Source organism: Pseudophryne corroboree, chromosome 2 (assembly GCF_028390025.1).
Source record: "Pseudophryne corroboree isolate aPseCor3 chromosome 2, aPseCor3.hap2, whole genome shotgun sequence".
Lineage (NCBI taxonomy): Eukaryota > Metazoa > Chordata > Amphibia > Anura > Myobatrachidae > Pseudophryne > Pseudophryne corroboree.
The window spans coordinates 412,268,350-412,404,260 of NC_086445.1; the positions used below are offsets into that span (position 1 = coordinate 412,268,350).

The following is a 135,911-nucleotide window of genomic DNA, read 5'->3' on the forward strand; positions in this document are numbered from 1 at the left end:
AGCATTGTAAATGGCCCTTAGCTTCAGGATATTTATGTGAAGTGATGTATCCAGGCTTGACCCTAAGCCCTGGATATTCCTTCCCTGTGTGACTGCTCCCCAGCCTCGCAGGCTGGCATCCGTGGTCACCAGGACCCCGTCCTGAATGCCGAATCTGCGGCCCTCTAGAAGATGAGCACTCTGCAACCACCACAGGATGGATACCCTTGTCCTTGGTGACAGGGTTATCCGCTGATGCATCTGAAAATGCGACCCGGACCATTTGTCCAGTAGGTTCCACTGGAAAGTTCTTGCGTGGAATCTAGCGAATGGGATTGCTTCGTAGGAAGCCACCATTTTTACCCAGAACCCTTGTGCATTGATGCACTGAGCCTTGGTTCGGTTTTAGGAGGTTCCTGACTAGCTCGGATAACTCCCTGGCTTTCTCTTCCGGGAGAAACACCTTTTTTCTGGACTGTGTCCAGGAACATCCCTAGGAAACAGAAAACAAGTCGTCGGAACCAGCTGCGATTTTGGAATATTGAGAATCCAATCGTGCTGCCGCAACACTACCTGAGATAGTGCTACACCGACTTCCAACTGTTCCCTGGATCTTACCCTTATCAGGGAATCGTCCAAGTAAGGGATAACTAAAATTTTCTTCCTTCGAAGGGATATCATTTCGGCCATTACCTTGGTAAAGACCCGGGGTGCCGTGGACCATCCCTACGGCAGCGTCTGAACTGATAGTGACAGTTCTGTACCATAACCTGAGGTACCCTTGGTGAGAAGGGTACATTTTGACATGAAGGTAAGCATCCTTGATGTCCCGAGACATCATGTAGTCCCCTTCTTCCAGGTTCGCAATCACTGCTCTGAGTGACTCAATCTTGAATTTGAACCTCTGTATGTAAGTGTTCAAAGATTTTAGATTTTAGATTTAGAATCGGTCTCACCGAGCCGTCTGGCTTCGGTACCACAATAGTGTGGAATAATACCCCGTTCCCTGTTGCAGGAGGGGTACCTTGATTATCACCTGCTGGGAATACAGCTTGTGAATGGCTTCCAAAACTGCCTCCCTGTCAGAGGGAGACGTCGGTAAAGCCGACTTTTGGAAACGGCGAGGGGGAGACGTCTCGAATTCCAATATGTACCCTTGAGATATTACCTGAAGGATCCAGGGGTCTACTTGCGAGTGAGCCCACTGCGCACTGAAATTCATTGAGAACGGGCCCCCACCGTGCCTGAGCTTGTAAGGCCCTAGCGTCATACTGAGGGCTTGGCAGAGGAGGGAAAAGGTTTCTGTTCCTGGGAACTGGCTAATCTCTTTAGCCTTTTTCCTCTCCCTCTGTCACGAGCAGAAAAGAGGAACCTTTTGTCCGCTTGCCAACAAGGGACTGCGCCTGATAATACGGCGTCTTATTTTGAGAGGCGACCTGGGGTACAAACGTGGATTTCCCAGTTGTTGCCGTGGCCACCAGGTCTAAAAGACCGACCCCAAATGTCCCTTTTCAAAGGCAATACTTCCAAATGCCGTTTGGAATCCGCATCACCTGACCATTTTACTGGTAGAATTGGACAACGCACTTATACTTGATGCCAGTCGGCAATTATTCCGCTGTGCATCATGCATATATAGAAATGCATCTTTTAAATGCTCTATAGGCAATAATATACTATCCTTATCTAGGATATCAATATTTCCAGTCAGGGAATCCGACCATGCCAACCCAGCACTGCACCTCCAGGCTGAGGCGATTGCTGGTCGCAGTATAACACCAGTATGTGTGTAAATACCTTTTTGGATACCCTCCTGCTTTCTATCAGCAGGATCCTTAAGGGCGGCCATCTCATGAGAGGGTAGAGCCCTTGTTCTTACAAGCGTGTGAGCGCCTTATCCCCCCTAGGGGGTGTTTCCCAACGCACCCTAACCTCTGGCGGGAAAGGGTATGCAGCCAATACTTTTTATCAATTGTTATCGGGTGGAAACCCACGCATCATCACACACCTCATTTTATTTCTCAGATTCAGGAAAACTACAGGTAGTTTTTCCCTCACCGAACATAATACCCCTTTTTGGTGGTACTCGTATTATCAGAAATGTATAAAAACATTTGCCATTGTCTCAATCATGTAACGTGTGGCCCTACTGGAAATCACGGTTGTCTCTTCACCGTCGACACAGGAGTCAGTATCCGTGTCGGCGTCTGTATCTGCCATCTGAGGTAACGGCCGCTTTAGAGCCCCTGACGGCCTATGAGACGTCTGGACAGGCACAAGCTGAGTAGCCGGCTGTCTCATGTCAACCACTGTTTTTTTATATAGAGCTGACACTGTCACGTAATTTTCAACAGTACATCCACTCAGGTGTCGACCCCCTAGGGGGTGACATCACTGTTACAGACACTCTGCTCCGTCTCCACATCATTTTTCTCCTCATACATGTCGACACAAACGTACCGACACACAGCACACACACAGGGAATGCTCTGATAGAGGACAGGACCCCACTAGCCCTTTGGGGAGACAGAGGGAGAGTATGCCAGCACACACCAGAGCGCTATATATATACAGGGATAACCTTATATAAGTGTTTTTCCCCTTATAGCTGCTGTATGTTTTAATACTGCGCCTAAATAGTGCCCCCCTCTCTTTTTTTAACCCTTTCTGTAGTGCAGGGAAGAGTCAGGGAGCTTCCCTCCAACTGAGCTGTGAGGGAAAATGGCGCCAGTGTGCTGAGGAGATAGGCTCCGCCCCCTTTTCGGCGGCCTTATCTCCCGGTTTTTTGTATATTCTGGCAGGGGTTAAATGCATCCATATAGCCCAGGAGCTATATGTGATGCATTTTTTTTGCCATGTAAGGTATTTCTGTCATGTTTTATTGCGTCTCAGGGCGCCCCCCCCAGCGCCCTGCACCCTCAGTGACCGGAGTGTGAAGTGTGCTGAGAGCAATGGCGCACAGCTGCAGTGCTGTGCGCTACCTTATTTGAAGACAGGAACGTCTTCTGCCGCCGCTTTCTCCGGACCTCTTCGCTCTTCTGGCTCTGTAAGGGGGCCGGCGGCGCGGCTCCGGGACCCATCCAGGCTGAACCTGTGATCGTCCCTCTGGAGCTAATGTCCAGTAGCCAAGAAGCCCAATCCACTCTGCACGCAGGTGAGTTCGCTTCTTCTCCCCTTAGTCCCTCGATGCAGTGAGCCTGTTGCCAGCAGGTCTCACTGAAAATAACAAACCTAAACTAAAACTTTCACTAAGAAGCTCAGGAGAGCCCCTAGTGTGCACCCTTCTCGTCGGGCACAGAAATCTAACTGAGGCTTGGAGGAGGGTCATAGGGGGAGGAGCCAGTGCACACCAGTTAGTCCTAAAGCTTTCTTTAGATGTGGAGCCGCTATTCCCCATGGTCCTTACGGAGTCCCCAGCATCCACTTAGGACGTTAGAGAATATATATATATATATATATATATATATATATATATATATATATATATATATATATATATATATATAGACATACAACTCAGCCGGCACTCAGATCCACAAAGCAACGCGCCCCGGTGCCATAATCCTGGAAGAATACACCGCTACAATGGTGGACAATAAGGCACTCCAGAGGCTTGGTATAAGCAATAAGAATGTATTGACAAAAGCAACGTTTCGGAGCAGAGCTCCTTCCTCAAGGCATACCAATACAAAAGTGAATTACAAACACTTACCCACTAAAATACCCCACCGGGCCCGATGCGCCGTCCTCCACGTCTCCCGCCGCGTCTCCGTCCGCCGCCGCATACTACTTCCGGGTCCTGGTTACCATAGCAACCGCGGCTGTGTGCGTTCCACCATGAAGGAAGCGTGCGGTTCACAGCACGTAGCGCCGGCCAGGGGGGCGGAGGAGTCGTGCGCCTCTAGATGGCCCTGCAACAAGACACACAAATCTCTATGAAAAATACACATAGATAAAGTTAAAAACATAGCGACCAGGTCAAAGAGCATGTAGAGAGCATACTGAACATCACAATTGATTACACAGCATCACATAGATCAATTTACATTAATAGAAATAATGATAACAAAAATAAACCTTTAGATGCAGATGTACCAAAAGCTATATTAAATCACATAATACTATTCCAGTTGATCTTATCGTTCAAGCCCAAAGGAGACATAGTATTAAGGCGGAAGATCCACCGGTATTCAGCCAAAAGAAGTGCTTTATGGCGATCACCACCCCTTAAAGATATTGGGATGTGGTCAATCATAAAGTACCTAAGCATAGATAAAGTGTGACCCTTTTCTCTGAAATGACGAGCCACCGGTTGTTCTAAATTCCTGCCCGATAGATGGATGGCCGACCGGTGGAGGGCCATCCGATCCCTAAAAGGTCTAGAGGTTTGGCCTACGTAGTACAACCCGCAAGGACAGCATATGATATATACCACGAAATCTGACCTACATGTTAAAATATGTCTGATCTCGTACATTTTATCAGAATGTGGGTGTTTAAATTTACGGCAAGGTTGCATATATTTGCACGTAGTGCAATTGTGGCAGCTATAGCACCCCGGAGGTTTATAGTACACATTTGGAATCACACCTTTTCCCATGCCAGAGATATCCGTTCTCACCAGCCTATCGCGAAGATTGCGGCCTCGCTTAAAGGCTGCTAAAGGTCTAGTATCTTTAAACGCTGGCAATTCACGATCTGATTTAATAATTGGCCACAAAGCTAATGATGCTTGATGGATAATTGGGCTAGCTGTCGTGAACGGACTGACCCACGGAATACACTTATCCTGGGTTCTGGCTTTAGGTTTTAAGAGGCAGGATCGTGAAGTTTGTAGTACTTGCTCTTTCTGTAAGTATAAATTCTTAGGGTCATAACCCCGGGCTATAAACTTCAAGATCAATTCATCCAGCCTATCAGGTAGTATAGTGGGATCACTCACTATCCTAGCGATTCTCATCATTTGTGATAGCGGTAATCCTTTCTTAAGAGCTAAAGGGTGATGGCTCTCTGCTCGGAGAAAAGTGTTGCGGTAAACATCCTTATGATAAATATCAGTACTAATGGTACCATCCCTGATCATGACTTTCACATCCAGAAAGTGCATCATCGTGGCACTACAAGAATAAGTATATTTGATTGAAGAGTCAAATTGATTAGCTTTTAACATCAATGCATCCAAACTATCCTGACCCCCGGTAGGATAAAAATATCATCTATGTACCGGGTGTCAAAGTCAGAAAAATATCTCTATGCACACTGCCATATTTGCACCTCACACTGGTCCGCGCTGCGCATGCGTGCGCTCTCCCGTGAAGGCGCATACCCGCTGTTGCGTGCACCCGCTGGTGCACGGTATGCGTATTTACGGTAAAGTTTGTGTAGTCGTAGCGTGCGACTCAATCGTTACATATTTTCAGTAATAATGTATTTTGTAGATCATGGTCCCTTTGATAGATTCTGAAAGTTTGGTTAATATAGCATGTTCCTGAACAGAGAGATTCCTCTTTGTATTGTGCGAAGGGTCTAACAGGGGTCATACAGTGGTGTTTGGTACCCATCGGAAGAGTATTTAAATAGCAATATTCCGGTGTTGGTTTGGAGCGGATTAATCGCTCGTGCGAATAGTTATGGACATAAGAAGTTATGTCCATTTACTATTATTTGTTCTTACTTAGTAACAGTTGGAAACAGGTATCAGTGGGTCTCAAATGGCTCTTTGACCTTAGAGATCCCCCAAACAATAGTTTGCATGTTGGGAGGGCCTCACATCTTCACATGCATAAGGTAAGCACAGGAATAGTAATTGAAGATTAATTGTACTCCAAATCAGTATCTTTCCCGCAGACGGAGTACAATAGCCTTTAATTACGCTGAGCTTTGAGACTCAATGAGGAGGGCCAACACCTGTGTTTACGAATGGGTTAGGGTTTGTATCCAGGAGAATGATGGCTGAGATGTCATTGTCTCAACTGAAAGTGGACATCATGAATATTGAACAAAACCCAGAGACAGGGTTTTGTTTTGTATTCGCCAAACAATAGCTCTCCAGAAGACAGGAATGTGTTAGTCATCACCCTTTGTTTTGCATAACCAAGGCCACTGATACAAGACAGTCCACCTGTATGAATCAACCTATGACCTTTTGTTATAATGCAGAGCCGAATTCCTGTGTCCAATGAACAATGAGATTGTAGGGACCATTGAATTGTATTGTGTGTGGGGCATAAATAGCAGGCCGACCATATCCAACTTCACTCTCTCATCAACGGTTCTCATTGCTGATAACCGGGAGCTGGATATCGAGGCGCTTGCGATCGTTTCCCCTTGTGCGTAAGTTTTCTCCGTAATCATATTGTCTTACCTGTGAGCCATCTCTCTCTCTCTCTCTCCCTTCTCTTTTCTCCCGTATTTTCCATTGATTAGATTGTATTGAATAGTATTGTATGTTATTTCCTGTGTAGTTATCTGGTTAGTTGGTTTATGTTATATTGTAGTGTATCATTTGTACTGTGATTCCTTTTTGCAAGTATAATAGTCATAATACATATAATAGGTTTCGGACCCTAAGCCCAGGTATCTGTGTATTTCTTATAGTGTTAAGTATTCTCTGAGCGTCGGTGACGCTCAAGCAGCTTTGTAGTTAATCAGGTTACACAAGGTTGCACTTACACTTTGTCTCTACACTAAGGTTTACTGTGTATTTCATTGTTAGAGGTATAGATATAAAGGTTTAACGTTGTGAGCGTCTGCATCGCTGGTGATCTCCTCGTGGTCCCGAGCGCCGCTACGCTATAGCGAATCATTACGATAGTCAACAGCCAATAACGTGTCTGCCTGTGATCTCTTGGCCGTGAGTGAACGTGACGCTTGAGCGTCTAGATCACGGCTAAGCGATCGATACGCAACTAGCGTACCCTTACGGTACTACATACGTAAATAGCGTACATTGTTCTTAGACCTCATAAAGGGTTATATATATACGATAAATATTTAGCTTTGTCACGGGAGTAGAGTAGAAGATGCTGACTCACTTCTGGACAATTAAGGAACAAAAGTTCTTCCTGCGCAAACATAAACACATTTGCATATGAGGGGGCCACAGCCGACCCCATGGCACATCCCCTCAATTGCAAAAAGAACTGACAGTCATGCAGAAAATAATTCCTGCGGAGAGTCAGCTCCAAAAGACAAATAAATAAATCATGATCAAATATATCGGGATCTAGATGGTCACGTAGGAACCTACGCATAGCCGCCACACCATCCACGTTTAATGGAGGTGTATAGGCTACACACATCCAAGCAACACATAATAGTGCCCTCCGGTACCACCTGTAAATCAAATAAAAGGTTAATAAAACTAGTGGTATCCTTCAAAAAAGATTTTTTTAGTGGAAGTAAAGGCTGCAAAAGAAAATCAAGCATTTGAGCTATAGGTTGTAATAACGAGTTCCGGGCAGATATAATAGGCCGGCCTGGCAGATTGACACTGTCCTTGTGAAGTTTCGGTAGTGTATATAATACCGGAGTTACCGGATGCTCATTAGTGAGAATCTTTTGTAAGGCAGGAGTAAGCAAGCCATCCTGTACAGCTGTATCCAGTATGGCACGGACCTCACACTGATACTCTTTGGTAGGATCACACTGTAACTTTTCGTAGACACCAGGTTCCTGGAGTTGTCGTTCAATCTCACTTCTGTAGTCAGTGATATTCTGTACCACAATGGCCCCGCCCTTGTCGGCCGGCCTGATGATAATATCATCGTAACCGGCTAGATCCTTTAATGCGATGGTCTCGATATGTGATAGATTTTTACGTATACGACCTGGTGCTGCGACAAATCTGGAGACGGAGTCATCGAGCAATCTGTTAAAGGTTTTTAATGACGAATTCGTTGATGTCGGGTCAAAGCTGGATTTAGAGTGGGTTCGCAGAAAGCCATCAAGTTGAGATTGTCCAACCTGGGTGGGACGTGTATGGAAGAATTCTTTAAGACGTAATTTACGTGCTAGCTTATGGTGGTCTCGTTGCCACTCAAAGCCATCATACATATTGGTGGGTACAAATGATAGCCCTTTCTGTAGAACCCTTAATTCAGCATCCGATAGACTTCTGTTCGATAAGTTGAATACTAACGTATCTTCTTTTTGTCTGCACTTTTGACGCCTCTGGTTTTGGCCCCCCTCGGCGGGTGGAAGATCGCTTGTACGTTGGGGGCCCGTCCCTAAAGGGGCGCTCGTGCTGGGAACACAGTCATCGGAGTCCGAAATCAAAAAGTCACTATCACTTTGGCTATTGGTAGTAACTTGTTTAGATTGTTTCTTTTGCCAAGGTCTCCTTGTTTGAAAACGAGGTTTCCTCCGGGACTCATTGTCATTTCCTGACAGCCACCGGTAGACCTTATTTTCCTCGTAGTCATTATCCACCGTGGAACGCTTGTTTCTTTTAAACTTTAGGAGATCCCTCCTATATTGGTCACAATTCTGCTCCAGCTTGCCCACCCAGCTGTTGTTCACGGGATCACTCAATAATTTCTTAGATTTTTTTTCCAGTATTTTGATTTTACTTCTGGTATTATCCAGCTCCCGACGTGACTCTTCGATCACCAGGACCATAAGGTCCAGGGCACATCGATTGAGTATGCCCACCCATTTTCTGATAAATTCAGGGTTATTTCACCCTATGGTGGGGGAGTTTCTACATCGAAAACCCCTGGGAATCTTCCTCTCTTTATAATACTCTGTAAGCGAGGAGGCATGCAGCAGAAAGTCAATTTCCCTGCGCTTCAGTTTGAAAAGCTGAAAATAAACATCCTCCATGGTATGCTTTGTATCATGGCCAGGTACTTTCTCTTTCAGTAAAATCCCTTCAATTTGTTCAGGCGTAAAGGAGAAAGTTTCACCAGGGGGTGTAATGAAATTGTGGCATCCTGCGATGCTGATGTACTTGATGCTCCTTCCATGGTCACTGGTTAAACATATACACCTCTCCCAGTGTTTTAAAAACAATAGCAAGCACTGCCAATATTATCCAGGGTATGAATAATGGTAGTCCCAATGATATATAATGAAAAAATCAATTAGGTGCCATGCTACATGGAATCCATCAAGATGAGATTCCCGTACGTAGACATACAACTCAGCCGGCACTCAGATCCACAAAGCAACGCGCCCCGGTGCCATAATCCTGAAAGAATACACCGCTACAATGGTGGACAATAAGGCACTCCAGAGGCTTGGTATAAGCAATAAGAATGTATTGACAAAAGCGACGTTTCGGAGCAGAGCTCCTTCCTCAAGGCATACCAATGCAAAAGTGAATTACAAACACCCACTAAAATACCCCACCGGGCCCGATGCGCCGTCCTCCACGTCTCCGCCGCGTCTCCGTCTCTGTTCGCCGCCGCATACTACTTCCGGGTCCCAGCCTGACCTGGTTACCATAGCAACCGCGGCTGTGTGCGTTCCACCATGAAGGAAGCGTGCGGTTCACAGCACGTAGCGCCGGCCAGGGGGGCGGAGGAGTCATCCGCCTCTAGATGGCCCTGCAGCAAGACACACAAATCTCTATGAAAAATACACATAGATAAAGTTAAAAACATAGCGACCAGGTCAAAGAGCATGTAGAGAGCATACTGAACATCACAAGGGGTGGTGATCGCCATAAAGCACTTCTTTTGGCTGAATCCCGGTGGATCTTCCGCCTTAATACTATGTCTCCTTTGGGCTTGAACGATAAGATCAACTGGAATAGTATTATGTGATTTAATATAGCTTTTGGTACATCTGCATCTAAAGGTTTATTTTTGTTATCATTATTTCTATTAATGTAAATTGATCTATGTGATGCTGTGTAATCAATTGTGATGTTCAGTATGCTCTCTACATGCTCTTTGACCTGGTCGCTATGTTTTTAACTTTATCTATGTGCATTTTTCATAGAGATTTGTGTGTCTTGTTGCAGGGCCATCTAGAGGCGCACGACTCCTCCGCCCCCCTGGCCGGCGATACGTGCTGTGAACCGCACGCTTCCTTCATGGTGGAACGCACACAGCCGCGGTTGCTATGGTAACCAGGTCAGGCTGGGACCCGGAAGTAGTATGCGGCGGCGAACAGAGACGGAGACGCGGCGGGAGACGTGGAGGACGGCGCATCGGGCCCGGTGGGGTATTTTAGTGGGTGTTTGTAATTCACTTTTTTATTGGTATGCCTTGAGGAAGGAGCTCTGCTCCGAAACGTCGCTTTTGTCAATACATTCTTATTGCTTATACCAAGCCTCTGGAGTGCCTTATTGTCCACCATTGTAGCGGTATATATATATATATATATATATATATATATATCTGCGCCTAAATTTATGTTCCCCCCCTCTCTTTTTTACCCTCTATTGCACCTGTATACTGCAGAGGAGAGCTTGGGGAGCGTCCTTCCAGCGGAGCTGTGAAGAGAAAATGGCGCTGGTGTGCTGAGGAAGAAGGCCCTGCCCCATCAGCGGCGGGCTTCTGTCCCGCTTCTCATGTGTAAAAATGGCGGGGGCTCGCACATATATACAGTGCCTGACTGTATATATGTATACCTTTGCCATCAGGTATCTTAATTGCTGCCCAGGGCAGGGAATCTTACAGTTACCTCCAGGAAAACATGCAATTTTATGTGAACAGGTTTTTAAGACAAATGTAATGCTGAAGATGAAGTTTACAGATTTAAAAGCAAGATAAAGATTATGATGCTGCTTCTGCACCAGTTGCTAAGCACAATACTTTCAGGACCTTGATCATCATAGCTGCCTTAAGCAACATGCAAGTGAGACATTATGACATCAAAACTTAATAGTGCTATAGAAGAATTGTACATGACACAGCCTGAATGTTATGTCAAAATAGCCAAGAACATCTTGTTTGCAAATTACAAATTGGTACATGAGTTCACAAGAAGTAAAGCTGATCCATGCCTATACTTGAAGTTTGAAATGGGGAAATGGATGTATCTGCTCTTAAATGTGGATGAATTGACTAATGCTCCTGGAGAAGAGATCACCTTTGTGATCTAGTGTAGCAAGATGTGATTCTGCGTACATATTGTAAGACTGCAAATACTGTATGCCAGATGTTTTAAAAAAGCCAATCTCAAGGCAAAAGTTTGAGAACTTTAAATCCAAGATGGGACTGGTCTGAGAAGCAGTTGTTGAGTGGGAATGTTAGACGTGTAATTTTTGGTATCTGGTCTCTAGGTCAACCACACTTAGGTCGACATGCATTAGGTTGACATGTTCTACAGTAGGTCCACATGACAAAAGGTCGGCATGAGTTTTTCACAATTTTTTTTTATTTTTTTAACTTTTTCATACTTTACGATCCACGTGGACTACAATTGGGAACAGTAGCCTGTGCTCAAGGAGGTTGGTATCCTCATGTAAAGGTTTCTCTTTCAAAAGATGGTGATATTTTAAAGAAATCCCATTGCGAATGAGAAAAAGAAACCTTTATGTGGATACCAACCCCCTTGAGTGTCAGTTTTGGGTACGCCCCATTGTGATGTTTTAAAGAAACCTTTATAGGTATTTCCCACCCCCACTTGAAGTGAGTTTAAGGTACGCAGATTGGTGAAGGAGTCTCCCACTTTGCATTTGTGGTATCTATCCCACTAGGGCGTATGAGTGTTTCTTGACATCACTACATATTGTAGGATTGTCCTTTCTTTTATGTACCATACTTGGAGGAAACTTACATGAAAGAAGGAGTGATCAAGAAGTCCAAAGATACCTTTATGAGAATATTACAACCCTTGATCCAGTGAGTTTCTTGGTACGCATACCATTGTGATAAAGTGCATGTGATTCATTGGTTCTTGTCAGCCTTGAAAGAAACCTTTATATATTTGGTGACCACACTCAACAAGTGAGTTCTGGTACGCCAGATGCCATTTTGACTACTCTTGATACCTATCCTTTTTTGCTATATGAATTGTGCAAAACTTTAGATTTAAGAAAATACTACACATTTCTGTTTTTTCTATTTTTTTCTGCATGTACAGTCCGTGGAAGAGAACCTGTATGAAGAAAAACCACATTGGAAAACTACATGGTCACCTCCTCTATTTTGGGTTGCCTTTGAGCCAATTGTCTTTGTTTGTATTTTGTGTATTTATCGCCCGTGTAGGGCAGGTTTAGGCAGTGGGATTGGGCAGTACCCTTAATTGCGCTGGGATTCTTTCATTGTATATTTAGAATACATTTTTTTCAATTGCATGTTATCGAATAACTGCAATAAAGATTGCATAAATGTACAGTTAATATCATTTTATTATTTAAATTGAGCAACTTCATACTTTCAAAATGTTTTTGTTTTATTCATTTCTATTTATGCATTTTCAAATAAATAATAATGGAATCATTTAGCATTAGAAATAAATATAGATAAGAGGTTTCAATGTTTTGCTATCAGGAGTGACGGGGAAATAACAAAATCTGGTGACAGATTTAAAGATTGTGGCAGTGGGAGCATCCTAGCTCAATTCTAAATTACAGTTTAAAAATAAGTCTACCCAGTGTGTGTATAAATTTGCACTCTTTAGCTAGATTTGCTCCTCACTAAATAAGGCCCTAAAGCGGATTACACACTTGTCCAATCCTCGGCAGATCAGACTGTTTATACAATCCTTCTGCAGAACTGCTCACAGATTCTACATCCAATCCTTGTCCAATTTTTCAGCAGACCAATCTGTGGCTGCTGAAAAAAATATAAATTTGGCTGGAGGAAGGGGAACTTATTAATGGAGAATTTCATTAATTATAATGATGGGGAGAGCATTTTAATATTCCTTCCAAAAATAAGTAAATGTGCGGGTCCTCCTCCAACCACCCTCCCAAAGGCATTACCAACCTCAGGCTCTTTTAGCCGGCCCTGGCCCAAATAAAATCTGGGGAACAAAACATGTAGGGGTCCCCCATATTTAGTGAACTGGACCTGGGTCTAAACATATGGGGAACAAAACAAGTAGAGGTCCCCCATATTTTCAAAACCGGCTCCAGGGTCCACTAGCAGGAGGGTAATGCCACATGCAGGGGACACACTTGATGGGGGTTCCATGGCCGAAGCATTCATTCCCTCATAACCAGTCAGCCCAGGCCGGGGATTCCAAGGGATGTGGGGACCCACTCAATAAAGGGGTCCCCCATTTCCAGGGCACCCAAAGCAAGGGCTGAAACACAGGGCTTCCCCTAGCACCCCATGGGCTGTGGATGCCGAGTTGATAATCCATTTGTGATAGAATAATATTGTCTTTTACGGGAGGACTACAAGTCCCAGCAAGCCTCCCCTGCATGCTGGTACTTTAGAGAACCACAAGTAACAGCAAGCGAGGCATTAAGGACACACTGATACTGATAGGCCCCTGTAAAAGAAATATTAGGACGAAGATACAACATAGAATGTTTTAATATTTTATTAACCAGCACCTTCACCTGGAGGGCGGCGGCTTTTAAGCTTTTTTGCATGGCCGATGCTCATCCAGGACCTCCCCCGGCATCTTCACCTGGAGGCGACGGCCTCTAACCTCTTTTGCAAGGCCACCACCCATCCATTACTTCCCCTGGCATCTTTAATCTTCAGAAGCTCTTCTTCCACCGTCGGGCTGACACGTGCTGCCTAATATTAGCTGACACAAAAGGGCGGGGTGATTAAGCGGTGAGCTGCGACTGGTTGAAGTAAAAATAAAATAAAAAAAATGGCGCCACAACTGCAGCCGAACTCTGCTACAGAAAATTGCCCGGTCCCGCCGTCTTGCTCCCTGCCACCATGCCCTACGCATTGACGGATGGTGCCGGGATCCCTCCAGATTCCATACTGCCGCCATGCTGATAGTGTGCTGGGCTGCATGAACCGTTTTTAGCAGGTTTAACAACAAGGAGACCCGAAAGGAAACCAGGATCGGGTGTGCGGGATGGTCAGCGCAGAGTACACACTTGTCCAATGTTGGGCAAACAGGTTGGTTGAGAGTCGGAGTGGGAGTGTAACCAGCGTAAGTGTTTACATTGTGCACAAAGCTTGTTATTTACATGTACAGTAATATTGTGAGCAAACATCCCTGTTCCCTACTCTGCTATGGTAAAATTATCCATCACCCAGACTACAGTATCTGTAACCATTGCCGGACCAGGACTGAAAATAGGCCTTTTAATTGAAAGCACACAGGCCCGATTCGGAGTCACCATCTGGCTCCTGCCATAGACTCATCTCCTTACTATATCTGACTCCTCCTACTTCTTTGTATATGCTGTAACAAATATTAATAATAGAACAATATAAAAGTGTACATCATTCTGTATTAAAATGCACACAACAGAGCTCATAATGCAAGGGATACACACATGTGCCAGGGTTGGTTCTCTAAGGTACAGCTGGCACTTCACTGGTGTAGGTCACACACAAAGGAAAGGGAAGGCATTTTCCCAACTGACCAAGCCCTACTATAGCAGTCGTAGAGGATTAGATAGTGTGAACTGTAGGAATCATTTAGGGCAGGGTGCTTAACAGAGAACACATCTGTGCACACCAAAGCAGAGCTGTAACTACACATTTTGGTACATTGTGTACATAAAGAGCACTGGCCCCCTAAAAAGCTTCTGTGGGATGAGCGTGTGTCGAAACAAAGGGTGTGGTCTCGCTGGGTAGGGGAGTGACCACACAATAGTACCCCAAATTCAAATTATGCCACACAGTAGTGCTCCTTAGTCAAATTACACTGCACAATATTGTCCCTTACACCTTATTATGCCCCACACCGTATTGAGGGGGGCATTAGGCATTTTCAACAGTATTCCATGCAGACAGCCAGACCGGCACATCTGGCCATCTGCCCTTCTAGCATTTGCCAGAAGTGCCAGATGGTCAGTCAGACACTTTCTGTAACCAATCAGCACCACCATGCACTGAAATTATCAAGAAAAATGTTGCTTGTAATTCTAAAAGAAAATACATAGAACAATTCACATGTGGGATCAAGAGCTTTTCACTGGTCGCTGATCCTGCTGCACTGCCAGAGTAATATAATATTATGGAATGGGCAACTTTACTGCAGTCTATTCTTACAGGTAAATTCTTACGATTCGTCAGTTTGGAGAGAAATAAATGGAGCCTTTAGAAACACAAATGTACGCTATCTACACCACACAATGAGTAATAGTTTGAAAATTGCTGCACAGGAAATAAGGGAGACACAACTACATTGTAATGGTTTGATTTCTAGTACAGATTTAAAAACTGATGAAAATGTATGATTGGTTATCATGGGATAGAGCTCTTTTCTGCAAACCCCTAAGATTTCCAATATATCCTTAACTGTTTGCAGGATATTACTCATTTGTGCACAGGAATCATTTACTATGGGGGCGATTCAAATGTTTCATCTCTCCACCACAGCATAATGCTCGTCACTTTAGTCTGGAAAATATGCAACTGTTTGTTCCGGTGTCACGCGCCCATTGTTTTATGCGCAGTGCAAAGCAGCTAAACCTGACTAAAAAGTATTGTGCACAACAAGAAAAAAATAAGAATTTACTTACCGATAATTCTATTTCTCGTAGTCCGTAGTGGATGCTGGGAACTCCGTAAGGACCATGGGGAATAGCGGCTCCGCAGGAGACTGGGCACAAAAGTAAAGCTTTAGGACTACCTGGTGTGCACTGGCTCCTCCCCCTATGACCCTCCTCCAAGCCTCAGTTAGGATACTGTGCCCGGACGAGCGTACACAATAAGGAAGGATTTATGAATCCCGGGTAAGACTCATACCAGCCACACCAATCACACCGTACAACCTGTGATCTGAACCCAGTTAACAGCATGATAACAGAGGAGCCTCTGGATAGATGGCTCACAACAACAATAACCCGATTTAGTTAACAATAACTATGTACAAGTATTGCAGACAATCCGCACTTGGGATGGGCGCCCAGCATCCACTACGGACTACGAGAAATAGAATTATCGGTAAGTAAATTCTTATTTTCTCTGACGTCCTAGTGGATGCTGGGAACTCCGTAAGGACCATGGGGATTATACCAAAGCTCCCAAACGGGCGGGAGAGTGCGGATGACTCTGCAGCACCGAATGAGAGAACTCCAGGTCCTCCTCAGCCAGGGTATCAAATTTGTAGAATTTAGCAAACGTATTTGCCCCTGACCAAATAGCTGCTCGGCAAAGTTGTAAAGCCGAGACCCCTCGGGCAGCCGCCCAAGATGAGCCCACCTTCCTTGTGGAATGGGCTTTTACAGATTTTGGCTGTGGCAGGCCTGCCACAGAATGTGCAAGCTGAATTGTATTACAAATCCAACGAGCAATAGTCTGCTTAGAAGCAGGAGCACCCAGCTTGTTGGGTGCATACAGGATAAACAGCGAGTCAGATTTTCTGACTCCAGCCGTCCTGGAAACATATTTTCAGGGCCCTGACTATGTCCAACAACTTGGAGTCCTCCAAGTCACTAGTAGCCGCAGGTACCACAATAGGTTGGTCCAGATGAAACGCTGAAACCACCTTAGGGAGAAAATGAGGACGAGTCCTCAATTCCGCCCTGTCTGAATGGAAGATCAGATAAGGGCTTTTACAGGATAAAGCCGCCAATTCTGACACGCGCCTGGCCTAGGCCAGGGCCAACAGCATGACCACTTTCCATGTGAGATATTTTAACTCCACAGATTCAAGTGGTTCAAACCATTGTGACTTAAAGGAACCCCAAAACTACATTGAGATCCCAAGGTGCCACTGGAGGCACAAAAAGGAGGCTGTATATGCAGTACCCCTTTTACAAACGTCTGAACTTCAGGAACTGAAGCTAGTTCTTTCTGGAAGAAAATTGACAGGGCCGAAATTTGAACCTTAATGGACCCCAATTTTAGGCCCATAGACACTCCTGTTTGCAGGAAATGCAGGAATCGACCTAGTTGAAATTCCTCCATCGGGGCCTTACTGGCCTCGCACCACGCAACATATTTTCGCCTAATGCAGTGATAATGCTTTGCGGTTACATCCTTCCTGGCTTTGATCAGGGTAGGGATGACTTCATCCGGAATGCCTTTTTCCTTCAGGATCCGGCGTTCAACCGCCCTGCCGTCAAACGCAGCCGCGGTAAGTCTTGGAATAGATAGGGTCCTTGATGGAGCAGGTCCCTTCTTAGAGGTAGAGGCCACGGGTCCTCCGTGAGCATCTCTTGAAGTTCCGGGTACCAAGTCCTTATTGGCCAATCCGGAGCCACGAGTATAGTTCTTACTCCCCTCCGTCTTATAATTCTCAATACTTTTGGTAAGAGAGGAAGAGGAGGGAACCCATACACTGACTGGTACACCCACGGTGTTACCAGAGCGTCCACAGCTATTGCCTGAGGGTCCCTTGACCTGGCGCAATACCTGTCCAATTTTTTGTTTAGGCGGGACGCCATCATGTCCACCTTTGGTTTTTCCCAACGGTTTACAATCATGTGGAAGACTTCTGCTGAGGAAGTCTGTTTCCCAGTTGTCCACTCCCGGAATGAACACTGCTGACAATGCTATCACATGATTTTCCGCCCAGCGAAAAATCCTTGCAGCTTCTCTACGTGGGCGACTGCCGTGATGTTGTCCGACTGGATCAGCACCGGCTGACCTTGAAGTAGAGGTCTTGCTTGGCTTAGGGCATTGTAAATGGCCCTTAGCTCCAAGATATTTATGTGAAGTGATGTCTCCAGGCTTGACCACAAGCCCTGGAAATTTCTTCCCTGTGTGATTGCTCCCCAGCCTCGCAGGCTGGCATCCGTGGTCACCAGGACCCAGTCCTGAATGCCGAATCTGCGCCCTCTAGAAGATGAGCACTCTGCAACCACCACAGGAGAGACACCCTTGTCTTTGGTGACAGGGTTATCCGCTGATGCATCTGAAGATGCGATCCGGACCACTTTTCCAGCAGGTCCCCCCGAAAGTTCTTGCGTGGAATCTGCCGAATGGAATTGCTTCGTAGGAAGCCACCATTTTCCCAGGACCCTTGTGCACTGCTGCACTGACACTTGGCCTGGTTTTAGAAAGTTTCTGACTAGTTCGGATAACTCCCTGGCTTTCTCCTCCTGGAGAAACACCTTTTTCTGGACTGTGTCCAGGATCATCCTTAGGAATAGAAGACGTGTCGTCGGGATCAGCCGCGATTTTGGAATATTAAGAATCCAACCGTGCTGCCGCAACACTACTTGAGATAGTGCTACCCCGACTACCAACCTTTCCCTGGATCTTGCCCTTATCCGGAGATCGTCCAAGTAAGGGATAATAAGAATTTACTTACCGATAATTCTATTTCTCATAGTCCGTAGTGGATGCTGGGGACTCCGTCAGGACCATGGGGAATAGCGGCTCCGCAGGAGACAGGGCACAAAAAGTAAGCTTTTAGGATCACATGGTGTGTACTGGCTCCTCCCCCTATGACCCTCCTCCAAGCCTCAGCTAGGTACTGTGCCCGGACGAGCGTACACAATAAGGAAGGATCTTGAATCCCGGGTAAGACTCATACCAGCCACACCAATCACACCGTACAACTTGTGATTTGAACCCAGTTAACAGTATGATAACAACGAAGAAGCCTCTGAAAAGATGGCTCACAACAATAATAACCCGATTTTTGTAACAATAACTATGTACAAGTATTGCAGACAATCCGCACTTGGGATGGGCGCCCAGCATCCACTACGGACTATGAGAAATAGAATTATCGGTAAGTAAATTCTTATTTTCTCTAACGTCCTAGTGGATGCTGGGGACTCCGTCAGGACCATGGGGATTATACCAAAGCTCCCAAACGGGCGGGAGAGTGCGGATGACTCTGCAGCACCGAATGAGAGAACTCCAGGTCCTCCTTAGCCAGAGTATCAAATTTGTAAAATTTTACAAACGTGTTCTCCCCTGACCACGTAGCTGCTCGGCAAAGTTGTAATGCCGAGACCCCTCGGGCAGCCGCCCAAGATGAGCCCACCTTCCTTGTGGAGTGGGCATTTACAGATTTAGGTTGTGGCAGGCCTGCCACAGAATGTGCAAGTTGGATTGTGCTACAGATCCAACGAGCAATCGTCTGCTTAGACGCAGGAGCACCCATCTTGTTGGGTGCATACAGGATAAACAGCGAGTCAGATTTTCTGACTCCAGCCGTCCTTGAAATATATATTTTCAATGCTCTGACAACGTCCAGCAACTTGGAGTCCTCCAAGTCGCTAGTAGCCGCAGGCACCACAATAGGCTGGTTCAAGTGAAAAGCCGAAACCACCTTAGGCAGAAACTGAGGACGCGTCCTCAGTTCTGCCCTGTCCGAATGGAAAATCAGATATGGGCTTTTGTACGATAAAGCCGCCAACTCTGATACTCTCCTGGCTGAAGCCAGGGCCAGTAGCATGGTTACTTTCCATGTAAGATACTTCAAATCTACCGATTTGAGCGGCTCAAACCAATGGGATTTGAGAAAATCCAAAACTACGTTGAGATCCCACGGTGCCACTGGAGGCACAATCGGGGGCTGTATATGTAGTACACCTTTGACAAAGGTTTGTACTTCAGGCACTGAAGCCAATTCTTTCTGGAAGAAAATCGATAAAGCCGAAATTTGAACCTTAATAGACCCCAATTTGAGGCCCATAGACAATCCTGCCTGCAGGAAATGTAGGAATCGACCCAATTGAAATTCCTCCGTTGGGGCCTTCTTGGCCTCACACCACGCAACATATTTTCTCCAAATGCGGTGATAATGTTGTGCGGTCACTTCCTTCCTGGCTTTAATCAAGGTAGGAATAACTTCCTCTGGAATGCCCTTTTCTTTTAGAATCCGGCGTTCAACCGCCATGCCGTCAAACGCAGTCGCGGTAAGTCTTGGAACATACAAGGTCCCTGCTGAAGCAGATCCCTTCTTAACGGTAGAGGCCACGGCTCTTCCGTGAGCATCTCTTGAAGTTCCGGGTACCAAGTCCTTCTCGGCCAATCCGGAGCCACGAGTATTGTTCTTACTCCCCGTAGCCGTATAATTCTCAGTACCTTTGGTATGAGAGGCAGAGGAGGAAACACATACACGGACTGGTACACCCACGGTGTTACCAGAGCGTCCACAGCTATTGCCTGAGGGTCTCTTGACCTGGCGCAATATCTGTCCAGTTTCTTGTTGAGGCGGGACGCCATCATGTCCACCTTTGGTTTTTCCCAACGGTTCACAATCATGTGGAAGACTTCTGGATGAAGTCCCCACTCTCCCGCGTGGAGGTCGTGTCTGCTGAGGAAGTCTGCTTCCCAGTTGTCCACTCCCGGAATGAACACTGCTGACAGTGCTATGACATGATTTTCCGCCCAGCGAAGAATCCTTGCAGCTTCTGTCATTGCTCTTCTGCTTCTCGTGCCGCCCTGTCCGTTTACGTGGGCGACTGCCGTGATGTTGTCCGACTGGATCAACACCGGCTGACCCTGAAGCAGCGGTTTTGCCAGGCTTAGAGCATTGTAAATCGCTCTTAGCTCCAGTATATTTATGTGAAGAGACGTCTCCAGGTTCGACCACACGCCCTGGAAGTTTCTTCCCTGTGTGACTGCTCCCCAGCCTCGTAGGCTGGCATCCGTAGTCACCAGGACCCAGTCCTGTATGCCGAATCTGCGGCCCTCTAACAGATGGGCACTCTGCAACCACCACAGAAGAGACACCCTTGTTCTTGGTGACAGTGTTATCCGCTGATGCATGTGCAGATGCGATCCGGACCATTTGTCCAGCAGATCCCACTGAAATATTCGTGCGTGGAATCTGCCGAATGGAATTGCTTCGTAAGAAGCCACCATCTTTCCCAGGACTCTTGTGCATTGATGTACTGACACATTTCCTGGTTTTAGGAGGTTCCTGACAAGTTCGGATAACTCCCTTGCTTTCTCCTCCGGGAGAAACACCTTTTTCTGAACAGTGTCCAGAATCATTCCCAGGAACAGCAGACGTGTCGTCGGGGTCAATTGAGATTTTGGAAGATTCAGAATCCACCCGTGTTGTTGAAGCACTACTTGGGTTAGTGCTACTCCGACTTCCAGCTGTTCTCTGGACCTTGCCCTTATCAGGAGATCGTCCAAGTAAGGGATAATTAATACGCCTTTTCTTCGTAGAAGAACCATCATTTCGGCCATTACCTTGGTAAAGACCCGAGGTGCCGTGGACAAACCAAACGGCAGCGTTTGAAACTGATAATGACAGTTTTGTATCACGAACCTGAGATACCCTTGGTGTGAAGGGTAAATTGGGACATGCAGATAAGCATCTTTTATGTCCAGGGACACCATGAAGTCCCCTTCTTCCAGATTCGCTATCACTGCTCTGAGTGACTCCATCTTGAACTTGAATTTCTGTATGTACAGGTTCAAGGATTTCAGATTTAGAATAGGTCTTACCGAACCGTCCGGCTTCGGTACCACAAATAGTGTGGAATAATACCCCTTTCCCTGTTGTAGGAGGGGTACCTTGACTATCACCTGCTGAGAATACAGCTTGTGAATGGCTTCCAATACCGTCGCCCTTTCTGAGGGAGACGTTGGTAAAGCAGACTTTAGGAACCGGCGAGGGGGAGACTTTTCGAATTCCAACTTGTAACCCTGAGATACTACCTGCAGGATCCAAGGGTCCACCTGTGAGCGCGCCCACTGTGTGCTGAAAATCTTTAGTCGACCCCCCACCGCCCCTGAGTCCGCTTGCACAGCCCCAGCGTCATGCTGAGGGCTTTGTAGAAGCCGGGGAGGGCTTCTGTTCGTGGGAAGTAGTTGCTTGCTGCACCCTCTTACCCCTTCCTTTGCCTCTGGGCAAATATGACTGTCCTTTTGCCCGCTTGTTCTTATAGGAACGAAAGGACTGCGGCTGAAAAGACGGTGTCTTTTTCTGTTGGGAGGTGACCTGAGGTAAAAAAGTGGATTTTCCGGCTGTTGCCGTGGCCACCAGATCCGATAGACCGACCCCAAATAATTCCTCTCCTTTATACGGCAATACTTCCATATGCCGTTTGGAATCCGCATCACCTGACCACTGTCGCGTCCATAAACTTCTTCTGGCAGATATGGACATCGCACTTACTCTCGATGCCAGAGTGCAAATATCCCTCTGAGCATCTCGCATATAAAGAAAAGCATCCTTTAATTGCTCTATAGTCAATAAAATACTGTCCCTATCCAGGGTATCAATATTTTCAGTCAGGGAATCCGACCACACCACCCCAGCACTGCACATCCAGGCTGAGGCTATTGCTGGTCGCAGTATAACACCAGTATGTGTGTATATATACTCTTCAGGGTAGTTTCCAGCCTCCTATCAGCTGGATCCTTGAGGGCGGCCGTATCAGGAGACGGTAACGCCACTTGTTTTGATAAGCGTGTGAGCGCCTTATCCACCCTAGGGGGTGTTTCCCAGCGCGCCCTAACCTCTGGTGGGTAAGGGTATAATGCCAATAACTTCTTTGAAATTAGCAGTTTTCTATCGGGGTTAACCCACGCTTCATCACACACGTCATTCAATTCCTCTGATTCTGGAAAAGCTACAGGTAGTTTTTTCACACCCCACATAATACCCCCCTTTGAGGTACCTGCAGTATCAGAGATATGCAAAGCCTCCTTCATTGCCGTGATCATATAACGTGTGGCCCTATTGGAAAATACGTTTCTTTCTTCACCGTCGACACTAGATTCATCTGTGTCGGTACCTGTGTCGACTGACTGAGGTAAGGGACGTTTTACAGCCCCTGACGGTGCCTGAGACGCCTGGACAGGTACTAACTGGTTTTCCGGCCGTCTCATGTCGTCAACTGACTTTTGCAGCGTGCTAACATTATCACGTAATTCCATAATTAAAGCCATCCATTCCGGTGTCGACTCCCTAGGGGGTGACATCACCATTACCGGCAATTGCTCCGCCTCCACACCAACATCGTCCTCATACATGTCGACACACACGTACCGACACACAGCAGACACACAGGGAATGCTCTTATCGAAGACAGGACCCCACTAGCCCTTTGGGGAGACAGAGGGAGAGTTTGCCAGCACACACCAAAGCGCTATAAAAATGTATATAAACAACCCTAAAAGGTGTTGTTTCTGTTATATGCGCTTAATATATAAAAATATCGCCAAAATATGCCCCCCTTCTCTGTTTTACCCTGTTTCTGTAGTGCAGTGCAGGGGAGAGTCCTGGGAGCCTTCCTCACAGCGGAGCTGAGCAGGAAAATGGCGCTGTGTGCTGAGGAGAATAGGCCCCGCCCCCTAAAACGGCGGGCTCTTCTCCCGGAGTTTGCGATATATGGCAGGGGTTAAATACATCCATATAGCCTCAAGGGCTATATGTGATGTATTTTAGCCATAGAAAAAGGTATTATACATTGCTGCCCAGGGCGCCCCCCCCAGCGCCCTGCACCCTCAGTGACCGCTGGTGTGAAGTGTGCCGACAACAATGGCGCACAGCTGCAGTGCTGTGCGCTACCTTATGAAGACAAAGTCTTCTGCCGCCTGTTTCCGGACCTCTGGACCTCTTCAACTTCGGCATCTGCAAGGGGGGTCAGCGGCACGGCTCCGGGACCGGACTCCATGGCTGGGCCTGTGTTCGATCCCTCTGGAGCTAATGGTGTCCAGTAGCCTAAGAAGCAAATCCATCCTGCACGCAGGTGAGTTCACTTCTCTCCCCTAAGTCCCTCGTAGCAGTGAGCCTGTTGCCAGCAGGGCTCACTGAAAATAAGAAACCTAAAAAACTTTTTCTAAGCAGCTCTTTATGAGAGCCACCTAGATTGCACCCTGCTCGGACGGGCACAAAAACCTAACTGAGGCTTGGAGGAGGGTCATAGGGGGAGGAGCCAGTACACACCATGTGATCCTAAAAGCTTACTTTTTGTGCCCTGTCTCCTGCGGAGCCGCTATTCCCCATGGTCCTGACGGAGTCCCCAGCATCCACTAGGACGTTAGAGAAAATTAAAACTCCCTTCCTTCGAAGGAGTATCATCATTTCGGCCATTACTTTGGTAAAGACCCGGGGTGCCGTGGACAAACCAAACAGCAGCGTCTGAAACTGATAGTGACAGTTCTGTACCACAAACCTGAGGTACCCTTGGTGAGAAGGGTAAATTGGGACATGGAGATAAGCATCCTTGATGTCCAGAGACACCATATAATCCCCTTCTTCCAGGTTTGCCATCACCGCTCTGAGTGACTCCATCTTGAATTTGAACCTTTGTATGTAAGTGTACAAGGATTTCAGATTTAAATTGGGTCTCACCGAGCTGTCCGGCTTCGGTACCACAAACAGCGTGGAATAATACCCCTTTCCCTGCTGTAGGAGGGGTACCTTGAGTATCACCTGCTGGGAATACAGCTTGTGAATGGCTTCCCATACCGCCTCCCTGTCGGAGGGAGACGTCGGTAAAGCAGATTTTAGGAAAACGGCGAAGGGGAGACGTCTCGAATTCCAATTTGTACCCCTGAGATACCACCTGAAGGATCCAGGGGTCCCCTGTGAGTGAGCCCACTGCACGCTGAAATTTTTGAGACGGGCCCCCACCGTGCCGGAGTCCGCTTGTAAAGTCCCAGCGTCATGCTGAGGACTTGGCAGAAAACGGGAGAGGGCTTCTGTTGCTGGGAACTGGCTGTTTGCTGCAGCCTTTTTCCTCTCACTCTGCTACGGGGCAGAAATGAGGAGCCTTTTGCCCGCTTGCCCTTATGGGGCCCAAAGGACTGCGCCTGATAATACGGCGTCTTCTTATGTTGAGAGGCTACCTGGGGTAAAAATGTGGATTTTCCAGCCGTTGCCACCAGGTCTGTTAGACCTACCCCAAATAACTCCTCCCTTTTATAAGGCGATACTTCCATATGCCTTTTGGAATCAGCATCACCTGACCACTGTCTTGTCCATAACCCCCTTCTGGCAGAAATGGACAGCGCACTTACTCTTGATGCCAGTCTGCAAATATCCCTCTGTGCATCACGCATATATAGAAATGCATCTTTTAAATGCTCTATAGTCAGTAATATACTGTCCCTATCTAGGGTATCAATATTGTCAGTCAGGGAATCCGACCAAGCCACCCCAGCACTGCACATCCAGGCTGAGGCGATTGCTGGTCGCAGTATCACACCCGTGTGAGTGTATATACATTTTAGGATATTTTACTGCTTTCTGTCAGCAGGTTCCTTAAGGGCGGCCGTATCCGGGGACGGTAGTGCCACCTGTTTAGACAAGCGTGTGAGCGCTTTATTCACCCTAGGGGGTGTTTCCCAACGTGCCCTATCCTCTGGCGGGAAGGGGTATGATGCTAATAACTTTTTAGGAATTAACAGTTTTTATCGGGGGAAACCCACGCATCATCACACACTTCATTTAATTCCTCAGATGCAGGAAAAACTACAGGCAGTTTTTTCTCACCCAACATAATACCCTTTTTAGTGGTACTGGTATTATCAGAAATGTGTAAAAACATTTTCCATAGCCTCAATCATGTAACGTGTGGCCCTACTGGAAGTCACATTCGTCTCTTAATCGTCGACACTGGAGTCAGTATCCGTGTCGGCGTCTGTATCTGCCATCTGCGGTAACGGGCGTTTTAGAGCCCCTGATGGCTTTTGAGACACCTGGACAGGCACAGGCTGAGTCGCCGGCTGTCTCATGTCATCAATCTTTTGTAAAGAGCTAACTCACATAATTCCTTCCATAAGCTCATCCACTCAGATGTCGACTCCCTAGGGGGTGACATCTCTGTTACAGGCAATTGCTCCGCCTCCACCTCATTTTCCTCCTCATACATGTCGACACAACGTACCGACACACAGCACACACACAGGGAATGCTCTGATAGAGGACAGGACCCCACTAGCCCTTTGGGGAGACAGAGGGAGAGTATGCCAGCACACACCAGAGCGCTATATATATATATATATATATATATATATATATATATATACAGGGATAACCTTATATAAGTGTTTTTCCCCTTATAGCTGCTGTATTGTTATACTGCGCCTAATTAGTGCCCCCCTCTCTTTTTTAACCCCTTTCTGTAGTGTAGTAACTGCAGGGGAGAGCCAGGGAGCTTCCCTCCAACGGAGCTGTGAGAGAAAATGGCGCCAGTGTGCTGAGGAGATAGGCTCCGCCCCCTTCTCGGCGGCCTTTTCTCCCGTTTTTCTGTGGAATCTGGCAGGGGTTAAAATTCATCCATATAGTCCTGGGGGCTATATGTGATGTATTTTCGCCAGCCAAGGTGTTTTTATTGCTGCTCAGGGCGCCCCCCCCTAGCGCCCTGCACCCTCAGTGACCGAAGTGTGAAGTGTGCTGAGGAGCAATGGCGCACAGCTGCAGTGCTGTGCGCTACCTTGGTGAAGACAGGATGTCTTCTGCCGCCGATTTTCCGGACCTCTTCTTGTTTCTGGCTCTGTAAGGGGGCCGGCGGCGCGGCTCTGGGACCGAGCTCCGAGGCTGGGCCTGTGTTCGGTCCCTCTGGAGCTAATGGTGTCCAGTAGCCTAAGAAGCCCAATCCACTCTGCACGCAGGTGAGTTCGCTTCTTCTCCCCTTAGTCCCTCGATGCAGTGAGCCTGTTACCAGCAGGTCTCACTGAAAATAAAAAACCTAAAACTAAACTTTCACTAAGAAGCTCAGGAGAGCCCCTAGTGTGCACCCTTCTCGGCCAGGCACAAAAATCTAACTGAGGCTTGGAGGAGGGTCATAGGGGGAGGAGCCAGTGCACACCAGGTAGTCCTAAAGCTTTACTTTTGTGCCCAGTCTCCTGCAGAGCCGCTATTTCCCATGGTCCTTACGGAGTTCCCAGCATCCACTAGGACGTCAGAGAAATGTGAGAAAAGCTGAGCTTTTCACACATTTCTGCTCGTTCCCTCAGGAGGGGGAGAGCATAAATAATGGCCACCCACGGTATGCATGCCCAATCAGAGCAACATTTTAGTTACAACGTCAGGTGCTGGGCGTACAAAAAAAACAACTGAATTTCCCCCTATATGCCATTTCCACATAAAAAAAAGGAAATACAATAAATATCAATGGGGTGCTGCATGTAGCTTTCCGGATGAAAACAATCTCCCGTTTTAGAAGAAATTGTGAGGTGGTTGAGCACAATGTATTCCCACAGTTTATATGGCAGATTTGTCAACTGCTGGAGTAAGCACTTTACTCTAGTGCCGTTTTCTTAGTGTTCTGATGCTCATCTGCAATGTAATGTGACTAAGGGGCCAGGAAAAAGGTAATAATGTATGTTGCCCATTGCTGAATCATATTTAAACAGTTCTTATATGGAATTAAGTTTAGATGATGTTAGAACACAGTGGATGAATGTAGTTTCTCTCAAAAGTATATATTATTCTTTATACAGCCCCCCCACCCCTTCCAAAACAACTCCAAAAAAAAACCCAGATACAATCCTTAAAACTCAGATGTGGTGATTTCACAAAACAATTGGGTGCTTTATTTTTTTCAGCCACTTGCAGGATGCAAACCAATCACCTTTACAATACAGGAATTTAGATGCATTAAAGTACCAGAATGATTTTTTTTCAACCATATAGTCTTCTCACATTTTTCATGTATTTTGTTCTAACAAAAAAACAGAAAAAACACATTAAAAATATGACCTTAAAAAATATGCAGTACACAGCATTTTAAATCGGCCTTCACTTTTAGCAGGCTCATTGATAATGTGCAAATAACACAGCTATTTTGACTCTGGCATTTTATTTTAATTAAAATCAAGTGGGTTCACTGAGGGCACAAAAGTACCTTCTGTGCTGTAAACATCAAGCATTTTTCTAAACTTGGGAAGCTGGACAGCAGGGTAGGGCAGAGAGAGGACAGACGGTAAGGAGTGGGTACAAGAAACAAAGGAGAATAACACAATGTGTGCGCACATGCACACACACAAATTCACACACAGGGCAGGACAAGTCCACTTATTTGTGAATTATCACAATTAAGCGAACAGATAAATAATGCTGTCCTATACACAGAGGAATATAGTTTTGTCTCCTGACTGGTGATAAATATATATATTAGTGTATACATCTCTAAAGAGCGCACCAAAGTAAATCAGTATTTGGCATAGGAGCCGTGAAACCTTACTGAGTAGTCATACGAGATGGTCACAATGAATGTGACGATCAGCTTTTGGGAATCACTTCAATAGGAATACAGACTGAATACATGCACTAATATATCCATCTTCAGCTTGTTATATATTAAAAGTGTGACCATAAACAGTAGTTTAATGATAGAGATTGCTGGACACAACACAAACAAAAAAAGGACTGCATTATCATATCAGATAATGTTATCTAAAAAGGTAAGGCTACAACCTCAATATTTCACCAGCAACATATTAGAACAGCATTTTCATTTCATATGGACTTAATTACCCTGAAGAAAGCAGCAATTACTTCTCTCTGAATATGCTTCATAAGATAGTTTTATACTACAACACCTGCTCCCCACCAAAAAGTCTTCATTCAGTAGGACACGTCTGGGAAGCAGAAAGAATTCTTTTGTTCATTTCAACTGTCTTCCACTTCATAAATCCAAAATAATTGGTCTGCAGAACTGTGACCCTTGTTGCCCCTCCACAGCATTCTGTCTTCTGGAGAAGAAACCAAATGACCAGCATTTTGAAACCTCCATCATTCAGGCACAAATTTGTAGAGGGATTTTTTCAAGACCACCAACAGGGCTGTCCTGTCATTGATTAGTCTCACGTGTGAGCAACACCTTTCCAATTGCAGCACTGATGTTAGGCTCAGCTTGCTGCTACATCTGAGTTGAGTAAGGTCCCTTACTTTCTCTTGCATGCTAGATAGTATCTGTATAAAAACTTCAAGCAAAGTGAAGCAGCTGGCAGTGAACTCAAGTGAACCGAGGCATCTCGCACTGCTCACAACGGTTTAGTGCCGGGTGATTGAGAAAAGTACAGCTATTGCAGTTCCACGGAGACCCTTCAAAGTCTTCATCTCTTGCTGGTCTCTGTCCGGATCTGTGCCTGTGAGCTGGGGGAAAAATAAACACACTTTGAATAAAAAGTAGTCTACCTACTTTATCACATTTCCCAATGGCTAAGCATGCCGTCATAAAAACGCCTCAGAAATTGATTTTAGCTTGTTGTGGGTTTTTTCAGCTTCTCCTGTCCCAACACTCATCCAGATTAAACATGGCATAATCTTGTGTATTCCATTCGCCACTTGAAAACCACAACATAATACTATGTTTGCTCAACACGTGGTTTTACTATGTAGGGATCTTCTGCCATTACCACACACTGGATGTGAATTCAGAAAATCAACAAGTTGAAACATGCTGATAAAATAAATACACTGTGCATGAAAACTAGATTTTATGTATGTTTCTACTCGTATTGCTTTATTACATGATAAAGTGTGAAATTAAGAGTGGAAAAATGTTCTTTTATTTATCCTGTTTGAATATACTTTAGTGAACAAGCGTTAATGCTAACTACAACACAATAGTGCGAATAACACCTAAAAGCTTAAATTGCATTGTAGTTGGTAACAGACAACACACACTTCCTTACAACTATTACTCCACATGACTTACATTAGATGTAGATGTAACCAATAAAAATATGTGTAACACTAATCTCAAATGATAATGTAAGGACAATGTATATATTAAAAAATCTCAACACAAAATGAGGCAGGAATGTTTTGGAAGCTGGAAAAGTGCTAGCTTGACACCACCCTAAGATGCAACTTTAATTACAAGCGATGTTTGAACCATGCAGTTGGAATGCTCATAACAGCGCCACATCGCAACTGAAGTGAGTAGGAAAATGAGCAGCCAAACATCACTCGCAATTGAATCAGTCCAAAAAAGTCAGAATTATCTGTCAGAAGCCAGCTAAATTAATGCAGACATGTAAAAGGGTGAATTTATTAGAAACTATAACTCCAGTATTTGCATACACGTACAATTTGTCTTTCCAAATCTTTGTAGGCTGCTTGTTTAAACATATGCAGTTGTGTACAAATTACATGATTTATTTATATTATTGTTAGTACTTTACACTAATCTATATAATAGTGGACGGTGGTCTGTCATCTCCATTACGTTCAGTGTGAGCATGGTGCACCCGCTCTCAGCAGCTTGCATCGCGGCAAAAGGACTATTGTTCCAGCAATGGGAGTAAGTACAGTGTGACGGGGCGGACTGAGGTGACCTGGCATATACTAGTATACGAGTATATTATAACTGTTCATACATGATATCATTTTTTATTAGGTAATATGCAAACAGTAACAATTTGCAGTATTAAAATACCGTAAGAATACCTTTTCAGTAATGTGCTTCATCTCAAAAGACAAGTCACCATTACCCTTGTTAACTGAACTTTCTACTTTACCACCTTGTGTTATCGGACTCAAGTGTTTAGATTACAGTTATCCGGATTTTCTACAAATGCACAATTTCCCACGGTTTAAAAATATCTAAAAACAATAATATTTGCAAATACTGTACTAATGGAAAAAAATTAAAATGAAAAAATTCTGGAATTGACTTAGAGTCTTCTTCTATAACTTGGCCCTGCAAAAACCCTTATTACCACCTTTTAAGTAAAATTTTTGTTTTTTAAAGTTACCAAAATGCCAATGTTCTAGAGACCAGCAACCTAAAACAGCATTATGCCAACTGCAGGGATAACAATTCTGCTGAGACCTAATTCAAACTGGTTCTTCACTGTGGGACCCGTTTCTTTCAGTGATTTCAACATGCAGCTAATGAAAGGAAGAAGGGTCACTTTTTAAAATACTCCATCTAAAATATAGAATTTTTATGGAAGATCCTCTGCAGAACAAGAAGAGGAGGTTCTTTGTACATGGACAAAGTACAATTACTACACCATCTAATAGGTTATAGCCACAAATAGGTGTTTACTGTTAAATCAGCAGAAAGTTTATTCAATATTTTTGTAGGAATAAAAACATTAATACCTACCAATATCTCCGGCACCAGGGTTCGGAATTTCAGGAGGCTCAGCTTTTACTTTTGAGGTCACACTTATTCTTCTGGCTTTTCTTTCTCCCGATGAAGGATCACAGGACTCTGAGCATAACATAACAAAGCAGAATTAAGAGTTATATAATAGAACATTTTTCTTTTACATAAATACCTGCACGTCTGATAAATGAATAAAACAAAGCAAAATTGCATAGAAACAAGTGCCATGTTGTTGGTAAAGAACCCCCAAAAAAGGATAATAGTTGAATAAGAGAAAATGTGTCTATTTTGATCCCCCTCTATGTTTCAGATGTTATTCAGGTCTGGGAACAACCACATGCTGTGGGAGTGCTATGTAGCTCAGGAGTCCTGGAGACATTAAATAATCTCTCAGATCCTTCATAAAGCTTTGAAGATATTTCACCAAGGAACAGACCAAGTTTGATCAATGGCCTATAGGCCACTTGTGTTTAACTTGTTTTAGAAATATCCTCCCTTGAGAACAGGGCGCATAAAATACTATTCTCTTTACCAAACTACTTTTCAATTTGGGACCACCATAATCATGTCCAATGACAATACTTGTTTGTATGGTGTGATACTTTTCGACCGTACAGGTTTTAGATTTATGTACTCGGTGTACTCTGAAATTAGAGAATACAACAAACAATTGCCGATAAAAAATAAATCAGAGAATCATCCTGTTTGGCATTCTTTCTACAATGGAAATCACATATTAATCGGAAAGTTCTTCCTAACACGCAGAATTTTGCACAAATGTGCTGCACTTGGGTGCTTTGTTTTCCAGTTCATCTCAAGCCACCTTGATGTCTTGTGTGTGCTGGCCTTTCCATTATTTGAAGCCTAAAGTATTTTTCTTTTACTTGAAGGTAGTGCAGACATAGCCCGGAGATATGTTTTGGGTCATTATCTCGCTGTGGAATGAACAGCTAACCAGCCAGTCACAGACCAGTCAGTATTTCATGCCATTGCAAAATGCTGTGGTAGCCCTTTTGGATAAGGGTACCGGTCAATCTGTGCAAGCTGCCAACTAGGGCTCCATCAAAAGATCCCCAAACCATCATTCTTCCTCCTCTATAATTCACAGTTGATATCACAGGGGTTTATTAACTGCGCGGTGACTGCTTCCTGGCATGTTTAAGCCTAAAATTGTAAATGGGATGTATTTCCCTTTTAAAGTTTGGACTTAAATGGAGTATGGAAGTAAATAAGCCTTACACACTGTAGAATCATCTTTTCACTTACTCGATGGAGAACAAAATCTCTGCATGATGAGCCAAACATTTCAAATTCTGATTTGTCAGCCCATAACACTTTCTTTCAGTCTGCAACAGTCTACTGATGGCACTTCATGGCCCAGACAAGCCTCTCTTTCATTGCTGAGAAGCAGCTGTTAATTCTTAACTCATTAATTGTTACCTAAAAAATGTCTTTACATTATTTTCAGTTTTTGTTAAGCAAAACTTTTATTTTCTTCTTTACTTCTAGTAATTTACAGCTTACATTTGTACAATTTCAGGATTATTCACTGGACTTGAATTGCTTCAATTTAAAAACAAACAAACTGGAAAAACAGGGCTGCTTTAAATTTTTTGATGTTGTATACCGTAAGAGCAACAATGTCTGCATGGAGGCATAACGATGCTGTGTGCTCGGTATTATAAGCCAGCTATGATATCGAATCAGCAGTTTTGAACGAAGCAAAAAAACTGGCTGTGGCAGGAAAACAAATACTTGCTCAATAAACCAATTGCTAACAGATAAATAGCTGGCATTGTGTTCTATTATAAAGTTCAAGTATTTTATGAATACACTAAAATACATATATTGTAAGTAAACATATTTTGTCTTGGAAATCTTCACTATTGGAGAGGCCATGTTGGCATTTCAAACCCCCACAATAGGCCAAAAAATAAATATGTGTGCTTGTCATTTCACTGTAATGAAGAGGCTGATTTAGGTATAGGAGCAAATCCAGCTACTAGGTACACATTTTTCACCTTGCGCTGCAGGAGGGGAAATGTAGAATGTAGATTAGGTTTCTGAGGGCTGCAAGACCTAGGCCAACTCTAAAATCAAATGTAAAAAGAGATCGCCAATATGTGTGTGCGGCATGAAGAATATGTAGCACTGTGTGCAATGAAAAAAAATTGCACAATTTTTAGTGCACTTTAAATCAGCCCCTCGACATTTTATTTTCATCACAGTACAGCTACGTCAACTGTACCCAGTCAGGCAATGGAAGAGTTACCTTTTTTACATGTGTTGGGAGGAACAGCAGGACCAGGAGCTATGTTATCATAGAAGTTGCTCATTGCTTTCACGTCAAGCTTCCCCATACCTAGAAAAACAAACCTTGTGATTTCAGATTTTCAGCATCAATACTTGAAGCAAAAATAGGAAATGTACATTCAGAAGTTGTTAGTGCACGGGGCTTTATTAAAAACAAAAATGTAAATAACAAGTTGGTGAAAGGTCTAGCAAGTACAGTGATTTGTGATCTTAAACCTCATTTAGTCATTTGAACTGATAAGCATGCCATGCCAGGATGGGTGGGTTATGCAAATAAAAAATAATAAAAAAAAAGAAAAGAAAAAGAAGACCTGGCAAATGGCAAAAAAGACAACTATATACTATAAATGACTCATCCCTTTAACTTGTTGTGCAGGTCTTAGGGTTGAGCAGTTATGCTGAGAAAATGCTGTTTCCCCTTACTAAATGGTAGCTATCAATAGTTAGTGTCTAGAGTGCTGGAGGGAGTGGACTAACACTACAGGACTCCAATAATAGTGGGGAAGGGCGATATTTAAATTAAGGTCTGTATTTTAATTCTTTAAAAAAAATGTTAGCTAGACTTTTAAATGCATCTTTAAATCTATTCTCCGTGTTGCATGCAATTAAATATACAGGTTGAGTATCCCACATCCAAATATTCTGAAATACGGAATACAGGTTGAGTATCCCTTATCCAAAATTCTTGGGACCAGAGGTATTTTGGATATGGGATTTTTCCGTATTTTGGAATAATTAGATACCATAATGAGATATCATGGTGATGGGACCTAAATCTAAGCACAGAATGCATTTATGTTACATATACACCTTATACACCCAGCCTGAAGGTCATTTTAGCCAATATTTTTTTATAACTTTGTGTATTAAACAAAGTTTGTGTACATTGAGCCATCAAAAAACAAAGGTTTCACTATCTCACTCTCACTCAAAAAAGTCCGTATTTCGGAATATTTGGATATGGGATACTCAACCTGTATTACAAAATACGGAATTTTTTGAGTGAAACGGAGATAGTGAAACCTTTGTGTTCGGATGGCTCTTTGTACAAAAACTTTGTTTAATACACAAAGTTATAAAAAATATTGTCTAAAATGACCTTCAGGACTGTGTGTATAAGGTCTATATAGAACATAAATACATTCTTGGGTCCTATCGCCATGATAGCTCATTATGGTATGCAATTATTCCAAAATACAGAAAAATCCAATATCCAAAATACTTCTAGTCCGAAGCATTTTGGATATGGGATACTCAACCTGTAATCTAAGAAACACAAATTAAGAATACAAAAATAATGCGAACTGAAATGGCCTAGTAAGAGTATATAAATGGACTAGTTACCAGACCGTTAAAATGACAGAACTACATACAGATGTGGCCATGTTCATCTTTGCTGCAACATGGCTTGCTGCATGGTATGCCAGACTGCAACTATTCGTAGCCAGCAATCGCTCCATTAATTCCTAATGGAATCTCATGGGAGATGTTGTGCAACAATGACAACCTTCAGCAATAGATTCAATGGTATGCATGTTTAAGACAGAGCATCAAGTAAAAGTGTTAATCACCCCGGCACTGAAATACTGGCAAGTGAGCCAATTACTACATTACATATTATAACAAGAAATGCAGATTTTTTTATTGAAGGGATTTACTGTACAAATAGAGACTAAGGGGTCTATGTTCTAAGCCTTGGAGAGAAATAAAGTGGACGAAAATAAAGTACCAGCTCCTAACTGCCATATCACTGACAGGGTTACAAAAATTGCAGTTAGGAGCTGATTGGCTGGTACTTTATATATCTGTTCACTTTACCTCCATCCAAGGCTTAGTAAATAGACCCTCAAGTTAAAAAACACACATTTCTTGTAATTTTCACGTTCAGTTTGGACAATGAGAGATTTAAAACAAGATTAAATGCAAACAAAAAAACCCCAAAACATAAAATTGTCTATATTAAAACTATTTAAAAGTATGGAGTAGTAATACAAATAGTATCCACATAGAAAAGTATTTAAGATATTGGGGCGGCATGCATCGACCATCGCATTTTGCATGTGATGCATTCCGCCACTGATTACAAGCATAGCGTGTTTAGTAATGCCATATGCTTGAACAATTGCAAGTAAAATCACCAAGGACAGCCCATCCCGATAACAGGATGTGCTATAAGGATTTCCAGGTTTATTACCAGAGAGTCTTTCTGCGCATGCGCGACAGTTAGCCAGTGTATAAATGAGCCGCAGGGGACACTGGGAGGGATCTTATTGAATCCCTCTCATGGAAAATTGCAGAGAGAAGCGCATAGGCTCCTATTAAGCTAAGTATTTATAGATGGAATCGCCTATCGGGTCCAAGCTCCATTTCACTTTCTGGAGTTTGATGTATATGGGGAATGCGGACAAACCTCCAAAATCAGCATTTTCGGAAATATGACTGCATTGTTTACAATAATGCATCCTGCCCTATATCTCAAAAAGAGTAGCATAAACTTGGATATGCAATACACAAATAAATGTCAATATAAAAAGAGTGGGCAACAAATTGGTAACAGAAATATAAAAAGTCAGTTATTAGGGTGTGTATGCTCAGTGGCACGAAATCGTCCATTGTCCGGAACTGTGTAGGATGGGTGCAGCAGTATTCTTCCACAAGGAAGTCTGACGTGATTGATGTTTATGGCTTTGTTCCAGAATATCTTAGAAATGGTTTACAGGGTTCAGAACTGGTGAGAGGCCTATAACATATGAATAACATCATTAAGAAACAAATGCTGCAACATGGGGTGAAGATGATCACCTATTCCCATTAAGTAGCAGTGACATAAGGACTGCCCCCAAATCAGGCAAGGAAAATACATCCCAAAATTACAGCCCCACCAGTACATTTCACTGCTGGGACAATCACTCAAGGCTGTAGCCTTCCTTAGGTCCTATGCATGTACTGGTTGTTGAGACCATGGTGAAAATATCACCTTCCGCCACAGCTCAGTAGCTCTGTCTCCATATACCACATAAAACTCACAAATATGTGCTGCGAGTTGGGAAAAGCAGCTCATATGCACTGTAACCAGACTATGATATTCCCCCAGGTTGTTCTTGATCAAACTGGCTGCTCACACCAGGTTACATTTGCATGTATAACAATCATTCTTGAGTACAGTATATGTGTTGTCTTCCAGCTTTGCTGATGATGTTTTTCCCCTCCAAGTTCCATACTAACATCATTTTAGATACCAATAAGAGAACAGCTTTAAGTGCTCCATTTAATGCAGTCTAACGGACACAAACAATGCCACTGTACCATACCATATTTTCTTCATCCTCCTATATACGGTTACTCATGAACATTAGCAGGTTGAAACATCTTAGCTACTAAACCTGCCAAATATGTGCAGTCACCTCTCCTTCAGAGTCAATGAAGTGTCCTACTGCAGCTATGCTGGCCATATTTACCGACAACCAGGTTCTCCAATATTTGTATATATGACCCTAACCATAATGGGATGCTGTTTGCTTAATTACTATATAGACATCCCCAGGGTGGAAACACTATTGTATAGATTTAATCAATGTAAAAATGTAAAATTAACCCACAGTAACATGTACTATGTGATAATTACAGATGGTGTAATGGTTAGCATTACTGCCTCATAGCACTGATGTTGTGGGCTTGATTCCCACCACGGCCCTAACTGTGTGGAGTTTGTATATTCTCCCTGTACTTCTGTGGGCTCCCTCTGGCTACTCCAGGTTCCTCCCACAATCCAAAAATATACTGGTAGGTTAATTGGCTCATGAAAAAAACAAACCCTAGTGTGTACTGGTGTGTGTGTACATGTGGTAGGGAATACAGATTGTAAGCTCCACTGGGGCAGGGACTGACGTGTTACATCAAGTGTTACATTTCTTCCTATTCTTTTGGATTTGAGTACATCACAGTTAAAATGCATGTTCTAAAAGGTGGCTATTAGTCAGGTCAGCATAGACACACTGAGGAAGAAGGGCTAACATTAGAAAAGATCTCATACAAATGCAATTATTCACTTAGTGTTCATTATAGCGCCCTGCACCTTTCAAAACCCGTGCAATTCCTCTTTCCTACCTTGGGTGTAGCTCTCTGCCCGTGGTTCTTCTAGAACAGTTTGGTCTGTATTTTAGTGCAGAGATACAGATCAGACTGTGTTAGAAACACCAAAGCGGAGAGCGGCACCCAAGGCTAGGGATGGCCATCGATCACCGATGAGTCCTTATCGATGGTTTATGGCAGTCGTCAAATGCTTTTGCCATCGATGGGAGAGGACCAGATGGTTTCCCTCCATCGATGGCACAGCATAAACAAATATATATATAAATTTTTTTGCAAGGTACATAGCTCCGCCCCCAACAACCGCGAAACCCAGTCTCCGGGCTGTGATTGGCCCACGGATCAGTCTCTGAAATAACAGGGATGACCATCAATTAGTGAAACCATCAATGGTCTCCCATAGCATAGTTGGTGACCACTGATAGCCACTCACAGTTTCGTCATCAATGGCAACCATCGATGGTGAACACACCAATGGATATCCCTACCCCAGACAGGAAAGAGGAACTGCATGGGTTTTGAAAGGTGCAGGATACAAGAATGAACACTATTCACCTATACGCAGAAAGTAATCTATTGATACAGATGGGCCTCTATTAAAGGATAGCTTGATAAAGATCTTTGTTGAAAGAAATGTCGTCATTTACTCTCCTACACAACTCACACCAGGACACTTTGACAACGCTCTCAATCTTCACACTCAGCCACAATTACCACTCTTATTTCAAAAGGGTTCTTTTTTCACTAGATTAGTGGATTTCAACTCCAATCCCAAGTACCCCCAACAGGTCATGTCATATTTTGAATAACAATACATTTGTTGTCAGCAAGGACTACAGCTAAATTGGCCAAACAAGATGCAATCCAGCGCAAAAGACAGTTTCACTGTCCTATCTGGAGTCCAATTGGGTGACCATAATGGCTAAGATTTATTGTCCAAAGCTATGGTTATGCAGCCATATCATTTTTAATAAGATTTTACTCACCGGTAAATCTATTTCTCGTAGCCCGTAGTGGATGCTGGGAACTCCGTAAGGACCATGGGGAATAGCGGCTCCGCAGGAGACTGGGCACAACTAAAGAAAGCTTTAGGACTACCTGGTGTGCACTGGCTCCTCCCTCTATGACCCTCCTCCAAGCCTCAGTTAGGATACTGTGCCCGGAAGAGCTGACACAATAAGGAAAGGATTTGGAATCCCGGGTAAGACTCATACCAGCCACACCAATCACACCGTATAACTCGTGATAGTATACCCAGTTAACAGTATGAAATATAACTGAGCCTCTCAACAGATAGCTCAACAATAACCCTTTAGTTAAACAATAACTATATACAAGTATTGCAGACAATCCGCACTTGGGACGGGTGCCCAGCATCCACTACGGACTACGAGAAATAGATTTACCGGTGAGTAAAATCTTATTTTCTCTAACGTCCTAAATGGATGCTGGGAACTCCGTAAGGACCATGGGGATTATACCAAAGCTCCCAAACGGGCGGGAGAGTGCGGATGACTCTGCAGCACCGAATGAGCGAACTCTAGGTCCTCCTCAGCCAGGGTATCAAACTTGTAGACTTTAGCAAATGTGTTTGACCCCGACCAAGTAGCTGCTCGGCAAAGTTGTAAAGCCGAGACCCCTCTGGCAGCCGCCCAAGAAGAGCCCACCTTCCTCGTGGAATGTGCTTTTACAGATTTAGGATGCGGCAGTCCAGCCGCAGAATGTGCAAGTTGAATCGTGCTACAGATCCAGCGAGCAATAGTCTGCTTTGAAGCAGGCGCACCCAACTTGTTGGGTGCATGCAGGATAAATAGCGAGTCAGTCTTTCTGACTCCAGCTGTCCTGGAAACATAGATTTTTAGGGCCCGGACTACGTCCAGCAACTTGGAATCCTCCAAGTCACGAGTAGCCGCAGGCACCACAATAGGCTGGTTCAAATGAAAAGCTGAAACCACCTTTGGGATAAATTGGGAACGAGTCCTCAATTCCGCCCTATCCTTATGAAAAATCAGATAAGGGCATTTGCATGACAAAGCCGCCAATTCTGATACACGCCTGGCCGACGCCAAGGCCAACAGCATGACCACTGTCCACGTGAGGTATTTTAGCTCCATGGATTTAAGTGGTTCAAACCAATGCGACTTCAGGAAATCCAACACCACGTTGCGATCCCACGGTGCCACTGGAGGCACAAACGGGGGCTGAATATGCAGCCCTCCCTTAACAAAAGTCTGAACTTCAGGCAATGAAGCCAGTTCTTTTTGGAAGAAAATGGACAGAGCCGAAAACTGGACCTTACTGGAACCCATTTTAAGCCCATAGTCACTCCTGACTGTAGGAAGTGCAGAAATCGACCCAGTTGAAATTCCTCCGTTGGGGCCTTCCTGGCCTCACACTAAGCAACATATTTTGCGGTCACATCTTTCCTAGCCTTAATCAGCGTAGGAATGACTTTATCCGGAATGCCCTTTTCCTTTAGGATCCGGTGTTCAACCGCCATGCCGTCAAACGCAGCGGCGGTAAGTCTTGGAACAGACAGGGCCCCTGCTGCAGTAGGTCCTGTCTGAGCGGCAGAGGCCATGGGTCCTCTGAGATCATTTCTTGATGTTCTGGGTACCAAGATCTTCTTGGCCAATCCGGAACCACGAGTATAGTTCTTACTCCTCTCCTTCTTATTATTCTCAGTACCTTGGGTATGAGAGGCAGAGGAAGGAACACATAAACCGACTGGTACACCCACGGTGTTACTAGAGCGTCCACAGCTATCGCCTGAGGGTCCCTTGACCTGGTGCAATAACATTTTAGCTTTTTGTTGAGGCGGGACACCATCATGTCCACCTGTGGCCCTTCCCAATGGTGTACAATCATTTGGAAGACTTCTGGATGAAGTCCCCACTCTCCCGGGTGGAGGTCGTGTCTGCTGAGAAAGTCTGCTTCCCAGTTGTCCACTCCGGTAATGAACACTGCTGACAGTGCTAACACATGATTTTCCGCCCATCGGAGAATCCTTGTGGCTTCTGCCATTGCCATCCTGCTTCTTGTGCCGCCCTGTCGGTTTACATGGGCGACCGCCGTGATGTTGTCTGACTAGATCAGCACCGGCTGGTTTTGAAGCAGGGGTCTTGCCTGACTTAGGGCATTGCAAATGGCCCTTAGTTCCAGAATATTTATGTGTAGGGAAGTCTCCTGACTTGACCATTGTCCTTGAAAGTTTCTTCCCTGTGTGACTGCCCCCCAACCTCGAAGGCTGGCATCCGTGGTCACCAGGACCCAGTCCTGTATGCCGAATCTGCGGCCCTCTGGAAGATGAGCACTCTGCAGCCATCACAACAGCGACACCCTGGCCCTTGGAGACAGGGTTATTAGCCGATGCATCTGAAGATGCGATCCGGACCACTTGTCCAACAGATCCCACTGAAAGATCCTTGCATGGAACCCTCCGAATGGAATTGCTTCGTAAGAAGCCACCATCTTTCCCAGGACTCACGTGCAATGGTGCACCGACACCTGTTTTGGTTTTAGGAGGTCTCTGACTAGAGATGAGAACTCCTTGGCCTTCTCCTCCGGGAGAAACACTTTTTTCTGTTCTGTGTCGAGAACCATCCCCAGGAACAGTAGACACGTTGTAGGAACCAGCTGCGACTTCGGAATGTTCAGGATCCAGCCGTGCTGTTGTAGCACTGCCCCAGCTAGTGCTACTCCGATCAACAACTGTTCCCTGGACCTCGCCTTTATAAGGAGATCGTCCAAGTACGGGATAATTATAACTCCCTTCCTTCGAAGGAGTATCATCATCTCTGCCATTACCTTGGTAAATACCCTCGGTGCCGTGGACAGACCAAACGGCAACGTCTGGAATTGGTAATGACAGTCCTGTACCACAAATCTGAGGTACTCCTGGTGAGGGGGGTAAATGGGGACATGCAGGTAAGCATCCTTGATGTCCAGTGATACCATGTAATCCCCTTAGTCCAGGCTTGCAATAACCGCCCTGAGCGATTCCATTTTGAACTTGAACCTTCGTATATAAGTGTTCAAGGATTTCAAATTTAAAATGGGTCTCACCGAACCGTCCGGTTTCGGTACCACAAACATTGTGGAATAGTAACCCCGTCCCTGTTGAAGAAGGGGTACCTTGACTATCACCTGCTGCGAATACAGCTTGTGAATTGCCTCCAGCACTGCCTCCCTGTCTGAGGGAGCTGTCGGCAAGGCAGATTTGAGGAAACGGCGTGGGGGAGACGTCTCGAATTCCAGCTTGTACCCCTGAGATACTACCTGTAGAATCCAGGGATCCACCCGTGAGCGAGCCCACTGGTCGCTGAAATTCTTGAGACGGGCCCCCACCGTACCTGGCTCCGCCTGTGGAGCCCCAGCGTCCTGCGGTGTACTTAGTGGAAGCGGGGGAGGACTTTTGTTCCTGGGAACTGGCTGTATGCTGCAGCTTTTCCCCCTACCTCTGCCTCTGGGCAGAAAGGACGCGCCTTTAACCCGCTTGCCTTTCTGGGGCCGAAAGGACTGTACCTGATAATACGGTGCTTTCTTTGGCTGTGAGGGAACATGGGGCAAAATGTTGATTTCCCAGCTGTAGCTGTGGAAACGAGGTCCGTGAGACCATCCCCAAACAACTCCTCACCCTTGTAAGGCAAAACTTCCATGTGCCTTTTAGAATCAGCATCACCTGTCCACTGCCGAGTTCCTGGCAGAAATGGACATTGCGTTTATTTTAGATGCCAGTCGGCAAGTATCCCTCTGTGCATCTCTCATGAATAAGACTGCGTCTTTAATATGCTCTATGGTTAGCAATATAGTGTCCCTGTCTAAGGTACAGAGAATCTGACCACGCAGCTGCAGCACTGCACATTCATGCTGAAGCAATAGCTGGTCTCAGTATAATGCCTGAGTGTGTATATACAGACTTCAGGATAGCCTCCTGCATTCTATCTGCAGGCTCCTTTAGGGCGGCCGTGTCCTGAGACGGTAGTGCCACCTTCTTTGACAGACGTGTGAGCGCTTTATCCACCCTAGGGGAGGTCTCCCAACGTGACCTATCCTCTGGCGGGAAAGGGTACGCCATTAGTAACCTTTTAGAAATTACCAGTTTCTTATCGGGGGAAACTCACGCTTCTTCACACATTTAGTTCATCAGATGGGGGAAAAACCACTGGAAGCTTTTTTCTCCCCAAACATAATACCCTTTTTTGTGGTACCTGGGGTAATATCAGAAATGTGCAACACATTTTTCATTGCCGTAATCATGTAACGGGTGGCTCTATTGGAATGTACAGTAGTCTCATCGTCGTCGACACTGGAGTCAGTATCCGTGTCGACCTCTGTGTCTGCCATCTGAGGTAGTGGGCGTTTTAGGGCCCCTGATGGCTTTTGAGACGCCTGGGCAGGCACGGGCTGAGAAGCCGGCTGTCCCACATCTGCTATGTCGTCAAACCTTTTATGTAAGGAGTTGACACTGTCACGTAATTCCTTCCACATGTCCATCCACTCAGGTGTCGACCCCGCAGGGGGTGACATCACATTTATCGGCATCTGCTCCGCCTCCACATAAGCCTCCTCATCAAACATGTCGACACAGCCGTACCGACACACCGCACACACACAGGGAATGCTCTGAGGACAGGACCCCACAAAGTCCTTTGGGGAGACAGAGAGAGAGTATGCCAGCACACACCAGAGCGCTATATAATGCAGGGATTCAAATTACCCACAGTGATTTTTCCCTTATAGCTGCTATAATACACAGATTTGCGCCTAAATTTAGTGCCCCCCCTCTCTTTTTAACCCTTTGAGCCTGAAAACTACAGGGGAGAGCCAGGGGAGCTGTCTTCCAGCTGCACTGTGAAGAGAAAATGGCGCCAGTGTGCTGAGGGAGATAGCCCCGCCCCTTTTTCGGCTGACTTCTCCCGCTCTTATAATCATAATGTGGCAGGGGTATTTTACACATATATAGCTTATTAGGCTATATTATGTGTGATTTGCCACTCTTAAGGTACTCTAATTGCTGCCCAGGGCGCCCCCCCCCCCCCAGCGCCCTGCACCCATCAGTGACCGGAGTATGTGGTGTGCACAGGGAGCAATGGCGCACAGCTGCAGTGCTGTGCGCTACCTTAATGAAGACCGGAGTCTTCTGCCGCCGATTTCCTGGACGTTCTTCTTGCTTCTGGCTCTGCAAGGGGGACGGCGGCGCGGCTCCGGGACCGGACGACCGAGGCTGGGCCTGTGTTCGATCCCTCTGGAGCTAATGGTGTCCAGTAGCCTAAGAAGCCCAAGCTAGCTGCAAGCAGGTAGGTCTGCTTCTCTCCCCTAAGTCCCTCGTAGCAGTGAGTCTGTTGCCAGCAGATCTCACTGAAAATAAAAAACCTAAAATATACTTTCTTTTCTAGGAGCTCAGGAGAGCCCCTAGTGTGCATCCAGGTCGGCCGGGCACAAAATTCTAACTGAGGTCTGGAGGAGGGTCATAGAGGGAGGAGCCAGTGCACACCAGGTAGTCCTAAAGCTTTCTTTAGTTGTGCCCAGTCTCCTGCGGAGCCACTATTCCCCATGGTCCTTACGGAGTTCCCAGCATCCACTTAGGACGTTAGAGAAAAAGGACTAATGTAAATTAAGTATAAGACTTACATTGATTAATATTTATATCTGAAATGAGCGTATCCGTGATGCCCATCACTGTCTGGATGTGACTGAAGTCCCAAATAGTTTATAGAGTAGAAGTACTAGAACAGAATGCTTCTCACCTACAATTTATAAGTGCTGGACTTCAATATTATGAAGGATCATTTCAGTATAACTCTGTACTGTTAATCTGGCTCTAAAAAAAACGTAGAAAAGCTGGACTGCATTTACCAACATGCCCAATAATGATCCTATCGATTTAAGAATGATCATTATCAGGTCTTTTGTTCATTTTAGGAGAATACTTATATTGCGGCTATCAAAAGACCCAGGGTATAGTGTTTGGCTTCACTGAAACAGGTCAATTCAATTATGCTTGCCCTGCAAGTACTGTGGGTGTAACTACGCACATATGCTGCACTTATAGTAGCTCCGGACTTGTTGATTTTTGTTCACAGCCCCATAAAGCGGTGTACAAAAATATGCCAATCTGTGGAGAGATCAAGGTGAGCTGAGGTGACGTTGCAACAACATTTTGCCCACATCGCACCTAATTAAATTGACCCCAAACAGACCAAAATGGACTGTTTCTGACCTCAATAAAGGCTAAGACAAACTATATGGGGTAAATTTATTAAAGCTTCCGAAAGTGAAAAAAAGTTATGTTGGCCGTAGCAACTAATCAGATTCTCTCTATCATTTTCTAGGATGCAATAAAGAAATTATTATTGGTTGCTATGGACAATTTCACTTCTTTTCACTTTTAGAAGCTTTAGTAAATGTATACCTATGTTTTGGTGCATAAATAAAGCAATTTGTCTGATATGTTCCTATTTAACACAGTTTTAGCATTCACTTGTCACGTACACACAGTGGAGGCAACCAAGGCACTTTCAAGCAGACATTCCCAAACTGCTGCTCCCCAACCACATTCTCCATAATGAAGCATTGAAGAAACAGCGGAAATTACAATGAGAAGTAAAAACACAAATCAAAGAGCTGCTCTTACATGGACAGCTGTCAAATCAGCTCATGGAGCAAACGCTCAAATTTTTGTCTTGGATTAGGATTACGTGGTCATACTTCCCAAATGTATCAAACAAAATTGTCCCATAGAAGACAAATGACATTGTATATAATTATATCTTAAAAAAAATAATAATGTATATATATATATATATATATATATATATATATATATATATATATATGTATATATATGTGTATATATATATATATATACATACATACATACATACATATATTATAAAATCAGCTTGATGGAAAAGACAAGTCATGCTCATATAACAAAATAAAGATCCAGAACGTACACCCTTGTTCTTGCACAGCTTGATCAATTACTCTGAACTGTATTTGTCAATGTTATTAATTGCTGTTATATGTTCAGTGCCAAGTAAGAACTTCAATCTCTACCTCTTGACTGAAGCAGGTCAACTTCTTTCAGTGTACAATCTATATTTATTTGGAGCTGCCTATTTAGGCTCCTCAATCTGGTCATCTCTTCTGGCTGAGAAGACAGATAAAAATGAAAAATGCAGCAAAAAAGTTAATTACAGGACCTCTGCAAATAAATCATGTGTAGTTACTTAATATAAAAGGATTCTGATCAATTTCAAAACATCTAGTATGAAATAGCCTAGTTTTAGAAACCTTAGATATATAAGGAACAATGCGGCATAAGCAGCTAGCTATTGCATAGAACATGCTGTTACTGTGCTGCACACATGATGTCCAATTCTGTTGTATTCCTAAATATATGTTTCCGTCCATCTCTCATAAGTAAGAGAGCAGCCAAGAGAGATGACAACAAAACTATCTGAAAGGGTGGAAAAAATGCACAATATTATGCTGCAAGAAATATATATGATTGGCGATCCTCCTGCTAGATAGTGTGAAGGAAAATAGATTCTGAAAAACAGGGGGGTTGTAAACCTATAAATATCTACACAAAAACTATAGTGGTAAAAATCCTACAATTTCTACCACAAGTATGTATATTTGTTGTGCAAACTTGCTGGCTATTTAAGTAGAATGTATTGGACACAACACACAAGTACAGTATTTGCAGATGCAACAAGTTAAGTGCTTTGGAAATGTAGTTGCGTGTAGACTGGCAAAACAATTATACTCCTTTAGGGATCCAAATACTGCTTGACCTATTAATCCCAAATTTGTGCAGATCATTATAACTTTCTACTTTTAGCTCCTTCTCAGGATTATATCGGCTATGAAATGCACAATTGACAGTAGAAGCCAGGGTGACACAACAGTACGGAAGCCCACAGTTGTCATAATGTGGTATAACGCGTTTCATCTGGGGCTGGACTTTGTCAAGCAAAGTTACCAGTATGCATAAGGATTTCATTGAACACATTATGCCAAATAAATCACTACTAAATAACTTTATTAAAAAAAAGGATTTATTTTACAATAAGTACAGTTCTGCATTAGTAAAAGTTTTAGGTTGATGATCGCAGGTGATTAGGTTTTCATACTGTAAATTTGGCTTCAGCTCTAGAGATGGGTTCTATTTAATTCCCACCTCCCAAATTATTCCTTTGTAGCTGAATCACTATGAATATGAACAGTTTTAAAATTCCTAATTGTTCTTCCTATATAATGGAAGCCACAAGAGCATCACAGCATAATTATATTCAGTTCCCTCTCTATTGCAGCTTAGAGAGCCTTTAATGCTGAAGTCTCTTCCGGTTACTTGGAAAAGACATTCCGGACTGAAGCTGTGCTGGCAATATTGCTATTTTTACATCCTGCGCACGTAAAACAGAAGGATTACCTTTCTATTTTTATTTCTTTAAAGTTTCTTCCCTTTTTATAGAGGATGGTAGGTTTCTCCATGAGAATCTGTTTGAGCTCCTCATTCAGGTTTAGTATGTAGCATTGTCTGCAAACCCTTTTTCTTGCTTCAATAAACAACTACATTAACAAATGAGATATAATGGGGGAATTCACTTCATCGTGTTAATGATTGGCTGCACACGTGTCGGCCAATTGCAGTAGCCCCAGCATTGCAATCTCTTCTGCACACCTCTATTTGGTGTGAGTCAAAAAGTGTACATATATGGGTGTCCAACAAATGAAACTTTCATAGCCATAAAATTAGACATGCTATGGTAGAAATTGAATTAGCACTTTGAATTTATTTTGTGTTTATTACAATGCTAGACTTGTCTTTAGCTATATGCAAGGCAAAGCAAAATAAACTAGGCAACAGTTTGGAAATTCTATGCTTACTTCTGTGTAATTAGGCATAGGGTGTAATTCAATTAGCGACGATGCCTGTGAAGTGCCAGAGAAATGGTCTGAGGCAGAATATCAGGCTTACCAACATCACATTTTCCTTTGTAACCCCATAGAGGTATGCATGAAAATGTGCAATGTCTGATGTGCGCAGCCGCATGTCGCCGAGAATTGTATTGCCCCCATAGGTGGAAACAGTGCAAGGGACCTGGGAGACGACTTACAGTTGGAATTGATGTTGTACAGTTCACTCTTCTGAGGCGTCTTTGCATTAGATCATGCTCCATTCCATTCACTTCTGCTTTCAGCTTCTCCAATCCCTCCTTTTCAAATTTAAGCTCTTTTGCAAGCCTCTCCATTCTTGCACGCTGGTGCAATAATAAGGCTAGAAATAATGTATTTATTCAAAGTTGGCACTGTAGTCTACAAGCCATTGCAAATCAGAAAGAAATTGTGTTCTTCATTCACAAAGCCTTATTCAAACTACTACTTTTAACTTCTGATAAACAGTGAAGAGGAAAGAGTGTGGTCAAGGTGTAGGATGATAAATACCACATAAAATAAGTGAGAAATCTGCTGTACTTGAGCACATACTGTAAAGGGTTTTTAGGTTTCATCTGTGATATTAGAAAAATAAAGGGGCTGATTTATCAACAAGTATCATATGCAACGAGTTTTAAAACTCGTTGCGTATGATAAATGGTGCTCCAGCCAATCAGCTCCTAACTGTCATGTGTTTGAAAAAATGACAGTTGGGAGCTGAATGGCTGGAGGACCATTTATCATATGCAACAAGTTTTAAAACTCACTGGGTGGTATTCAAATGATATATCACGGCCAATCTCCTTTCTAAAGTGATCCCTGTTATTGCAGATATCGCGCCCATAGTAATCAGGTTTAGCCGCATAAAGGGTTGGGCACCTCACTAAACCTGGGGGTAGCGAGCTCAAATGATGATAGCACGCCTGTAAGCAGAAACAGAACGGCTGTGGAAGGGGGTAAAAGAATTGAATACCGCCCATTGCGTATGATAAAACTAGTTGATAAATCAACCAGTAAGCTGCATTTCCAGACTCCATACAGTCTTTTATAAAACTTTACATTTAAGAATACTATCTACAGAATATTACATTTTGGGCATTATAACCCAATTATTTTAAGATGTGTTATCTACCAACAATTCATTCTACTCTAGTATCTTAGGTTTGTTTTTTTCTTCCCCTCAATAAAACATTTTGTTGGCACCTCCCCTTACTCACAAAACATCCCCATTCTAGTCAAACTTCCATTTTGTATACTAAAAATGTTTTTCCCCAATCTTTCAGTATCACAATTTATTAATATTTAGTATTCTAATAGACTAAGGAAAACAAGGCAATATATTAAAACAAAAATAATTTTGTCTACAGTGAAAGGTTCGCTTTAAAAGGAGAATATCAAAATATTTAAACTGTGCATTAAATTAAATGTAATCTTTATATATTTCAACATTAGAAAATCTTTAATTTGAAGTAGTCAGCATTGCACAACAGTCTTAGGTGGCAATTTTGATTTCGCTGTTCATGAAGGATCTTTTAGCTATGGACTGACTTCCAACAAAGAAATAGAGCAGTCTACCTACAGAAACAATTTATACTCAAAATGAGTAGTATAAAATGGGTTTTAAAATCACTACTCAAACGGACAGTAGTTAGAAATTTTGATAGCAGTTTAAGACTAAATTAACTAAACATATACTTTAGGAATCTCCTGTTATAAACCAATGCTTAGTTTTTCACCTGCTGTGGCAAGTGTATGAGTAATGCTTGATGAATGTCTGCCTCCCTCGGACAATCTGATTAAACCTATTTTTGCATCTCTGAAGCTGTAGTATGAAATGCACTCTCACTTCTACACTATGCACTTCTATGTCCACACAAACATAAACCCAAAACATTTTCTTTCCTATAACCTTCATTACTCCATGCAAATAAATAAATTAATGTGAAAGAGACTGGGCAATTATACATACCTTTTCAATCCAATGAAGCTACCCCTTTCTTACATATGTAAACCATTTATTTGCAGTATGTGCATACTTGCATTACAAGCATAATCCCACACGGATTATGGATTAAGCAGAGTACATACTTCTGACTCATAGGAAACATTTCACAGCACAGACTCACTACACAAGCACCATAGAAACATGTAGTCCACTGATGCTTGTTTTGTCAATAGGAATCTGAACTGTTACTATTCCCATTTTATTTTTGTAGTATTTTTGCATACTTCGACAATTCTTGAGGAGATATTGGTGTCTCATATCAACATAATTTACATTCTTAATTGTCTTCCATTTCATAATTTGAACTCCTTTTATTTACAATAATTTCCAATACAAGCACAATTTTAATGGTGATAGCACAAGGTTTCAAAAATCTTCAGCTACAGATGTGTTCTCATACACCGCACCGAAAATCTCTCTCATGAATGTGTGTCTCAATAGCAATGCAATAAAACCGCACTGATTAATTTGATATGAGACACTTGCACATCTGTGCGTGACTAATCTGTATAAGAAGCACAGTGAACCTTGGTGTGAAAAAAAGCTGCAGCAATGTACCACTTTGTATACAGGTTCAGACTCAGTCTCACACAGATATACAGGTGTCGCATATCAAAAGAGTCAGTGCAGTCTTGTGAACCGGTTTTGCTGCATCACACTGTGATTCAGATGCAAATTTGGGTCGAAAAAAGATGCTCGTGCAAGCAGTCACACACACTACCTTCTGCGCCTAGAAGGGATGTTTGACGCAACTGCAGCAATAGTGTGAGAGGAAACATCTATATACACACAGATGAATTATTGTAATAATAAAAAAAAAATTCATTTCTGCACAGCTGGCTGGATATTTTAAAAGCTATTGAAAACAAAACAAAATGATGATAATTCCCCCCCACCTCCTACATTCAAAATCGACAAAAGAACAATTTACATTCTTTAATGATTTACAGCAATACAGATTTTAAGAAATTCATTTCACAACTTCCACTCCTTAAAAAGAATAAAATAAATAGTACCTTGGGTATAAGCATAATCATCCGAGCCAGAACTGGAACTTCTATGGAATTTGTGAATTCCCTTTTCCACACCTGATATTGGCATCAATGAAATAGGTTGTATTGGTTCTGGAGCTCCAGGATGTTGCTCCTGGTCCACAATATTTAAAAGGTTTTCAGTCGGGGCCCGGGCAACAGTAATTTTAAAAACAGTTGGGTTAGGTGGGGACATCAATAAATGGGGAGAAGGGGATGGAGAGCCAGTGGAGGCTGGTGGTTGTGTGTAAGTTATATATAATGGGTTAACACCATATGGAGTCTTTGGCTGGCCAGGTATCACTCTCGATGGAGAACCTGACCGTGCATTTGAGGAATACGAAGAATGTGGACTCCGTTGGGAAGATGGATTATTTATTGGTGAAGGACTTCTGTTCAGAGCAGTTCCTGGTCTTTGTGGCGATTCCACTGTAATTTCAATCTTGTTCATAGAAGCCTTGCTCATGCTAGAACCATAGGGAAGATATGATACAGAATGGCCGCTTGGCTTTGGATAAGGAGGTGGAGCTTGCGAATATGTATGAGGTGAAGCAGTTGAGGGACTAGGTTGCATAAAAACATGTGAAGTCTGGTGGCTTAGTTGATTAGGCTGTACTTGATGCTGTGGTGAACTATATGGAGACGTACACTGAGATGTAGGAGGGGAATGAAAAGCAGACTGTGGAAGCGGAGACTGTTTTGGAGAATATGGTGGAGGTTGGTAATTTTGAGGATATACAGGCAGAGGGCAAGGACTATAGTTATTGAGAGGAACTGGAGAAGACTGCGACCAAGGTGTGTTCTGAGGAGTCTGCCTGCCTGGAGAATTTTGTGAGGACTGTCTTATGTAAATAGAATTTGGAGTCCCATAGGGATTGCCTTGAACTTGAGGAAGAATCTGTAAAGCTCTTGGCACATTGTGAGCAGAAGGTATATTTTGTGACACAGTTACAGTTATAGGATTAGTAGTATAGCGAGGTAAGTGCATATATGTTGGCAGAGAAGCTTGCATAGCTGATGTATTAACACCTTGCTGTGGAAGGGGCTGTGGAGGTGGAGTTGGCGAGTTTCGACTCTGGTCATTCAAGAAAAATGGGTTGTAATTTTGTGGCACAACTGCTGGAGCAGAATGGGGCTCCTGAACCAAACATATAAGCTTGCCAGAAGTGCGCTGTGGATCAATGTGCCCATCACTTGAGCTATGAACTAGAGGACGTCCATTCACCTGTGCGCCATCTCCTCCGTGGAAAGTGGCGCCTGGATGGATACCAAGGTTAATGTGCAAAAGATTGCTGTTTGATCTATTGTCCTCTGGGTTATGACCCTCCATATAAAGGTACTTGCAGCTTTCTTGTGTCAGAGCTCTGCAGCAAGCCTCAATGTTGCCGTTGTTCTTCAATTAAAAAAGAAAGAGCAAAATTAGAAATACCTAATATAGCCTGGATTAGGATTTTCTACTCTGTTGGTCAGAAGAAGGCAATTCTGGCAGACATGCACGGCAAGCACAATCGCAATTGGGTTAGCATTAAGCAAACATAATGGATTTATTTGAATGCAGATAATGATAAATAATTGATCACTGTGAATTCAATCAGGTTATTTTTCTTAAAAGGTAGTACGGCAGCTGTAGGTCAGGATTTGCTGCAAGGTGTAAGTGCACAATGTAAGTTAACGCTCAGCAAATAAAGAAACGCTTGGTACCGTACCAAGGTACCACAGGATTTATTAAGTGTTCATTCTAGCACCCTGCACCTGTCGCAACACGTTCAGTTACTCTTTCCTGCCTGGGGTGGTGTTCTGTTTACAGCACTGCGATACAGACCAGTGTGCTAGAAGCACCAGAGCAGAGCGCGACACCCCAAGCAGGAAAGAGGTACGGCATTATAACAGGTATAGGGTGCTAGATTGAACACTATTTATCCCACCCTCCCACCTCTAACGTATTCCCATCGTGGAGAAGAAATGAGATTTGAAACGTTAAATTAATATATATTTTTTTAACAAGTTGATTGTACAAGGTGATACAGATATGTCCTCATACATGTAGCCTCAATACGCCATGCAGCATGAGATGCCTGGTGCACAGGTCCCATTCAACTTTACTAGTGTCAGGCATCTTTTTTGTGATTAGAAAACATGATTAGTTGCAATGCTTCTAGGACGCACCAGGAGATTGTGCCGATTAATCTAATATATGACACTTTTATCTTGTGTGTGACCGAGTCTGTATACAAAGCAGATCAGAACTTGTATTGGAAAAAAGCTGCAGCAGCTACATTGTAGCACTTCATCTACAGATTCCGAGACTCAGTCGAACACAAATATACAAGTGTTGCATATCAAATTAATCAGCACAGCCTACTGGTGCATCCTAGCTGCACTTCCATTAAGAAGCATTTTTGTCAAAATAAACGCCCGACACTGCAGAGTTTCACAGGACCTGGCACATCGAGAGGGGCTGTCTGGCGCGACTGCAGCAATGATGTTTGAGGACACGTATATAGGCAAGTATTTGGACTTCACATTTCAGTACTTTCACATTTCTTGTACTATTGCATTTCAGACAATGGAATCCCATAAGTGTGGAACACGCTTCTTAACTTTGGCAAAAAAACACATTTTGTAAACGTGTGAAGTCTTAACCCACGTTAATTAGTCCTGATCTAGGCCCAATAGTAAGTTACCTTCTTTATCAATAAGCATGTGAGGTCACTAAAGCAAGAGAGTGCTACAGCATTTTGTATACAAGCCATACTTGCTTGACAGTCCTGCCAGCCTACTTCTTTATGGCTTCTACTTATATTCCAAATACTGTAGTAACTTCCCTTTATGTATGGATTAGATAGCACAGAGATTAGTAAAATAATGCACAGACTAGCTGCAAACAATGGTTCCTTTAAAATGCCAAACAACACTTCTATTTATGAATAGTAATTAGTGAAACAAAATTAATTTTATGCTGGATTAGAATAGACACATGACATAAAGGCTGCACTATGCAGCATCACCCTGAATTAGACCATCAAGTGCAGCGACACTAGTATTATGGACAGTGTGATATTACACCAACTGATGTGTTCTCCATATTGCAATAAATGTATTACTGCACAATGCACCATAAAGAACCATAGAAAATTATTTAATATAGACTTTAAAAAGAGAAAGAAAAAAATAATAACTATAAGCAGCTCGTTGATTTAGTGGAAAGAACAAAATATTAAACTTCTATTTCCCAAATATGTTTCTCTACTTGCTATACACTCCAAGGCCATTTCTTTTTAACTAGGAAAAAAAAAAAAAAACTTGACTTCCAGCCTTTAAGTGGAACTAACATATTACATACAGCACATGTTTAAACAGCAAGCATCTATATATAGTACATAAGTGAAGAGAATTTATTATTTTATTTTTTTATCTACATTACACCTACACAGTTAGCTTTACCGTACAGAAAACGGTGATGAGATTGAAAAGCTCCCTGTGTTAAAGAGGAGACAGAATGAGTTGAGAATTGGGGGATATCATCGTGAGCATAGATAATATGGATATAAACAACAACATTGGCTGGAGGCCTTGGTAGCCTATAGACAAACTGCGCACAGTGACTAATAGTAAGGCCAGTCCTGGTAGCAGCACACACTAATGGGGCAGCCTAGTCATTGATTCAAATCAACAACAAACAACATGGGGTAGATTTTCACAAAAATATACTAGTACCCAATAGCATGTTTGTAAGCAACATCTGCATTGTAGGGTAGTGAAAGCAAACTAATGGTGTCCAGTAGCCTAAGAAGCCCAAGCTAGCTGCAAGCAGGTAGGTTCGCTTCTTCTCCCCTTAGTCCCTCGTTGCAGTGAGCCTGTTGCCAGCAGGTCTCACTGTAAAATAAAAAACCTAACATATACTTTCTTTCTAGGGGCTCAGGAGAGGCCCTAGTGTGCATCTAGCTCGGCCGGGCACAGAAATCTAACTGAGGTCTGGAGGAGGGGCATAGAGGGAGGAGCCAGTGCACACCAGATATAGTACCAAATCTTTCTTATAGAGTGCCCAGTCTCCTGCGGAGCCCGTCTATTCCCCATGGTCCTTACGGAGTTCCCAGCATCCACTAGGACGTCAGAGAAACAATATTTTACGTGGCTGCAGCATTATTGTGGCTAACTGGATACCCCTCAATGTATGAAAAAAACTTTTTTTTTAAAATTTTAGTTCCAGAATAAAAGCTGCTGAACTTCAGGGTCAAAATAATCTACAATTTGTTTATTTTTTTAACTTTAACCTTAATCAATCTGCAGTTTGGGCCTTATTCAGGTTTCTTTGCAAACCAAAAAAGCAAACTAATGGGCAAAACTATGCTGCACTACAGACGGGGTAGATGTAATGGGCCCTACACACTGGCCTATTTGCCGTCGAGGTGCCCGACGGCCGACACTGCCGACCCGGCGGCGGGGGGGCTGGGTGACGGGGGGGAGTGAAGTTTCTTTACTCCCTGAAGTCACCCGGCCCTATAGCCCTGCATGCTAATATGGACAATCTTGTCCATATTGGCATGCAGGTATAAACGAGCCAGCACCAACGATGAGCGACCGCGGGGCCGCGCACTGTTCATCGTTGGTGTCTACAAACTTAAAGATATGAACAATTTCTCATTCATTCACATGGACTAGTGTGCAAGGCCCTTAACATGTGCAGAGAGAGTTAGATTTGGGTGGGGTGTATTCAAACTGAAATCTAAACTGCAGTGTAAAAATAAAGCAGCCAGAAACAATATAACCCACCCAAACCTAACTCTCTCTGCACGTTACAGTACATCTGCCCCACCTGCAGTGCAACATGGTTTTGCCCATTAGTGTGCCTTTTTGGTTTGCTAAAAAAGCTAAATAAGGCCCTTTATACGTACATTGCTAATTATTCAGTACTGAGTAAAATTAACACATAAAAGAGGATGGTACAAGCTAGGTCTTATGGCAGTTCGTACAAAAATAAAAATTTGTTTGTTCAATAAATACCATCACCCTCTTATATGATGCTATAAAGTATGCAAATCAGGCAAAGGAGTAGGTTTATGGGGCCCTTATGCACCTAGCTCCATCCATGTATCCTATATTATATGAGTGAGCAGGACTTGTACTGTATATTGAGCACATGGCATCACAAGTCTATTAAACATTTATTAATAACTATTAAGAAATATCTAAAATAAAATAAGAATTTACTTACCGATAATTCTATTTCTCGTAGTCCGTAGTGGATGCTGGGGACTCCGTCAGGACCATGGGGATTAGCGGGCTCCGCAGGAGACAGGGCACATCTAAAAAAGCTTTTAGGTCACATGGTGTGTACTGGCTCCTCCCCCTATGACCCTCCTCCAAGCCTCAGTTAGGTACTGTGCCCGGACGAGCGTACACAATAAGGAAGGATCTTGAATCCCGGGTAAGACTCATACCAGCCACACCAATCACACCGTACAACTTGTGATCTGAACCCAGTTAACAGTATGATAACAAAACGAAGTAGCCTCTGAAAAGATGGCTCACAACAATAGTAATAACCCGATTTTTGTAACAATAACTATGTACAAGCATTGCAGACAATCCGCACTTGGGATGGGCGCCCAGCATCCACTACGGACTACGAGAAATAGAATTATCGGTAAGTAAATTCTTATTTTCTCTAACGTCCTAGTGGATGCTGGGGACTCCGTCAGGACCATGGGGATTATACCAAAGCTCCCAAACGGGCGGGAGAGTGCGGATGACTCTGCAGCACCGAATGAGAGAACTCCAGGTCCTCCTTAGCCAGAGTATCAAATTTGTAAAATTTTACAAACGTGTTCTCCCCTGACCACGTAGCTGCTCGGCAAAGTTGTAATGCCGAGACTCCTCGGGCAGCCGCCCAGGATGAGCCCACCTTCCTTGTGGAATGGGCATCTACATATTTCGGCTGTGGCAGGCCTGCCACAGAATGTGCAAGCTGAATTGTACTACAAATCCAGCGTGCAATAGACTGCTTAGAAGCAGGAGCACCCAGCTTGTTGGGTGCATACAATATAAACAGCAAGTCAGACTTTCTGACTCCAGCCGTCCTAACTATATATATATATATATATATATATTTTTAGGGCCCTGACAACGTCTAGTAACTTGGAGTCCTCCAAGTCCCTAGTAGCCGCAGGCACCACAACAGGTTGTTTCAGGTGAAAACGCTGACACCCCTTTAGGAAGAAACTGGAGACGAGTCCCAGTTCTGCCCTGTTCAAATGGAAAATTTTAATATGGGCTTTTGTAAGACAAAGCCGCCCATTCTGACAATCGCCTGGCCGAGGCCAGGGCTAACACATGGTCACTTCCCATGTGAGATATTGGTCAACAGCATGGTCACTTTCCATGTGAGATATTTCAAATCCACAGATTTGAGCTGTTCAAACCAATATGATTTTAAGAAATCCCAACACTATGTTGAAACCTCACGGTGCCCCTAGAGGCACAAAAAAGCTGTATATGCAATACACCCTTTACAATCTGGACTTCAGGAACTGAAGTCAATTCTTTCTGGAAGAAAATCTACAGGGCCGAAATTTAAATGTTAATGAACCCCAATTTGAGGCCCAAAACACTCCTGTTTCCAGGAAGTGTAGAAATCGACCTAGTTGAATTTCCGTCGTGGAGCCTTCCTGGCCTCACCCACGCAACATATTTTCACCACATGTGGTGATGACGTTGTGCGGTCACCTCCTTCCTGGCTTTGACCAGGGTAGGTATGACCTCTTATGGAATGCCTTTTCCCTTCAGGATCCGGCATTCAACCGCCATGCCGTCAAACGCAGCCGCGGTAAGTCTTGGAATAGACATGGTACTTGCTGAAGCAAGTCCCTTCTTAGCTCCCCCCAGGCCCTTAGTCCTCTGTGAGCATTTCTTGAAGTTCCGGGTACCAAGTCCCTCTTGGCCAATCCGGAGCCACTAGTATAGTTCATACTCCTCTATGTCTTATAATTCTCAATACCTTGGTTATGAGAAACAGAGGAGGGAACACATACACTGACTGGTACACCCACGGTGTTACCAGAACATCCACAGCTATCGCCTGAAGGTCTCATGACCTGGCGGAATACCTGTCCCGTTTTTTGTTCGGGCGGGACGCCATGTCCACCTTTGGTCTTTGCCAACGGTCCACAATCATGTTGAAAAACTTCCCTATGAAGTTTCCACTCTCCCGGGTGGAGGTCATGCCTGCTGAGGAAGTCTGCTTCCCAGTCGTCCACTCCCGGAAAGAACACTGCTGACAGTGCTATCACATGATTTTCCGCCTAGCGAAAAATCCTTGCAGTTTTGTCACTGCCCTCCTGCTTCTTGTGCCGCCCTTTCTGTTTACGTGGGCGACTGCCGTGATGTTATCCCACTGGATCAATACCGGCTGACCTTGAAGCAGAGGTCTAGCTAAGTTTAGAACATTATAAATTTGCTCTAAGCTTATTTATGCGGAGAGAATTCTCCAGACTTAATCACACTTCCCTGGAAATTTTTTCCCTGTGTGACTGTTCCCCAGCCTCTCAGGCTGGCCTCCGTGGTCACCGGCATCCAATCCTGAATGCCGAATTTGCGGCCCTCTAGAAGATGAGCACTCTGTAATCACCACAGGAGAGACACCCTTGTCCTTGGATATAGGGTTATCCGCTGATGCATCTGAGGATGCGATCCGGACCATTTGTCCAGCAGATCCCACTGAAGAGTTCTTGCGGGAAATCTGCCGAATGGAATTGCTTCGTAATAAGCCACCATTTTTACCAGGACTCTTGTGCAATGATGCACTGACACTTTTCCTGGTTTTAGGAGGATCCCGATTAGCTCGGATAACTCCCTGGCTTTCTCCACTGGGAGAAACACGTTTTTCTGGACTGTGTCCAGAATCATCCCTAGGAACAGTAGACGTGTCGTCGGAAAAAGCTGCGATTTTGGAATATTTAGAATCCCCTCGTGCTGTCGTAGAACTACTTAAGATAGTGCTACTCCGACCTCCAACTGTTCTCTGGACCTTGCCCTTATCAGGAAAGCGTCCATGTTTCTTTTAAGAAAAATCATCATTCCGGTCATTACCTTGGTAAAGACCCGGGGCGCCGTGGACAATCCAAACGGCCGCGTCTGAACTGATAGTGACAGTTCTGTACCAGGAACCTGAAGTACCCTTGGTGAGAAGGGCAAATTTGGACCTGTAGGTAAGCGTCCCTGATATCCAGTGACACCATATCGTCCCCTACTTCCTGGTTCGCTATCACTGCTCCGAGTGACTCCATCTTGATTTGAACGCTTGTATGTAAGTGTTCAAATATTTCAGATCTCACCGAGCCGGTTGGCTTCAGTACCACAATATAGTGTGGAATACTACCCCCTTCCTTGTTGTAAGAAGGGTACTTTGATTATCACCTGCTGGGAATACAGCCTGTGAATTGTGTGAGGGGGAGACGTCTCGAATTTCCAATGTACACCTGGGATATTACATGTAGGATCCCGGAGTTCCCTTGCGAGTGTTGCTGAAACTCTTGAGATGACCCCCTACCGCACCTGAGTCCGCTTGTACGGCCCCAGCGTTATGCTGCGGACTTGGCAGAAGCCGTGAGGAGCTTCTGTTCCTGGGAATGAGCTGCTTGCTGCAGTCTTCTTCCCTTTCCTCTACCCCTGGGCAGATATGACTGGCCTTTGCCCGCCTGCCCGTATGAGGACGAAAGGACTGAGACTGAAAGACTGTGTCCTTTTCTGCCAATATGTGACTCGGGGTAACGAAAGGTGGATTTTTCAGCTGTTGCCATGGCCACCAGGTCCAATGGACCGCCCCTTTATACGGCAATACTTCCATATGCCGTCTGGAATCTGCCTCACCTGACCACTGTCGTGTCTTCGTCTGGCAGATATGTACATCACATTTACTCTTGATGCCAGAATGCAAATATGCCTCTGCGCATCACGCATATATAGAAATGCATCCTTAAAATGCTCTATAGACAATAAAATCCTGTCCCTGTCAAGGGTATCAAAATTTTCAGTCAGGAAATCCGACCAAGCCCCCTCAGCGCTGCACATCCAGGCTGAGGCGATTGCTGGTCGTAGTATAACACCAGTATGTGTGTATATACTGTTATGATATTTTCCAGCTTCCTATCAGCTGGCTCCTTGAGGGCGGCCGTATCTGGAAACGGTAACGCCATGTTTTTTATAAGCGTGTGAGCGCCTTATCCACCCTAAGGTGTGTTTTCCAACTCGCCCTTACTTCTGGCGGGAAAAGGGTATACCGCCCATAACTTTCTATCGGAGGAACCCCACGTATCATCACACACTTCATTTAATTTATCTGATTCAGGCAAAACTACAAGTAGTTTATTCCCACCCTACAAAATACCCTTATTTGTGGTACTTGTGGTATCAGAAATATGTAACACCTCCTTCATTGCCCTTAACATGTAACTTGTGGCCCTAAAGGAAAAATACGTTTGTTTCTTCACCGTCGACACTGGGGTCAGTGTCCGTGTCAGTGTCTGTCGACCGACTGAGGTAAATGGGCGTTTTTACAAGCCCCTGACGGTGTCTGAGACGCCTGGACCGATACTAATTTGTCCGCCGGCTGTCTCATGTCGTCAACCGGCTTGCAGCGTGTTGACATTATCACGTAATTCCCTAAATAAGCCATCCATTCCGGTGTCGACTCCCTAGAGAGTGACATCACCATTACAGGCAATTTTCTCCGTCTCCTCACCAACATTTTCCTCATACATGTCGACACACACGTACCGACCTAATGCACACACACAGGGAATGCTCTGATAGAGGACAGGACCCACTAGCCCTTTGGGGAGACAGAGGGAGAGTTTGCCAGCACACACCAAAAGCGCCATAATGTATATAACAACCCTAGAAGGTGTTGTTTCTATATATATGCGCTCTTAATATATAATTATATCGCCAATTTATGCCCCCCTTCTCTTTAACCCTGTTTCTGTAGTGCAGGGGAGAGTGGGAGCCTTCCTCACCAGCGGAGCTGGTCAGGAAAATGGCGCTGAGTGCTGAGGAGAATAAGCTCCGCCCCTTTCTCGGCGGGTTTTTCTCCCGGTTATTAGGAAAACTGGCCTGGGTTAAATACATACATATAGCCTTAATGGCTATATGTGATGTATTTATTTGCCTCTAAGGTAATCTATATTGCTGCCCAGGGCGCCCCCAGCAGCGCCCTGCACCCTCCGTGACCGAGATCAGTGAGCCGTGTAGCAACAATGGCGCACAGCTGCAGTGCTGTGCGCTACCTTCATGAAGACTGAGGAGTCTTCTGCCGCCTGTTTCCGGACCTCCGTTCTGCCGTTCTTCAGCGTCTGTAAGGGGGATCGGCGGCGCGGCTCCGGGACGAACCCCAGGCTGACCTGTGTTCCGACTCCCTCTGGAGCTCAGTGTCCAGTAGCCTAAGACTTCAATCCTCCTGCACGCAGGTGAGTTGCAAGTCTCTCCCCTAAGTCCCTCGTTGCAGTGATCCTGTCGCCAGCAGGAATCACTGATTAGAAACCTAAAAAACAACTTTTCTAAACAGCTCTTTAAGAGAGCCACCTAGATTGCACCCTCTCGGACGGGCACAAAAACCTAACTGAGGCTTGGAGGAGGGTCATAGGGGGAGGAGCCAGTACACACCATGTGACCTAAAAGCTTTTTTAGATGTGCCCTGTCTCCTGCGGAGCCCGCTAATCCCCATGGTCCTGACGGAGTCCCCAGCATCCACTAGGACGTTAGAGAAATAAAAGTATGTTAAATTGCCAATGAACCTAAAATTGAATTGTTCGGATATGAACCACGAAGATAAATACATCTAACCTGAAATTCCAGTGCAGCTCTGTTAAGATATTACCACCCCGACTGCACTACTTGAGTTGCTGTGGCCCTGTGTATGAATCCACACAATGCATTCCTGCAAGGAAAGTCTAACAAACAGTCTCTCTCTACTGTACCTACAGTATTTAGGTGCAGAAGTACCACACTCCCAACATGCTGCCGAGAATTGTTGACATCATGTTAGTATCACTGCAATAAGGCTATATTTCCACAAATAGACTAATCAGTAGTACAAACATGTGATAAAGACTAGAGTACAAACTCAAATCAGCCTAACAGTTTATACAGGGAGAAGGGGGGGGGGGATTGTAGCTATAACATACCTCCCAACATGACCCTCTCCAGGAGGGACAGAATGCTCTGCTCCTGGACTTCTCTTGATTTGTGATTGCCATCACCTGTGCTGAAACCCCTTTCCTATCAATTAACCTATTCAAAACCGGTACCAGCAATGATAAATTAAGAGAAGTCCAGAAGCATAGCATTTTGTCCCTCCTGAAGAAGGTCATGTTGGGAGGTATGCTATATACATAGCAATGAATAGTATTATTCTGCCACACAGTCTCACCACCAGCGCTGGCAACTCTCTCCAGCCCAGCTATCAGCACTGCCAGTTTGTGGCAGCAATAAGGGAAGCACCAATAAGGAGACGCACTGTAGGGCAGACATTCCCAACCTCGGTCCTCAAGGCACACTAACAGTCCAGGTTTTAGTGACATCCATTCTTGAGCACAGGTGACTTAATTAGTACCTCCGTTATTTTGATTTTTCCATCTGTGCTTAAGCCTAGATATCACTGAAACCTGCCAGTTATACCCCTTTCACACAGCCCAAAATTTCCCGGGTTAAAACACATGAACGCACATCAACCCGGGAAATTTCTCAGTGTGAAAGGGTACAGGGACAAAAACCCGGGATTTCTGTCCCCGCATTTCAACCCTGAAATCGACCAGGGTTGGTCCCGGGATGATCCCTGGACCCTGGACAGTGTGAATGGTGCAGGGACATGTCCCACCTTCCCGGGTTGCCTATACTGATGCTGATTGGCTCTTCAGGGCACTTCCTGGTCTTGTGTTTTTTCTGAGACGCCCATTCTCAGAAAATGCAGGGCCATACCGGGTTCAGTATGAAAGGTTCCGACCCGGGATGTCCCAGCAAAAAATGCTGGTGTGAAAGGTGCCAACCTGGGAATGTCCCTGCATGAGCCCGTGGCAGAATTCCCGGGTTTTGCCCCGCATTTCTGGTGTGAAAGGGGTATTAGTGTGGCTTGAGGACCGAGGTTGGGAATGCCTGGTGTAGGGTATCCCTTAATAGTAGAGGTAATGCAAAGGTAGACAACCCATACAGTACACCAAAGCTCTGTGTCAAGTCCATTACACTAACACATACCTGCATCATGCACTGAGAGACCACTTCCAGTGGAATCTCAGGGTAGCGCTGCTGAAGATCATTTAATACCTGGATATCAAGCTGCTGACAATGCGCCATCTTCTGTGCCATGACTGGACTGATGCTGGACTAAGATGGAATATGATGGGACTCAAAGTGCCCACCAGTGGTTGTGGTCTTTGGACCCTTCTGGCATTTTCTGTGTAAAGCAAACAAATACTCATCATTAGGCACAATTAAACCATTTTCAGCAGACAATCATATGTTCATGAATACATTTTCCATATAGTTAATGTTATACATAGTTTGGCTCTATAAGCCAACTCCTAGTAACAAAGCCCAAAGAAGCCATCAATCAAAGAGGGATTGGGAACAAATGAACAGCTGTTGAACTATACATACCAGCAAGCCCTGCTACAGTTTTTCTATTTGGCCATGCTAAAACTGTTCCAGCGCATGCTGTTATGTGTAATTCAACAACAGCTGGAGGCCAAATGTTCCCCATCCCTGATATAAACCAATGAGAATAGTAGTAGTTGTACAGTAGACTTCCTGCAATATCTCAGTCTTCACATCTACAAAGACAAAATAACACTTTAAACTTTCTTATGAAATAACTTGCTTTATCACTTTCTGACTTAAACCCAGCTCTGAAAACCAAACATGGTCTTACCCTTCCAGCCTCTAAATCAGGGGTGGGGAACCTCCGGCCCGGCAAAGCATTTTGACCGGCCCGCAAGGCTGCCACCAAGGTGTAAAGCTGTCTGCTGCGCATGGCATCCTGGGAGATGTAGTTTTCTCACACTGCACTGTATTCAGTGTAATGTGTGAGAAAACTACATCTCCCTTGATGCAGTGCATGGCTTTGTGGGGCACCTGCCAGCGACTCTGCTCTTGCACTGCCTGCCTGAGCAGAGATCGGCTGGGGGGAGGAGGGAGGAGGTAGCCGGCAGCTCAACAGAGATCGGCGGAGGGGGAGAAGCAGTGCAGCTCAGATTTCGGTGGAGGGGGAAGGTAGCCGGCAGCACTGCTCACACAACTGAGCTAAGTTTGCCTTCACTTCATACCAGGTCAGTTTTTTTTTTTCTTTAGGGTGGGCAATGAATTGGTTTTATTATTCTCCAGTTGGGGCAAGGTGTTTTATTATGTCCCTGTGGGGGCAATGTGTGTGTTTTCTGTCCTGTGTGGGACAGTGTGGGGTTGATTATGAGTGATATACTGTACAACCGCTCGATTACTGTGGCCATTATGTGTAAGGAGTACTAATGTGGATATTATGTGTATTACTTTCCGGGGGGTAGGGATGGGCTGGCGTTTAAAAAATGGCCCCCGAATGATGTTTAAAAAATCCAAATGGCCCTTGGCTGAAAAAAAGGTTCCCCAGCCCTGCCCTAAATAGTTCTGTTTCCAGGGTACCAGCAGGTGGCTTCCACGGTTTCTACTAACAGTTTCTGCTAACTGTGGAACAGGGATGATAACCACCGACTGTATGAGAGATAGTACGACTCCAAACAGTGCTTGTGCTTTGTCTGGGTCCGGTGATGGAGTAGTAGGAAAATCCTGTCTGGGGGACACGCTTCAGGAACGAAAGAGCGTACCCGTGAGAGTCCACTTCTAGGACCCAGGCGCCTGTGGTGACCTGACGCCATGTGTGGGCGAATTGAAGAAGGGGGCCTCCCCCACCCTAGGGTCCTCCAGGAGGAGGCCTGCCCTGTCAGGCAGAGGATTCGTCCTCTGGCTTGGAAGTTGGACACCTGGCAGCCCAAGCCTCTTTGGTCTTTGGTTTGGAAGCCCTGACTGTGTGAGACCCTCTCCTAAATGTCTGACCCTTGGTTTTGCCTTGCTGACGAAAGGACAAAGTCCTAGGTCGTGCTGCCGATGCTTAAGCCATATAGGCTGTATTAGAGGTAGTCAATTTCTCAACAATTTTGTATAGCTCTTCTCCAAACAGGTCGCCTGTGTATGACAAGGCTTCCAGGGCCTTCTTTGCGTCTTTCCAAGATCGGAGCCACACAATGTGGCGAGCTGCAATGGAAACAACGGGAGCCTTAGCGGACAATAGTACTGTATCCAGAGTTGCCTCTCCAATGTAATAGGCTACGTCTCCAATATTATTGAGTAGACAACTAGTCCTCGGTGGGATCAGAGGTGAAACTTTGTTCAAGGTTGTCTACCCAAGTCTCTATGGCCTTAGCCACCCAGGCTGTAGCAGTAGCCATTGCTCCTGTAAGGGAGTACACAGACTTGAGACACATGTCCAACTGCCTGTCTGGCAAATCCCTAAGGGAAGATACCGTAGGGATAGGGAGTATTGAACTTTTAATTAAATGTGTCACATGAGCATCCACCATAGGTGGAGTCTCCCACTTTGTACAATCAGCTGGTGGTAGCGGATAAATGGGGGCCAAGCTTTTTAGGGTCCATAAATCTCTTAGTAGGAGTTTTCCATGCCTCACTCATAGCGTCTGTGAAGTGGTCCGAGTGAGGAAACTCAACTAAAATTACTTTCTGCCATTTATGCAGAGGGTCTTTAGAAGTAGTGGCTGGTTCAGTATCTTCCATCTGAAGTGACAACTTCACTGCCCTAATTACAGCAGCCACATGAAATTTAGGTGTAGGCTCTTCATCCCCAGAGAGGTATCAGCATCTGAAACCTCAGCCTGCTAGGTAGTAACTAATTATTTTGATTGGGGGTAGATTGTGAGGCGGTCACAGGCCGCTTAGAAGTAGAGGGTGCAGGTAATGTACCCGGACCCTGCATCATGTTTTCAAAAGCAGCCAAGGAAGCAGCCAAGCTCTGTATAGAATTAGAGAATGAATCCAACCAAGTGGTAGGGATGGGTGGGGCTGCAAATGACTGATAAAACAGGTTGTAATGAATGTGGAAATACAATAGGCGGAGCCATTGAGGGCTGCAGTGATTGTGCTATAGCCATAGGTTGAGCCACAGGCTGCAGTGATTGTGCTATAGCCATAGGTTGAGCCACAGGCTGCAGTGGTTGTGGTATACCCACAGGGAAAGCCACAGGTGGGGTAGCTATCTGGTCAGCAATTGTAGTCAGCAACGTAGTAAGATGCCCACGGGGGTTCTTGCACAAGTGCTGAAGGAGCTGGTGTTAGGTGGTACCATACAGGTTGTGCACTGACCATCCTGTGCCAAATCCTGAGGTAAAACCTCTGTGTTACAGGTTTTATATGCTTCCATTATAGAATCCCCTGACTGCTTGGTCTTTGTTAGACACAGCAGTATTACTGTGTACAAATACACATATGGCAATGTCCAGCGGGTAACAGAAGTAGTATGTGCTTTGTTAGACATAGTATTACTGTGTACAAACACAAATATGGCAATGTGTAGTGTGGTAAATGTAACTCTAAACACACCAGTTTTTCAAGGGTTATTCAGAGAGAAAAGGGAAAGCAATATCAGACAGATCAAGAGAGCTTGAAAGCATGCAGCAGCACTAGCATACGGCACATACAATGCAGAATAAACAATTTAACTGCAATGGGCACTGATATCAACTTCCCTGCTCTGTATAAGAGGCTTGGTAGGATGCAGTGCTGTGTATAACCTGCTATGTGGTAGAGGTATACAGGGAGATTCTGCCCACCGCTCCTAGAGACCTGCAGACCTCAGAGAATGGCTGCTAAGCATCTCTCTGTTGAGGAGGGAGGAGCAGCCCAGAAGGGAAGAGCGCTGTGGAATGGCGCCCTGGGCTGGGGGAGAGGCAGCTGGGAAGCGCTGACCGTAATCACGGGTTCTCCTGGCCTACCTGTGCCCCCAGCGCCAGTGTACTTTACAGCCCTGGTGGTCTAGTGCGGCCGCAGGGAACACGTAATGGTCCGGGAGCACAACTGCACCGCTGGCCCTCTCCCCAGGCCATCGGTAATTATTTTATTTTATATATATATCTCTATATATCTATCTATCTATATATAAATATATATATATATATATAGGAAAAGAAAAGCGGCACTCGGCGTCTTTGAAGCAATTAAATTGTATTAAAACAACACAGAGTGGTCCGACGTTTCGGGGCTCGCACGCCCCTTTGTCAAGGTGTACAACAATAGAAAACATGACAGAACATAGGAGAAGCCCTCTGTGCTCGTGCATCACACGCCAAACGGAACCGCTAACCGGCGCTAAAGGGTGACGTCATCAGCGTGCGGCCGCTCGGAGTCATGGCAACATGTGCTCCGTGGATGCCGCACTGCCTAATGGGAATTGTAGTGCGCTGTAAAGAAAGAAAGAAACACAGTGTAGAATCCTACACCAAAGAAAGTCACAATACAGGCGCTACAATAACTTAACCAATAGTAGGCTGGAAAAATGCTAGTACTCAGTGGGGGTTACAAAAGTAAATGAAATGAATAAAGACCTTACTGGAGAATATACTTGAATGTAAATTGAAAACAGTAACTATCTATAGGGACAATAGTAGTATGTTACCCTCTGGGTTCAAAAACGCCTGTAATGCGACTAAAAGAATAGAGTGTGTAAAAGTAAGTGTGCAGACTACCTAGAATCCAGTCCTGGGAATAAAAAGAATAGAGAAGGGAAAAAGGAGAAAAGAAGAAACCGCACCTATTGAGTTTGGAGAACCTACTTGGCACTAAGATGGAAACGTGTAGGGGAATGTGGCAGACCTAGCTGCTTAGTGGCTAACAAAGCTGCAATCTGTTATGTTCGATGGTCCGCCTGGGCTGGCTGTAAAATAAGCTGACCCCGGGGGGGACCCCGATAATAACAAAAGGTGCTGAAATAGTTAGGGTGCTAACAAATGATTCACATTAAGATTATTGGTGGGTGAATAAGTTCCAGGGCATTATTTCATTCAAGCCCCTTGGGCTAATAGAGTCCAGTTTATGGATCCACTTTGCTTCTAAACGAAGCAATTTGTTCTCACGATCACCTCCTCTCATTGATTTCTCAACGTGATCAATGGCCATGTGTCTAAGGTCGCTCAAGGAATGTCCAAATTCAACGAAATGCCTGGCAACTGGTTGGTCAGCTACTTTGCCTAACGTGGCTTTCTTGATGGCAGATCGATGTAGAGCCATGCGTTCCCTCATTGTTCTGATGGATTTGCCCACGTATATCAAATTACATGGGCATACTATTACGTAGATGATGTACGAGGACGTGCAAGTGAGGACATGATTGATGAACATCTTGCGATCCTCATGTGGATGCTTGAACCAGGATCCCGTCATCATAAAGGAACAAGTAGTGCACTTTGGGCACTTATAACACCCCGGTTCTTTGACCTGGAGGTTCAATGGGCGTTCACTTTCTTCTTTAAAGCCCGTCACGTCCGTGTGTACCACAATGTCCTTAATGTTACGTCCTCTAGTGTAACATGTCATTGGTCGTTTGTTCTTGAATGGTAATTAAGTATCTGAAGCAACCAAAGGCCAGAGTGCTCTGGTGGCACGTGGAATAACAGGGCTCGTGGTGTTATATTGTGTGACAAACGGAATCATCTCCCTACTAGTCCTCTTTGTGCTAGGTGACATAAGGTTGCTTCTCGGGATGGACAGGACCTCCGCTTTATGAGCCAATAATTTCTTGCGGTCATATCCTCTTTGTAGGAATTTATTGATGAGTTTATCCAATTCTCCTTCCAGTTTACTATGGTCGCTGGTAATACGTGCAATCCTGATCATCTGTGACCTTGGGAGTCCGTTAATCAGACCTTTAGGGTGGTGACTGTTGGCTCGCAGAAGAGTGTTCTGATCAGTCGGTTTGGTGTATAAACTCGTCTGTATCTGTCGATCCTTAACGAACACCTGTACATCAAGGTAGTTGATAGAAGACTTGCTGGTTGAGTAGGTGAATTTGATAGATGATTCACGTGCATTTGCTGCTGTCATCAGTGATTCAAACAAGGTTTGAGGTCCGGGCCACATGATGAATAGATCGTCTATGAAACGGGTATATAGGAGGATGTGCTTGGCCACTGTAGGATCCTTGAAGAAAACCTCCATTTCTTCCTTAAACATAAAGATGTTAACGAACGATGGGGAGACGTTGCTCCCCATCGCACACCCCGTTTTTTGGCGGAAAAAATGCTCGTCAAAAAGAAAAAAAGTTGTGGGTGAGGGTTAGCTCTAATAGATCAAGAAACAATTTATGGTCCAAGTCCGTCATGTGTTCCGTAGTGATGAAATCTTCCACGGCCTTCATGCCCTGCTGGTGAGGGATGCTGGTATAAAGGCTACAAACATCTACTACGCATAGTAACGTCCCTGGCGGGACACGTGGTACAGAGGCGAGTCGCTGAAGTAAGCAAGTGGTGTCTTTAATGAATCTTTGATGATTAAGAATGAACGGTTGTAGGATATTATCCAGGAAAATTGAAATGGGTTGAAATAGTGAATTCCTGGCTGCGATGATGGGGCGGCCAGGAGGGTTTTGTGGGTTTTTGTGAATTTTGGGTACCGTAAAAAAAATAGGTACCTCTGGATGGTCCTGTGAGAGGGCCTTTAGGAGTTTAGAAGAGATAAGATCATGTGAATGAGCGGCATTTAATAAGGCATCTACCCTTGATTTGTATTCAAAGGTGGGATCATGGTCTAGCCTTTCATATGTAGATTCATCATTAAGTTGTTGATATGCTTCATCCAGGTAGTCAATAAGGTTCAAAACCACAATACCCCCCCCCCTTTGTCAGCGGGGCGTATGATGATGTCTCTATAGGCTCCCAATTGCTTAAGGGCCATTTGTTCCTGGCGTGACAGATTGCAATGATTATCAAGTTGGCCTTGTTGGTACCTGGATACCGAGTTGTCCATCAATCTGATATACGTTTTAATTGACGAATTGGTAGACGGAGGGTCAAAAGAAGAAAGATGTCTGGAGTTGATGAATTAGTATGTGCCTCTGGTCGACTTGCCACTGTGTCATCGGTTTGCTGTGTTTGAAAAAATTCTTGTAACCTGAGTTTACGAGCAAAGCGGTGGATATCTATTTGCCAGGTAAAGTCATTAAATTTAGTTGTCGGGACAAAAGATAATCCCTTTTCTAGAACTGAAAGTTCCAGAGGGGTGAAATTCCTATGAGATAAGTTGAAAATTAACGATTCCTTCTTGTCGTGGTTGTTTTTGCCCCTCGTCCCCTGCCTACCCCTGCGGGTGGCCTTCCTCTTTGGCCTTTCTCTATAGGAGTGGCTGTTGCAGATGCTCCCCCTAAAGGGATGTGCGAAGAGTTGGGGGACTCCTCAACCTCCTGTGAGGTGATTTCAGTGTCGCTGTTGGATGTGGCTGACACTCGAGATTGGGCCTCTCGTCTCCTTCGCCAACTGTGTTTGGCTCGTGCATTGTAGGATGTTGGGTTGGCCTGGTCACCCCCCATCAGCCATCTGTAGACACGGTTGCTATCATAATCTTCCTTCACAATAGTGTATTTGTTCCTTTTGAACTTTACAAGTTCCCTTTTGTATTTGTCGCTCTGGGATTGCAGTTTAGCCAGCCAGTCCTGTTGAGTATCTTGGCGCAAAGTTTGAAGGTGTTCCTTTTCTAATTGGCCAATTTTTTCACGTGTAACCGTGAGTTCTCGCCCTGCTTCCTCCACTACCAGCAGTAGTAGATCGAGGCTGCACTTATTTAAAATGCCTATCCATTTTTTGCAAAAGTCAGGGTTAAAACGGCCGATCGTAGGAACATTGCGCACTCTGAAACCTCTTGGAATTAATTTATCTCTATGGTAGTCAGAGAGTGAAATGCCATGCAGGAGGAAGTCAATTTCACGGCGCTTAAGTTTCAACAGTTGGTGGTAAATGTCCTCTGCTGAGTCTGTTTTATCCACAAGGCTCAGACTGTCTTTGAATCGTAAACGATCCGCGTCGTCGTCTGTGAAACTATACAGTTCCCCTATTGTGGACGACATACCGCGGCAGCCTGGCTCACTTTCCTGTGTCATAGCGACAAAAGGTGCTCCAAAAAATTTACTGTGAAAAAAAGTATACAACTGTGGGGTGCACCAAAAGCAATGTGGAGGTACTACACTTGATAGGTAAGTACAAAATGCGGATCGCTTGTGATCCTATAAACTGTAGGGGTGCCTTGTTCCAGGATGGACCACTGGGGTGGTGTAGCCTCAGAGTCCAAAGTAAAATAGAAGACAAACGAACCGGCACTCCCAAAAGGCAAAGTAGCTGACCAACCAGTTGCCAGGCATTTCGTTGAATTTGGACATTCCTTGAGCGACCTTACACATGGCCATTGATCACGTTGAGAAATCAATGAGAGGAGGTGATCGTGAGAACAAATTGCTTCGTTTAGAAGCAAAGTGGATCCATAAACTGGACTCTATTAGCCCAAGGGGCTTGAATGAAATGATGCCCTGGAACTTATTCACCCACCAATAATCTTAATGTGAATCATTTGTTAGCACCCTAACTATTTCAGCACCTTTGTTATTATCGGGGTCCCCCCCGGGGTCAGCTTATTTTACAGCCAGCCCAGGCGGACCATCGAACATAACAGATTGCAGCTTTGTTAGCCACTAAGCAGCTAGGTCTGCCACATTCCCCTACACGTTTCCATCTTAGTGCCAAGTAGGTTCTCCAAACTCAATAGGTGCGGTTTCTTCTTTTCTCCTTTTTCCCTTCTCTATTCTTTTTATTCCCAGGACTGGATTCTAGGTAGTCTGCACACTTACTTTTACACACTCTATTCTTTTAGTCGCATTACAGGCGTTTTTGAACCCAGAGGGTAACATACTACTATTGTCCCTATAGATAGTTACTGTTTTCAATTTACATTCAAGTATATTCTCCAGTAAGGTCTTTATTCATTTCATTTACTTTTGTAACCCCCACTGAGTACTAGCATTTTTCCAGCCTACTATTGGTTGATATTGTAGCGCCTGTATTGTGACTTTCTTTGGTGTAGGATTCTACACTGTGTTTCTTTCTTTCTTTACAGCGCACTACAATTCCCATTAGGCAGTGCGGCATCCACAGAGCACATGTTGCCATGACTCCGGGCGGCCGCACGCTGATGACGTCACCCGTTAGCGCCGGTTAGCGGTTCCGTTTGGCGTGTGATGCACAAGCACAGAGGGCTTCTCCTACTATAAAGGTATGTTCTGTCATGTTTTCTATTGTTGTACACCTTGACAAAGGGGCGTGCGAGCCCCGAAACGTCGGACCACTCTAAGTGTTGTTTTAATACAATTTAATTGCTTCAAAGACGCCGAGTGCCGCTTTTCTTTTCCTCTATGCAAATCATGTTTGGGATGGCACCGGTGCAGCGAGACTGATTTTTTGGGAGTGCCGGTTTGTTTGTCTTCTATATATATATATATATATATATATATATATATATATATATATATATATATATATATATATAGATATATAGATATATATATATAGATATATAGATATATATATATAGATCGAGAGAGAGAGAGAGAGAGAGAGATAATAATTACAGTTATGGAGTGATACAGCTGTGGCTCTGTGATGGAGTTTTGGGGACAGATGGAAGTAGTTCAAGAAAGCCATCTTTGGGGGGGGGGGGGGGGGAATGCACGGTCATGTGATCTGGTGTGTCCAATCAGGTTAGTGGGATTTCAGTCATTACAACACACCCTTATACATAGTCCCCGCCCACAGCCCCCTGACAACCAATCGTAATGATACTTAGCCTAAACCTGCCTGGGAAATTTACCTACACAATCATTTACCGACAAACCACATCATAATCGGTTCAGTGGTTTAGGAGTTTATCTCCATCAGACAAACAAACAGGTAGACTTTCATTTATAAGATGTATACATAAGGGTTTTAAACACAAGTATGTTAAGAAAACATTCGCTAGTTAGTTAAAAACAAATACAAAAACTTATTAACTTCTCATACTTTTAAGACCTTCAGCAGCACATTTATCACAGCTTCCCTGTAGCTTAGTTTAAAATTAACTAATGATCCTTTACAATTTTATTGTATTTTAGTGTTAAGGCAATGTCAACAATGATGAAAATCGAAAGCCAGAAACTGTGTATACAGGACCATTATCCTACATTATATCTGGGACTTACATCATCAAAGTGTAAGTAATAAGTTTCAAGGAAATGAACAACTGCGTGTAATTCTAGTAATTTGAAATATGTTTGGTATGAATATTACTGACTTAACTCTTTATCACTAACTTTTCTTCTCTATATATTTCCCTGGCTGAAACGGTGCCATAATCTATTTGTAGATGAAGGAATGTGTTACTTGTTTGAGGTTTCCTAGTAAGAGAGGAGACACATTCCATTATACTGTAAAAAGCCTTCTGAAATATAAGATGCAGGCCAGAGGAAAGAGAAGGTTTAAAGGGACAAAGTGATCTCAAGGCATGACAGATCAAATTGTATTCTTAGAATATATTCTAATAAAGATGGTCAGGGACATATTTTAAATGCAGCTTTTATAATGTTTTATGCAGAAATGCTCATCATATAACAAATGAAGATTACAGATCAGCACCTATGGATCAAAAATGAAATAGATTAATCGATTAATGAAATAGGTATTAATAAAAAAAAAATATATGATCAAATGAAACCCTCACTATGGTGGAGATGAAGCTGGTGCTTATTGGCGATCTTAACTAATTTCAGCTATGTAGCTAGAATACAGGGTAAATAACAGAATAGCTTTAAAAGTTTTGAAGGCTGAAGTGGGGAGGCCCAGGTTGTCTTGCCAGCATTTCTACTAGTTTAACATCAGGGTTGCTTGTTACCTGAACACTTATACTTTGCATTTATCCTGCAGGGTCCACAGGGTATCCACAGGACACATTGGAATATGGTGGAGCAACAGCAGATCTGCACCAAATGGTCAAAGCTTTCTGGCCTCCCAGCATGCAGCGGGTCCGTCCATATATCCCCGCCTCCTGGCTCAGGCAAATCAGTTTTTTGTTTGGTGCGGCAGGAGCCGTCTAAGGGCTGCTGGTTTTTAGCAGCCATAAGCTTTTATTTTATTTTTATAATCTTACTATTTTTTCTGAGTGATCTTTCTAAACAGCGTCTTATACGTACCTTAGAAAGAATCGCTCAAACAACTCCCCGCCGCGTCGCGACAACGCTTACCCACGAGTACAGGGCTGTTTCGGCAGGCGTCTGTGTCTGATAAAACTAGCAGGTCCAGCAGACAGTACCAGGCTGTGGCCGTAGCACGGGGAGAAGGAAAGGCATCGGTTCCGCTTAGAGGGGGAATGTGGACACAGCCGCAGTGTGTTGGGAGGAGACTACCAAACAGTCGCTTAAGTGGCTGCCACTGAGAGTGCAACAGCGCTAGGCCTTAGGGACCATAGGCTCCAGGGGAATGAAGCCACGATCCCTAGGGTTGATGTCAGCAGTGGGGAGTCAGACGCTCCCCTGGTTGCCCCTCCCCCCGGTTCATGACCAGTTTCCTCCGAGGGGACCCAGTCGCAGCATACGCAGTTCAGGATGGGTTGTGTGCAAATTGTTTTAGCTTTCACCAAGGTCTCTTGAAAAATTCAAGGCAGACGCAGGTGCAAGTTGATCCCCCATGGGCTATGTTTGCATAGACATTATCCAGTATAGCTGAGCGGATAATTCCAACTTCTGTACCAGGTATAGGTTACACTATTAACCCTTATGTGCAGCATTCCACCTGCGGTTTATCATTTCCAGCAGGGAAAGCAGTAGCCTTTCTACAGAAGCAGGCTGAAAAGCCAGTGGTAAGTAAATCACTGACACGGAACAACATCTTCACAGTCTACACATGTTTCAGATGAGGATTCATCAGAGGAGGAAGACTCATTACACTCTGGTTCTGCGTACGAAGATGAGAAGGAGGAAGGTCTCAACTCAGTGGAAATATCAGAGTTGATTAATGCAATGAAAGCAATTCTATCCTTAGAAGAGTCAGCAGAGCCTGTGTTAAAATGCAAGGCACCTGTATTTAAACGTCCCAAAACAGTTAAGACTGAGTTTCCTGGTTCAGAACAGCTGACGGAAATTATGGAAGAGGCTCAGGCTACGCCCAGTAAGAAATTTAGAATTCCTAGAAAATGGAATTTCAGTTATCTTCCGGCTGGGGACTGTTTAAAGAGGAAGGTAGCCCCTAAAGTATACGCATGTTATTCAATTAGTGCGAAAATCTACATTACCTATGCCTTCAACATCATTAAATTATGTCACGGATAGGAGAGTAGATGGTTTGCTAAAAACCATTTTTTCCCTGTCTGGGGCAATCATTAGACCAGCCATGGCTTCAGCCTGGACAGCTAAAGCAGTGGCTGCCCGGGAAGATGCATTGGAAGGGGAAACTTCAATGACATCTAGAGCACAAAAATCATATATTGCACATATCAAACAGGCTGCAATATTCTCGGAAGAAGCAGTTATGGATATGGGTACTATTGCCTCTCAAGCATCAGCTTCAGCAGTAGCAGCTCTCAGAGCAGTTAGGCTACGCACTTGGAAAGCGGATTCAGAATCCAAGGTGGTTTTGGAGTCTTTACCTTTTACTGGAGAAATTCTCTTTGGTAAAGAGGTAACCAGTATTTGAGTCAGAAGCAGACTCCAAGAAAGTAAAGTTTCCTTTCACTTACAAATGTAAGGCCAAAATCCCAGCTTTTCGGTCTCAAGGAAAAGCAAAAGGAAAGAGAGAGGGCAAACAGTCCCAATACAACAGGTCTGGGGAGACTAAAAAGATTTGGGCGACCAGAGGACCGGCTTCTAAAACAGAAGACAAGCCATCAGCCTGATGGTGCGGGCCTCCACCTGGGGGACCCCAGGGCGGTAGACAGACTTCTTCATTTTGCACAAATCTGGCAGCAGACTACCAAGGATGCCTGGGTGCAAGAAGCGGTATCTCACGGTTATGCGTTTGCTTTCAAGAAACACCCTTCTCAAAGGTTTTTTTTTACCAGCCCGTCTTTAGTAGAGACGAAGGCCAGGGCTTTTCAAGAGGCAGTTCAGAAATTGCTTCAGTCAGGAGTAATCATTAAAGTTCCTCCTGCACAACGAGGACAGGGTTTCTACTCCAACCCGTTTCTAGTCCAGAAGCCAAATGGGTCATTCCGGCCGATACTCAATCTAAAAATGCTCAACAAGTACATTTGGCTACCTCATTTCCATATGGAGACTTTACGTTCCATCATTTTGGCCATGGAGCCAAGGGATTTTATGGTGTCCCTGGATATCCAGGATGCTTACCTACATGTTCCTATAGCCCTGTCCCATCAGTGCTATCTCAGGTTAGCTATCCTCCAACAGAATTTTTAGTTTCACGCTCTACCATTCGGATTGGCCACAGCTCCCAGAGCATTCACCAACATTATGGTGATAATGGCAGCTTATCTCTACAAGCAGGGGTTAAGAATTTTTCCATAGCTTAACGATCTTTTAATCCTGGCGCAGTCTCAAGAATTGCTTCTGTGTCATCTGCAGCAGACAATAGTGTCTGCAGAAGCACAGATGGCTCATAAATTGGGCAAAACCATCTCTGGTTCCGTCACAGCGGACGACTCACTTGGGGGCTGTATTAGATTCGAGCCTTCAGAGAGCAATTTTACCTCTGAACAAAATAGCCAGACTTCAGTTAAGGATTCAGGAGATTCTATACAGTCGGAGAGTATCCATTCACGCAGCAATGCGTGTGATGGGGCGGATGGTGTCAACAATCGACATGGTAGAATATGCTCAGTTCCATTCAAGGCCTCTGCAGCATCTGATCCTTACCAAATGGAATGGTTTTCATCAGATGATAAAAACAGACTATGGTCCTTAATCAGAAAGTAAGGAGGTGATTAGCCTGGTGGCTACAGACAGCCCATATGGACAAAGGGAGACCCTTTTGGATATCAGATTGGGAAATTCTGACAACGGATGCCAGCCTTGAGGGCTGGGGAGCAGTGTCAGGAAGAAATTGCTTCCATGGACAGTGGAACAAGGAAGAAGGTTGCTTGCCAATAAATATATTGGAACTCCGAGCCATATAGATGGCGTCGATTCAGGCAAAAGACATTCTTCACGGGAAACCAGTCCAGATCCGCTCGGATAATACGATGGCAGTAGCATACCTCAACCATCAGGGAGGAACTCTCAGCCGGAAAGCAATGAAAGTAGTAAGTCACACGTTATAGTGGGCAGAACTTCATATTCCAGCCTTGTCCGCAGTGTTCATTCCAGGACTCCTAAACTGGGAAGCGGATTTTCTCAGTCGACACACCATTCATGCAAACGAATGGGCTCTACACCCAGAAGTCTTCCAGACCCTGGTCGACAGATGGGGGTTGCCAGAGCCAGAGATAGATAGATATAGCATCTCGTCAGAACCACAAGGTGCCCGCATACGGATCAAGAACAAAGGATCCCAAAGCGATCTTTGTGGATGCCCTGTTAGTGAGATGGGACTTTCATCTGGCCAATGTGTTTCCTCCCATCGCCCTGCTACCTAGGGTGGTGAGAAAGGTAAAATAAGGAAAAAGTGCCATGATACTAATAGCTCCGGCTTGGTCCAGAAGACATTGGTACACAGATCTGCAGAGGATATCGGTGGATGCTCCATTCCTACTACCTCAACGTCCAGATGTACTGATTCAAGGGCCTTGTCATCACAGACATCTAGATAGACTGTCTTTGACAGTCTGGTTCTTGAGACCTCCATCCTGAAGTCAAGAGGATTCTCACAACAGGTAATTCAAACAATGCTTAGAGCAAGGAAACCCTCCTCAGCTCGCATTTATCACAGAATGTGGCAAGCCTATATTCATTGGTGCAGTGAACGGAAATTTGACCCTAGGTCTTTCAGAGTTTCAAGAATCCTAGCATTCCTACAGGCAGGAATGGATAAAGGTTTAAGGATGGCTTGCTTGAGAGTGCAAGTGTCAGCACTAACTGTATGGTTCCAAAAGAAAATTGCCAACCTACAGGATGTGCACACTTTTTTCCAGGGAATGCTGTGCATTCAACCTCCTTTTGTTCCTCCTACAGTGCCTAGGGACCTAACTTTAGTTCTAAAGGCCCATCAAGTTGCCCAATTTGAACCACTTAAAAGAGTGGACTTTAAATGGTTGACAGCTAAAGTTCTCTTTCTACTGGCCATGGATTCAGCTAGAAGAGTTTCAGATTAAGGGGCATTGTTATGCCGTCCTCCATTTCTGATTTTCTATCCAGATAGAGCAGTTCTCAGAACTAAATCTGGGTATCTTCCTAAGGTAATATCTAAATTCCACCTTAACGAAGAAATTGTAGTGCCGGCTTTCCAAGGGCCATTAGACATTATGCTGTGGATACTTTTGCCTTTCAGGACGCTGAATTCGGGCAAAGGATTCTCTTGTCCAATCAGGAGCGTCCCCACCACTAAATTACTTTTGGACATCCCAGTGTATCCTGTGGATACCCTGTGGACCCTGCAGGAGAAATATACGTTATGGTAAGAACTTACCGTTGATAACAGTATTTCTCCTAAGTCCACAGGGATCCCACCCTGACCCACCTGATTTGAGGATCTTTTTACTCACTAACCTCTTCCCTCTTGCACGGAAGGGTGTGCATATGTGTTCTTCTCGCCTGATTAGGGCTCTACATGATGCTCCTGCATTGAGCTTTGGAAAACTGAATTGCCCGAGCCAGGAAGCGGGGATATATGGACGGGCCCGCTGCATGCTGGGAGGCCAGAAAGATTGACCGTTTGGTGCAGATCCGCTGTTGTTCCACCATATCCCAAAGTATCCTGTGGAACCTGTGGACTTAGGAGAAATAGTTATCAACGGTAAGTTCTTACCAGAACGTATATATTAAGGTCCTTGAACATATTGGCCTCCTGCTACTCTGCTTTTTGGTCCAATTTACTGGCCCCTGTTCTACACCACCAAGTTGTGGCCTATCAGTCTAATACCAATATAGTCTCCAATCACAATGTTCAAACAGAATTTCTCTGGGTGACCCTGCTGAACCTGTACTGCGGCTACCACATGCTCTATACTTACCGAATACAGTGCAGCATCAGAAGACACTCTCGATGCCCAGCACATCTCAGTACTTCTGATCCCCGGGCCCCCAGTGCACCTTGACACTGTTCACTTGTCAATAGTGGCGTGCAACCTCCTCTAACAGAGCAACCCACCTAGTGTTTGTAATGAGTTCTTGTCAGACAATCTTTGTATCTACTTCCACACTCACCAAGTGCTTCATGACCAAGCAAGGTCTTATTCAATGTACAGTACTTTACAAAAGTTTTAGGCAGGTATGGAAACAATCATAAGGGCATGTTCTTGCAAGAAAGCAAGAAGACAGGGAGTTAGTCTCTTTTTAAAGGGCACTCTTGAACATTGATGTGTGTGGTTAAAATTTTACCTTTATTAGATATAGATTAAAAAATGGTTTCTTCCTCTGTTGTCTGTTTTAAATGGCACTGTATTTACTTCAAGGGAGCTCAACAGTGAGAGCCATACCTTCGACTTGGAAAAAGGCCAAGCAACTTAACTATGCATCGAAACATAGGAACTGGGGTGCAGAAAAATGGCAGCAGGTGCTCACACCGCTAAGTCAAATGTTTAAATATTTGGCTCTAACAGAAGGCAGTTTGTTTGCCGTAGGGCTGGAGAGCGGTACATTAATGAGTGTCTGCAGACAACAGTAAAGCATGGTGACATTTATTGCAAGTTTGGAGCTGCATTTCAGCAAATGGAGTGGATGATTTGGTCAGAATTAATAGTGTCCTCAATGCTAAAAAATACAGGCAGGTACTTATCCATCATGCAGTACCCATCAAGAAAGGGGCTGATTGGCTTAAAATGTATTCTGCAGGAGGATATCGATCACAAACATACAGCCAATTTCATTAAGTACCATCTTCAGCGTAAAGAAGAACAAGTAGTCCTGGCAGTGATGATACAGCTAGTTGTACTTATGTTTTTGCACATTAGCGGCTCTAAAATTCATAATCTTTTGTTTCAGATTGCAATTAGTTGTTCCTACTTGATACAGGAAACTGTTCAGGATTATGATGCAGATAATTATTAGGGCACCTTTTCAAAGTAATTTCTTGCTATTCGCTCCTAGTTTACGGAATATCATCCCAAAATTGGGACTAGGAACTTCCAGGTCACTCAACCTTCCAGGACTTTGCAGATATATTATATAGTAGATGCTTACAACCACTGGACTGCCTATGTGCTAGGGGCCTAATGCATCATGGAATGCTGCTGTGGCAGCGTTCGCTTAATGAGCCACCATAACTTAAGTTGAGCTAACAATCACATTATCTTTCCCTTGTTTGGAACCTGTTGTAACGGTCTGTAATTTTCCTTAAAGTGTCAGCAGACAGTGCCTTCCAGTACTTCCTTGGATAGTAGGCACTTCCGTCACACAGAGGACGTGCATAAAAGGAACCAAACACTAAAAAGACCAGCACAACACATTTGTTGATTGGTTTCGTTTCATGACGTTTACCAGCACGTTTTTCCTCCTCATTACACTGAATATTATACCAGATGTTATCGTGTTTCATAATGAAAGCATGCACAGTTATGGCTACATGGCCACGGGTATCACTTATTACACACAGACTCACAGTTTAAAGTGTCACAATCATCTTGAATAAAATATAGATGTAGCCACGATCGTTGCCGTGCGGCAAGTGTGCCTGCAACTATGTGCATGCGTACGCATGCCAATAGAAGCCTATGGAACGAATGCCAGCTGTGATCAGTCGCAGCATGGCACGTTCGCACTATACTGCGATGCTATTGCCCATGCGTACGCATCGCGGCACAGATGAGTGTGGCTACATCTGGATACAGCAAATTGAAGTTTTGCTTGTGAAGTGTCCCAGTGGAATCCTTGAACTGCATCCTGAAACATGAATGAATAATTTTCTGCAAAATATAGTAACACAATAGCTTCTGTTTCTGGATGAATGGTTTCCTTGAGCTGGCGTAGGTACTCAGTTGCATAATCAACAGCGCTACAAATAACTTCAGGGAATTGTTCCACAGTACTAGTGATTGCAACCAATTTACTTTGGTCAGTGTGGACCCACTGTTTATAAACAATTGTGTCATCATCCATGTCCCTATCAGGAAAAAGTTTTTCAACTATTTTCTGAAGTGCTTCTAAACCTGGGCATTTATCACACCGATGAAGCATACAAGTTTTTGAGACTGAAGAACAAACAATGATTTCAGTTAGGTCTTTGTAGTCCATCTTTAGTGGTAGGCAGCAACCAAGAATTTTAAGTTTTGGCGAGTTTTGCAAACACACACAGAATGTATACCTCTTGCAGCATCACTAACACACCACGTAGGTCGTAAGGAACAAAACTTACAATCCAACTTGAATGTCTGGAAAACGTACTTTGAAAGGAAGATAAAGCTCTTTCAAGTTTACTAGGAGTAGCCTTTACTGTTTGTGAATTCTTTTTCCTCCTGGAACTTTTACAGAAACAGACTTTCTTTTAAGGACACATCTGAGAATGTTCATCATAAACTGTCGTACCTGATGAATGATTTGTACAAGAAGGGCTTTCCCTCTATATTTTTCAGGTTCTGCCAGTATGCTATGGTTTTCTTTAAGTCTTCTTGATTCTTTTACCATGTACTCTGTGACATTAAATAAGTTATGGACTCAAGTTATGTTTAAGTTTTTAAATTTCATGGTTTCTTGTGTTAATTATGTATGCGGTACAACAGTGATTGAACGTCAACGTCATGATTTTTTTTTTCTACACTATGAAACAGAGCACCATGCTGATTTTTTTGTGGCAGTCATTTATACCTTTGTTAAGCACCTAAAAAAAGAATTAAGTCATTTTAAGCCATTTTTGGCTGCAGTCACTGGTAGTGTATTCCTCAGTTTTCACATGGTGGAGCATGTGAAAACTGAGTAAATACACTACCAGTGACTGCAGCCAAAAACGGTGAGATATCCCGGGTTTCCATCTATTTTCTCACGTTGGTCAGCTGAATCACTGTGTCATGTGTTTTTTACAACATGTGTTATCAGTTGTTATGGTTTTAAAACGGCTTATATTTTAAAGTTTGGTTTTTATTAAACGTATTTGCACCCTCATATTTTCCTTCGTTTTTTGTGCTTACACCGGGCATAAAACGATTTGAAGCAATAAAGGAGGACGGCACCTGAGGATATTGAAAGAAACCTTTATATGGAAGTACCTCGCCATTTGAAGTAAGCGCTCATGTGAGCATTTTGTGCCATGAAATTAGGAATATGAATGCATGAATGCACATGGTCCAGAGTTTGGCCATATCATTTGTAGAAGGCAAAAGATACCTTTATATGTTTTGTTTCCATCTGTTCTATGTAAGCACACATGTAAGCGGCACTCCAAATGAACCCCTGAGGTGAACCTTACGGATAGAATCACACACCCTGAATATTGCTTAGCCGAAGGAGTCTGGGTTGATCCCTACCTTTTGTGTCTACATAAGGAGTATTTTGAACATCTGTATTCGATTTGTGTTTTTTTTGCATAAAACCTCCCTGGAAGTGTACTTACATAAGGACTTTCCTGTTTGAAGAGTTTTGGACTTTGACCCACACGGGTAATACATCTGTCTACCATTTATTTCTGCGCCATCTGAGGTTTTTTCCAAATCTTCTTTGTGTACTGATAAATGTATCTGCACCTCTCTGCGGATCTGCATTACTTTGAAATAACCCTAAACAATCCATTACTGTTATTTCTATCTCTCCTGACTCTATATAAGTGTAAGGTGGCACAAGCACCAAACCTGCATATAGAATTCATACTTATATTCAATGAACTCGCACAGTACAAATTGAAGTATTTCACGTCAAACTTAGCATGATAGTAGCCTTGCGGATTATGTTTTTATGTAATGTGTAGGCAGGGGTGTATCTTCCTATTGGCCAGGATGGCACTTGCCAGGGGCGCAGGCCAAGGGGGGGGGGGGGCACTTACCGGCAATGCCACACACACCAGGGGGTAGAATGACATAGTAGTTCTCACCGAGTACATCCCTTAGCAGTGCTCATCCACTGCTGGACTTTCAAAAGCGTATTACACTCTGACACTCTCCGTGACTAGTCACAATGATTAGAGCCGGCCTTAGCTATAGGCAGGCTAGGCATTTGCCAAGGGCATTCAAGCATGTCTAGGGGCATCCAAGCATGTCCCTGCAGCATCTCATGCTGAGAGGGACAGTCCGCAAACTAACTGTTACTTTCCAAATGTATTCAATCAGTACTTGTATACACTGCTGTTTACATTTGTCAAAAAAAATGCACACTGTGCCTTAAACTTCCTCTGACATGCTTGAATGCCCCTGACTTGTGAGACCTCAGACAGACAGCAGAAGCCCAGTAAATGCAATTCCTGGACCTGTGACATTTTCACTGACTATATAAGGTTATTACTGGATGGCTTCTTATGATAACACATGTGTATTTTGGAAGACTGCTTCACAGAAACCTGACATCACCTATACTGCTTGTGCACATGGGGGAGGGGGACCCTGCTATCCTGTGTCCCTTAGCCCTGTGCAAACCACAGGTGTCTGCAGGGACATAACATGGGCAGTGTTCTCCCCACACTTTATTTCCTAGTCAGTCCATACCGTAAAATTCCCCTGCCATCTAGCACTGTAACGTGGTCAGTAAGTTGCGTTGTGCTATTTCTAAACATCAGTGCAGCGTGACTTTCGGACACATCAGACTGTAGGGCAGAGCATTTAGCTCCCACAGTATAAAGTAAAGTGCATGCAGTTAACGGGAGTAACAGACACCAGCAAACACACTGAATAGTGAAGAGAATGGACAGTTTCTACATGTTTGATACTGATCTTTTTGTATAACCAGAAAGTGTGGCAGTATCTCTGGCAGTATATGTGTATTATGGGCATTACAAATGTGGGGCATATGTGTAAGGTGCATTACGGTGTGGCATTATGTGTATTATGGGCATTACTAATGTGGGGCATATGTGTAAGGTTCCTTTACTGTGTGGAATTATATGTATTATGGTCATTACTGTGTGGCATTGTGCAGAGTTGAACTGGCCCACAGGGTAACCCCCCCGGTGGGCCCCACTACCTGAGCGTTGCAGGTACAGATGCAGAACTAGCGGCGGAGCTAGGGGGCACCAGACAAAATTTTGCCTAGGGCATCAAATTGGCTAGGGCCGGCTCTGACAATGATGGTGAATATAGCCGGTGAGCGGGGCACTTCCAGGTATTGGGAGGGGCGAGGCACAACTTCTTCCTCATCCGCTCCCCTTCTCATTGGTCCCACGTGGTCTGTCACCAAACACCAGGCACTACAATCAGCAGTGCAGCATGAGCATACCTGTACATTTTCTGCGGTACCGTAACTGCACTGCATGGTCTATCCTGGCAGTCTGGATCGCAGCGTACAAAGAGCTCTGTACGGAGAGAGGTATCTAGACCAGTGACTGCCTGTCCAGCTGTGTTGAGACTACAAGTCCCAGCACACCTTGTCAACTGGATTTGCTGTGCCATGTAGTGCCACCACACCTAGAGAGTAGTTTTTAACTGTATGTATGTGTGCATATATCCCCTCGATGTCCCTGTCCGCACCCTCCTTGTAATTCCCCCCTCAGTGTCCCTGCCCATACACTCCTGTTATTCACTCTGTTTCCCTGCCCATACCCTTCCCATAATTCCCCCTCAGTATCCCTGCCCGCACCTTACCCGTAATTCCCTCTCAGTGTCCCTGCCCGTACCCTCACTGTAATTCCCTCTGTGTCCCTGCCCGCACCCTAACCGTAATTCCCCCTCAGTATCCTTGCCCGTACCCTCCCTGTAATTCCCTCTGTGTTCCTGCCCGCACCCTAGCCGTAATTTCCCCTCAGTATCCTTGCCCGTACCCTCCCTGTAATTCCCTCTCAGTGTCCCTACCCACACCCTAACCATAATTCCCTCTCAGTGTCCCTGCCTGCACACTCCTTGTAATTCCCTCTCAGTGTCCCTGCCCGCACCCTGTCATTTCCCCCCAGTGTCCCTGCCAGCACCATCCTCGTAATTCCCCCTCAGTATCACTGCCTGCACCCTCCCGACAATTCCATCTCAGTGTCCCTGTACGCACCCTCTTTGTAATTCCCCCAGTCTCCATGCCTGCACCTTCCCCATAATTCCGTCTCAGTGTCCCTGCCCGCACCCTCCTCGTAAATCCTCCTCAGTGTCCCTGCCTGCATCCTCCCTGTAATTCTCCCTCAGTGTTCCTAACCTCAGCCTCCCTGTGACTCCCCCCTCAGTGTCCCTGCCCGCACACTCCTGTAATTCCCTCTCAGTGTCTCTTCCCGCACCCTCCCTGTAATTGCCCCTCAGTGTCCTTGACCTCAGCCTCTCTGAAGCCCTTCCCTCTCATTTTCCCTACCCGAACCCTCCCTGTAATTCCGCCTTAGTGTCCCTGACCTCAGCCTCCCTAGGACTCCCCCCTCAGTGTCCCTGCCCACACTCTCCTGTAATTCAACCTCTGTGTCCCTGCCTGTACCCTCCCCATAATTCCCCCTCAGTATTCCTGTCCGCACACTCCTGTAATTCCCCCTCAGTGTCCCTGCCCACACCCTCCCCGTAATTGCCCCTCAGTGTCCCTGACCCTCAGCCTCCCTGTAAGCCCTCCACCTCATTGTCCCTACCACATAGGCAAACACAGGAGGGGGTTTCCGGTTGCCCAGTTCCCCCCCTCCTCTTGGCAAGTGGCTCAAATTATGAAAACAATAGCAATGGTATATAACACGATAACTAGAGCTACCAACACATAATGCAGTTTAAGGGACAGAGCAGAAATGCTGCACATGCCCAGTGCTAGCATCTTCTTCTACCAAGTTTGCTGTGTGAATCCTCAATCAGTACACTGGACAAGAGAGTAGCTACCAGAAGGAAAAGACAGGAGCCTTACCATGAGGTGGGAAAATGTGTGCTTAAAAAGTGCTGGACTGGTTCTATTATGTTTGTAATATTTATTTATTTATTATGGTATGTTTAATATTTTTCCTGACCACTTATTTATATTATTTAAATGTGTGATACAGCCTATACTATAGACCATCTATTGTGTTAAATATTAATATTATATTCCATACAGTATACATTAATGTCCAAGGTCTTTACTAGGTTCTTCTACCGCTCCCCCAGACTCACACAAGTGCTCCAACGTTCCGCAGAGTGGGAGATTGTGTACTGCATTTGGAAGCCCCCCTCTAGAAATCCTGCGTTTGCCACTGTACTCCCTGTAATTCTCCCTCAGTGTCCCTGACCTCAGCCTATCTGTAACTCCTCCCTCTGTGTCTCTGGGGGGGGGGGGGGGGGGGGGGACGGACACAGACCCCTAGATACACCCCTGTGTATAGGTAATGCTTTTTACTCATTTTTGCTCATACAGTACCTAACGGGTTTGAATAAAAATGAGATATATAATTACACTGTGAAAATATTTACTTCTACATGATTTCAGCATGAGAAGAACTAATATGACATTTAAAACTCAGCTCTCTGTTCCGAGATATAGCCCATTTATGATGATGTAGGGGTATTTTGTAAAATACTAGGGAATTTTGGAACCTAGAGAATAAATAGGCTGGTAAACCTGAATACAGGAATGTAGGCCACTATTTTTTTTTTTGTCTGCACATAGCTTGTAACAAAGAAATGATATGAGTGATGTTCCTTATGTACGACGACAACCAATGGCAGATTGCTGGAGACCTGAGGTGATTGGAATACTGCCGTTACCTGTGTGAGTGGGACAGTCAGGCTAGATCTTCATACTACAACAGAAAGTGGATTTTGAATGACCTTTTGCAGCTTAATTGATGATGCTTTTCTAGAAGATTGTTCACAAAAGTGTCCAGCTCTTGTCTGTTACACAAGAAGCCATGCTCAACACCTTTTAAAGGCTACCCAAGCCACTGACTAATTAACCTGGAGGACTCCGTCAAAGTTTCCATCCTTAAGAATTTGGTGAATTTGCCAGACTTTTCTCACTCATTGGGACCAACATGCAAATAAAAAGTTCTCTTAGATAAGGCCACTATTTGAGATGGGTATTTTGGTTGCTGTATGTTATTTCATTTTGTGTACTTATTTGCTATTGATTGAATTGAAACAACTATTATTTATGTTGTATCAAGAAAATATCAGATTATTTTAAAAGTGCTTTTCACAATGACTATGCTACTGAAGTACATACAGAGCAAGAAGTGTAGCTTAAAAATGAGAGCTAATAAAAACGTTCTGACGTCATATTCATTTTTCTTAAAGTCATATTAATAAAGTATGAGTATTTTTATAAAGGAAACAAATTAAAAGTATTCCTTTGTTGTACAGTGTTCAAAAGTTGTCATTTTGTGGGCATAAACATAACAATGCTACCACAGAACCTAACAGTTTACAGGAACCAAACCCCACGTGCTGATAAAAGTTATGCAATTGCATTAATGAAACAGACATATGCCACTGTATTTGAGCAAAGAAAAATGTACAAACTAGATGTAACATAACCAGAGAATTAAGTTGGTGTAATTGTAGAAGAGGAATTTAAGACACACCCAGACTCACATCTAAAAATAGGTCACATTGATTGTTTCAATATCTGGTAAATCTCACATAAAAGTTTGCTGCCCTTCCCACTTGTACACAATATACAAACATACAGTACTTGACAAAAAAAATCACACCTACATTTGCTTCTTCTAAGAAAGTTATTTTTTAGCAAATGTTTGATATATGCAAAGCTTTATATTTATGTGCTTTTCATACACAGCTTTATATTAGAGTTGTTTATTTGCATTGCTCTCAAATGTCATATAGCTTTGCTGGGTTCGCTGATCATTGTACCTATTGTAACTCCAAATGGAATTAATGAAGCAATCGCCAAATGCAAATAGTCACAGACTGGTGCGCCATGACACAATGCAGAATGTTGCATCACAGCAAGATGAGCCTGGCTATATCTGTACAATGTATGGTGCAGAACATTGCAGCCATGATAGCTACACTGCCTGAGCTGCAGTGCTATGGTGAATAAAGCCCGGTGGTTGCAGTGTTTACCGGAGACTATGGCATAGTCATAATTCTCCTCCTACACCAGTATTACCTACAGAAAAAAACATCCAGGACATGCCCAAGAGCCCTCACAGCATCCATGAGCAGTGGTGACGTGAGTGAAGGGATCTTGTACCACCAACTGAAATGCGCTAGTCGACCAAGAGCAGTTTTACTGCAGGTGTGTTCCAGAGGCGAAGGAATAGGGGCTAGGCCTGGCAGACAAGTATGTGGTAAATTGGCCACAAGGGCAATAGTGACCGAACAGCTAACACCGTATCCACCAACCCGGGAGCTTTTTGCCAGCAACTGCTTTTTCCTGGGGGGCACGCATGTCCATGACGCGCATGCGACCCATTCACTAGAATGGGAGTATCTCTGTGCACTCCCGTAGCCTAGCCCCGCTGGGAGTGTACGTATGCGATGGAGCCACACTAGAAGAGTGCAGTTCCATCTGTATCGTTAATATCTTTCAGTGTGTAGTTATCAACAATGAGCGTCCCCACAGTCGTTCATCTATGGTCTATCATTGTTTATTCATGCAAGCCAATTTGGACGATATTGATGCTTGCAATGTCAAATTGTTCAAACAAATCGCTCAGTGTGTATGCAAAAAATCGTTAATTGATTAGATCACAGGTTCTCAAAGTCGGTCCTCAGGACCCCACACGGTGCATGTTTTGCAGGTTTCCTCACAGAATCACAAGTGACATAATTAGCTCCACCTGTGGACCTTTTAAAAAGTGTCAGTGGTTAATTAATACACCTGTGCATCTGCTGGGTTACCTGCAAAACATGCACTGTGTGGGGTCCTGAGGACCGAGTTTGAGAACCACTGGATTAGATCGTTCATGGCCCAGTGTGTAGGGCCCTTAAGGATGATCTTTCACAGATAGATTTCAAGTAATGGAGGAAATACACCCCCACCCCAGCTCATCGCATGTGGCCAAGCCAGGTAAATGGTTAATAAAACACATTTCAACATATTAGCTTGAATGGACAATTAAGGCTAAGTATACATGGGAGGTTTTCAGGGTCTGCAATTCATTCTTCAGATGCCAGTGAAATTGTAGGAGCTCAGTGCTTTTGTAAAACTGCAATGCTCCCAAACAGGAGTGGCTATAGAATTAATAGACTTTATTTTGATGTCCATACACATACATTGCAAAATTAAATATATCAGTATAGGTTATAGGTTTCAGTAAATAATAAGATTTTAAACCTACCGGTAAATCTATTTCTAATAGTCCGTAGAGGATGCTGGGGACTCCGTAAGGACCATGGGGTATAGATGGGCTCCGCAGGAGACATAGGCACCTATAAAGAACTTTTAGTATGGGTGTGCACTGGCTCCTCCCTCTATGCCCCTCCTCCAGACCCCAGCTAGAGAACTGTACCCAGAGGAGATGGACAATACGAGGAAAGGATTTTGTAAATCTAAGGGCAAGATTCATACCAGCCCACACCATCCACACCATATAACCTGGAATACACATAACCAGTTAACAGTATGAACAAACAACAGCAACGGGTCCAAGACCGATTCCAACTGCAACATAACCCTTATGTAAGCAATAACCCTATACAAGTCTTGCAGATTTTCCGCACTGGGACGGGCGCCCAGCATCCTCTACGTACTAGGAGAAATAGATTTACCGGTAGGTTTAAAATCTTATTTTCTCTTACGTCCTAGAGGATGCTGGGGACTCCGTAAGGACCATGGGGTTCATACCAAAGCTCCCAATCGGGCGGGAGAGTGCGGATGACTCTGCAACACCAACTGAGCAAATGCTAGGTCCTCATCAGCCAGGGTATCAAACTTGTAGAATTTAGCAAAAGTGTTTGACCCCGACCAAGTTGCTGCTCGGCAAAGCTGTAATGCCGAGACGCCTCGGGCAGCCGCCCAAGAAAAGCCCACCTTCCTAGTGGAATGGGCCTTTACTGAATGTGGTAACGGCAATCCAGCCGTAACATACGCCTGCTGAATCGTGTTACAGATCCAGCGAGCAATAGTCTGCTTTGAAGCAGGCGCGCCAATCTTGTTGGCTGCAAACAGAACAAACAGAGCCTCTGTTTTCCTAATTCTAGCCGTCCTGGCTACATAAATCTTTAAGGCCCTGACTACATCCAGGGACCTGGAATCCTCCAAGTCACTCGTAGCCACAGGCACCACAATAGGTTGGTTTATATGGAATGAAGAAACCACCTTAGGTAAAAATTGAGGACGAGTCCTCAATTCCGCTCTATCAACATGAAAAATCAAGTAGGGGCTCTTGTGAGACAAGGCCGCTAATTCTGACACCCGCCTTGCAGATGCCAAGGCCAATAACATGACCACCTTCCAGGTGAAAAATTTCAACTCAACCGTGTTAAGGGGTTCAAACCACTTTGATTTTAGGAACTGCAACACCACATTCAGGTCCCATGGTGCCACTGGGGGCAGAAAAGGAGGCTGGATGTGTAGCACTCCCTTTACAAAAGTCTGGACTTCTGGAAGAGAAGCCAATTCCTTCTGAAAGAATATCGACAGAGCCGAAAGCTGTACCTTAACAGAGCCTAATTTTAGGCCCATATCCACTCCTGTCTGTAGGAAGTGGAGAAAACGACCCAAATAGAAATCTTCCGTAGTAGCATTCTTGGTTTCACACCAACAGACATATTTCCGCCAGATACGGTGATAATGTTTTGCCGTCACCTCCTTCCTAGCCTTTATTAGAGTAGGTATGACCTCTTCCGGAATACCCTTCTCAGCTAGGATCTGGCGTTCAACCGCCATCCTGTCAAACGTAACCGCGGTAAGTCTTGGAACATGCAGGGCCCCTGCTGCAACAAGTCCTCCCTTAGAGGAAGAGGCCAAGGATCTTCTGTGAGCATCTCCTGAAGATCCGAGTACCAGGCCCTTCGAGGCCAGTCTGGAACAATGAGTATTGTCTGTACTCTTTTTCACCTTATGATCCTCAACACCCTTGTGATGAGAGGAAGAGGAGGAAACACGTAGACCGATTGGAACACCCATGGCGTTTACCAGAGCGTCTACTGCTATTGACTGAGGGTCCCGGGACCTGGCACAATACCTCCGAAGCTTCTTGTTGAGGCGTGACGCCATCATGTCTATTTGAGGAACTCCCCAAAGACCCGTTATCTCTGCAAAGACTTCTCGATGAAGTCCCCACTCTCCTGGATGGAGATCGTGTCTGCTGAGGAAGTCTGCCTCCCAGTTGTCCACACCCGGAATGAAGACAGCTGACAGAGCGCTTACGTGATTTTCCGCCCAGAGAAGAATCCTGGTGGCTTCTGCCATCGCGACTCTGCTCCTTGTCCCGCCTTGGCGGTTCACATGAGCCACTGCTATGACATTGTCCGATTGAATCAGCACCGATAGGTTTCGAAGAAGACTCTCCGCTTGTCGAAGGCCATGGTATATGGCCCTTAATTCCAACACGTTGATGTGCAGGCAGGACTCCTGGCTTGTCCATAGTCCTTGAAAATGTCTTCCTTGGGTGACTGCTCCCCATCCTCGGAGGCTCACGTCCGTGGTTACCAGAACCCAGTCCTGAATGCCGAATCTGCGACCCTCTAGGAGGTGAGCACTTTGCAGCCACCATAGAAGAGACACCCTGGCCCCGGGGGACAGTGTTATCTTTTGATGTAATTGTAGATGGGACCCGGACCATTTGTCCAGAAGGTCCCATTGAAACGTCCTCGCATGGAACCTGCCGAAGGGGATGGCCTCGTAGGCTGCCACCATTTTCCCCAGAACACGAGTGCATTGATGAACTGACACTCTTTTTGGCTTTAGCAGGTCTCTGACCATGTTCTGGAGGTCCTGGGCTTTTTCCAACGCGAGAAAAACCTTCTTTTGTTCCGTGTCCAGTATCATACCTAGGAACGCTAGTCGAGTTGTTGGAACCAACTGTGACTTCGGTAGATTGAGAATCCAACTGTGTTGCTGGAGTACTCTCAGAGAGAGTGACACGTTTCTCAGCAATTGCCCTTTTGATCTCGCCTTTATCAGGAGATCGTCCAAGTATGGGATAATTGTGACTTCTTGCTTGCGCAGGACCACCATCATTTCCGCCATTATCTTGGTGAAAATCCTCGGGGCCGTGGAAAGCCCAAACGGCAACGTTTGAAACTGGTAATGACAATCCTGTACAGCGAATCTCAGGTACTCCTGATGAGAGGGATATATGGGGACATGAAGGTAAGCATCCTTTATGTCCAGTGACACCATAAAATCCCGCCCCTCCAGGCTGGCTATTACCGCTCGGAGCGATTCCATCTTGAATTTGAATCTTTTCAAGTACAGGTTTAGGGATTTTAGATTTAAAATGGGTCTGACCGAACCATCCGTCTTCGGGACCACTAAGAGGGTCGAATAGTACCCTTTTCCCTGTTGGTTCAGGGGAACCCTGATAATTACTTGCTGTTGACACAGCGTTTGAATTGCAGCTAACACTACATCCCGCTCTGGGGTAGAAGTTGGTAAGGCCGACTTGAAAAATCGGCGTGGGGGCACCTCTTTGAATTCCAGTTTGTAGCCTTGGGAAACTATTTCCAACGCCCAAGGATTCACGTCTGACCTGACCCAGACCTGGCTGAAGAGTCGAAGGCGTGCCCCCACTGGTGCGGACTCCCGCAGGGGAGCCCCAGCGTCATGCAGTGGGTTTTGTAGAAGCCGGGGAGGACTTCTGTTCCTGGGCACCAGCCGAAGCAGGTGTTCTCTTTCCTCTACCCTTACCTCTGGCAAGGAAGGAGGATCCCCGACCTCTTCTGGACTTTTGCGACTGAAAGGACTGCATGTGATATTGTGGAGTTTTCTTTTGCTGTTGGGGAATAAAAGGTAAAAAGGTAGATTTACCCGCGGTAGCTGTGGAAACCAGGTCCGCGAGCCCATCCCCAAACAACACGTCACCCTTATAGGGTAAAACCTCGATATGCTTTTTAGAATATGCATCACCCGTCCATTGGCGGGTCCATAAGGATCGTCTCGCTGAAAAAGCCATGGCATTGGCTCTGGAACCCAGCAACCCAATGTCCCTTTGAGCGTCTCTCATATATAAGACTGTGTCTTTAATATGGGCTAGAGTTAACAAAATAGCATCCCTATCTAGGGTATCAAGGTCAGCCGACAGGGTATCTGTCCAAGCTGCAACTGCGCTACATACCCATGCCGACGCAATTGCCGGTCTGAGCAAAGCACCAGTATGTGAATAAATAGACTTTAATGTAGTCTCCTGCCTGCGGTCCGCAGGGTCCTTGAGGGCCCCTGTGTCTGGAGACGGCAGCGCCACTTTCTTGGACAGGCGTGTTAAAGTCGTGTCCACAGTGGGAGTGGATTCCCAACGTACCCTGTCCTGTGTAGGGAAAGGGTATGCGCCATATTAATTATTTTGGGAATCTGCAGCCTCTTATCTGGAGTCTCCCAAGCTTTTTCAAATAACTCGTTAAGTTCATGAGATGGGGGAAAGTTTATTATCGGTTTCTTTCCCTTAAACATGTGTACCCTCGTGTCTGGAACAGAGGGTTCATCAGCAATATGCAACACATCTCTTATTGCAATAATCATACACTGAATACTCTGTCAACTTAGGGTGCAATCTAGCTTCATCATAGTCGACACTGGAATCAGAGTCCGTGTCAGTATCTGTGTCCACAATTAGTGACAAGGGACGCTTTTGAGACCCCGACGGGCCCTGTGAGTCGGTCCAATCCGAGGATTGACCCCCTGATGCCTCCCTGGATTCAGCTTTATCTAGCCTCTTATGTAAAGATGCCACACTTGCATTCAACATATGCCACATGTCAATCCATTCCTGAGTCGGCACTACCGACAGGGACACACCACTCATCTGCTCCACCTCCTCCTTGGAGAAGCCTTCCGCTTCAGACATGCCGACACACACGTACAGACACCCCACACACACAGGGATATACCTATAAGGGGACAAATCCCCAACCAGGCCCTTAGGAGAGACAGAGAGAGAGAGTATGCCAGCACACACCCAGCGCCAAACTGACACTGGGAAATCCAGACAGCGCTTTTATATTATTATATAATGCCAATCTTCCCACTCAACTGCGCTCCAATGTGCCCCCCTCCTCTTTTTCAGCCCTCTGAAGTGTTCAGCAGGGGAGAGTCCGGGGAGCCAGCGTTCTCTGCAGCCTCTGTGGAGAAAATGGCGCTGGTTAGTGCTGAGGGATCAAGCTCCGCCCCCTCCAGCGGCGGGCTTCGGTCCCTCTTCAATTTTAATAAAATGGCGGGGGATCATCTATTTGCTGCCTCCGCAGCCTAATGTGACCTTTTTTTGCCCAAAAACGAGGTTTATTGCTGCCCAGGGCGCCCCCCCCTGCGCCCTGCACCCATCAGTGCTTTCTGTGTGTCTGTGTGTGGGAGCAATGGCGCGCAGCTTACCGCTGCACGCTTTACCTCATGAAGATCTGAAGTCTTCTGCCGCCTTTGACGTCTTCTTGCTTCTCATACTCACCCGGCTTCTATCTTCCGGCTCTGTGAGGAGGACGGCGGCGCGGCTCCGGGACGAACCCCAGGGTGAGACCTGTGTTTCGACTCCCTCTGGAGCTAATGGTGTCCAGTAGCCTAAGAAGCAGAGCCTATCATTTAAGTAGGTCTGCTCCTCTCCCCTCAGTCCCACGATGCAGGGAGCCTGTTGCTAGCAGTGCTCCCTGAAAATAAAAAACCTAACAAAATTCTTTTTTCCACAGAAAACTCAGGAGAGCTCTCTGCAGTGCACCCTTCTCCTCTGGGCACAGGTTCTAACTGGGGTCTGGAGGAGGGGCATAGAGGGAGGAGCCAGTGCACACCCATACTAAAAGTTCTTTATAGGTGCCCATGTCTCCTGCGGAGCCCGTCTATACCCCATGGTCCTTACGGAGTCCCCAGCATCCTCTAGGACGTAAGAGAAAGAGCATTTAGTTGACATTCAAAGTATTAACAATGTAATGTCAAATGGTTCTCAAAATCAATATTCAGAATGTTGACATTATACATGTTTCCAATAGGAGTGTAGTAGTGTTCACGATAGGCTAAGATAGTAAGGCGGACATTCTCACCATCTACAGGTTGAACATGTCAACATTATGTCAGTGTCGACAAAGAATGTCGACTTTTGGACTCGGATGACATTTACAATGTAACAGATATCTCACCCCAGTATAGTTCACAAAGTTGATGCCAACAGGAATGAAGTCTAAAGCTGGGTACATACTATACAATACACTGTATGATGTTGTGATCCGTGACAGATGACAACAACCATTGTATAGCGTGTACCCGCAAGGGGTTTCGTTGCGCTCCCCCCCCCCCGGCATTCTAATCCCCGGGATCCCAGTGTCGGTATGGTGATTGGCGGGATCCCAAGTGCCAGTCACCATACCCAACCTGTACGCACTACACACAGAAGCTATCAGCAATCTTCCCAATTCCACTTAAGCCCAGAAGGAGCGATACTGAGCGTACAAACTGTGCACTCTTGCCAACGTCCAAACAATACATCATATCAATTACGACTTATCTAGTTGACCGTACACACTACACTATGTGCACCAAATTACATACAATATCATCTGATTGACTGTACAGCACGGCCAACCAGATAATGGTGTATGCAACCCGCGGAAGCACACAGTTGTGCATACACACTACAAGATGTAGATGATTTGTCATTACGAATCAGCAAATCATCCCGATATCACTCCAGTGTGTATTGGGCATGAGTTGTTACATGAAGCAAGTAATGATATATTGTATCGATATACGGCGGGCCGCGTAGTATGTACGGCTATGTGATATACTGTAACATTGCATCGCCGCACCGTTGTTCAGAAGTATGTACCCACCTTGATGGTGACTACTATAGAGTCAGTGTTCGCAAAAATGCACTATAGCGTGTATTTTACGTGCTATAAGCATGAAGGGACTCAGTTTGCAAAAATTATCTGGTCCCACAGGACGCGCAATGCACCGCAACCAATCCTTCCAAACCCTGTGCAGCTGCCTTGTCTCTATTAGTGTGAGACCACCCTCCCCTTCACGTCACTGTCAGGTTGGACAGGCCAGCCATAGACAGATGAGGGGGGGAGTGGAGCATGGATGGGGGCGCCGTCTCCCCTCCCACACAGCCGCATCCGACACAGCAGAGAGCCGCAGCCGAAACAAGTGCGGCCATAACACAGCGGTGATTACCTGTGTGGTGGATGGCCACATGTCAGGCACTGTTGTTACGGAGCTCCGGCCGTGCAGCAGAGGAGACGCGAGCAGAGCGAGCTCTGTGCCCGGCTAATGCTTTAACCCTGAACACAAAGAACACCCGCCTGGGCATGGACACCCTGCCATTCCAAGTGCCATCAGACCTGGTAACATAGGAAAGAGACCACCGGGGATGGGCAGCTTGTGTAGTGTGTGTGTGTGTGTGTGTGTGTGTGTGTGTGTGTGTGTGTGTATGTGTGTGTGTGTGTGTATGTGTGTATGTATGTATGCGTATACAAATGTGTGTCTATGTTTAAGAAATGTGTGTGTGAGATGCCTCACTTATGACCTGGTATATACCTGGCAGGAATATATCCCATGTACTTCTATATAATATACACCCCCCCCTGTTTAATGTAACTACAAAGTTCCTGGACAGGGCAGTCACATACACGATATATAGAGATATAGATATATATATAGATATATAGATATATATATATATATTTTCTATAGACAAGATATAGAATGCGGCACTCAGGAAAAGAATAATTCGTAGACAAAATTCGTATCTATGATTTATTCTTTTCCTGAGTGCCGCATTCTATATCTTGTCTACATCTACCTCTATGAGGGCACCGGGAGCAGCTATTTATCAGAACAGGAGTGCAGGTCCCACGAATGAATGAATGAATGAATGAATGAATGAATGAATGTATGTATGTATGTATGTATGTATGTATGTATGTATGTATGTATGTAGGTAGGTAGGTAGGTAGGTAGGTAGGTAGGTAGGTAGGTAGGTAGGTAGGTAGGTAGGTAGGTAGGTAGGTAGGTAGATAGATAGATAGATAGATAGATAGATAGATAGATAGATAGATAGATAGATAGATAGATAGATAGATAGATAGATAGATATGCATGTGACTGACCTGCCCAGAATCTTTGTAGTGACATTACACGAGGGATGTGTAATATAATGTTTAATCATATCCAAAACAGTGCGGCACTCCTGGCTATAGAAAAATTACACTTGACTCCATGGTAATCTATATCAGCGTTTCAATCAATTGATATCCGTTACCACTGTGTCAAGTGTCGTTTTCCTATAGCCGGGAGTGCTGCACTGTTTTGGATATGCTGCAGTTTGTAGAGGCAACAGGCATAGTTTTTCTGTGTTATGGAGTGCCAGACCATATGCTACTTTATTTTATATAAAGGCCCGTTGGCCTTTTAACGTTGTTTCAATAAAACCATAGCTTCACTTTTTTCCCCAAGACTGGAGGAGAGCCGCCTGTTCCTTCCATTGGGGGACACCTGCATTTGTATCCTTTGGGAAGGCACCCCGAGAGCTTTACCCCATATCCTGGAGAGTGTGTGTGTGTGTGTGTGTGTGTGTGTGTAAACCTAACCCCCCCTCCTTGCCCCCAGCACTGCCCCAACTGTTTATCCCCTCCCTACTCCTATTACTGCCCCCAGTATTGCCTGCCCCTACCTCCCACCTTTCCCCCAGTACTGCCCAAACTTCTATTACCGCCTCCAAACTCCCAGTACTGCTTGTACCTAACCCCCTCCTTGCCTGCCCTCACACCCCATAATATGTGATGGGACCCAGAAATAGTGGAGTAGTACCCCAATTTTTTGAAGTGAGAGGTCCCTGGGACCCACACGTTTTTTTGCTCAGCACGATCACTGTAGAATCCAGAAATATTTAAACAAACCCAATAAAAAGACGTGATAGTTGGCTGACTGCCAAGCTGTATTATAATGATAGAACAAATGAGATAGATGTGAGAGCTCTGACTAGGATATATTACTATGTAACTAATACATTAAGAAATGCTTATTTTTCTTTCAGAGCACAGCAGAAAAGTTAATATTTGCAAATGTTCTTATCTATTGATGCATATGGATTGGAAAAAAACAAGTGTAGACCAATGTAAAAGGGAGACACTTACAATTATTTATAGCATGAGTAACCAACATATTACTAAATAGCTTTCCATTTAAAATGAAAAAAACATATAAAACAGAAACTATCAAAAACATAAACTCATAAATGGATACCTTTATTCAACAGAAAATAACAATTACTTTTGACAATTCCTAAAAACTTCCAGGGACCTTGCCATTTCTCAGACTTGTTACATACTGTATGCAACACTTAACATGTAGGTATAAAGGGGTGTACTACGATATACCGGCGCTGGAGATCCCGGTGGCCAGCATACCAGCGCCAGGATACAGACCGCTGGAATGCCGGCAGCGGGACGAGCGCAAAAGAGACCCTAGCGGGCTCGTTGCACTCGCCACGCTGTGGGCATAGTGGCGTGTGTACGCTATTTATTCTCTATCCAGGGGTGTCGTGGACACCCCAAGAGGGAGAATATAGTTGTCGGGGATCACGGCGCCGGTATGCAGAGCGCCGGGATATCAAGTGCCTCCCGGTATAAAGTACTACTGTGATATTTTCATACACATAGCCCACTGCCTCACACCCCACAAACACTATGGGCAATATTCAATTAGCAGTGTTAATTTACCGCAAAAGGAAAAGGTGTGGTAGCCTCGGGCCTAAACACCCGGAGCTATTTAATTGCCCCTTTTCCCTATGCAGTATATTACTCGATACTGTGCATTAACTCATAGAATCCTATGCGTTAACAGGTTTGCGGCACCCGCGATCAGGGCATGTAATGCGTATTTATGTTCGCGCCTTCTAAGGCTCAAAATGAAATCTGTGTTAACTGCAGCCTGATTGAGGGCTTTAACTGTTTACCCCCAGGGAACAATTAGCTGAATTGACTGCAGCTAATTGAATCTGGCCCTATAAACCTACATTAAGGGGCAGAATGGATGTGCCAAGAGGTAGTCAAATTCTATGTTGCTATGCATTTACTTTCACATATCATTCAAGCAATTGCACATAAAAATATTAAATAGCTAACATTTTGCCTTGCACGAAGAGAGTTATATTTCATGTTGGTGTATTACATTTAAATATACTAACAGTAACCTCACACTAACATATTTTAGACATGATGTCCTGATAACTTTACCCCATTTCAAACATGCTGTATCCAGGTGACTTTCAGACACTAATTTCCTGAAGCAACCAACAAAGTTACCTGAAGAGATCCACTATGATTTCAGTAATCATTACATGCACTTGGTATCCGTTTGGATGGTCGACAGTCATTAGGTCGACATTGACACATGACAGGTCAACACATAAAAAGGTCAACATGGCTTTTTTTTTTTTTTTTAAATTAGATTTTAAAATTTTTCCTACTTTACCATCCACCTGTACTACGATTGGGAATAGTAACCTTACCCACAGTATGGCGAGCGAAGCGAGCCATGCAAGGGGACGCGGTACAGTAATTGGGGTTCCTGGTCATGTTACGGAAAAAATGACACCAAAAACAGTTCAAAAATCCATGTCAACCTTTTCATGTGTCAACCATGTGTCCATGTCCATTTTTTGTACACACATCATCATACCACCAATGAAATCAGGCCAGATAACTGCAATAATAAATCGGGAGCACTTGTATGTACCATGTGAACGGGGTCACGCTGCAGGCTCGGTGTTTCTGCACAGGCCGCATAATTTAAACGACTTACTGATCATATATGAATTTATAATAAGTATAAAAAAAACGTAAATGACACTTATTTTACAGTTCTAAGCATATGGTCTACACATCAAATGCACTGTAATTTGTGTGGCCTCTCTGTCTCAATTTGAAGGGACCAATATAATTAGAAATGAGTCAGACTAATAAATCTACGTTTGCACAGTTGGGTGAAATTGACCCCAGCATTTAAATGTCTAGAATAAATCATGCAAGAACAGCAAATAACAATGGCCCTCATTCCGAGTTGTTCGCTCGTTCTTTTTCATCGCATCGCAGTGAAAATCCGCTTAGTACGCACGCGCAAAGTTCGCACTGCGACTGCGCCAAGTAACTTTACTATGAAGAAAGTATTTTTACTCACGGCTTTTTCTTCGCTCCGGCGATCGTAATGTGATTGACAGGAAATGGGTGTTACTGGGCGGAAACACGGCGTTTCAGGGGCGTGTGGCTGAAAACGCTACCGTTTCCGGAAAAAACGCAGGAGTGGCCGGAGAAACGGTGGGAGTGCCTGGGCGAACGCTGGGTGTGTTTGTGACGTCAACCAGGAACGACAAGCACTGAACTGATCGCACAGGCAGAGTAAGTCTGGAGCTACTCTGAAACTGCTAAGTAGTTAGTAATCGCAATATTGCGAATACATCGGTCGCAATTTTAAGAAGCTAAGATTCACTCCCAGTAGGCGGCGGCTTAGCGTGTGTAACTCTGCTAAATTCGCCTTGCGACCGATCAACTCGGAATGAGGGCCAATGGCCATTACTCGATTCACCTCTCCCTCAGAATACCATCCAGCAACTGCAGAAGACACCAAGAACCTAAAATACCTAGAAGCACACACTTAAAATTCATCAGAGTTTGTCAGAGCGTCTAATGCAAGCATTTGCAAGTCATAACTATGGTCAATGAACCTGGCTTCCAAGCATTTGTATTTGTTCCAACAAATACTACACTACATGCTACTTGGACAAACTCTTTAAACAGTAAAAACAAACTAAAATAAAATTATGGCACATCAAAGCATAGTTAGTACTCTGCTACTGAACATATGGAGTACAACTAGCTTATCTTTATCAATACTGCATTTTAAACAAAGTATAGAGCAGCGGTTCACAAACTTTTTTAAATTACAGCGCCTAGAGTATCAGAATTTTTTTTACGGCACCCCTAGCCGAAATATTCTTATTGAAATTTTTTTGAAATAAATTAAGTAAATTATGTTTATATGTCATTCTAAGGTTCAGCTGTGTACTGAGGCACAAGATTTGCTTCTGTTTGTTCACATATTGGAAGTCACCAGCTCTGGTTCTGCCTACTACACTGACCGTGAATAATATGAATTGGTGCTGGTCCACCAATCCACCACACCTCTGCAAGAGTCCTGAGGCACCCCAGGGTGCACCAGCACACAATGGGGCAGAAGTAAGAACGCCAACTCCCGCTGTTACCGAATCACTGCTATGTACGATGCGGTTCACAGCGGGAGTTTAAGGCAATCGTCGGGCATGCTAATATGGACGAGATTGTCCATATTGGCCTGCAGGTATGAACGAACCGGCACCAAAGACAAACGGGCACGGTACCGCGCATCGTTCATCGGTGGTGCATACACACTGAACGATAGGAGCGTGTTCTCGTTCATTAATGAACGAGAATGTTCATATCGTTCAGTAAAATCTTTAAGTGTGTAGGGACTATAAAAGAACAAAAGTTAACAATCAAATAATAACCGTCACTACTTCAGCATATACAAGAATAAATGTTGGAAACAAAATAGGCAAGAGACAGCACAAAGAAAGCAAAGAGCACATTCCCCTCTCTGGTTTTATCTGATGCTTTCACAACTTAACTGTAAAGTGCACAAACACTAGGTAAAAAAGAGTCAATAGTGCCAGTCGCACCAGAGCTCAAAAGTTATGGAATGCAGCGCAATCTATTTTTCATGCATTAACGTGGATTACCCATATTATAGCTTTTATTTCTAAAACTGGAGCACATTAAAGCCCCATTAATAAACACAGGCTGCACTGGTATAACCGCAGAACATGAAAAGCATGTTAGTTTTCATGGGGTTTCTTTAGCCATTTTTGATATATGTGAAGGATTCCTGGGGGTATATTTACGGGTGTGGATCATTAGATCGACAGTGTCTAGGTCGACAATGTTTAGGTCGACCACTATAGGTCGACAGGGTTGGAAGGTCAACAGGGTTGGAAGGTCAACAGATCAAAAAGTCGACATGAGGTTTTTTGGGTGTCGTTTTCTTCGTAGAGTGACCGGGAACCTCAATTAGTGCACTGTGTCCCCTCGCATGGCGAGCGAAGGTGCCTCGCTCTGCTACCGCTTCACTCGGCACAGATTACCGTTCAAATCGTAGTCCACGTGGATCGTTAAGTATGAAAAAGTTCAAAAAAAAGAAAAAAAAATTGAAAAACTCAGCACATGTCGATCTAGAAACCCTGTCAACCTTCCAACCCTGTCCACCTAGTGACTGTCGACCTAAACATTGTCGATCTTCAGACCAGATCCCATATTTACTAAAGTGCAGGTGTTTTAGAAGTGGAGATGTTGCCCATAGCAACCAAACTGATTCTACTTATTTATCTAGCAACTTCTATAAGATAAATTAGAATCTGTTTGGTTGCTACAGACAACATCTCCACTTCTGACAAAACACACACTTTAGTAAATACACCCCCTGGTGTGTGGCCATGTCTATATTGTAGTTAACACAGTATGAGCTTCCTAATGTTAAATAATTAGCACTTCTCTTTACTGTAAAATTATACCCAATTGGCTTGTAATGGAAATGACAGATTAATGTTTACAAAATAAACTGTCATTTGTAATGTCTTTGGGATTTAATTGCAATCTCATTAAATTGTACATTACTTATCTACAGCAATCTTTAACAGGGGCATTCTTCTTTTAGGCGCTAAGCACCTAAACCCAACTTAAGTAATGGGCACGAGCATGAAAAGACCCGTTTCGGCACCCAAATGGGTCTCTTTACGTACATTTCAGCTCGCTACTCCCGGTATGCCATAGGGGGCGGAAATTTGAATCTCGACCTTTATCCGTCTCCACTTTATCTCTTGTTAAAGCTTAATACATGTGGGCCTTAGTCTATAAATTCTCCATACCAGATGACAACTTCCTGATGAACATGTGCTAGATTGTATATACCAAGTATATAAATTCAGGCACTATAGCGAGTGCTTTTCCAGCTGCTGTATGGTGGGACATAGTCAGTCTCCCAATAGGTAATGAACAGAAAAAGAGAATTACAGCGCTATAGATAAAATTAATAAATCACAATTTAATAGTGCATATACCCACTATTCCATTGATCAATTTTAGCTTGTTTTTAATATCCATGTGTTAATGATTTATATGCACTATTAAATTGTGATTTATTCATTTTATCTATAGCGCTGTAATTCTCTTTTCCTGATAAACATGCTCATTATTTCTTGCCAGGTAGCCATCAAAAAATATTGTGTATTGTGGGGCAAGGCGTAGCCAGAACTTTGTGGGCCCCATATCAACATTTTGAAGGGGCCCTGTCCCAATGGTAGACACCTGTTCACAGCAGTTGTTAATGTTATGCCCCATAGTAGTTCCCCAGTTTACTTTATGAAGCACATTAGTGCTCTAGTTCACGTTATGTCACATTGTATGTCTGCCAGTACACATAAAGCAACACAGTGCCCCCAATTCACATTATGACATACAGTGCACACAGTTCATAGTATGCCTATATGATGTAACATAATGGCCGCCAGTTTATTTATACCACATAACAATGAGCAGGTCCAGAGGCTTAGCTAGGTGTATTGCAGGCAAAAGTTTGAAAGGGCCCCCATGTATCACCCAAATATATATACTGTAACTTGGCAGGGAAGATGGGCCCCTATCAGCTCTGGGCCCCATAGCAGCTGCACTGCCTGCACCTATGGAAGCTACGCCCTTGTTGTGGGGATAACATTAAAGAGGATGTGCATGTAAGGTGACATCCAGTGATAACATGTATTCCTACAAGTTAGGTCTGAGTGTGACAGCACTCCATCTAATCAGCTGTTTATCGTTTTTATTTTCGGGGGGGGGGGGGGGGGGGGGTTCGGAGTGCTCCCCTTTTTGCTCATCTATGATTGCCACAGTATCACTGAACATTAGATGTCTTTCTAACCATTTGCTAATGAACTGATCCATGACTCCACAGTGCTCTTTCCTTACAGTAAGGTGTTAAGGCTAGAATGGGAGAACATAGGGACAATATGATATGAGCCTGCGTTACTGGAGTTCTTTAGGTTTTAAACGTCACGATTACTAGACAGTTTCTACATCTAGGATGTGAGTACCGTCTACGTGTAATACGTGGGACATCATGGACAAGCACAGACAATGCATGAGGTGACACAGCCACCATCTGTATGCCAGACACACTGCGTGGCACTGTCACCTGCTCACACAGCCCATCTCCCTCTGTCCCTGGGGTTGTGTGTCTGTCTGCCTCCCACATCTGCCCCCTCCCCCACAGTTATTGCCCCCTCCCCGTACTGTCACACTGTGCAGCGGCAGCCATAGCAAACTGTTAGGGGCATACCTGCGGAAGAATAAACCCGGCCGCTGCGCTCACTGATCTGCCATGTCAAAGTCCAAGTGGTCTTCGGTATCCGAGTAACAGCGTCTAGCGGGCTGTCACTTGCCCATGCCAGGGAGGGGGCGGCTGGAGCGCAGCACCGTGCACCGGCTGCACAGCAGCACGATACCGATTTGGACCCCGTGTGACGTTGGTCGCCGGGCCGCTATACTGCGGGGTCAGGAGATGGCAAAAGCCCCTGTGGGAATGGGCTGCGGACCCGATGCACACAGACCCCGCTCACTTCCTGGATCCGGTCCCGTGATCCCGTGACGCAACCGGTCTCGAGGCGACTGGGTGTGAGCGAGTGACACGCGCCTGGTATCGCGAGAAGTTGTTCTTTCGCTTCCCCGCCCTCCCCATGTAACTGACAGTACAGCACTTGAGCTGCGAAGTACTGTGTATGCAATTCAAGTATACAGCTTTAAAGCACATGTTCAGTACTGTGCTCTCTGATGGGCTGTTGTTGGTGGTCATTCCGAGTTGTTCGCTAGCAGAAATTGTTCGCTGCGCAGCGATGAAGCAAAAAACCAGCACTTCTGCGTATGCTGCGCAATGCGCACCCACAACGTACTTTCACAACAGCCGATGCAGTTTTACACAAGGTCTAGCGAAGCTTTTCTGTCGCACTGCTGGCCGCAGAGTGATTGACAGGAAGAGGGCGTTTCTGGGTGTTATCTGACCGTTTTCAGGGAGTGTTCGAAAAAACACAGGCGTGCCAGGAAAAACGCAGGCGTGGCTGGCCGAACGCAGTGCGTGTTTGTGACGTCAAATCCGGAACTGAACAGTCTGAAGTGATCGCAAGTGCTTAGTCAGTCTGGAGCTACTCTGAAACTGCACAATTTTTTATTTTAGCCGCTGTGCAATCCTTTCGTTCGCACTTCTGCTAAGCTAAAATACACTCCCAGAGGGCGGCGGCTTAGCGTTTGCACGGCTGCTAAACACAGCTAGCGAGCGATCAACTTGGAATGACCACCATTGTGCGCAACCAAGGGGTAACCAACAGAAGTTTCACCTAACTTCCAAAGAACAACATAACATAAGTAAATGTGTCCACTCCAATAGGCGCTTTACCAAATAACATGTAGAGAAACATCAGTGATGATAAAAGAAATAATCCATAACCATATAGGTGCGTACACACTAGGCAATATTGTGTACGATGTGCCCGATTCGGACACCGATCACAATATCGTCCAGTGTGTATGCAGTATGTCCTCAGCGACATCCTCCATTGGTCCAATGGGTGACATTGCCAGCGAGGACAATGCTGCCGATTGCAGTATGGTCCCCACCCTACCCCTCGCCGTTGTTCGTTGCTGACGGCAACGGCAAGTGTGTATACACTTGCCGATGTCAGCAACCCCACTGGATCCCATGGTCGACTCACATCTAGGTGAGTTGTCCTAGTGTGTACATAGCTTATGCATCTTATATAACAAAATATTGCTGTTTGGGTTTCTTCACAAGAAAATAAGAATTTACTTACCGATAATTCTATTTCTCGGAGTCCGTAGTGGATGCTGGGGTTCCTGAAAGGACCATGGGGAATAGCGGCTCCGCAGGAGACAGGGCACAAAAAGTAAAGCTTTAGGATCAGGTGGTGTGCACTGGCTCCTCCCCCTATGACCCTCCTCCAAGCCTCAGTTAGGTACTGTGCCCGGACGAGCGTACACAATAAGGAAGGATTTATGAATCCCGGTTAAGACTCATACCAGCCACACCAATCACACTGTACAACCTGTGATCTGAACCCAGTTAACAGTATGATAACAGCGGAGCCTCTGAAAAGATGGCTCACAACAATAATAACCCGATTTTTGTAACTATGTACAAGTAATGCAGATAATCCGCACTTGGGATGGGCGCCCAGCATCCACTACGGACTCCGAGAAATAGAATTATCGGTAAGTAAATTCTTATTTTCTCTATCGTCCTAGTGGATGCTGGGGTTCCTGAAAGGACCATGGGGATTATACCAAAGCTCCCAAACGGGCGGGAGAGTGCGGATGACTCTGCAGCACCGAATGAGAGAACTCCAGGTCCTCCTTAGCCAGGGTATCAAATTTGTAGGATTTTACAAACGTGTTTGCCCCTGACTAAATAGCCGCTCGGCAAAGTTGTAAAGCCGAGACCCCTCGGGCAGCCGCCCAAGATGAGCCCACCTTCCTTGTGGAATGGGCATTTACATATTTTGGCTGTGGCAGGCCTGCCACAGAATGTGCAAGCTGAATTGTATTACACATCCAACTAGCAAAAGTCTGCTTAAAAGCAAGAGCACCCAGTTTGTTGGGTGCATACAGGATAACAGCAAGTCAGTTTTCCTGACTCCAGCCGTCCTGGAACCTATATTTTCCAGGGCCCTGACCACATCTAGCAACTTGGAGTCCTCCAAGTCCCTAGTAGGCGCAAGACACCACAATAAGCTGGTTCAGGTGAAACACTGACACCACCTTAGGGAGAGAACTGGGGACGAGTCCGCAGCTCTGCCCTGTCCGAATGGACAAACAGATATGGGCTTTTTTGAGGAAAAAAAAAAAAAAAAACCACCAATTTGACACTCGCCTGGTCCAGGCCAGGTCCAAGAGCATGTTCACTTTTCATGTGAGATGCTTCAAATCCACAGATTTGACTGGTTTTAAAGCAATGTGTTTTGAGGAATCCCAGAACTACGTTGAGATCCCACAGTGCCACTGGAGGCACAAAAGGGGGTTGTATATGCAATACTCCCTTGACAAACTTCTGGACTTCAGGAACTGAAGCCAATTCTTTCTGGAAGAAAAATCGACAGGGCCGAAATTTGAACCTTAATGGACCCCAATTTGAGGCCCATAGACACTCCTGTTTGCAAGAAATGCAGGATTCGACCGAGTTGAAATTTCTTCGTGGGGCCTTCCTGGCCTCACACCACGCAACATATTTTCGCCACATGTGGTGATAATGTTGTGCGGTCACCTCCTTTCTGGCTTTGACCAGGGTAGGAATGACCTCTTCCTGAATGCCTTTTCCCTTAGGATCCGGCGTTCCACCGCCATGCCGTCAAACGCAGCTGCGGTAAGTCTTGGAACAGACATGGTACTTGCTGAAACAAGTCCCTTCTTAGCGGCAGAGGCCATAAGTCCTCTGTGAGCATCTCTTGAAGTTCCGGGTACCAAGTCCTTCTTGGCCAATCCGGAGCCATGAGTATAGTTCTTACTCCTCTACGTCTTATAATTCTCAGTACCTTAGGTATGAAAAGCAGAGGATGGAACACATACCCGACTGGTACACCCACGGTGTTACCAGAACGTCCACAGCTATTGCCTGAGGGTCTCTTAACCTGGCGCAATACCTGTCCCGTTTTTTGTTCAGACGGGACGCCATCATGTCCACCTTTGGTAATTCCCAACGGTTTACAATTATGTGGAAAACTTCCCCATGAAGTTCCCACTCTGCCGGGTGGAGGTCGTGCCTACTGAGGAAGTCTGCTTCCCAGTTTCCATTCCCGGAATGAAACACTGCTGACAGTGCTATCACATGATTTTCCGCCCAGCGAAAAGTCCTTGCAGTTTTTGCCACTGCCCTCCTGCTTCTTGTGCCGCCCTGTCTATTTACGTGGGCGACTGCCGTGATGTTTTATCCCACTGGATCAATACCGGCTGACCTTGAAGCAGAGGTCTTGCTAAGCTTAGAGCATTATAAATTTACCCTTAGCTATATTTATGTGGAGAAAAATCTCCAGACTTGATCACACTCCCTGGAAATTTTTTCCTTGTGTGACTGCTCCCCAGCCTCTCGGGCTGGCCTCCGTGGTCACCAACATCCAAAACTGAATGCCGAATCTGCGGCCCTCTAGAAGATGAGCACTCTGTAACCACCACAGGAGAGACACCCTTGTCCTTGGATATAGGGTTATCCGCTGATGCATCTGAAGATGCGATCCGGACCATTTGTCCAGCAGATCCCACTGAAAAGTTCTTGCATGAAATCTGCCGACTGGAATTGCTTCGAAGGAAGTCACCATTTTTTTTACCATGGCCCTTGTGCAATGATGCACTGATTTTAGGAGGTTCCTGACTAGCTCGGATAACTCCCTGGCTTTCTCTTCCGGGAGAAACACCTTTTTCTGGACTGTGTCCAGAATCATCCCTAAGCACAGGAGACTTGTTGTCGGGATCAGCTGCGATTTTGGAATATTTAGAATCCACCCCTGCTGTTGTAACAGTATCCGAGATAGTGCTACTCCGACCTCCAACTGTTCCCTGGACTTTGCCCTTATCAGGAGATCGTCCAAGTAAGGGATAATTAAGACGCCTTTTCTTCGAAGAAGAACCATCATTTCGGCCATTACCTTGGTAAAGACCCGGGGTGCCGTAGACAATCCAAACGGCAGCGTCTGAAACTGATAGTGACAGTTCTGTACCACGAACCTGAGGTACCCTTAGTGATAAGGGCAAATTTGGGACATGGAGGTAAGCATCCCTGATGTCTCGGGACACCAGATAGTCCCCTTCTTCCCGGTTCGTTATCACTGCTCTGAGTGACTCCATCTTGATTTGAACCTTTGTAAGTGTTCAAATTTTTTTAGATTTAGAATAGGTCTCACCTAGCCTTCTGGCTTCAGTACCACAATATAGTGTGGAATAATACCCCCTTTTCTTGTTGTAGGAGGGGTAATTTAATTATCACCTGCTGGGAATACAGCTCGTGAATTTTTTCCCATACTGCCTCCTTGTCGGAGGGAGACCTTGGTAAAGCAGACTTCAGGAGCCTGCGCAGGGGAAACGTCTCGACATTCCAAACTGTACCCCTGGGATACTACTTGTAGGATCCAGGGGTCCTGTACGGTCTCAGCGTCATGCTGAGAGCTTGTCAGAAGCGGTGGAACGCTTCTGTTCCTGGGAATGGGCTGCCTGCTGCAGTCTTCTTCCCTTTCCTCTATCCCTGGGCAGATATGACTCTTATAGGGACGAAAGGACTGAAGCTGAAAAGACGGTGTCTTTTTCTGCAGAGATGTGACTTAGGGTAAAAACGGTGGATCTTCCAGCAGTTGCCGTGGCCACCAGGTCTGATGGACCGACCCCAAATAACTCCTCTTCCTTTATACGGCAATACACCTTTGTGCCGTTTGGAATCTGCATCACCTGACCACTGTCGTGTCCATAAACATCTTCTGGCAGATATGGACATCGCACTTACTCTTGATGCCAGAGTGCAAATATCCCTCTGTGCATCTCGCATATATAGAAATACATCCTTTAAATGCTCTATAGTCAATAAAATACTGTCCCTGTCAAGGGTATCAATATTTTTAGTCAGGGAATCCGACCAAGCCACCCCAGCTCTGCACATCCAGGCTGAGGCGATCGCTGGTCGCAGTATAACACCAGTATGTGTGTATATACTTTTTATGATATTTTTCCAGCCTCCTGTCAGCTGGCTCCTTGAGGACGGCCCTATCTATAGACGGTACCGCCACTTGTTCTGATAAGCGTGTGAGCGCCTTATCCACCCTAAGGGGTGTTTCCCAACGCGCCCTAACTTCTGGCGGGAAAGGGTATACCGCCCATATTTTCTATCGGGGGGAACCCACGCATCATCACACACTTCATTTAATTTATCTGATTCAGGAAAAACTACGGTAGTTTTTTCACATCCCACATAATACCCTCTTTTGTGGTACTTGTAGTATCAGAAATATGTAACACCTCCTTCATTGCCCTTAACGTGTGGCCCTAATAAGGAATACGTTTGTTTATTCACCGTCGACACTGGATTCAGTGTCCCTGTCTGTGTCTGTGTCGACCGACTAAAGTAAACGGGCGTTTTAAAACCCCTGACGGTGTTTTTGAGACGTTTGGACCGGTACTAATTGTTTGTCGGCCGTCTCATGTCGTCAACCGACCTTGGCGCGTGTTGACATTATCACGTAATTCCCTAAATAAGCCATCCATTCCGGTGTCGACTCCCTAGAGAGTGACATCACCATTACAGGCAATTGCTCCGCCTCCTCACCAACATCGTCCTCATACATGTCGACACACACGTACCGACACACAGCACACACACAGGGAATGCTCTGATAGAGGACAGGACCTACTAGCCCTTTGGAGAGACAGAGGGAGAGTTTGCCAGCACACACCAAAAACGCTATAATTATATAGGGACAACCTTATATAAGTGTTTTCCCTTATAGCATCTTTTTTATATATTTCTAACGCCAAATTAGTGCCCCTCCTCTCTGTTTTAACCCTGTTTCTGTAGTGCAGTGCAGGGGAGAGCCTGGGAGCCTTCCCTCCAGCCTTTCTGTGAGGGAAAATGGCGCTGTGTGCTGAGGAGATAGGCCCCGCCCCTTTTTCGGCGGCCTCGTCTCCCGCTCTTAACGGATTCTGGCAGGGGTTAAATATCTCCATATAGCCCCCGGAGGCTATATGTGAGGTATTTTTAGCCAAAAAAGGTTTTCATTTGCCTCCCAGGGCGCCCCCCTCCCAGCGCCCTGCACCCTCAGTGACTGCCGTGTGAAGTGTGCTGAGAGGAAAATGGCGCACAGCTGCAGTGCTGTGCGCTACCTTAAGAAGACTGAGGAGTCTTCTGCCGCCGATTCTGGACCTCTTCTCGTTTCAGCATCTGCAAGGGGGCCGGCGGCGAGGCTCCGGTGACCATCCAGGCTGTACCTGTGATCGTCCCTCTGGAGCTAATGTCCAGTAGCCAAGAAGCCAATCCATCCTGCACGCAGGTGAGTTCACTTCTTCTCCCCTAAGTCCCTCGTTGCAGTGATCCTGTTGCCAGCAGGACTCACTGTAAAATAAAAAACCTAAGCTAAACTTTTCTAAGCAGCTCTTTAGGAGAGCCACCTAGATTGCACCCTTCTCGGCCGGGCACAAAAATCTAACTGAGGCTTGGAGGAGGGTCATAGGGGGAGGAGCCAGTGCACACCACCTGATCCTAAAGCTTTACTTTTTGTGCCCTGTCTCCTGCGGAGCCGCTATTCCCCATGGTCCTTTCAGGAACCCCAGCATCCACTAGGACGATAGAGAAATAGAATATATGGGCTAATGGACCCCACAGTTCCACCTCCAGTTCTCCTTATGACTTTCAATGAGAGCATGTAGAATGATGTTCACAACTCCAATACTCTCCTCCTCCCTGTATGTCTTATGATCTACCAGAGAGAAAGGAGAAATAATTATGCAATACCTTTAAAAGTGTATTCATTAGAGATGTGCGCCGGAAATTTTTTGGGTTTTCTGTTTTGGTTTTGGATTCGGTTACGGGGCCGTATTTTGGATTCGGACGCGTTTTGGCAAAACCTCCCTGAAATATTTTTGTCGGATTCGGGTGTGTTTTGGATTCGTGTGTTTTATTTTCAAAAAAACCCTCAAAAACAGCTTAAATCATAGAATTTGGGGGTAATTTTGATCCTATAGTATTATTAACCTCAATAACCATAATTTCCACTCATTTCCAGTCTATTCTGAACACTGAACACCTCACAATATTATTTTTAGTCCTAAAATTTGCACCGAGGTCGCTGGATGACTAAGCTAAGCGACCCAAGAGGGCGGCACAAACACCTGGCCCATCTAGGAGTGGCACTGCAGTGTCAGACAGGATGGCACTTCAACTAGTATATACTGGTCACAACAATGCAGCAGATATTGAGCACTGATGATCAGGATACTGTCTAGAACTGAGTCTGACACGGAGCTGCAAGATACAGCAATGGCATACTGTACTGTACTACTATAATATACGGGTGGTCACCACAATACAGCACACTGAGCACAGATATTTGCAGCACACTGAGCACAGATATGGAGCTTTTCAAGCAAAGAACGTAGATATTTGCAGCACACTGAGCACAGATATGGAGCTTTTCAGGCAGATAACATAGATATTTGCAGCACACTGAGCACAGATATTTGCAACACACTGCGCACAGATATTTGCAGCACACTGAGCACAGATATTTGCAGCACACTGAGCACAGATATGGAGCTTTTCAGGCAGAGAACGTAGCCACGTCCTCTCCGTTCAATCTCCAATGCACGAGTGAAAATGGCGGCAATGCGCAGCTCTTTATATGGAATACGAATCTTGCGAGAGTCCGTCAGCGGGATGATGATGTTCGGCCTCGTTCGGGTTAACCGAGCAAGGCGGGAAGATCCGAGGCTGCCTCGGACCCGTGTAAAATAGGTGAAGTTCGGGGGCGTTCGGATCTCGATGAACCAAACCCGCTCATCTCTAGTATTCATACATTGCACTCACGTTACTGTAAGAGGGTGGCGGTGCGGTGTAGTTCCTGCTGCTGTGCAGGTGTAGACTCACTATTCATCAAGCGCCGTGCTCTCTCACCTTCAGGTCAAGGAACCTTCAACAGACCTGGAAATTTTCAGTTGGACCCGGACACGGCGATCCCCTCTCGGAGCTGACGACGGACAAACTGGGGAGAAAGTAAACCAACTTAAGGGGGGTATCAACCCTTCTTCCACCAGAGAAAGGGGATACCCCAGGGTTGGCGGCGACCTTCAGCGGTTGGGTGAAATGTCATCACTGGCCCTAAGGCCTCAGCCACCCAATTTTCACACACTCGCACTCTCGCGCGTAGTTTGATAAAAAGGGTTCTCACGTTCGTGAGCAAACCCCTATTCCAGCGCTCAGGGGACAGACAGACAAAAGGAACAGAAGGACATGGATGTTTCTCACCGTTGCCAAGCTTGCACTGCGAACTTCTTCTCCACTTACAGGTCCCTGTAAGGAGGCAAACAAACAACAGCCGTGAAGGGCCCAACTCTATACTGGTGTAGCACTACTACACTAACTATAACGGCAGAGCCCTCAAACTAGCTCTGTGTGTGTGGTGCAACAAACTAGACACAAATTATCGGCAAACTTGGCCCTGCACAGGAACAACACACATCATAATTTCACAGTACAAGGTTAAACGGTGCTGTCCCTTTAAATCCCTACCTGCTCTCTGTGGAGTGGGCGCCATACAGCCTATCCACCTCCCGTACACTTACTTGGGCCTACTGCCCCCTTACTGACCAGAGGCCTGACTTTGCCCCCGGGCCTAGCGCCCGCCTAACTTCGGGCCCGTGGGGTGACCTGGGCCTAATGCCCAGGGTCACCTTATATCCCTAATGGCCGCAAATGAACTAGGGCCTAATGCCCTCTAATGTAGCTCAGGCCTAATGCCTGATGTTACCCCACAGGCCTAGTGCCCGCCTGCTGCGCCACAGGCCTGTGGCCTAACTGTGCCCCCCGGGCCTAATGCCCGATCCCTGGTGGTCTAGGGAGGAGAGAAGGGGGTGGGGGTGACAGGCGTCCTCACTGAGGAGTGGGAGAAGCACCAGGGGGGAGCTTCGTTAGCTCTTCTGCATTCCTCTCCTGGTGGCCTATCTGGGTCCTCAGCCGCGCTCTTCTGCAGCTGGCTCGTCCTGGCCAGCGGCGCTGCAGCCTCTTCTCAGCGTCCAGCCGCCGCTGGACATCTCTCAGGAAACCCGGCGTCTTCTGGCCTCTTCCGTGGCTACCGGAGCTCTTCCCGCGGCGTCCTCTCCTCTTCAGCACCGCCCGGCTCTTCGCTGCTCTTCAGCGCTGCCTCCCGTCTACTCCTGCTCCCGGCAGCATCTCACGTCACATGCCGGGGGCGGGGCCTATGACGCGGCGAGCGCCGATTGGCTCGCGGAGGGCGCCCGATTTGAAAAGACGCATCCATCGCTTCTCATTGGCGGCCAAATTGGCGCCAAGTTTGAAACGCCGCTGCCGCGCCACTGCCCGTCGCCGCTTCTCATCTGGTGCAGGGAACCGATACACTGTCCCTGCATCGGACACCCGCCGCTGCTGCACACTGACAGGCGCTGGGGACAGACACACTGTCCCAGTGCTGTCTGACACGTTGTCACGCAGGTGTCACAGATCCCCTGCGTGCTGCTGCTGAGATGTGTCCTGTGGAACAGGGCACATCTCCACATTACAGTAAAATAAACAAGCATATCTACTACACACTGCTTCTGATGAAGAACCTATAAGGTTCTAAACGTGTTAAGCTACTGATAAACCTGTTTTAAAGACCCTGAGTGCATGTGGGACTTTTCTACGGCTGGGATTTAGCGTTCCGGGTTCTGTTTCCAATATCTGCTTGTGACCATTTCCATTGGGGTTGTGAGGAGGGCTGTACTATTTGCTTTATACCCAAGGAGTTTCTCACCCCTGTGTGGTAGATATGCTTGTTTATTTTACGGTAATGTGAGTGCAATGGTAGTGGAGCGAGACACCTTGCCCGAAGCATGTGAGTAGACGTGGTACACTAATAGGCTTGTTTGTGGCAGAAAAGTGACAAAACACACCAAAAAACAAACAAGAATTGTGTCTACCTTTTTTTATGTCGACCATTTACACGTCAACCTTTTGAACACGTCGATCTTTTGACCCTGATGACCTTTCCTACTGTCTGTATACTACAATATAACTACAGTGAAAATTGGGTACTTACAAAAACTTACATAACCAAAGATTATTAGAGAAATTCTACCATAAAAATTAATTGATAAGGCTAACTATTTATCTTATAACATTCACAATAAATGGGTAAGAGACACAGTACGCAATTGGCGTATGGGGTACCGTAAGGGTACGCACTTAGCGTAGCATACGCTCGGCCGTGATCGAGACGCACATGCGACACGCTCGCTCACAGCTTAATGCGTGGTGTCGAGCACGCTATAGGCGGGCGACCACCGTAATGCTACGCTACCAGCGTAGTGGACGCTCGAGTTCACGAGGAGAACACGAGCGTCGCAGACGCTCACGGGATGACAATCAGTAAACCTTGAATGTAACACACAGAAAGGATACTCTTATACTGTAAACCTTGTACTAAAATACTGTAGCGATGTAACGCTGCTTAACCTTGTTAATGCTAAAGCTGCTTGAGCGTTTGAGACGCTCCTATTACCTTTTGCAATATAATAAACACACGATACCTTGCTAAGGTTCCAACACCTTTACTAACCATCTTTTAGTTATATCGAAAAGGGGAAACAGTTTACAAGTCATACACTACAAGCTAACATATAATTCTAACAGAATATCTAGACAGAAATATACAATTGCGTCACAATCTTATACAATAACGGAGAGAGAGAGAATGGCCAATACAAACAGGGAACAAGTTGATTACAGAGAATTACTTACACACACTGGGAACGATCGCTGCGCAGCTTCTGGTACCAGCTCCAAGTTAGTCAAGATGAAAACCGTTTGTGGAGAGTGAGAGAGCTGCCCAGGCTGGCTGATCTTATATACACTGAGTACAGTACACTACAAAGGGACCTATAATCTCATTGTTCATTGGACACAGGAATGTCTCCTCGCATCATAACAAAAGGTCATAGGTTAGTTTGAACAGGTGGGCTGCGACTATATCAAACTGCTCAGGTGGGAGGGAATCTGAAGATTCCCGCCGCATGGGTAATGAATCGCAAATATAGTAAATGTCCAGAAAATACTAATGGCCATAACTATACGCAGGAGCGACTAATCTTTACCTAACCAGCACCGGATTGTTTCTAATAAAATGTTCTTTAGTTAGGTACCAGACACAGCTGCTCAAACCCTGTCTGACCCTTCGTACCATACAAAGAGGAATTCCTCTGTCCAGCGACCATTTACATTAAACAAACTTACAGTCATTATTAAGGGGGACATTATCTATAAAACATACTATTTGGTTTTATTATTTAACGATTGAGTCGCCCGCTAGACGCACACAAACTCTACCGTAAATGCACATACCACGCGCTCGAGCGCATGGCCGAGGCGCCATCACGCGGCTGCGAGTATCCGCATGCATGGGAGAGAATGTGCACGTGCAGCAGGCACGCGCATGGGGTGGATATATGGCAACGTGTAGCATGATATTTTTCCGACTTTGACAGTCCACCCTTTGGCAGTCATCAATAACTGCCACTTCCTAAAACAGTTCAAAAAAGAAAAATATATGTCATAATGTAAATACCATCTTATGATTGGGTAAAGGGAGGAGAGGATCAGGTGGGAAAAAGGTATGACCTAGTGAGATAGTAGAAGCATGTGTGTATGAATCCATGTTTGAGGGGTCATGTATCATTGTGCCGTACGTGTATCAAGCTTCGAGGTATTGCGAAGTATACATTTGAATTCCTTCTTATCCCGTATCAAGGGTCTGTGGATGGGCTGTCAAACTTTACCGAGCTCTTTTCGGCTTTTGGTTGTAACAAAATGGGGGAGCACATTTTAGTTGATGATACATGAATGGGGGGATATGTGAGTGCTGATATCTGTGCCTATATTCCCTATTGACTATGTGTGTCATTACCTGAAGGTTGTAGAAATGAAGGTAAGAAGCAATTATGGTAAATGCAGTCATAAACTATGTGAGTTTAATATACATTTGCTGATTGAGGTCTTGTCTTGTGTCTTGTCTCGATGTACATGTTGACTGTAGTCTCCTGATGCTTTTGCTATAAATGACGGCAAAAGTTTTTCCATTGTCCAGAAAGTTAGTCACTAAAATATTTGGGCTATTGTAAAATTTAAAGTCACTAGGGAAAATGGGGCTTGTAGCATAACTCATCAATGGTCTGTATAAAAGAGGTTGTCAAATTCTTCTTCCAAGCGGATGTCTTTGTACCTTGGAGGAAAACAAAGGAGAAACGGGTGAAAGAAACGGACCGTGGAATCACATTTTAATCACAACATTGTCTCTATCGTTGGGTCATACATCAAATTAGTTGTTGTTAGTACAGTGTCTTCGCTCCGTAGACTCATCACCCTGGTATTACTTTTACGCTTCGCTAAAACCCGAACGCATCTAAATATCAGGCCAACCAATATGACGACTCCCAGAATACACAAAAGAAATTTCCCTACATCCATAATAATACCTTGGGCCCATTCTCCTAAGCCCGAGAACCAATTTCGTGGGTTCAACCATGACACCCAACTGGTCAGCTCATTACCCACAGCAGCGAGTGTGAGATTGTGATTCCTTCGAAACTCCCACTTTAGTTGTAAAATGTCATCCATCTTTTGGTCTATGACCTCGGCTGGGTCCTCCGTGCTGTTTGTAATGTACGTGCAGCACTTTATTCCATATTGAGTTGCCAGGGTAACACAATACCCGCCTGTCACAGCTGTGAGGTAATTGAGAATCATCCTATGCTGAACCAGTTCTGTTTTGTAGGCTTGTAACTCTTTCCCAGTGTACCTGAATGTGTCGTCATACATTTCGGTGATATTGTCTAATAAATTTGCAAGCGCAGATATATATTTATAATTTATCACTCCTCCGGCGGTACGAGTGATATCTAACGCGAGTAGGAATTGAATCCCGGTGGATTCGTGGATCAGGTCAGAGGCCGGATGCTCTGTTCTCTCTATCAGGTGCCGTTTAACGATGTGCTCGTAATGAGTGTGAGTATAAGGAGCTTGGGCACTGCGGTGAATATCTTTCATTTTGTTATGGGTTACAGTCATTACTTCAGGCAGTACTTTTCCAATATAGCACAATCCCTCTGAGTTTGGGGCAAGCCACTTATACGCCTTCCTCCCGCATATGAAATATGCATCATCGGGGAGAACATATGGGACGGAGTATGACATTATCATGTTACAAATTTTCCATGTGAAATCTCCTAACCCTAATTCTCCCATCTGTTTAGTACACGTATCGGTTTGTATGATCTGTGCACAGTATCCTGGTGATACCTCTCCAACTCGCATGGTCCTACTTCCTAAGGTGTACCTATACCGGAAAAATTTCCTATGGTCGGCTATCTGGCGTATAAGTTCTGTGTCTATGGGCATTCTGTCGGGTCTGTATGAAAAGGTCATGGTTTGATTACTCCATGACACTTCCCAATTTCCCGGCGTTCGGGGATTGGAAATGTTAAAGCATACTAAGGACCTATCCACATGATATTGGTGGAGCTTCAAACTAGGAGGACTGGAGATATTAAACCTCTTGTCCACCGGCCTCCCACCACTTAGCTCAAGTACCTCTCCTACAGTTAAAGGGAATGGTACTAGTCCTGATTTGCTATGGCCTTGAGGTACTTGAGAGCATACCCAACAGTCTGTCTGATTTAACACTTTACCCACTAAGGAGTGATAGTCACTCAATGGATGCCGGTCCATGTGGACATTAAAACTGGACTGACATTTCTTTATGCACCCATCCTCAACTATATTGTCACAATGCCTACAGATGCAGTTCTCTTCAGCTAACAATCCTTCACAATTCCTTCTATTGTCAATGCTACCAGATCGTTTTCTGATACTCGCCTTTACTCGGAGATTATGTTGTTCTTGGAAATCTACGCCTGCATCCTGGTCATCAGAACCCATTCCCGATCCTTTCTCGACCTCCATGGTACTCTCACCGAAACAGACTGCTCTGGTCAACTTCATGGTCAACAGGAAAATCCGGATCACAGTCTCTTGGGGCAAGTCCATTTTAGAGGAGTAAAAGGGGAAAAATAAGAAGGGGGAAAGGAAATAGGAGGGAGATGGGAACTGGAGAAAATAACAAATGGGAAAAAGAAATCTGTCTCGACAAGCTTCCGGTCTTGTTATTCTCAGCGCTCAGGTGTCGTCTCAACCATCCCTGAACAGACACTCTAGTGATACAACCTCTACCGTCTGTTCTTTATCACGGGACCTCTCTGGGTCAGTGACCTTTTTACAATGAGACGAATGGACCCAAGTCTCTCTCTCGGCAACCTTCAAAGCAGTTGTGCTGGTCAATAAGACTTGATATGGTCCTTCCCATCTGTCAATAAGGCAACCTGAGCGTAGAAAATTCCGTATCATTACATAATCCCCAGGTTCAATGTCATGACAATTACTATCTGGCAAATCAGGAATCACCAACTTTAGATTGTCATTCTGATTCCTCAATTGCTTACTCATCTTAACCAAGTACTTTACAGTTACTTCATTGTTACATTTCAAATCATCCTGGGGGTTAATCATAACATGGGGTTGTCGACCAAACAGAATTTCAAAAGGAGACAGATTAAGAGGGGACCTGGGAGTGGTTCTGATGCTGTATAATACAATTGGCAAAGCTTCGGGCCATAACAGTCCTGTTTCAGTCATTACCTTGCTCAATTTATTTTTAATAGTGCTGTTAACTCTTTCCACCTTCGCACTCGCCTGGGGGCGATACGGAGTGTGCAGCTTACTATTAATTCCCATCAACTTACACATTGTTTGAAAGACTTCACCTGTGAAATGGGTACCCCTATCACTTTCAATTATTCTAGGGATACCGTACCTACACACAAATTCCTGCACAATTTTCTTTGCAGTAAACACAGCGGTATTTGTGGCCGCGGGAAATGCTTCAACCCAATTTGAGAATACATCAATACAGACCAATACATATTTTAAATTTCTACAAGGTGGCAATTGTATGAAACCAATCTGTATTACCTGGAAAGGGCCATCTGTCGGAGGGATATGGGATGGCTCTGTCGGTATTGCCTTTCCGATATTCTTCCTCAAGCAGGTGAGACATGTCATTGCTCTTTTACCCGCATGGGAGGAAAATCCTGGGGCGCACCAATAAGCTCTTACTAGCTTACACATTCCTTCTTTGCCTAGATGAGTCAGCCCGTGTGCTGCTTCCGCTAGACTTGGAAGGTATGCTCTGGGTGCCACTGGCTTACTATGTCCATCTGTCCAGAGTCCTGAGGACTCCTGGCCATATCCTTTTGACCTCCAGACTGCCTTTTCCTGTGGGGAACACAAATTTTGCATTTCACACAATTTCTGTGTGTTTACAGTATTAAATACCATCAGTCGTGTACTATCTGTTTGTATGGGGTTTCCGGCTGCTGATTTAGCAGCTTCGTCTGCTCGGCTGTTACCAAGTGATACCGGGTCTTGGCTATATGTGTGAGCTTTACACTTGATAACAGCCACTCTGTCGGGTTCTTGTATCGCTGTCAGAAGTCTTTTGATGTGGGCTGCATGCGCTACGGGTGTGCCAGCTGCCGTCATGAAATTTCTGAGGCGCCATAGGGCCCCGAAATCATGGACTACTCCGAAGGCGTACCTAGAATCTGTGAAAATGTTGGCTGATTTGCCCTTAGCCAATTCACATGCTCTGGTTAGGGCAACCAGTTCAGCAACTTGTGCTGAGTGTGGTGGGCCTAGCGGTTCTGCTTCTATGGTACCTTGGTCATCTACGACTGCGTATCCAGTACACAAGTCTCCCGAGTCCGTCTGTCTGTGACAACTACCGTCAGTGTAGAAGGTAAAATCTACATCTTCCAGTGGGTTGTCACTGATGTCAGGCCTTGCCGTGAAATTTTGGGTCAAATATTCCATACAATCATGCGTGTCATCCCCTGTATTAAATCCTCCTTCACCATCACTCTCATCCTCCACCCTTTGTGCCTGTCCAGGCACACCTGGGAGATACGTTGCAGGATTTAATGCGCTGCATCTCCTTATGGTGATGTTTACGGGGGCCATCAATGCCAATTCCCATCTTGTAAACCGCGCTGATGAGACGTGTCTGGTTTGGGCAGAATTCAGTAAGGCTGACACTGCATGTGGTGTATGAATTGTGAGGTTGTGTCCTAGCACTACATCTTCGCTTTTTGTGACTAGCAATGCTATTGCTGCAACGCTTCGCAAGCATGTGGGGAGGGATCGCGCTACCGTATCTAGCTGAGCGCTATAGTAGGCTACCAGCCTGCTGGCATCACCATGCTTCTGGGTTAAGACTAGAGATGAGCGGATTCGGTTTTACTCGGTTTTACTCGGTTCTCAAAACCGAATCTTATTGGCTCACGGATGTCACGTGTTTTGGATAGCCAATAAGATTCGGTTTTGAGAACCGAGTAAAACCGAGTAAAACCGTATCCGCTCATCTCTAGTTAAGACACCTGCTGCGCACCCAGCACTCTCTGTTCTGTACAGCTCAAAGGGTTTCCCATAGTCAGGCATACCTAATGCTGGTGCCTGTGTTAGGCACTGTTTAAGTCTCTCAAATGCCATCTCAGATTCGTCTGTGTGCGAAATCCGATCAGGTTTGTTTGAGGAGACCATCTCCTGCAAAGGTAGGGCTAGTATGGAAAAACCTGGGATCCAGTTACGGCAATACCCACACATTCCTAAAAACGTTCTAATCTGTTGCTGGGTTTGTGGCAGGGTCATGTCACGAATTGCTTGAATTCTATCAGCGGTAAGGTGTCTCAGTCCTTGTGTTAGACAGTGTCCCAAATACTTCACACGGGTCTGGCATAATTGTAACTTGTCCTTGGAAACCTTGTGTCCTGTGTCTGAAAGATGAAACAGGAGTTGTTTCGTATCTCTCAGGGACGCTTCCAGTGAATCTGAACACAGTAGTAAATCATCCACATACTGTATCAATATTGATCCACTCTCTGGTTGGAAAGACTGTAAACAATCATGCAGAGCTTGTGAGAAAATACTTGGACTGTCTATGAAACCTTGTGGTAGTCGAGTCCAAGTGTACTGAACTCCTCTGTATGTGAATGCGAATAAGTATTGACTGTCAGGGTGCAGAGGTACTGAGAAGAAGGCGGAGCAGAGGTCAATCACAGTGAAAAATTTGGCAGTGGGAGGGATTTGCATAAGGATGACAGCTGGATTTGGTACTACGGGGAATTGACTCTCAACTATTTTGTTGATCCCTCTTAGATCCTGCACTAATCTGTAACCCCTCCCCCCACTCTTTTTAACAGGGAAGATGGGACTATTGGCAGTGCTGGACGTTCTTACCAGAATGCCCTGTTGTAGCAAGCGCTCTATTACAGGGAAGACTCCTAACTCCACCTCTGGCTTCAGAGGATATTGTGGGATTTTTGGAGCTATCCTACCATCTTTTACTTGCACAACTACTGGGGCTACGTTTGCCATCAATCCAGTGTCTTGTCCATCCTTGGTCCAAAGTGATTCCGGTATCTGGGAAATCATTTCCTCTACCTTGGACGGACACCTATTTACAACAACAGTGTGTGACATTAATCTTGTTGGGGAGTCTAGCATATCCTGCGCTTCCTGAGCGTGGTTTTCGGGTATGTCCAAGAACACACCTTCAGGAGTACAGTATATGACGCATCCCATTTTGCACAGTAAATCTCTCCCTAGGAGATTAGTCGGAGCCGATGCAGCCAGCAGAAAAGAATGCTTGGTATGCAAAGGCCCTATCGTAATCTCTGCAGGTTTGCTTAAAGGGTAGTGCTGTACTACTCCTGTTACTCCCATGGCTGGAATTGTTTTACCAGTGGTTCTCATGCCCACGGTCGAATTTATCACTGACTTGGCCGCCCCCGTATCTACAAGGAAATTTAGAGATTTACCAGCTACATCAATTGTGACCTCGGGTTCACTTCCAAGGTTCGCAATTAATTTCACTGGCTGCAGATTACAGGTGTGGCCTCGCCCCTATGGTGCGTGGTGGCCTCCCTGCATTGCGCTGGCAGCTATTACCTGTGAAGGGGGTAAATAGGATCTATCAGTGACTTGCCAGTCTCTTTTTGGGGGATACCTTTTTGTTTCCCCTGCGTGTGGCTCATAACTCCGTCTCTGCGGTCCTTGATCCCAATTTCGTGTGTCATGTCGTTGTCTAGGAGGTTGATATGATTTTTGTGCATTCTTTGATCTACAGTCTCGTGCATAGTGTCCCTCTTTATGACAGAAATAACAAGTTACCACATTTGACTTACCCACAGGGGTCTGAGATTTATACTGAGGTGGCCTTGTGGTCAGGGCCTGTATACTTACGGCCATTAACTTATCACTCTGCGACTCCCTGTGTCTGGTGATATTCCGATCATGATCAATAGCGGCCTCTCTCAAAGTAGCCACCGACAGACCTCGCCAACATGGTTGGGTGGTTTGTACCCTCGTCCTCAATACTTCCTTCAAACCATCCATTAACACAGATACTGCTACTTCTCTATGATTCACATTTGTCTTAATGTCTTCTATGCCTGTATACTTAACCATATCCAGTAGTGCCCGATGAAAATAATCAGCAGCTGTTTCTCCCTCTTCTGTTTGATGGAGAAAATTTTGTTCCATTTGACAACAGCTGGAAAATACTCTTTTAACTGTAAATTTATTCTCTTTACATTATCTTGGTTGTACACATCCGTAAGGGGTACATCTTCATCTAATTTACAGTCAGCTAAAAATCTTGCTGAGTCGATATTGGAGGGTAAACATGCCCTCAGCAATATCTGCCTGTCTTTGTTATTGGGCTCCACAGTATTTCCTAGCTCTCTAATGTATTCCTGGCTTGCAACTAGATCTTTCCTAGGATCAGGGAATTCAGACACTATTGATCTTAATTCCATTCGGGAAAAGGGGCAGTGCATGGCGATGTGTCTGAGAGGAGTGACTCCTGAAGTGTCAGTTTTCCCATTTGGCACTGCAATTACCCTAACGGGATTAAGTTCAATAACATCATTCTGAGTAGATTCTACAGCATGTGGTGAAATGGTTTCAGCATATTGTATGGTGCCGTACTTACCAGTTGATACGACCTCACCTGTCCCTCCACTAGGGGCCTTTGATACTGCTCTTACTGGTTGGGACGTGCCCACTGTTGTTTCTGCTATGGTGGCTGCTAGAGAGAGTGCCGATATTGTTGTTGGTTCATCCTCTTGGTCATAATCCTGGGGAAAGTTTAAAACAGGGTACAGCTTGCACGGGTTAATATTAGCATCAACAATCTTGGTTACATTATTCTTAACATTTATACAGTTACTAAGTGCATGTTTATCATTCACCAGTGTGCCATTCTCTGTAACCACCTTCTCTCCCGTTATGTATGGTGGTGGTGGTGGCGCGGTGGCTATGAGTTTTCTGATAGGGTTAGATCCACCCGCTTGAGCCAATCCCCTTTGTATTTCACCTTCCTGTTGCCATAACTGTAAATAATCATAATGTTTGATCCGTCTCTTTGCAGATTTAATGAGACATATCCTTCTCCTTAGATTCTGTAACACCTCGGGACTAAAACTGCCTACCCGTGGGAACTTTTCCCCATCGTGCACAGTCATTCTTTCCCATTCATCGCACAAAACTTCTGTGTGTGAACCGTATTTCTCACACAGTACATACCTTGCCGACCCGATTGGTCGGTTTACTAAGTCAACCCAAACCGAGGTTGATCGCCCCCTACCTGAACAACTGGCCCCCATCTTTGCAGGTGTTGCTTTCACTACCTCTGACCTTCAAATCAGGGTCTTCAGCGAACCCTTACAAAAACCAAGATGTCCGGGGTAGGCCGGCGGCGGAAGTTTACCGAGTACTCCACTCACTCGCCCACGTCGACCAATACGCCCACACACTGCCCTAGCGCTGGCGTACTCGACCTAGGGCCCCTGCGACCTGAACCTCTATTTACTGGAACATGTGGGTGTGATCCGAAGAGCACTTAACCCTTTCCAGTAACTATTGGTTGTTGGATAGTTCCCAAGTGACCAGCGAACTTCCCTTAAAATAAAAAAAATTACACAAATCACGTTAGAATGTACAAATAGCGTTTATGACCCCTCTAGCGTACGCAAATGGTACTGGGTCAGGTTACTAACTAATGCACACAATTACGTGCGGTACAATCGTTCTGCACATAAGCAACTAATCTTATGTGCGGAGCGACCAGTGGAATCGAAATTTGTGGCTGCGAATTCCTTCAGCCTGAGCTTAATGGCCTATATGGGTACCGCACCAACCCTTTCTGGTGTTGTGCTCTTTTACTCTTTATCTATAGCGGACTTCTTAGTCTGCTGTACCTGGACCTCCTGGTCTGTCTGGACCTCCTGGTCTGTGCTACAGTAGACCTCCTGGTCTGCTGTACTCTAATGCTCTTTTTTTAAATGTTTAACAAGGGATGCCTCCCAAGCCACCGTGCAGTCACTTACACGTATGTACCTTCACGAGAACTCGATGATTTCCTGTGGTTCAACCCCAAAATTAGAAACTTATATATATATACACACTCTTTCACCTCATATACTCTTTACTTTAGTTTCTGCGCAGAAATCCCTTTCATTCAGTATCGCAGGCTAATCCCGAGGAGTTACAACTAGAGAAGGATCTATTAGCTTAAAATTTTGGACACTGAGATCGATTTGCGCTATTATCGCGTTGCCTCCTTATCGCCTAACTAAAACAATACTATCGTGTGATTTGTATTATGTGGGCGTACCCAGACGCTCCGTTGCGTAATATACGCTCCGTGCATCGGCCCTTGCGTCGCGTACACTAGTCCCGCCCTTTGTTAGAGACACGTGTACGCCAGCCAGGTATATCCACAGAAATACAATTAACACGTTTATATCAATGTAGATGATCTTTAACTGTAATCATCTACCGAACACCACACCAAACTTCCTTGTATCTTAGGCAAGCCGTGCGCGTGTATTACAAATTACTCCTTAACGTATTAATATTACTTTTAACTACCAATAGCAACACATCTTTCTCAGCACGTTATCAATTGTGAAATGGCAAACAGGAACGTGATATGTGAAAATACACAAATGAAAAGAAATACAGGTGTGTGCGTGCGTGTGCGTACGCAAAACAGAAATAAACAGTTTTAAAAGACAATAGCGTATTGTTCTTACCTCCGGTTCCGGATTCCACCAGCACTCCTTCAACGTAGCGAAACAGACGCTTATCTAGCCAGCACTACTGTATCCCGATACGAAGGGATATTGCCTTCCCGCCCTTGCTGACAGATAAAGTCTGTGTTCGCTAGTGCGGATATGTGGAGGACGGACGAGCCGCCAATTGATAAGGCTAACTATTTATCTTATAACATTCACAATAAATGGGTAAGAGACACAGTACGCAATTGGCGTATGGGGTACCGTAAGGATATGCACTTAGCGTAGCATACGCTCGGCCGTGATCGAGACGCACATGCGACATGCTCGCTCACAGCTTAATGTGTGGTGTCGAGCACGCTATAGGCGGGCGACCACCGTAATGCTACGCTACCAGCGTAGCGGACGGTCGAGTTCACGAGGAGAACACGAGCGGCGCAGATGCTCATGGGATGACAATCAGTAAACCTTGAATGTAACACACAGAAAGGATACTCTTATACTGTAAACCTTGTACTGAAATACTGTAGCGATGTAACGCTGCTTAACCTTGTTAATGCTAAAGCTGCTTGAGCGTTTGAGACGCTCCTATTACCTTTTGCAATATAATAAACACACGATACCTTGCTAAGGTTCCAACACCTTTACTAACCATCTTTTAGTTATATCGAAAAGGGGAAACAGTTTACAAGTCATACACTACAAGCTAACATATAATTCTAACAGAATATCTAGACAGAAATATACAATTGCGTCACAATCTTATACAATAACGGAGAGAGAGAGAATGGCCAATACAAACAGGGAACAAGTTGATTACAGAGAATTACTTACACACACTAGGAACGATCGCTGCGCAGCTTCCGGTACCAGCTCCAAGTTAGTCAAGATGAAAACCGTTTGTGGAGAGTGAGAGAGCTGCCCAGGCTGGCTGATCTTATATACACTGAGTACAGTACACTACAAAGGGACCTATAATCTCATTGTTCATTGGACACAGGAATGTCTCCTCGCATCATAACAAAAGGTCATAGGTTAGTTTGAACAGGTGGGCTGCGACTATATCAAACTGCTCAGGTGGGAGGGAATCTGAAGATTCCCGCCGCATGGGTAATGAATCGCAAATATAGTAAATGTCCAGAAAATACTAATGGCCATAACTATACGCAGGAGCGACTAATCTTTACCTAACCAGCACCGGATTGTTTCTAATAAAATGTTCTTTAGTTAGGTACCAGACACAGCTGCTCAAACCCTGTCTGACCCTTCGTACCATACAAAGAGGAATTCCTCTGTCCAGCGACCATTTACATTAAACAAACTTACAGTCATTTTTAAGGGGGACATTATCTATAAAACATACTATTTGGTTTTATTATTTAACGATTGAGTCGCCCGCTAGACGCACACAAACTCTACCGTAAATGCACATACCACACGCTCGAGCGCATGGCCGAGGCGCCATCACGCGGCTGCGAGTATCCGCACGCACGGGAGAGAATGTGCACGTGCAGCAGGCACGCGCATGGGGTGGATATATGGCAACGTGTAGCATGATATTTTTCCGACTTTGACATAATAAATACTATTCTGATGTGAATCTAATCATTTAAAATTATGAGTAAAATCACATTTCCCTTAGGTGAGTCATGCAGAAGACAGTGGCTGTGATGTCATAATGGGCCTCAAACCAGAAATAACTAGTCCTAGCCTGTCTGGTGGAGTCTGTGAGGTCATGCTGTGATATCATAATGGTGACTGCCTATACCAGGGCTGTGCTATTTCTGCCTCATTCTCATTAACATCCAGGGCCATGGCAAAGCACAGCTCACCAGCAGAAGGAGATACGGTACTCCCATAAGGTTTGTGACAGGACAAAGATGAGGGCAGATTAGTGCAATGCAGTGGCAGGCTTGGAGCGTGACTACTGTAATATATGACACCCCTCACAGTGAGTAGTACCATTCATTTTGTATTTATTAGTCACTCAAGTCTGTCATGAAGCTATAAGTAGTAAAATCTGCATAGTTTGACAATAATATTCCTTTATTTGGTTAAAACCACTATATACTTATAGACGGGTTCAATAGTTCAGCAAGCATATTGGGTAATAACATATCACTGAGACTATGACAAAGTAGCTACTAGTGTTACAATATTTTAACAATTTGTTATAGACAATTGTCTGAACACTGATTGACTGCCAAGAATTACCATGTTGTCAAATTCTCATCCAGCTGAATGGATTGCTATTGCCACAGTATCTCCAGAAGTATTGGAAAATAGTTCCAACCAAATAAATTAAATGGTAACACAAAACTATCAGTTTGCTACAAATTATACTCTATAGGCCCATACACACTTGCCAACGTCGCTAATTTTCCTCCTCCCTGAGCGACAGCAGACAGTAGCAGCCACTGGGGAAGTGTAAATTAACCCAGCATCCCTGTCGGCTTAGTTGCTGTCGACCAATAGTGGTTGACCTAGTTACTATCTACCTTCCATACCACACCCCTTTATATAGCTCTTTTGTATAGCTTTATATCATGTGTACACATGTGCAGTGCAGCTGCGAATGCGTTTGCAATTTTCATGAAACAGTGATGCAACCTGAATGAGGGCTTTAGTTTCAACTTAAGTAACAGAATTAGGTCAGTTAAAATAGGTCATTTTAGGTACTACCTCTGAGATTAGGTCATTTTAGATCCTGTAGAAATATGTTATTCTCTGGTACATAAAACATAAAAGAAAAAACAAAATTTATGGTAAGAACTTACCGTTGTTAAATCTCTTTCTGCGAGGTAGACTGGGCTCCACAGGGAATAACATCGGGGTGTAGAGTAGGCTCTTGATCCGAGGCACCAACAGGCTAAAAGCTTTGACTGTTCCCAGAATGCATAGCGCTGCCTCCTCTATAACCCCGCCTCCATGCACAGGAGCTCAGTTTTGTTAATCAGTCCAATGCAGTAGCAGGTAAAAAGAGATGACAACCGTTAGTAGCCACATACACCACATTCTCACGACAGGAGAAGGTGTCAGCGGATAATGCCATACAAGCCCAAAGAAGCAAAGTGCGTCAGGGTGGGCGCCCTGTGGAGCCCAGTGTACCTCGCAGAAAGAGATTTAACAACGGTAAGTTCTTACCGTAAATCTCGTTTTCTGCTGCGGGGTACACTGGGCTCCACAGGGAATAACATCAGGGATGTCCTAAAGCAGTTCCTCCTGGGAGGGGACGCACTGTAGCGGGCACAAGAACCCGGCGTCCAAAGGAAGCATCCTGGGAGGCGGATTGTTTCAATGGCATAGAACCTTATGAACGTGTTCACTGAGGACCACGTAGCCGCCTTGCACAATTGTTAAAGGGTCGCACCACGGCGGGCCGCCCAAGAAGGTCCAACAAACCGAGTAGAATGGGCTTTGATAGCAGGAGCTGGAAGGCCAGCCTGTACATAAGCATGTGCAATCACCATTCTAATCCATCTGGCCAAGGTCTGCTTGTTAGCAGGCCAGCCACGTTTGTGAAAACCAAACAGAACAAAGAGAGAATCACACTTCCTGATGGTAGCTGTCCTCTTTACAAAGATACGGAGAGCCCATACCACATCCAAAGACCGCTCTCTGGAAGACAATCCAGGAGAGACTGATTAAGGTGGAAAGAAGACACCACCTTAGGTAGGTACCCGGGACGTGTTCTAAGAACTGCCCGGTCACAGTGAAAAATCAGATAGGGGAACCTACAAGACAAGGCACCAAAATCCGACACCCGTCTAGCAGAGGCAATAGCCAATAGAAACAATACCTTAAGGGAAAGCCACTTAAGGTACGCAGATTCAAGAGGCTCAAACGGAGACTCCTGTAAAGCCTCCAGAACCACCGACAGATCCCAAGGAGCCACAGGCCGGATGTAAGGAGGTTGAATCCGTAACACACCCTGAATGATTGTATGAACATCAGACAGCGTGGCAATTTTTCTCTGAAACCAAACCGACAAGGCAGAAATATGAACCTTGATGGATGCCAGACGAAGGCCCAAGTCCGGGCCCTGTTGTAGAAAGGCCAAAAGCTTGGCCGTACTAAACTTGTAAGCGTCATGATTATTAGATGCTAAACAAGCAAAGTAAGAATTCCAGACCCTTTGGTAAATCTGAGCAGAAGCCATCTTACGGGCCTTCAACATAGTCTGAATGACCGCCTCAGAAAAACCCTTGGCCCTTAGTACGGAAGCTTCAAGAGCCATGCCGTCAAAGCCAGATGGCTCAAATCCTGGTAAACACAAGGGCCCTGAATGAGGAGGTCTGGTCGTTGTGGAAGCAGAAGAGGACGCTCCAACGAGAGACCCTGAAGGTCTGAGAACCAATGCCGTCTGGGCCACGCTGGAGCGATCAGAAGTAGAATTCCTCCTTCTTGCTTGAACTTCCATATTACTCTGGGCAGGAGTGACACCGGAGGGAACACGTACGGCAGCCGAAAGTTCCATGGAATTGTCAGAGCATCCACAAATGCTGCTTGAGTATCCCTTGTCATTGCTCCGAAGACCGGAACCTTGTGATTGTGTTGAGACGCCATCAGGTCCACATCTGGGAGGCCCCACTTGTCCACTAGGAGTTGAAATACTTCTGGATGGAGGCTCCACAGTCTGGCGTGTACGTCCTGATGACTGAGGAAATCTGCTTCTCAGTTTAGGACTCCCGGGATGAACACTGCCGATATGGCTGGCAGATGGCGTTCTACCCACTGAAGAATTCTGGATACTTCCCTCAATGCCATGCAGCTTTGAGTGCCGTCTTGATGATTTATGTACGCCACCATGGTGGCGTTGTCCAACTGTACTTGAACAGGTCTGTTCTGTATGAAATGCTGGGCCAAGTTCAAAGCATTGAACACTGCCCGCAGTTCCAGAATGTTTATCGGGAAGAGAGACTCCTCCTTGGTCCACCAACCCTGAAGGGAGTGTTGCTCCAACACCGTGCCCCAACCTCTCAGACTGGCATCTGTTGTCAGAAGGACCCAGTTGTAGATCCAGAAGGGACAACCCCTGCTCAATCGTTGGTCCTAAAGCCACCAGCTCAGTGACAGACGGACCTCCGGAGACAAAGAGATCATGTGAGACCTGATCCAGTGTGGCAGGCCGTCCCACTTGATAAGAATCAATTTCTGTTGAGGGCAGGAATGGAATTGAGCGTACTCCACCATGTCGAAAACCGACACCATGAGACCTAGCACTTGCATCGCCGAATGTATCGACACTTGTGGACGAGATAGGAAGCAACGAATCCTGTCCTGAAGTTTCAAGACCTTCTCCTGAGACAAGAACAACCACTGGTTGTGAGTGTATAACAACGCCCCCAGGTGCACCATGCTCTGAGCATGGACCAGGGAAGATTTCTTCCAGTTGATGAGCCACCCGTGGGCTTGCAGAAACTGGAGCGTCAGATCGAGATGGCGTAGGTGAATTTCTGGGGAATTCGCCAGGATCAACAAGTCATCCAGATATGGGAGGATCCTGACCCCTTGACGGCGGAGTTTAGCTGTCATTACTGCCATGATCTTGGTGAAGACTCACGGGGCCGTGGTCAAGCCAAAAAGGTAACACCTGAAATTGGTAATGGAGGATGCCAACAGCAAACCTCAGGTACTGCTGATGTGACATTGCAATAGGAATATGCAGGTAGGCATCCTGTATGTCCAGGAAGACCATATAATCCCTGGGTTCTAAAGCCAGAACAATAGAGCAAAGAGTTTCCATACGAAACTTGGAGACTCTCACATATTTGTTCAAGGACTTGAGGTTGAGAATGGGCCAAGAGGACCCATTCAGTTTCGGGACTAGGAATAGCGGTGAATAGTACCCCTTGCCTCTCTGAGCCAGAGGCAACTGTACTACCACTCCTGTATCCAGGAGGGACTGTACCACCGAATTAAGAGTTTTTGCCTTCACCTGATCTGAAGGGATGTCTGTCAGGCAAAATCGATGAGGGAGGCGATTCTTGAAGGATATGGCGTAACCTCGAGTGACGACTTCCCGTACCCAGGCATCAGAAGTGGTCTTCAACCATTCCTGGGTAAACCCTAAAAGTCGCCCCCCCACCCTGGGATCCCCCAGAGGGAGGCCCGCCCCGTCATGCAGCATGATTGTCAGTTTTGGAAGCAGTCTGACGAGCAGCCCAGGCCCATTTAGGTGTGGGCCTAGCGGTTTTGGAAGTGCGAGCCTGTTTCAGGTACGCCTGACCATTTGCTTTACCTGAAGGACGAAAGGAGCGAAAGGACGTACTCTTAGCCATTAGTACCGAAGGAGCAGTACTTGGTCCTCTCCAAAAAGAATGTCTCCTTTAAAAGGGAGCACCTCCAGGGTTTTCTTAGAGTCCAGATCCACAGACCAGGACCGTAACCAGAGAGTCCGGCGAGCCAAAATGGACATAGTAGAAGCCTTGGCCGCCAGAATACCAGCTTCAGAAGCTGCCTCCTTAATGTAATGAGATGCTGTGACAATATACGAGAGACATTGTCTAGCATTATCAGAAAAGCTGGATGGCAGCTCTGCTTCCACCTCCCGAGCCCACGCTTCAATAGCCTCTGCAGCCCATGTTGCTGTAATAGGGGGCCGATGCACAGCACCTGCTAGGGTGTAAATCGCTTTCAAACAACCCTCCACACGCTTATCCGTCGGTTCTTTCAGTGAAGTGACAGTAGTTACAAGCAGAGCTGAGGACACCACGAGCCGCGCCACTTGCGAATCCACTGGCGGGGGTGTTTCCCAATTTTTACTTAGCTCCGCAGCGAGGGGATAAAAGCCAGCATCTTCTTGTGAGGTGTGAATTTCTTTCCTGGATTTTCCCAGGATTCCTGACGTATTTCAACTAAATGGTCAGAATGAGGTAAAACTTGTTTAACAACCTTCTGACATTTAAATCTGTCCGGTTTCTTAGAGGTTGCATCAGGCTCTGGGTCATCAGTAAATTGAAGAATTAGCCTGATAGCCTCCAATAAGTCAGGAACATCCACCTGAGAGACCGATTCCCCATCAGAATTATCTGAATCAGTGTCTGTGGGGTCAGTATGTACGCCTTCTTCATCAGACGAGGTGTCTGGGATGTGAGTGGATTGTGAGGAAGTAATGGCCCGCTTAGAGGACCCCTTGGTCTTAGGCGGGTGAGGGTTAGACGTCTGTTTAGTCAGTGAGTGGTTCAATTGCTACAACTGAGCGGACAGTTGATCTGCCCATGGCGGATTAACCACAGGGACCATAAGTGGTTGTACCAGCACAGGAGGTCCCATAGGGGGCGTAAGTCTAGTTACCAGCGTACTTAATAACATAGAGAAAGTAGCCCAAGGTGGGTCGTTATGAACCCCCATTGCTACATTTCCACTGGGGGGGTAGGGAACCCCCAGAACCTGAACCCTCTGCTGCTATGTTTTCCTCTAATATGTCTGCAGCGTCACCACCACGCAATGTGGGATCAGCCCCAGCTCCGTTGCCCCTTGTTGCTGACATGTCTGAAAGCTCAATTCACGGGCAACCCAGTACAATATCAGCAGCCTAATACCTTAACAAGAACCCCCTGTGCAGTGTATGAGCCCAAACAGAGAAATCAAGAGGTATATGGTGACTGACAATCACAGAGAAACACCTTTATTAAACAATAACCCTGACACACTTATCCCCCCTCATGGTACTAAAATATAGGGATAGCAATCTGAGTGAGATACACGAAATGGAAGTCACGCAGCAGCTATATGCACACACACCGAGTAACATGTACAATGCAGAAATTATGACATGCAATAAAACTGCACTGGAGTAGCAATGCAAAGTAATACTAAGTACAGCCATATAATCAATAGATATATCAATGCACAGTAAATACTGGATGTATATCACAGGGTACTTGTACTAAATAACTCTGACTAAATGCACTTTTTCTTAACTAACACTCTCAGCAGACATGTGGAATACTTAAGTGTCCTGTAAAATGCACAGCGCGGACATGCAGGCGGCTTTACAGAGGAGGATTTGCCCAAACAGTCCCAGGATCAGCTCAGCTTGTGGTAATGGCACCCAAACGCTGACAGGGAGTGAGGGAGAGAGAGAGATGCAGCTTCAGGGTGGGAACATTTACTCTAAATGGCGCCCTGGGGCTGGGGGAGGGGCTATTCCCTTGCTGGGCTTCACCACCGGGTACTGTGGGCTATGTAACATACGGTTTTTAGTAAAACCGACCTCTGCCCTTGCCCTGGTGGTCTAGTGGGGTCCCTGTACTACCACAGTGTCCTTGCCAGCGCGCGCGGCCCGCCTCCCACTAGCCGTGCCGGACCACGGTTTCCAGCGGGTCCCGCCCTCCCAAAGTGCGGGCGCGCGATCCTGGAGAGCTGCGGTGGGGTGTGTGACTGACTGAAGCAAACTGGAGCCTCCGCTGTAAGTACCCGGCAACTAGGGCACGGGAGTATACAGCGCCGCTGGGGAAGGTGATGGAGCTGCCGAAGGAGATGTCTGACTGACATCTAGCACACATAGTGTCTCTGCTGCAGCTCTTGAAGTCTTCAGATTTCACTTAAAAAAAGCTCTTCTGTGGGCTGCTGGAGCAGCCCACCTGTTGTATGCCTGCACTGCATGGCACCAACTACAAAACTGAGCTCCTGTGCACGGAGGCGGGGTTATAGAGAAGGCGGCGCTATGCATTCTGGGAACAGTCAAAGCTTTTAGCCTGTTGGTGCCTCGGATCAAGATCCTACTCTACACCCCGATGTTATTCCCTGTGGAGTCCAGTGTACGCCGCAGCAGAAATTTACATTTTGAGAGAAGTGGGAAAGGATTAGAATAGGTTAGAACCTACGAATCCTAGGCTTAGTTATTATATATATTGGCCTTCATTCCGAGTTGATCGCTCCAAGCAACTTTTTGCTGCTGGTGCAATCAACTAATCTCCGCTTATGGGGGAGTGTATTTTAGCATAGCAGGGCTGCGATCACTTGAGCAGCCCTGCTATGCTAAAAAAGTTTCACACAAAACAAGACCAGCCATGGACATGCTTACCATGTGCGACGGGTCTAGCGATGACGGTCACGGATTTGACGTCAGACATCCCCCCTCCGTTCGCCTGGACACGCCTGCGTTTTTCTTACCACTCCCCGAAAATGGCTTCAAGCGGTCATTTGATGCCCCGGAACGCCTTCCTTCTGTCAATCTTCATGCGGTCGCTGCTGCGACCTCTTTCTTCGCTGTCAGCGTCGTTGACCGGCGACGGATGTCGGTGGGCAATGCCGCGCGTGTGCAATGCACATGCAGCACATGCGCATTCCAGACCCGATCGCACCGCAGCGAAGAAGTGCAGCGTGTGATCGGGTCGGAATGAGGGCCATTGTATTAATATTTTGGGTTTTTTGTTTTTTATTTTGTTATTAATTTATCTGTTTATTTTTATAAAACAAACTTTAATTGATAATTGGGTAACACTATCAATAGTTGCTCTGCAAATCCTAAAGTGAAAGGGAGTGAATGTGGTGTTTTGAGTTGTATGACTAATATGATGTTAAATTAAATATACAGGTTGAGTATCCCTTATCCAAAATGCTTGGGACCAGAGGTATTTTGGATATCGGATTTTTCCGTATTTTGGAATAATTGCATACCACAATGAGATATCATGAGGATAGGACCCAAGTCTATGCACAGAATGCATTTATGTTTCATATAAACCATATACACACAGCCTGAAGGTCATTTAATACAATATTTTTAATAACTTTGTGTATTAAACAAAGTTTGTGTACATTGAGCCATCAAAAAACAAAGGTTTCACTATCTCACTCTCACTCAAAAAAGTCTGTATTTCGGAATATTCCGTATTTCGGAATATTTGGATATGGGATACTCAACCTGTATCTCATTATTCTGAGGGCAGTCAATGCCATAAACAGTTTTTTATCCTTAATTGAGATAATCACTGATAGACTACAACAATATAAAAATGATACATAGGACTGTATAGAGAGAGAGAGAGAGAGAGAGAGAGAGATACTAAACCACAGTCTTATATTTAATTACTTAAATCATTACAATGTGGTCCACATATATACTAATTTGACTCTAATTGCATAAAAAGTATTTCCTATATAGACGCTGGACTTCAATATGTATTATTTATATTTCAGTCATATATTCTCATAATCATTTATAATTCCATGATGTGAG

General features: G+C 45.0%; 1 protein-coding gene across 4 annotated transcripts; it reads right to left on the reverse strand.

Moving 5' to 3' along the window:
* Window positions 1–27,407: 27,407 nt before the first annotated feature.
* Window positions 27,408–104,456, reverse strand: TAB3 (TGF-beta activated kinase 1 (MAP3K7) binding protein 3). 4 transcript variants are annotated; one of them, XR_010221443.1, is made up of 9 exons: window positions 104,067–104,453; window positions 62,597–62,795; window positions 50,336–51,743; window positions 47,497–47,657; window positions 45,428–45,521; window positions 33,237–33,326; window positions 30,962–31,069; window positions 28,378–28,998; window positions 27,408–27,562 (listed from the first exon to the last, which is right to left on the reverse strand). XR_010221443.1 is itself a non-coding variant. In XM_063953470.1 (8 exons), exons 2-8 carry the CDS (start codon window positions 62,705–62,707, stop codon window positions 28,859–28,861), a joined length of 2,043 nt encoding a protein of 680 aa, XP_063809540.1. In that variant the 5' UTR covers window positions 62,708–62,795; window positions 104,067–104,454; the 3' UTR covers window positions 27,684–28,858. The 4 variants fall into 4 exon arrangements, 3 of the variants coding, with proteins under 3 accessions (XP_063809540.1, XP_063809539.1, XP_063809541.1); XM_063953470.1 differs by lacking the exon at window positions 27,408–27,562 and having other exon boundaries at window positions 27,684–28,998; window positions 62,666–62,795; window positions 104,067–104,454; XM_063953469.1 differs by lacking the exon at window positions 27,408–27,562 and having other exon boundaries at window positions 27,684–28,998.
* Between the last annotated feature and the right edge of the window lie 31,455 nt (window positions 104,457–135,911).

Excerpts from the sequence above, each read along its gene's own strand:
- TAB3 (XM_063953469.1), bottom strand. The coding sequence starts at position 62,707 with ATGGCACAGAAGATGGCGCATTGTCAGCAGCTTGATATCCAGGTATTA. Across the intron at positions 45,522-47,496 it reads GTACAACATCAATTCCAACT|CCAGAAGAGATGACCAGATT; the intron begins GTAAGTCGTCTC and ends CTGTCTTCTCAG. Across the intron at positions 28,999-30,961 it reads CCCTGGTGCCGGAGATATTG|CTCACAGGCACAGATCCGGA; the intron begins GTAGGTATTAAT and ends TTTTTCCCCCAG.